The 130,737-nt window shown below is 37.1% G+C and overlaps 12 protein-coding genes across 22 annotated transcripts; 6 read left to right on the top strand and 6 right to left on the bottom strand.

The window, feature by feature from the left end:
• Positions 1–314: 314 nt before the first annotated feature.
• On the bottom strand, positions 315–5,105 carry LOC104591407 (triose phosphate/phosphate translocator, non-green plastid, chloroplastic-like). The gene is made up of 9 exons (XM_010250205.3): positions 4,441–5,105; positions 3,635–3,757; positions 3,390–3,542; positions 2,874–2,959; positions 2,638–2,722; positions 2,233–2,352; positions 2,064–2,132; positions 637–766; positions 315–500 (listed from the first exon to the last, which is right to left on the bottom strand). The coding sequence occupies exons 1-9, from the start codon at positions 4,822–4,824 to the stop codon at positions 424–426; spliced, it is 1,227 nt and encodes a 408-aa protein (XP_010248507.1). The 5' UTR covers positions 4,825–5,105; the 3' UTR covers positions 315–423.
• Positions 5,106–19,964: 14,859 nt separating this feature from the next.
• LOC104591956 (uncharacterized) lies at positions 19,965–21,085 on the bottom strand. Its single transcript, XM_010251113.2, has 2 exons — positions 20,098–21,085; positions 19,965–20,008 (listed from the first exon to the last, which is right to left on the bottom strand). The coding sequence occupies exons 1-2, from the start codon at positions 21,083–21,085 to the stop codon at positions 19,965–19,967; spliced, it is 1,032 nt and encodes a 343-aa protein (XP_010249415.2).
• A 3,875-nt stretch (positions 21,086–24,960) lies between these two features.
• LOC104591408 (uncharacterized) lies at positions 24,961–33,411 on the top strand. 4 transcript variants are annotated; one of them, XM_010250209.3, is made up of 10 exons: positions 24,968–25,173; positions 25,357–25,800; positions 28,810–28,940; positions 29,265–29,348; positions 31,441–31,521; positions 31,708–31,847; positions 31,975–32,089; positions 32,198–32,267; positions 32,881–32,943; positions 33,034–33,411. In XM_010250209.3, the coding sequence occupies exons 3-10, from the start codon at positions 28,879–28,881 to the stop codon at positions 33,109–33,111; spliced, it is 693 nt and encodes a 230-aa protein (XP_010248511.1). In that variant the 5' UTR covers positions 24,968–25,173; positions 25,357–25,800; positions 28,810–28,878; the 3' UTR covers positions 33,112–33,411. The 4 variants fall into 4 exon arrangements, with proteins under 4 accessions (XP_088742783.1, XP_010248511.1, XP_088742781.1 ...); XM_088886655.1 differs by having other exon boundaries at positions 31,969–32,089; XM_088886656.1 differs by having other exon boundaries at positions 24,968–25,257; positions 31,969–32,089.
• A 1,523-nt stretch (positions 33,412–34,934) lies between these two features.
• Positions 34,935–40,545, bottom strand: LOC104591409 (E3 ubiquitin-protein ligase BOI-like). 3 transcript variants are annotated; one of them, XM_010250210.3, is made up of 5 exons: positions 40,390–40,545; positions 40,235–40,293; positions 39,015–39,124; positions 35,888–36,249; positions 34,935–35,542 (listed from the first exon to the last, which is right to left on the bottom strand). In XM_010250210.3, exons 3-5 carry the CDS (start codon positions 39,118–39,120, stop codon positions 35,000–35,002), a joined length of 1,011 nt encoding a protein of 336 aa, XP_010248512.1. In that variant the 5' UTR covers positions 39,121–39,124; positions 40,235–40,293; positions 40,390–40,545; the 3' UTR covers positions 34,935–34,999. The 3 variants fall into 3 exon arrangements, with proteins under 3 accessions (XP_010248512.1, XP_010248513.1, XP_088758696.1); XM_010250211.3 differs by having other exon boundaries at positions 39,015–39,120; XM_088902570.1 differs by lacking the exon at positions 40,390–40,545 and having other exon boundaries at positions 40,235–40,383.
• A 4,698-nt stretch (positions 40,546–45,243) lies between these two features.
• Positions 45,244–50,367, top strand: LOC104591410 (DNA-directed RNA polymerases I, II, and III subunit RPABC5). The gene is made up of 4 exons (XM_010250212.3): positions 45,244–45,400; positions 45,629–45,687; positions 49,111–49,205; positions 50,000–50,367. The coding sequence occupies exons 1-4, from the start codon at positions 45,365–45,367 to the stop codon at positions 50,023–50,025; spliced, it is 216 nt and encodes a 71-aa protein (XP_010248514.1). The 5' UTR covers positions 45,244–45,364; the 3' UTR covers positions 50,026–50,367.
• A 3,105-nt stretch (positions 50,368–53,472) lies between these two features.
• Positions 53,473–54,669, top strand: LOC104591411 (uncharacterized). The gene is made up of 4 exons (XM_010250213.3): positions 53,473–53,817; positions 54,033–54,138; positions 54,224–54,301; positions 54,415–54,669. Exons 1-4 carry the CDS (start codon positions 53,758–53,760, stop codon positions 54,465–54,467), a joined length of 297 nt encoding a protein of 98 aa, XP_010248515.1. The 5' UTR covers positions 53,473–53,757; the 3' UTR covers positions 54,468–54,669.
• Positions 54,670–66,219: 11,550 nt separating this feature from the next.
• On the bottom strand, positions 66,220–68,729 carry LOC104591412 (axial regulator YABBY 4). Its single transcript, XM_010250214.3, has 7 exons — positions 68,446–68,729; positions 67,796–68,001; positions 67,586–67,720; positions 67,019–67,151; positions 66,872–66,920; positions 66,616–66,691; positions 66,220–66,510 (listed from the first exon to the last, which is right to left on the bottom strand). The coding sequence occupies exons 2-7, from the start codon at positions 67,868–67,870 to the stop codon at positions 66,397–66,399; spliced, it is 582 nt and encodes a 193-aa protein (XP_010248516.1). The 5' UTR covers positions 67,871–68,001; positions 68,446–68,729; the 3' UTR covers positions 66,220–66,396.
• An 8,016-nt stretch (positions 68,730–76,745) lies between these two features.
• Positions 76,746–77,491, bottom strand: LOC104591414 (ubiquitin-ribosomal protein eS31 fusion protein). The gene has a single exon (XM_010250215.3). The coding sequence runs from the start codon at positions 77,411–77,413 to the stop codon at positions 76,943–76,945; it is 471 nt and encodes a 156-aa protein (XP_010248517.1). The 5' UTR covers positions 77,414–77,491; the 3' UTR covers positions 76,746–76,942.
• Positions 77,492–82,309: 4,818 nt separating this feature from the next.
• LOC104591415 (uncharacterized) lies at positions 82,310–91,783 on the top strand. The gene is made up of 6 exons (XM_010250216.3): positions 82,310–82,730; positions 84,739–84,852; positions 85,258–85,338; positions 90,356–90,528; positions 90,673–90,769; positions 91,174–91,783. Exons 1-6 carry the CDS (start codon positions 82,500–82,502, stop codon positions 91,282–91,284), a joined length of 807 nt encoding a protein of 268 aa, XP_010248518.1. The 5' UTR covers positions 82,310–82,499; the 3' UTR covers positions 91,285–91,783.
• A 915-nt stretch (positions 91,784–92,698) lies between these two features.
• LOC104591416 (uncharacterized) lies at positions 92,699–100,455 on the top strand. Of its 4 annotated transcripts, none has more exons than XM_088904056.1 (9): positions 92,699–92,834; positions 96,060–96,414; positions 97,140–97,173; positions 97,398–97,625; positions 98,161–98,250; positions 99,267–99,332; positions 99,432–99,523; positions 99,607–99,654; positions 100,015–100,455. In XM_088904056.1, exons 1-9 carry the CDS (start codon positions 92,828–92,830, stop codon positions 100,130–100,132), a joined length of 1,038 nt encoding a protein of 345 aa, XP_088760182.1. In that variant the 5' UTR covers positions 92,699–92,827; the 3' UTR covers positions 100,133–100,455. The 4 variants fall into 4 exon arrangements, with proteins under 4 accessions (XP_088760182.1, XP_088760183.1, XP_010248522.1 ...); XM_088904057.1 differs by lacking the exon at positions 92,699–92,834 and adding an exon at positions 94,349–94,538; XM_010250220.3 differs by lacking the exon at positions 92,699–92,834 and adding an exon at positions 94,794–95,177.
• A 3,036-nt stretch (positions 100,456–103,491) lies between these two features.
• LOC104591417 (Phox (PX) domain-containing protein) lies at positions 103,492–112,590 on the bottom strand. 2 transcript variants are annotated; one of them, XM_010250221.3, is made up of 6 exons: positions 112,333–112,590; positions 110,153–112,000; positions 105,674–106,645; positions 104,851–105,076; positions 104,521–104,663; positions 103,492–104,080 (listed from the first exon to the last, which is right to left on the bottom strand). In XM_010250221.3, the coding sequence occupies exons 2-6, from the start codon at positions 111,998–112,000 to the stop codon at positions 103,766–103,768; spliced, it is 3,504 nt and encodes a 1,167-aa protein (XP_010248523.2). In that variant the 5' UTR covers positions 112,333–112,590; the 3' UTR covers positions 103,492–103,765. The 2 variants fall into 2 exon arrangements, with proteins under 2 accessions (XP_010248523.2, XP_010248524.2); XM_010250222.3 differs by having other exon boundaries at positions 103,492–104,077.
• An 8,870-nt stretch (positions 112,591–121,460) lies between these two features.
• On the top strand, positions 121,461–129,510 carry LOC104591418 (U3 small nucleolar ribonucleoprotein). 2 transcript variants are annotated; one of them, XM_010250224.3, is made up of 13 exons: positions 121,461–122,185; positions 122,421–122,482; positions 123,308–123,431; positions 123,657–123,764; positions 123,891–124,028; positions 124,745–124,813; positions 124,928–124,969; positions 125,129–125,197; positions 128,222–128,293; positions 128,386–128,439; positions 128,576–128,717; positions 128,926–128,988; positions 129,086–129,510. In XM_010250224.3, exons 1-13 carry the CDS (start codon positions 121,487–121,489, stop codon positions 129,100–129,102), a joined length of 1,659 nt encoding a protein of 552 aa, XP_010248526.2. In that variant the 5' UTR covers positions 121,461–121,486; the 3' UTR covers positions 129,103–129,510. The 2 variants fall into 2 exon arrangements, with proteins under 2 accessions (XP_010248526.2, XP_010248525.2); XM_010250223.3 differs by having other exon boundaries at positions 123,654–123,764.
• Positions 129,511–130,737: the final 1,227 nt, after the last annotated feature.

Below are 130,737 nucleotides of genomic sequence, written 5' to 3'. Positions count from 1 at the left end.
AGGACCCGACCTAACCCGGCCCGACTTGCAGCCCTAAATTAAACCACTTAAGCAAATTGATTACCCGACAAATCTCCACTACGAAGGTTGAAGGTACACCGAAGTACATCCAAGAAAAAACTACAAATGGTCTACCAACGACTTGATTGCTGGAATTAGTGGGCCCGCTACAAGCAACATCATTTTCTATCAAAATCCCAAAAGAAAAACCGAACAAGTAAAAAATGAGGCAGACGGTTCCACATTCAACGGTACACTTGGCATGTTCACCGCGGGAAAAATTACACGAATGGAGCGGCGAAAGAATAGAATCATCCCAAAAAAAATGTTCATGCATTGATTTCCACCAAAAAAAATGTTCATACATAGATCGATTGCGTACCCAACTAAGTTAGACACATTTTTTCCACAGGAAAAACAGCATCAAGCCGTCTTTGGCTTTGATTTTATCCGCTTCACTCTTGAATACAGGAAGACTCCAGCAAGAGCCACCCCAGTTCCTGTAATAGAATCCAACCATTGGTAAATAAAACTGGGAATAAACCCTGGGATGTGACTTGTGAGGACTAATAAAACATAAGGATTTAAGTTTGATATACTAGCAAGATATTTTTTTGTCTACTTATTAGTATTTACCAAGAGAATTGATGGGAGAGACAGGCGTCCGGAAGAAGAGAACTGAGGTCACAATGACTACCACCCGCTTCACGCAATTGCCCACTGAGTGGGTAACAGGGGATACCCTCTGTAATATCATGTATGAAACCTGCCAAGTAAGAACTGATGATTGTCAGCACATTTCAATGAGCAGGTTATGACTTGGAAAATTTTAACTGCTCTTTTTTCCATCTAAGTAGAAGTAGAACACAGAGCAACGTAAGATTGAAGGTAATTAAGACGACGCCTTTTTCGATAAAAGGAAAAGTATAGCACTAAGTAGGTAATTGACATTCCCTTTTTTTCCTCTTGGAATTAGAATCTTTCACTTGTACATTTGACAGGATGGCCTCCGTTCAAGTACGTAAAGATAGTCTCTCTCATATATTATATTAATGTGGGCCACCGGCTTAGGAAGCATAAACATGGTAATAAGAATGCAAAGATTGCAAGTATATGGGAAGAGTGTGAAGATGTCAAATGTCAACCTGAAAGGTAGCAAAACTAAGGGAGTTGATACATTTTTATGGAGCTAGGTTTTCAGCACATATCTTTCAGTGAAAATAACAAGGTTTTTTACAAAGACATAATTTGTAGTCAAATTCTAGTGTTCCCCAAGTGATCAAGTCTTTTTGACAGAATGCAATATTCTCTTTCCTAAGAACAATAAATATCTCACAGATTATGGATTTGCTTGATAGATTCTCGACAGATACAGAAATGTCTTGATTCTAAGCACGAGACAAAGGTAAGGTAAGCACCATCATTCATTTAAGTACCATAAGAATTTGAAATTTTCTTAACCATTGCAATACTTTTAGAGTGTTCATAACAGCAAAGAATTTTTACATGGTTGCCTCATCTCTTCAATAAGCAAGACTACAAAAGTGTAAAGGATCAGCCTCAGTTTTATCACAGCAGTTAGAACACAACTGGACAGGATTGGGGGATGAAGTGGCCTCTGAAAGTAATGGCCTTTTTATAGGTTATAATTCTTAACAATAACATGGATTATCAGATTATTTGAAATAAAGAGCTAGCTTCATTGACTATTTATGAAGGCCAGAAATTTCTTTTATATTTGGTTTTCAATTTTTCAATTTCTTACACTGCACCATCAACATTTTCCTTGAGCTTCATTAGCATAATTAGCCAGTTCAAGAACAGAAGACAGGCAAAGATACTATCAAATTAATTTTGAGGGATCTAATATTTAGTTTAAACATTGCAGCCTACATTTTATATATATTCAAAGTGGAATGAAGTTATCAAATAAAGGCCTAGTTCTATGCAGGAAAAAAAAGTTCACATGATTGAGGATAATGCAACAAGATTGGATGGGGGTGAAAGAAAAAATAAAAGAGAAGAGGGAATAAGAACAAAAAAAAAAGTATAGGAACAATCACCTGTTGGTATGCATGGAAACAGAGCCCAGCCAGTAAAGATCTCACACAAACTTCTCTAACATTCAAGCCCTGAAATTCCAAGAAATGAAAAGAATAGAGATGCTATCAGACTAATGGACCAAAAACAATATGCAATCAATAGTAATTTTTTATGAGATGAAATACTCACTGCAGACTGCAGGTATGATGGAGTAAACTTGACACCTTCCATGAAAAGAGTAACAGGGGCTAACAGGATAAATGACATAATTGTTATTATTGAGAAGAGAGTTATATTGTCCAGAGATTCCTGTTTAAGAACAAGATGATAGTTATGGGTCAACTCTCACAAGAATCTTACACAAATTTAAATAGTTAGGACAAATGCAGTATAAATTGGCTAGGAAAACAACAGAGAGAATTGTACAGAAACAATGAAGTAAGATAAGAAAATTTTCTGCAGCTACTGATCTTATAGTTATTTAGTGATTAAGAAAATACTAGTGAACAAACACAGATAACAATACTGAGAACATTTTACTGATAACAATTTACTAGTAAACAAATGAATTTGCGTCTAAATAGGATAAGTTACCTCTTTCTTAACCATGAACTTTTTACTGAGAACATTACGAGATTGGTTACTCAGGTTAGAAGCCATTGCACTCCAAAATCCAGCCCTGCGTCATAAAACAAAATGGCAAGATTATATAGGGCTAGAGTCTGAAATATGAACTAAATTACTGTATAAGGAATTCATCCGCCCTGCATGTAGGCAAACGGATTTCTTCCACATCATACTAACACCAAGATAAACAGTGATTTGCTTACCAATTAAAAGAGGCCTCAGTAAGTGATGCCAGTGCTACTCCACCAACAATTGGTAAAAGAGACGACACCACCAATAGAGTGGGTATCTGTGAGTATAGGACGACAAAGCATTAAAAGGTGTCCAACAAGAACAAAGACAGAAAATTTGTTTGATTATGTTAAAATGTCCTATATACGTGTCTGCATAGATGCAATGTTGAAAAATCAAAAGCATCCAGTCAAAAAAATGAAAAGAGGGAAATCAATAACAACCATGCGTGTAAATAGTTATATACTAACCCATGTTCAATATCAAACAAGCTTCTATTTCTTAAAGATATGAATTCCATCACTTTCATGTAATATAGTTGTAGAAAGACAAAGCATTCAGAAAAATGGCATAAAAAAGGTAAAAATGAAAAGGCAAGCAAGATAGATAGATAGTAAATCAAGAAACAAAATAGGCTTAGACTCCACAGTCCACACCAACAAAGAAGATGGAATTACCAAACACATAACGGTATAGTTAAGCCTTACCTCTCCAAGAAACAAGGCTGAAAGTATAACTGAGAAAAAAGGTTCCATTGCTTTGATTGTGTGGGTGAATGAGACAGCAACTTTCCCAAGACTCATATTAGTGAAAAGGTTTCCGAAAGTGTGCACTATAGCCAGCGGAAGAATTCCTAAGAGCTGTAGATTGAATGTGCATAACCAAGGTGTAAGGTTCGAGATGAATATAAGTGAAATAAGGGCAATTATCTGATAAAAATATAAGCAGATACCTGTGAACCACTAATCTTAGGCCTTTTGTAGAGATTAAATGTCCACATAAAAATGACAAGAACAGTTCCCACAGCAAATTGGAACGTTGTGATGGTTACCGGGAAAGGAAAGACCTTGAGAACCTGCAAATAATCAATAGCGTCAATACTATACTCTCTTTCTTATATATGAAAAAAAAAATAAGCTACAGATCTTTGGGCTTGAGCAGAAATACAGTGAAGCTCTCTCCAGAAAAGAATGGGAAAAAAGGCATTGAATGGTTTAGCAAATGCAACTACATAAACACTGAAAATATTCTCGAATCATTGCAAGACTTCAAAAAGCAGGTGGGATACCATCTAACTGGTGCAATTTTCTACGCAAAGTTGATAGATTAGATAATCCAGCCCGTGATAGATGCGTAAATAAACTTTCAATTTCAGACTCCAAATGTGACAGAAAACCAAATACGGATATCCGAAGAAATCCTGCTTCATTTGCCACAAGATCTATCCTTTAACACTATATATATATATATATATATATATATATATATATAAGTTAAATTTGCGTTCTTAATAAGTACGGATCTACCTGCAGTTAAATAGCTATAATTGGGAAGACACGATAGAAGAAAATGAACAAGGAAAAAATAAAAAACATTGGATGAGATAAGTAGTGAATTATAATAGAAACAAAGGTGCGATATGGTAAAAAATCGAAATAAATAAAAGAATGAAGTAAAACAAAGGAAAGAAACAACATGAGCTAACATTTACAGCAACAAAAAATAAAAAGGAAGATATGAATTGAGAGAAATATGCACCTGTTTGTTGTAGATGTTGAAGTAGATATTGAAAAGGTACCATAGGCCGAACAGAGTTCCGAGAACTAAAGTCTGGATACTGTTGGATTTCGCGCTCTCGTCAGCGCTCTCAGAAACCGAGGCTGCCTTAACGCTAATATCGTTCTTAGGTCGATCGGAAACGAGAGATGGAGTAGAAATCCAGCTGCTGAAACGCGACGAAGAATAGAGCTGCGAAGATCTAGAGCAGGAAGAAGCTCCATGACCAGAGGTGAGATCGAGTGATCTGGGAGAAGAAGAAGAGAGCACAAGAGTAGTGAATCTAATGATAGGGTTTTGATTCAAAGGTTTTCTAGCTTTGAGAAATGGAGTAGAAGGAGGGAGAGCGATTACACTGCTCTGCATTTTCTTCGGGAGGTGAGAAGGACAAAAGCAACCTAAGAGATGCAGATTTTTGAGAGTTTTTTTCTATTGTTTTGTCGAAAAGGAGAGTGAGAGGTTTTGTAAAGTAACAACCGAGAAGTACGGATACACCGGATGCAGAACAAAGACGAAGGGACGGACGCTGTCACGTGAGGAAGAAAATTTTAATCGTCAGATTGGAATCTACTTATTAGCACGACAATCGCACTCAACTAGTACCAGCAGCCAGCCATCCATCTGAACCGACTGCCTGAGTGAGAGCCGTGTGGTCTCTCATTTTAACCCCTTTTATTTATCTTTTCTTCTAATTCTTTATTTTATTAGCAGCGTTGCGAGGAACTTTGAGCTCATTTCTAGGACTGTAAATTCAAGATCTAAACCGTTGGATTGACATACTATTCATGGATGAAGGCTAAGATATGGGCTGAGTCCACACTTACGATTCTCTTAAGTTGAGGCAAACGATATTGTAACTTTTCTTTCTTTTTAATATTGTTTTAATTGGCTATTTTACGAGATATCGGAATGTCTTCGGTATCTCCGTCTCCTTGAAAGTTTGAAAAAAGTTGGTGACGGGTTGGACTGTCACTTGTCTGTACCGGGTAACGGTAACGTCCGTTTTCTACTCATAATATTTTTTAATTGATTTATCCTTTATTATGCGTGTATTTTCTAGGTGAATTTCCAACAAATTGATGTGCCGCTTCAGCAAAAGGGGCCCCATGGACCCTCACCTAACAAACGGAGCCCCATAGGTCTCGTCGGTCCATTAGGGCCTGCTAGGGAGCTACCGATGGAAGCGATGAAAAGGGGGTTGGGGTTAGGAAACGTGTAGAATAATATAGTACGAACAAAAAAAATATATAAATTATATGGATTATGGAAGGTAGGTGAAGTGAAAAGGAAAGGAAGCATGGAGTTTCTTCAGTCAAGTCAAGATTGTTGGCTTAAACAGGTGCGCCGATTACAACTGATGGTGGATCAGTTGGTAATTTCTCTCCCTGGTTGTAGCCAAGGCTTAAAAAGATGAACTCCACTCATGTATAGTTTCAGAAGGAAAAAAATATATATCAACGGATATTATATGTTTTAGTATAATGTGTTTTTTATATTGCAACACTGTAATCGATGACCTAATAGTTGAGATGGTCGCTCAGTCCTCCAAAAATGAAGGTAGGAGTTTAAGTTTATATAGTTATCTATATGGTAACATAAAAAAATAAAATTCAAAGTCCCTATCCCAAAGAAAAAATATATCACATTTTAGCAATTAATTCCTATAATTCTGACCACCATTACAATCCCATTATGACTACTAGTTGGGTTGTGGGCCTTTTTATTGACTCGTTAATGTGATGGGCCTATCTAGTTCTTAGTCTTCAAGCCAACCCAAGCTATAGGTTCTTCATATAATGAACAATGAATTAGGGATGCAAATGGATGGATCAGATCGGATTCAAATCAATGTATATCTGAATCTAATTCAATATGTTATAGATCTAATCTGATCCAATCTAAATATCTTATTAGATCTCATAAATATTTATTCGAATTTAAATTTAAATTTGATTAAGATGTTGGGTATTCGAATCAGATTTGATTCGATTTTAATTTTAAAAAATAATAATAATAAGGGTAAAATATAAAAACCTCTCTTGAAGTTTCTGACAATCATAAGAACCTCCCCTATAGTCTTATTTTAGCAAAAACCTCTCCTCTATTTTAACAAATACCTCCCTTCCGTCAATAATCAAGACAGAAAACGTTAAAGAGATGATATTTTTTAAAATGCCTATTTTTCCCTTTTACAAATTTTGTTTTTTCTCATATAACCTTTTACAAATTTAGGATGGTGTAGCATCTTCCAAAAGTTTTCCAACTTTCCGGTGTATGTGAAGCTCCTCATCGAGTTACCCCACCGAGACTCCATGCATTTACTCCAGCGGCATTGCATGACGGCAAACGAATCACTGTTGTGACTCGGCGACGAGAGAACAACTTTAGGCGCATCGAGATCTTTGATCTAGAGCTAGAGTTGTTTTGTAGGGTAACGGAAACTGTAAACCCAAAATTTTACCACTACAAATCCTTTTTTCTCTCTGAAATCAGGTTTTCTTGGATACCACCGATTCTAAGGTGATTCGGCTTCAGGGGACTCAATCGTTCTACATCTCGAACCTATAACTTCTTCAGTGACGGAGCTGAGAATGCTCCAGCTTAACAGATCATTCCCTTCATGTTCTCTCGACGGTGACCTGATCACGTTCAACCACGACTCAATCGTTTTGCATCTCGAACTTGACGACAAGTTCGTAGTGTTCAGGTCTGGGAGATTTGTCCAACTAGTCGACGAACGGGAAACTAATAGCCTTCTCGTCTAACCGACACAATACCAGCAATGTGGAGGCCTTCAGCATATACCTTATTCGTCCAGATGGAACAAAACTCCGACAAGTCTACGTGGTAGGGGTGGAGGGATCAACAGAGGCAGACAATGAGAGGATCAATCTCATCCAATAACATCTTCATCGACCACATGTGAATAGCTCCATCTCAACTGTTGTTGCATCTTAACTGAAGAGCCTCATGCCCATTCTAATATTCTTTCACCAATTTTCTAATTCCATAATTTTCGCAACTACTAGAGATGTTAACCATCTTCCGTTGGATTTTTTCAACTTTCTTTCCAAAGTTGTGAAAATCTACACCTTCCTTGACGATGCAAAGACACCTTTTCACAAAGCTCTTCTGTTGTGCTACTTTTACTGCTTGGATATAGTCGAGGACAATTGTCTCCACCTTGAGAGCAGCCTTTCGAATTTCTAAAATCTAGTTATGGACCCATTGGTCTTCTTCTTGATTTGTATCTGCATCTTTTAAGAAGCATTGCATCCTCCTCGGTTCAGTTTAAAGCCCTTCAACTTGGTCTTTCACTTCGGACAACAAAACTGCTTCTTGAATGAGTAAATCGCCTATCTTAGTTACAATGCATGAAATTACAGAGTCAGACATCTGATATTCCATCCTTTTTCTCTTCTCTTCTCATTGTCTCAGAACAAGACAATTAGGTCTATTTATAGTGCAAATTAATTCTTTCTTTCTACTCGGCAATGTGAATGTTGAATCATGTGAGAGGTCTCTCTCTCTCTCTCTCTCTCTCCTTCTTCAAAGTCGTTGGTACCAACGAAGATTGCCTTGCAAATTCTTACCAGTTTGAGTGGCGTATCGGCGGAGCCAGTGTCCATGCCGAATCAATTTTCAGCCATACGGTGATCTAAATGTGGTGAGATTGGACGGAAGTGGGTTGAAGAGGCTGACGTGGAACAGGTATGAGGATGGAACCCGAACCTGGAATTCAACGATGGGGAGATAGATGTGGGTCGGCTGTCGGTGGAGACCATGGTGGGAGATAGGCTCATGGGTCAATTTGATGAACCGCTTTGGATTCCTTGCTATATGTGAGAGATAATAGATTCTATAAAGCTCAAGGCTTCGTTTATGGCATCATTCCAGAGAAGGAGAAGCCTGTGAGCGGAGCCTTCAACGATTTTCATGCCTTGGCTTGCAGGACAAGATGACAGCGAAGGAGATTGTGGCTTGGCTTGCCGTCATTAACCAGGAAGAGGCGTTTTCCAAGAAGCTCCACCTTGAGAGTTGCCCTCCTATGTCATCAACAGTGGGGAGTGGATCTTTCACCATTAGCAACAACAATGAATATGATGTTGAAGGGGTTGAGAATGATCTAAATGTTGAAGTACAAGAGTGCAAGCCTCACAATGTGAATCTGTTCAATTTGGGGATGGGGTTAGCCAAGGATAGACTTATGGTTCCTCTACTGTTGTGTGTCATGAGGAAGAAGATGAATAGTGTTCGAGGGATTATAGTGTTGCTGAGACAGGGCTATTTTAGTAAAAATAGATGCACATTAATTGCAAAAGGGTAAAATATGTATTTTGAAAAAAATGACCATCTTTTTAACGTTTTCCCTCTTGGTTATTGATAGAAGGGAGGTATTTGTTGATTTTTTTCGAAAATAGAGGGAAGGTTTTTTCTAAAGTGAAACTATAGGGGAGGTTTTTGTATTTTACCCTAATAATAAATTATTAAAACAAAAATAAAATATAATAGTTTAAATAATATAAAAATTTATGAAAATACAATATAAATAGCATATTTATAAATAACATATATATATATAAGTGAATAAGTAACATATATATCAGATAGGGGTGGTCCAAATCTGATCCAAAATCCAAAATAGATATATATCCAAATCCAACAAAATATGGTCAAACTATGAATTCAAAACCAAACTAGCCTGGATGGTCAAACTAGAAAATCCAAGGATCAGTCACCTGACCAGTTTGGTTTTAAAAATCTTGACCCCACAATCAAGCATGCAGGATTTCCTTAATAGAAGTAGTCGAGGTGCGCATTGTGACTCTTTGGTTATCTCTTGGAATATGTTCTTCCAATAAAGAAGGCCGAGTTTTATTTCTTGTTCGGCCATGTTTCAATTTTAAATCCGAAGTTTGAACTAATAAATTGGAACAATTTTCTTTTTATGTACTCATGTTTTAATTTGTTGTGTTCACTATCATCCGAACATAATAGGCAGGTGACGTTTAAATAAATCAAGAAACATAAAAAATCCAACTTAATATTTAATTAAAGGCCTGTTTGGCATATCTTTTTAGGAAGACCCTCTAATAGTTTTGACGGTCAAAAGACACATTGAGCTTTTACATGAAGATCTGAGCAGTCTGAAACACATTTGGCAGACGCATGTCTTTTCATGCGTCTTTCCATGTCTTTTCATGTAAGACGCAAAAAGTTTCATTTAGAACTTCCCGAAATCAGCCCATAATAGGCTTTTCACTTCTTTTCGGCATTCTAACTTTTGGCAACTAGATCTTCCGTGAATCAAATAGAAATAGACCAAAAATTAATGTACTCAGCTTGTAAACAACTAAAAAACCACACGGAAAGACACATCAAACAAGCTCTAAGTCTTTTTTTAAAAAGATACTAATAAGACTTGTGTAATGCGCACGGGCTTTGTTAAAATAAATTGAGATTAATAAGCCCTTAGTGGCATTCTCAGTTGGGTCGAAGTAGACCAATTTCAATCGAGACATTATATTTGGGTTATGTATTGTTAGACAAAATTAAGTATTTACTATAATTATTGTTTAACAAAATTAAGGAACTTATTGCTAATTAAGTGTTTAATGTTATTTAACAAAATTATCAGAATTTAGGTTTGGGTCAGCTGCAGTACCACTACCGTTTGGTAAGTTTTTTTAAGGAAGATATTTCAACGGTCCAGATGGCCAAAAGACATTATTTTTTGGGGTCTTATAAAAAAAACTACGAAGGGATTTTTTTGGAAGGGTTTGTTAGAGGTTACGAGTCCCAGGACTCAGAACCATTGGGATATGCAGAACGAGGCTAATCCTGGTACGTTGGGAACAAGTGCTATATTGTTGTGACATCAATTTCATGTGAGGTTGGTGAATGCACAAGTGAGGCCGCCATCATCTCTCCACCTACTTGTGTCGATTACAATATTATGTCAAGGAGGTCTGATTCCCCCGCTAAACGGTTTATAGTTGATAACAATACATATTTCTTCCTTCCCAGGACTAATGGTCGCTTGATAGCCTCTCCATTAATTTCTTTTAGGTACAAGCATTAATTGGTATCGGTAAAGAGGAGGTTTCAGAAATGGTTGTGGGGGCACCTATGATGCCGGTTCTGGTGAGGATGGGATGTTTTTCGGCTTTCTATTTTCCGATTATTCTTCCGGTGAGTTTGGAGATCATAGTTGCGCTTCAGTTACGGTTGCATTTTGGACGAGTAATTTAGGCGCAATTCATGGCCTTTTCTGTATTTTGTTGATCATGAACTGATGGTGCGCAATTCGGTCGGTCCTATCTGTTAACGACTTTGCCTCTGAACGGAGATACAGTGAACCTGAAATGGAGAAGATGAGGAAACTCCGGGGGGAACCCAGCGTGATTGCTCCAAAGCTCAAGTTAGAATTCTTTTAAAGGCAAGATAAAACCAGATGGCGCAAAGTTCACATACCTTGTTCTTAGGGGGTAGGGAGCCTTTTATAACCACCTCGCGCACTTACTTCTAAGCTTCTATCAGATCGGGTATGATTATTTCTAAGCTCCTACCAGTTCGGATGTCATCCCCTCTGCTGGACAGAACCGCCACTGCTCTCTTTGTCGGAGCCGTCTCTGCAGCTGGTGACGACGGTGGCAGGTGGCCGTTGAAGTGCGGTTGTCAAGCGTCAGATCCCAAGTCAGTCAGGTTCGCCGCCCTTGGATACGGACATCCTCGGTGTCAGGTATGGTACGTTTGTTCAGTTTGGCATCCTGGAGGCGAAGTGCTGGAGTGGTGAGCGAGGTGAAGTCTTGAGTTCGGATCGGGGAGTGTCCCAAACTGCCATGGGACGAGCCGGTTCGGGTTGTTGCCTTGTGTGAGGCTCGGGGCCTAAGGGAGAGTTCGGGCTCCTTGTAGGGAATTCGGGCCCCTAGTAGGGAGTTAGGGCTCCTTGTAGGGAGTTTGGGCCCCTAGTAGGGAGTTCGAACTGTTGGTTCCTCCCTTTGATGCTCGCACTTTGGGCACGTTGTTGTGCCGAGCTATTGCCTTTGCCACGTGTTGAGTGATTACGAGGTCGGGCCAAATCTTCCTTCATCATGAACCATCAACTACCTTTTCATAGAAAGCTTCTGAATGATTCGGGACTCTGAATACACTATCCTCCGTTAATTGAGAATATCTCCCCTTGCATAATACTAGACAGAAGATGAGGTATTCTCCATATGTGCTACCATAAATGTGGGCAGAATTTGTATGGGCAGGATATCCGGACTCAGAGTTCCCAATTCACAGGAGGTAATGTATTGCAGGTAGACATGGTGATTTGGGCCTTCTATTTTCAAGGCATTTTCAAGCATGTTTTCTTATCTCTGCGTTGGAGATTTAGGCCTTCTACAGCTTCTATGTAAAGCCCTGGTGTTATGGTTTTGTTACAGTTTGGGATTACCATATCACTTTGTTTTTGTTAGGGCCTCACAACAACCGTGCATAGTATAAAGTAATAACGTATTTGAAATAGCAACCGCGAAAAATCTAATAAAAGCAAGAAAGATGAAATCTAAGCAAAGACAAATAAAACAAGCACTACAAAGACACAAAGATTTACATGGTTCGGCCTTACCGCCTACATCCATGGGAGAAACGAAATCTGTTATTCACTATGAAAGAAAACTGAGAACAATACAAGTACCTTGCGACTTGCAGTCCAAACCAACCCTTACCCTTGTACACCCGTTCTCCCTCCTCATAACCCGAAGAACAAAAACAAGAGAAAAAACCCACTCTCACACCAAGAACACTCTGTATTTTTCTCTCACACCTTTTCTCCCAAAAAACCTTAACCCTACATACAAAAGAAAACTTTTATATGTAAAACCTCTTTAACCTAAATAGGGGCCACACCAACCGTTAGATTAAAAGTAATCTTGCAGTTGTAAAATAAGACACAATCCCAACAATATCTACCTTAGCTTATTTTTCAACCACCTTAGAGATATATTATTTGTGTCTCCACCTGTTTGCAAATACCACAAGCCTCCATTAGCCTTGTAAAACATCACTAGTTACACATAATCTGAATCATTCGGTCCCGACTCCACCTGATTCAACATCACAGCCTATGTACCTGTGTAACTGTACCCAAGCTAACAATCCTAATTAACTTCAGAGAGAGAGCTCGATCATTCCTCTCTTCCAATAGAAATCTTCCCCTCATCATCATTTGTACCTTGGAAACTTGCAGCATTTGTCTCTACTCTATCCGCAAAAGAGGCCCTCCATGTGGCCACACTACCTTGCGCATTCCATTTCCAACATCCCATCGAGGTCTTGGGAACCACTGTACTCCCAACCAGATGATACAAACCCTTGAATTTTTCTTCCTTCATCAGGACCATACTGCCACATGTGATTTTCATAACTCCACCTACAGCAAAATCTTGCATCCCTTGGAGTCTAGCCAGCTAAGTGATATTAGATTCCTACACATTTTTTGGACATACGCCACATTACCCAAAGTGCGAACTACTCCATCAAACATTTTGATTTTCATTGTCCCAACACCCATGGTGTTACATGTAGACCCATCACCCAAGGAGACAACACCTATCTTCCTCTTTTGGAATGTGTTAAAATATTCCTCCCTAGAGCAAATATGCATAAAACATCTAGAATCTAAAACCCACTCATTTGGAGAAAAATTACACATACCTTCGGAGACTGAGAACGTCTCCATCATCATCAGATGCAATTGCTAGGCTTCTAGATTCATCCCCATTCCTTTTCTGTGCAGGACAATCTCTCTTCATGTGGCCAAATTCCTTGCATCTGTAACACTGTATCTTGCCATTTTCCCTAGCATTAGATCTAGACATGCTGCTCTTAGATCCCCTATCAGGCGACTTTCCTTTCTGATTCATTCCCACCATGACCAACGCAAAGTCTTGCCCGTTCTCATACTTAGACTTCCTCCTAACCTCACTGGATAGAATAGATGCAATAACTTCTTCCAGCTTCACTGTATCTTTCCTGTACAACAATGTTGTCACTAAGTTTTCATACGAATCAGGAAGTAAGGTAAGAAGCAAAAATGCATTGTCTTCTTCCTCCACTTTGACATCAACTTTCCCTAGTTGATTCAATATACTATTGAACACATTTAGGTGTTCTAGGAGATTGCCCACCTTCTTCCATCTTCAGCCCATACAACTGCCACTTCAGATATAGCTTTGTAGTTAAGCTTTTAACTAAATAAAGCTTCTCCAACTTATCCCATAATTCCGGTCCAGAATTTTCCTCCATTACGTTAAACATAACATTATCAGTTAGGAGCAATTGAATCGTACTAACACACTTTGACTCGATGTCCTCCCAATCAAAATCATTCATGTCTTCTGTCTTCCCATACTTTTCCTTCAATGCTCTAACCAAGCCTTGTTGAATCAGGATGTCATTTACCCTTCTTTTCCACAGGGTAAAACTGCCTTTGCCATCAAACCTCTCAAATTGGAATTGAGAACCTGTACTTTTTGCTGCCATTATCTCTCAAGCAATTTCACAAATACCTTGTAAACACTAACATGGGAGCTCTAATACCACTTTGTGAGGGCTTCATAACAACCACCCACAGTATAAAATAACAAGGTATTTGAAATAGCAACCACAAGAAATCTAATAGAAGCAAAAAAGATGAAATCCAAGCAAAGATAAATAAAACAAGCACCACAAAGACACAAAGGTTTACGTGGTTCGGCCTTACTGCCTATGTCCACAGGAGAAATAAAATATGTTCTTCACTATGAAAGAAAACTGAGAACAATACAAGTACCTTGTGCCTTGCAACCCAAACCAACCCTTACCCTTGTACACCCGCTCTCCCCTTCCTCTCAACCCGAAGAACAAAATCAAGAGAAAAAAGTCACTCTCACACCAAGAGCATTCTATGTTTTTCTTACACATTTTCTCCCAAAAAAACCTTATCCCTACATACAAAAGAAAATTTTTATATACCACACCAACCATTAGATTAAAAGTAATCCAACGATTGTAAAATAAGACATAATCCCAACAGTTTTCTTCAATCTTAAGGGCTTTACACTCGTTTCTACTGTTGTTACTAAGGGAGTTGCACTTATTACTTTGTCTTTGTTAGAGGCCGAATGCCTTCGTTGTGGCGTTTCTTGACTTTGGTGTCATTTGCAGAATTTTATTGAATTCCTTTTGCCTTTTTGGCTTCAAAACAAACACATACATTCACATCAACCACAAACGTCTACGTCGGCATGCTTAAAATTTACTCACTTAACAAACTTTTATTCTTCTATAAAGCCGGTGTATACGATGCAGAGCCAACCACCTCTTTTTGTTTCCTTTCTTAATTACGAGAATTACTACCAGATGGGGACGGAGATTTTACGCCCTCAAGACTGTTTAGTCGAACGCAGGAGAGTATGCCCGGTGGCCTTGCCTCGCCATAAGCCTTACGCCAATAACTCCAGATCTTGCCAGAGACAAGCCATCCAACCTGAACCTAGAAAACGCTTCCCTCAAGAAGAGCCCTTGATTTCGAAGAAATAGACCACAAGCTCTAGTGATTCAAGACCGTCGTCCTCATCGTCGAAGGGTTTGGTTGTGGGATATGTGATCATCTTAAAATGCTACAAGACTCTTCAATCCAATAGAAGGAATGAATATTTTGCTAACAAGACCATAGTTCCGAGCGGGGAAGAGGATATGGGATGTGAATCTTCTACTCTGTTGTTAGGGTATGCAAGTAAACTCCGTCCACCACCTCCTCCGCTTCGTCCTTCATCTGTTGTATTATCATGAAAAGGGGGGAAGAAATTTGCAAGTTAATTGATGGTTTCTCTTTCCCTTGCAGGGTTAGAGTTGGGACTGAGGAGTAGCCATCTCGAGGTAGAGAGGGTGAGTGGCTGGTTCCAGACAACATGAACAAAGGATCTTCAGGTCTTGGCTTTATATAATTTGTTTGCTTTTGGATTTGAAAATTCATGTCTAGACTCTGGAGAGAGAGAGAGAGATAGAGAGAGCTGCAACTGTTGTGGATGGAGATTGGATAAGAGAGAGAGGAGACTGACGGACAAATTGACGATGAAGCTTTGATTTGGAGTGGATTTGGATGAATCTGCGGCAGTTTGCAATTTGCAATGCACCCGGGTTTGTAGAAAACAAGGAAACTGCCTCCGGTTTTTTGGTTTGGTTGGTTCAGCGCTTCACTTCCCTACTGTGGAACTGAAACTGGAACTTGCTTATGCGTTCACGACACCGGTGGAATTGGCGAGGCGTTGCCAGTGAACCGCATGGGTGAGCTTTGGCTTCGTGGTCCCAACGTTATGAAAGGTAAAAGGCAAAAAGGATGAGATCTCATACCCATCCACACCCACCGCCAGTGGCTTCTGCGTTCAGTGAGATCGCCGATCGCAGGTGGATGCTTTTGGTAAAGGGGTTGGCGGAGGAAAGAATGGGAGGAAGAAGAATATAAGGTGTATTTTTTAAGTTTTTTTGTCTTTTTGTGTTCGGTTCAACTGGATTCTTTAATAAACGTCCGTTAAGTTAATAAATTTTAAACACGCCGACGTGGGTGTTTGTGATTGGCGGGTGTACTCGTCCAGTGCACAGAATGTGGACTCTGGGTCATTTTCACCTGTTTAAAAAACAACTATTTAAAATAAAGAGAATTTTGATGGATTACCATCTGTTTTTCTTTTTTTTTTATTATTATTTTCCTTTTTTACTGTTTCGCATTTAAAATAAAGGAAAAATTCTAATTTAGTACCCTAAACTTTGAGGGTAGTGTGTACTCCGATTTTCAAATGTGTCATCCATATCCAAACTTTCAAAAAGTGTTCAAAACTGTTAAGGGACGTTAAGTATCATGTGAAACGACACAAATGTTTTTATGTATCATCTAATTTTATTATGATTGGCATCTCATCTCAAGAAAATATGGACGGAGAACATCAATCGCAGCATCTCGAATAACAGGAAGCTGTTAGCCGTTTGATCGCTTTCTCGATAGAACCGGTGCAAGAAGAACAAGTCATTCCCAATATCGAGAACAAAGCCTTCGCCTCCGATCCTTCTATTCCTATGTTATCCTATATATACAAAGGCAACAAATAACGAACAATCAGAACTCAAAAGAAGCGTGTAGTAGCACAACAGTGGGTTTCTACGCCTTGCTGGAGGGTTGCATTACGAAACTCATTTCGCTCACGTCTCCACAAGATGTGTGCCAATCGTTGGTGGTCTCATCGGAGTTTCCATCGGCGGAAAATTCAGATGCCATGTGGAAGAGATTTCTACTATCTGATTATCGAGATATCCTTTCAAGATCACTCTCCAGTGGATTTCCCATCAAAGAATGACCTCTATTTTCAACTTTGGGATCACCCCATCCTTTCAAGCCACCTGAAACTTTTTCGATTCTTTGACGTTGGTTGATTTTGTGTATTGACCAGATTAGCACCGCGTGGAGAACACGCGAGCTTCTGATAGCTTTCCCCTTTCTAATTCCAAATAATACAGAACTTCACATTGGAAAGACGCAATGGGAAGAAATGCTTTACATAAAGTTACGAGAACCAACCGAGAAAAACAGAGAAAAAGCTTGTTTGTTTATTACAGAGTTCAATATATATAGATACATAATTAGTCTAATTGTACAGCTGGACTAATAGAATCTTTTCCAACAGATTTACACGTGTTGCTATACGCCCCCTCAAGTTGGAGAATGGACTTGGGTGATGCCCAACTTGGGAACTAAAGCTTGAAACTGGTCTCGCCCCAAAGCATTCATGAAGATATCTGCTGGTTGTAACTTCGAGGAGATATGTGCAGTAACAATGGTTTGGGATTGAATGTGCCGGAGGATGAAGTGGCAATCAAGCACAATATGCATGGTGCGTTCATGGTAACGGGGTTAGCAGCAATGTGAAGAACTGCTTTGTTGTCATAGTAGAGTTGCATAGGCTCTGGATGATGAAGGCCCAAATCATGAAAGAGACGTTTCAGCCATAATAGCTCACTAGTGCCTGCAGCCACGGAGCGGTACTCAACTTCAGCAGAGGAACGAGATACGGTGGATTGCTTCTTTGTCTTCCAAGAAAGAGGAGAAGAGCCAAGGGTAGTAAAGTATCCTGTGGTCGATGGATGAGTAGTTGGGCAGCCAACCCAGTCGGAATCATAGTAGGCCCGTATAACAAGATCATTTTGTGAAGACAAAAGAAGGCCATGATCTGGGGAAGATTTCAAATAACGAAGTATATGCATTGTAGCTTCCAGAAGGTGTTAGTGTGTAGCAATCATGAATTGGCTTAAGATGTGCATTGAGTAAGTGATCTCAAGTCACATTATAGTCAGATAAATGAGGCGACCAACTAGTCTTTTGTATTGAGTTGAATGATCAATGGGTGGTCTAGAATCAAGTTGGAGGTGGTATTGTTGTTCCATGGGAAATAGGCTGGGTTTACAAGCAAGCATTTCATCATCCTTTAGAACATCCAAGGTGTATTTATGTTGGCTAAGGAATATGCCATGATCATCAAGAGATACCTCAATGCCCAAGAAATAATGTAAAGGTCCAAGATCCTTGATGGGAAAGCAATCGCTAAGATACTGTTTTAAGGTTGCAATGGCAGAAGCATCATTCCCAACTACTACAAGGTCATCAACATAAGCCAACACAACAAGAAAGCACCCCGGCTTGGTCATGGTGAAGAGTGTATTATCAGCAAGAGATTGCACAAATCCCTGTTGCTTTAATGCTCGTGCTAAGGTATCAAACCAATTTCTTGAAGCTTGTTTTGGGCCATATATGGACATGTTAAGACGACATACGCATGCATCTCCTAGGGAAAGTAAACCTGCTGGTGGTAGCATGTAGACTTCTTGTAATGCTCCATGTAGAAAAGCATTATTGACGTCCATTTGGTGAAGCTCCCAATGACGTGCCGCAGCAAGGGACAATAGACATCGAACAATGACAAGCTTTGCCACAGGAGTATATGTGTCAGTGTAATCCATGCCTTCGGTTTGCGTGTAGCCTTTTGCTACTAGGCATGCTTTGAACCGCTCAATACTACCATTTGCCTTGTGCTTGGCTTTATAAACCCACCTGCAGCCTATGGGCTTCTTTCCAGGTGACAAATCAGTGAGAGTCCATGTATTAGTTCTTTCTAAAGAAGCTAGCTCATCAACCATTGCTTGGCGCCAACAAGGGAACTGATGTGCTTGGGCAAATGACTTTGGTTCAGTGGGTGTTTGCATAAGGTTTATTTGGAAAGTTGAGGGTAAAAATGTAAGATAATAGGAAATGGGGTATCGTGTGTTGGTAGATGATAATGTAGGACGTACAAAATCATTAAGATGGGATGGAGGACGACGAGAGCGAGTGGGTCGGCCCAAGGCAGGCGTTGACAAATCTGAGATTGTTACAGGATCAATCTCACGAGGTGGGCCAATATCAATAGTTGGACCATGGGTTGGTTATGTGCTCATGTCAGCATCATCACATGTTGGTAACGGGATCACAATATCTAAAGAGTAACCATTTTCAAATGAATGTAGAGCAAATGGAAATTGGTCTTCAAAAAAAAATGACATCCTATGATACAAATATCTGCCTAGTTTGTAAATCATAAAGGCGATACCTTTTTCGTCCTTGAGGGTACTCAATAAACACACATTTACGAGAGCGTGGCACGAATTTGTCTCGGCCCACCTTGGAGGTATTAACATAAGAGAGGCAACCAAATACCTTCAAATGATTGTAAGGAGGTTTGTGAAATAACAATTCATACGGAGTCTTTCCATCAATCACCGGGGTAGGTAGATAGTTAATCAAGTATGTTGCAGTTAGGATGCATTCTCCCCAAAATTGTATGGGTAAGTGGGCCTGAAATCGGAGAACCCGCGCCACCTCAAGAAGATGCCTATGTTTACGTTCGACAACTTCGTTTTGTTGTGGAGTGTCAATGCAAGACCGCTGATGCAAAATACCATGTTCAACTAAATATTCTTTCATGGGACCAGAGAGAAACCCAGACCCATTATCTAAGCGAACAGGTTTTACTTTGGCTTAAAATTGTGTATTGACCATTGCACAAAACATGGTAAAATAGAAGTACAAATTTGACTTGTTATTGAGCAAATAAACCCATGTGGCCCGTGAGTAGTCATCCACTATAGTGAGAAAATAATGTGCTCCACTATGAGAAGGTGTACAATACCCTCCCAACAAATCATAATGAATCAATTCAAAAGGAGTTGCAGCCCTTGTGTGACTAATGGGAAATGGCAATTTGGTTTGTTTTGCTTTCAAACAAGTATCACAACAATTATTCTCGGGCATCATGATGTGCAAACTAGGGATACGAGATAAGCGGTCATAAGAGGCATGCCCCAATTGTGAGTGCCAATGGATGGAGGGAATTGTATGTTGAGTATGAAAAGTAGTAGAAGGGTTCAAAGCCTTGAAATGGCATAGTCCGTCATGCATCGTCCCTACCCCAATCAATGTCTTGGAGGCAAGGTACTGCAAGACACAAAAGGTGGGGAAAAATAAGACCACACAATTTAGTTGTGCAGTAAGTTTGCTTATGGACAACAAATTGCAGTGAAAACCATGAACAAATAGGACATCACGAAGCACAAGATTAGGGGTCATCTTAACATCTCCTTGTGATTGAACTGATAGTAAAGTGCCATTCAGTAATTGCACGGGTTTATGGGTTGAAGTGGTATTAGAACCACTAGAGATGTGCTCAGCAGGTACCATGTGGTTTGTAGTGCCACTATCCAATATCCATTCAAACGGATTAAAAGACCAAGATGATGAATTTGTCTTACTAGCAAAGTTGGCTGAAACCGGCACTATTGGTGGTCCAAAAAGAAGACTAAGTAACCGTTGATATTGGTCAGTAATTAGCCATGTAACAGGAGAGGATTTCACAGTGTTGTTGAATGTAGAAGCAACATTAGATTGATTCCTTTCATTGCTGACCTTTGACATAGTACGTGGTTTCTTTTCCCAATCGTCTGGATAGACTACCAGCTCATAACAATGATCTTTGGTATGCCTGGTTTTCTTACAATGGTCACATTTGAATTTTGGGTGATCTTTTTCACTCTTGGAATTGAGTTTGGATGTGCCAATAACATGAAGAGCAGCTGCCTCCACAACTGATGCCATTTGGACAGATAAGAGCTGATGTTTCTCTTCTTGTGAAATCATGGAATATACTTTCCCAATACTTGGTAGATGATCCATTCCAAGGTTGTTGGATCTCACTATATTAAACCAATCACTTAGCCCAAGGAGAAATTGATACACCTGTTCCTTGTCTCTTTCAACAAGGAATTCTCTGGCTGCACCACTGCATGAACATGAAGGTACATTTGTATAGATGGAGAGCTCATCCCAGAGTCCTTTCATCTTTGTAAAATAAGAAAAAGATGGGGGGTTTTCTTGCCTTAGTAAGGTTAATTCACGCTTCAAGTGAAAAACCTGTGGAGCATTTCCTTGTGAGTACCTTGCCTTCAAGATCTGTCCAGATCTCACAAGCACTTTCAACATAGGCAATGCTTTGATGTAGACCTCTAGACAGGGCATTAAAGATCCAGGAAACCACCATTAAGTTGCACTTTCTCCAAGCAAGTAATTCTGAACTTCTGGATTCATCAGGCTTCACAATCGTGCCATCGACAAATCCAACCTTATTTTTCACCCAGAGAGCATTTAACATGGCTCTTTTCTAGGTTGAATAGTTATCACCATTCAATGGATAGGATACGGGCACAGTTCCGGGATTATCAGACGGATGTAGATAAAAAGGTGATGCCGAATCTGTGAGCATTTCATTGATGTTGTCATTGCTGGTGTTAGCCAAATTGGCCACCATGATCACCGATCAAGAGAAGAAGCAAATTCGTGATTGAGGAAAGAAATAAAGAAACAACCACTGATCAAATCGTATTGCAGGAAAAAAAAACACAGAGATGATCATCGATCAAGAGAGGGAGTAACTGCGTGATTGAGAAAAGAAACAAGAACCGATGACTGATCAAGAAAAGAAACAAGAAATGATGACGTATTGCAGAGAAAGGAACCAAGAATGCATAGACACAGTGTGAACCATGCTTTGATACCATATAAAGTTGCGAGAAGCAACTGAGAAAAATAGAGAAAAAACTTGTTTGTTTATTATAAAGTTCAGTATATATAGATACATAATTACACGTGTTCTAACTAATGCTAACTAATGCAAGCTGTCAGTCTAGTTGGACAACTGGACTAATAGTTGCAACAGATTTACATGTGCTGCTATACTTCATGATTGTAGTCAATGATCTTTCAATTGTATGGGGTTCTACTCCCCAGTCTAAATTTCAAATGGAATTTAGGCACTGGCGACAAACCTATTGAATTGCAGTCATAGGATTGAATTTTTCAAACAACAACCTATGAACCAAACGTGCATCTATGAAGCGCTTCGAATAAGCTAACCTAAATCCAACAATGCCTGAAAAAATGATTCAGTAAAAAATGAAACGATCGCTTGACCTGATTACACCATCAAACGAGTTTTTGAATGGAGAGAAACCGCTGGTATAGCTATGATCGAGGCAACAACTTGAGGTCATTTGGTAGAGAAGCCTAGTTTAAGTTAATCCAAGCCTTTATCTTGCTCATCATCAGGTTCCTTGCTTTGGTAGGGTAGAAACCAGGTTCGAGATTTGATATCCCATTCCTGTGCTTGAGGATTAGAAGAACTTGGATTTTGGTCTTGGATCGCCTACAGTTCAATAGGTTTTTCTTCTTCTCGAGTTTTGCTTGGAGGGATAACCTCCGACATTAATTAAAAAATCAGAAAACGGTAGTGGTTTTACAAATCAATTCAGTCTCAGTCTCAGTCTCAGTCTCAAGGTAGAAGACAATGAACAATGTCTTGGGTAATTTTGATATTTTCAAAAATTTTAAATTGTGTATGTCATCACGTGATCAGATAACTGAGGATCGGTTAATGGTAGGGACCATCTTAACACTTTTTGAAAATTAGGATACTGCAGTGATACGTTTAAAAGTTCCAATACAAACTTATTGTCACTACCCCAAAGTTATGTGGTACTAAAGTGGAATTTTTCCTAAAATAAAACCATGAATAATGGCCAAATGTCCACATATGTAGGAAACAGAAAAATTATAATTAGTCTCTACCTTTTGCATATCAAAAGACAGCCAAACCTTTTATAAAAGAAAAGTTTTACGAAACAGAAAATTTACCTGGCAAGGCATATACCTCAAATCATTGTCATTAGAGCTACTACAAGATTACATAAATTCCAAATTAACAGCAACAAATGATTCTAAGTCACAAAATATCACTAACAAATGATTCTAAAACACATAATCGAATCCCTCAAAGATAAGGAAATAGAAATACCAAAGAAAACCTTACTGCAGGTTTGCTTTCGAGGTATTTTTGTCAATTAATTAATTTGTTGAGCTATTGAACATGATTTTACCAAGCATGAATTATGTGGTAACTACTTTTGAGGAGCAGAGCTAAATGAAAGCAGTTTCTTCGTAGTAGTCCATTAGCTCAACCAAAGCAAATCACCGAAAGCTCTTTGAAGCCAATAAAAGGGAAGGGGCCTTCAAGCTTATTTACCCCAAAAACGAGGATAAAGTGTTTAAGGCCTTGTTTATTAAATATTAAGTCATTTATATGGATAAATGCACTTACTATCAATACTTGACCGGATCAATGTATTATTTTTTTGCTAGATAATAGGGTTTCTTTCATTTCCATGAGATCCACCACCATCAAGTTAGCAACTCAATTTACTGAAAAATAAAATTGATAAAATGGGAAAAATAGTGTACCACGAATTTATACAACTCTTTAATACTTTGTCCTCAGACAATATCGGACACGTGGTAAGTTTTGGTCCTTAGTGTGTCTTTTTATGAATCCAAAGCCCAACTTCTAAACATATATGTACAGCAAAGTATAATATTCAAGCTTTGCAAGAATTAATTAATTAGAAAGACAAATTTTTTAAACTACCCTTATAGTTTAACTAATAGACTAAGTTATCCTTATTCATATTATTTCTGATAATTGTGTAAAGGACTTAAAACCTTCCTTATCAATAATTTCTATCACACTCAATTCACATGTGATATCACAAGTTTTTTGTTTTTTAATTTCTAAAAGACTCTTCCTGTAAAGACTTCCAGCGTGGTTGCCGTGGGGGATAGAAAGCTTATGCAAGCATCAATGGTGATGCCGGATGTGATGGTGGCGGCGGATGGGAGCAGGAATCATAGGACAATGTCGGAAGTGGCACTAGAGAAGAGGTATACATTACGGATAAAAGCGAAAGTTTACAGAGAGAACGTGAATGTACCAAAGAAGATGGGTGACTCAGCGTCGTTGATGGGAGCACCACCTTCCACTCTGCCGGTGATTGTTGGTTAGTGAATCTTATCATTCATGTTTTTTTAGTTTTTCTGTCTGAGTAGATATGTCCATAATCCATACACAGAGGGTTCTATTTAATTTAGTTAGCTAGTAAACCTAGCGATAGTACCATATTGTGAATAAACAATAGAGACGACTAATGTAGTTAAACAATAATGGAATAGTACTGGTGTTTTCATGGAGGTGAGGAAGCAGGGAAATTGCCAGTGGTAATTGAGGTGCATTGACCCTTATTCGCACAAGCATCACTCTGCAGACTTACAAAAGTATATCATTCCATATTGTTAATTTTGTCGACCAAGTTGAGATAAAAGTCGAATTATTTTCTTTCTATAAACAATAAATTTTATTGCTACCCTTCTCTTTCCATGGAATCTGTGATCTGTGTAAATGGTGTGGTGATTGACGGGAGAGTACAGGAGGAGGGAGACCGGATCTGCTCCTCAACAGGGCACCTCACACGCACATCCTCCTACCGTGCATTAAGAACATTTCTCTCATACTTACAAGTTATTATTGGGGGGATATGTTCCCAATGCACAGTGGATGTGCATGTGAGGAGCAGATCCCGATCCATTCCAGGAGGAGGTAGAGGTGAAACTGGAACCACTTATTGATGACATTGCACTCAGATAATCAGGGAAAGAGGTATTAACACAGGCGTTACACGGGAAAGGGAAGAGGGGAGGGTAAAATATTCATATAAGAATAAAGTTACTCAATTAACTAAACCATAAAACATAGTTTAAGAAGTTTGCCCCAACTAAAAAAATTAGAAGCCTTCGCTTACTCGTCGTCATCTACGGATCTACCAAAACATCGACTCCTGAGGAAGCATTTGCAGCAGCAAAACTCTCTTCCTTATTCTTCCATTTTATTATTTTAGATAAATTTCTTAAACTATTCTTATTATTATCCTTACTGTTTGAAAATTGTTTAACACTATCCTATACTATTTTTGACTATTGACTAATACTTCCCTTATGAACATTCCGTCAAATGTAACTATTATAACTTTCAAAAACACCAAAGTTAAATGCCCTTTTCTTTTGAGAGAAACCTTCTCCTCACGCAACTTCCACTGTCGTTGAACACCTTCATTTCTTGTCGTTGAACACCATGATATCGAGCTCCTCTACTTCCATCGTCCGATGATGTGTTTCGCAAGACATGGAGCTTGGATGCACCTTATGTGAATCACACTAAGCCGAAGGTGTGAATAGATAAATAAGAGGCTCTTGATTTCTTCAATAATAGGAAGAAACACACTGATTATTCAAATCTTATAATACTTTTAGTTAATTATCCCAAACACTAGAATTTTGTTGTCCACCAAACGTTTGGAGCCATGATTACTTTGTTCACCGATTTTCTCCTTTTGTTTATGTGCTTTCAGTTAAACGCGTGGAGCCAGAAATCTGTTACTTCAAATTTTGCCGCCCGAGTTTGATCAATCTCATCTTGCTTCAAAGCTCAAGACCTCCACCTTGCTTCGAAGTTCGAACCATCCACTGGCTACGATGCTAGATATACGAGTGAAAGCACGGTTGGGGTTTCAGTTTATACGAAGCAAGCGGATTTAGTTGATTGATACTCGGTAGATCTGGGCACAGTTGGGGTTCTTTGTAGATCTAAGAGATACTCAGCAGATCTGGGCACCGGTTCGAAAGTTCTGAGATCTCCAGCCTACCGCCAATCTTGCCATGAAGGTGCCGATGCCGGAGGGGGTTGATGTAGACGATTCTTCCTGTTAATCAAAAAGCTCTCTGGAGGGTTTACATACCCTTGCTCTGACTGGCGCCTCCACCCTTGTTCCGACCCTTTCTCTCTAAATCGAAAGGTAAGAAATGATAAAAATCAGAGCTTCAAGCTAGTTCTGTTCTTCTCTTGTTCGAGAAGAACATAGCTTTTAAAAGTTAAAAAACCCTTACTTCAATTCTCGAAGAAATAAAGCTTCGCTTTTCCTCTACAAGACCTGAAAACGTTGTATCAGTGAAGGAAAAACAAAGAGACCACTAAAACTAGTAATGGCGAGGGAAAGGAAAGACTATCGTCCGGTTTTGTGTCCTTAGTGCTCTCACGAAAGCTCCGCCGTTCGTAAGTTGCAGCGACCGCCGTCACAGGCGATGAGGATGATGTTCCAGGCGTTCTGTTCAACTGATGAACCTGCACATATGCATTAGAACGAGGGATAAAATTTAACTATCAATCATAAGTTTGACTTAAAGGGTAAAATAGACGTTTCAACCATTCCATCTATGTTTAACGATATCAGTGAGACATAATCAATTGTCAGAAACAGTGAGGGTAATAAGGTATTCTTAAACTGCCCTTATAGTCTAATTAATTGATTAAGTATATTTTTACTGTTTAAATATTATCTAACATTGCTCCTTCGATTAATTCTACCTTTATCGTTAATATTTCGTCAAAACTCCTGCATAATTTTTTAAAAACCCAATTTTATCCTTATTGTCGAGGAGCATTTCAAACGCTCCGTCCATTATGTCAACTCATCCCTCACCCTGTTAAACACCAGCCATACAACCATACTCTCCTTCTTAGTACTAATCGCAACAATTACTCGTATGCTGATGAGTATGGAACAAATAGGTTTTTCTCTAGGGAGACGGTAAGTTGAACACGAGCTTTGGAAGAGTTATTCGACGGATTTCACCTCTCTTGGTGTTTCAGGTGCGAGCTTTTAATGGCACTTATGAGACTTGGGTGAGAGCCCACCTCCTCCTCCCAAGTGGGTAAGCAGTTTGACGACAAGTGCTACTAATGGATGGAGAAATGCAGCTCATTACAAAGAAGCAAACGATGAGCTTCACTCCATTACACACAAATGTTTTCTCTCTCCCTCCTCCTACGGATCAAAAGCGTATTCAGCGACGGCGTGGGATTTTCGATCAACCCCTCCATCTGGGCACAACTAGGGTAATGGCGACATAATGATCGACTCTGATACCACATTAACCTTCCTCGTCGAGTCAGCTTACCATCAGGTTCTAACGGCATCTCGGAAGGAAATAGTTTGAGCATACCGGACCAGAACAACCGACCCATCTTCGCTTTCCAAACGGCGACCGACCATTGACATCACCGGCAACTGCTTCTAAAACCACGGACAGTCTTTTATTGGTTCAGGTTCGAGTTCCATGTTTAGCATTGAACAAATTCGAAGAGGAAAGACACTTAGATGGGAGCTCGAAATCGAGACCCCCTCGTCAGGCGGCGGCGGTGCTCCCTCCTCAGGCAACTTCTTTGCTTCCACTGGGGGCAGAGCTCCCTCATCAGGCGGCAGTGGCGGCACTCCCTCCTCAGGCAACTTCTTTGCTTTCGTTGGGGGCGAAGCACCCTTGTCAGGCGGTGGAGCACCTCTTTCTGCTCTTCAACATAGGCTTCTGCTACTGCTCCTCAACAGTAGGGCTCCTCAACATAGGGCTTCTGCTTCTGCTCCGGTCCCCTGTTTTTTCAGAATATTGGAAATTCCCAATCCCCTCAATGTGGACTCCACACTGATCCGGTGGTTTTAGAAGCAGTTGCCGGTGATGCCAATGGTCGATCGTCGGTTGGAAAGCGAACGATGTGAACATGGGTTTTTGGCTCTGGAGAGAGTGAGTTGGGAAAGAAAAAAGAAAAGGAAAGAATCATATCTGAGATTTGTTGCCAGTCGCCGGAGTTTAACAACCACCGGTGATGCCCTTCCTCGCCACCGGTAGGAGAGGCAGAGAAGTAACAGAGATTTGGTGGGTCTGGAGAAAAAAGCGGGAGAAGCGGTCTAATATTTCAAAAACTTTCGAATGAAATGAAGGGGCCGGAGGTGGAGGGGGCTATCGCCGCCGTTGGTAAGGACGGAGCTAGTTCAATTTGCTCTGTGAAAGGAAGAAGTTGAGTTGCTGAAAGGCAAGTAAGGGTAATATTGAATTTTAATAAAATTATACATTACATCTGTACGATAAGGGTAGAGTTAGCCAATTGTTAGAAACAGAAAGAATAACGTTAGTGAATAATCAAACATTAAGGATGCACTTAATCAATTAACTAAACCGTAGTCTAAAAAATTTACCCTTATTTATTTATTGATTTGTGTTCGATTTCCTTAAACACGAAGAACGCATTTACTACCAATTTGATCGTTCATGGTATTTGACATCAATAATACTGGGTTCTGTATAAGTAGATTAGATTCCGGTGCAACATTGAAGAAATGTCTCTTGATCCTCGTTGAACTAGAGCTATGGGTAACAGTAGTTTCATACTGACCAAAAAAGGCATTTTCGTAATTGTAATGCAGAAAGGTTTTCAGTAGTTGCATTTGATATTGTGCGTTTTAGACTTTTAGTATCCCCTAATTTCCCACAGAACAATAAAAGAAAAGTGAAACTCTTAATCTAATCACTCCTAACCCTAACTCACCAATAGGCATCCATGCTATTCTGTTTCGCAAATCTCCTCCAATATATATAACTTCGTTAAGGAATTTTGGCTTTTGGTGATTTCCCTCTCACCGGAGCTTCTCGTTTCACAAACTTCTTCACCTGTCCTCAACTTGTCTTTTCTAAATTTGAAATGGCCGTTGCTTTGGTGACTGCAATTCCTTTCTCTTTATCTTGACTATAGTTCTGAAAGAGTTGGATTCAATTGGATTGCGCTATTTCGCCCAACTCTTCCGAGTAGTTGTAATTTCTAATTTGTAAATTTATAGTTTGCTTTTACCCCGAAATATTTCAGTATTCCTTATCTGGGTTCAATTGAAATTCTTAGTATTGCTATTGCTATTTTATTTCCGATTCTATAACTAAGCAGCCAAACCTGTATTTTCTGGTCTTCAAAATCTAAGCAGCAAACAACTGACCTTGCATATGGAACGGAACCCTTTTCTTCAACAAAGGAATTTTATTTGTTTAGTAAGATGACACGAAAAAGAGATGAACCTCCTGTTGTTCGTGTATATACAGTATGTGATGAATCAAGGTGCTTTATATCTTCATTATCTTACACATTCTCAATTTTGACATCTAAATCTCTTTAGAGTTTAGAATGTCATCAAAATCATGGTATCAAGTTCAAATTTTGAATTAGATAGAATATAGAAATACTTATCCTAGAATGCTCCTTTTACAATTCTTTCTTTCATTCTATTCATTTCATATGATATAAAATCAGATTCTTTTCATGTTTTAATTGTTTATTTTATCTTTTCTTTTTTAACCATCGAGATATATATATATTTTTTTTGTAGAGGTTAAGTTAACTACTTTTTTTTCCAATCCCTTTTGTTCGTTTTGGTGTTTGCAGATATCTTATAGTTAGGAATGTACCAGCACTGGGATGTGGCGATGAACTGTTGAAATTATTTGGTTCCTATGGGGAGATAGAGGAGTAAGTCCTCCATATCATTAATTATTAGATTCTATTTTTGAGAAAGAAATGACTAATTTTGAACTTCATGTTGTCTGGACTTGAACACTGTGCCACCACTTGGCACTTGGCATGCCACTAATTGTAACATGTTGATGATAGTCCAATCTTAAGGATCATTAATTAGAGCTGTCAGCCAATGTTGGTCTTTAGTAGGGTTGGCAAGATTTGAATGTAACCTTTGGAACTTTTTGTACAAAGTAGACACTCTCAGACCTAAACCTACATTGCCAAGCTTGTCAGCCTCAGTTTTACCATAGCACCAAGTAATGCCCCTATAGACAAGTTTCATTACAAAATATCGGTACTTAGAACCCTTAGATAAGGCATCATGACAATGAACATGTTTCATTCAGTGTTAGGCATTTTGGTTTTCCAAATTTTCATTTAACTTTATCATCTCAATTATTTTTTGATAGCTATTTATCTTCTCAATTATATTTGATTATTCATGAATCTAATATCCTGTACATCCATGTAGCTGTGCCATCATTCCTAGAGGTTGACATGTCATAGTTGCAGGGACCTACTACTTGGCAGGCATGCTACATGCAACTAAGTACATGTTGTCTGTAATTTTTGGTGTCACATAGGGAAGGAGAGAGGAGGGATTCAATGTTGATGGATTTCCTTTCTAAACAAAAACATGCCTTGAAGTGAGGGTTAGAAATTTTATTAATAGTGAAGATAAAGAAAAGTGTTAGAACTTATCTGTCCATCCCTCCCAACACCCAGAACAGCCAGGACCAATATCGGGCAATATCCCTTTTTTAGAAAATAAGTAAAGAGATGCTCTCACCAAAAATTTTAAATCAGATATCACCCCATTCTGAAAACCTAAAAGTCGTCTACAATGTTTTGTTTTCAATGGAACAGAAATCCTTTAACTTCTAGTTATTCACGTGTCATGCTTGAATAAGTCTTTGAAGTAATTGAGTAGCTCCCAATGTCGGTATATGCTCTCCGTGGCCACCCCCACGGCCCCACCTGATCTTGAAGCAAAGAAATTGTAGAATGTTTACTCATAACTCATTATGCTCTTCTTGTAGGGATCCAGTTCCTCACTTGCTGATCCATTTCATGAAGGTATCTTTTTTGAATAATAGCAGGTGAAAAAGGTATAGGAGGTGGAGGTGGAGGGAGCAGTATACAGTTCTGTTCCTTTTGTAGTTGGAGAATTTGGAAGGAAGGCTTAGTTTGGAACAATGTTTTAAAACGCGGAGGCGTGACACGAGGTGTTTCACTACCTAGAGGCATGAGGCATAGTTCAGAACGCAGGAAGCGTAAGCCTCCTTAAGAGGAGGGTGGTTAGGAGGAGGATGAAGAGGAAGGGGGGATCTCATTTTTTTCTTTATTTTTAATAAAAATCTTTTATATTAAGAAGAACAAAGATGCATAACATTATTTCAAAGGGGGGGTCTTGTCGAAGCAGAGCCCCCAACCGAAAGGGCAAGGGACAAACCACTTTCTTTCCCCTTATCTTTTCTTCCCTTCCCTTTCCTTTCCTTTTTTCTTTTTTTTTCTTTTTTTTTGTCTTTTTATATCAGATGTGCATGAGGCGTACACCTCTAGCACGTCTCATGAAAAAAGCGCAAGAGGTGTCAGCGCCTCTGGCATACGCCTCAGGGCGTTTTGGGAGCGCCTCCCATGCCTTTTAAAACACTGGTTTGGAAGGAGTACAAATATATACAGTGCAAATACATACAAAATAATACAAATTAGATGGTTTTGCACTCTACATATTTGCATTTGTACTCCTTCCAAACTGAGCTGAAAGAATTAATCAACTTCTTGAAGGCAGATATGAAATGACTAGAAGGGCATAAGTTTATGATGAAACCTTAATAGAAATGACAGAGAACACTAAAATACCCATGCTTCCCAAGAGTACAAGAAAATAAAGAAAAATCAGCCAAACCATATTTACAGTTGCTTTCATTCATCTGTATCAATTTCATGGGAAATTCCTTTGAGATTCTCCCTTTTCTTTTCTCTTTGTGTACTATTGTTTGGTATTGTCAGTAGCCAATTACAAGTCATTTGGCTTTGTCAGGTTTAAGCCCATGGATGGAGAAGACTGTGAGCCATTTACTGATGTTTACTGGATCAAGTTTTTATTAGTTAGCAATGCCAGGTGAGTCTAATTAATACCAACATATGCTAGACCTTGTGACATGATTCCTTTGACATAGCTGGTACATAGGCAGACAAGTTCGTTTTATTGCCTTGCTATATTCATATGATGTTTTTGTTTATTGAACTTAATATGCAATAAGGTAATGTGGTGGTGTATTTTAACTACTGACAAGTTCTTTTGCAGGTTTGCAAAGAAAAAACTTGATGGGTTTGTTTTCCTAGGAAATCGACTACAAGTCTCTTATGCTCCTCATTTTGAGAACCTTTCTGACACAAAGGACAAATTAGAGGGAAGAAGAAAGGAAGTTCTAGCACGACTAAATTGTGAGTTCACTAAATGGAATACAATCCATGGAAGAAAGAGATGTTTTTTCCCCTTTGATATGAAGTTCTGATGAGATTTTATTCTTTCAGAATTTATCTCTAATTTATATTATATTTCTAGTTGCAGCAGGAAGGTTGAAAGGGTCTTCATCTCAAACCCCAGGTGCTGTCAAAGGACCTTTAGTCTCTCCATCTCCATTACAGGCCAACTGCATTTCTAAAGGGATTAATTTTACCCAAAGGTAGCTGCTGTTTTTTATCTTAATTTATGCTTTGCAGTTCTGTTTAGGAACACTTCTTAAGTCTTGAAATAAAACGGTGTCTTCTTCTTGTCATACTTTTGTCCCTAGGGGGAATGAAGAAATAGAAGGGACTTCTGAGATGAAAGATCCTTCCATCACAACAGTGCCCTTTAACCAGGTATATTGTAATAATGTGTCTGTCATGTTGTGGTTGGTACTTTACATGGATGTTTGTCAATTCCATTGCAATTAATTAAACTTTGTAATGGCCTCATCATTCGTTTAGATTGTGCATTGCTATGTTGGACAACTTGTGCCATTTTTATTCTTCCTTGTGCTTAGATGAATGGTGGTCATCTACTACTTTGAATGCTTATTAGCATTATTTGGCTCAATGTAGATTCAATGATCAATGTTGTTAGGTCCTTTTATAAATTGGCTAGGTTGAACAGTATTAACAACCAAAATCTTCTTCCAGGTTTGTATTTTTATGCTACCTAGCAGATATTGAGTTTTTTGTGACATTAGTCTTAGTCGTTTTGTTTTATTAGTTGGCCAAGGCATTATTCTTTAATCTAATCAATGGCCCACTTCCTAACCAAGTCCCAAATGTCACACTGATTAGGGTTCTTTGGCCCTCAACATTTATTTACTCTTATTATTTTCAGTAGTCAATGATAATATTGTAACTTTTTCCTTTGACATATGGTTTAACAGACTCTATTGCATAGCTAGATTGTTGAACTTCCTGAACTAAAAAGGTTTTTTCTTCTTGGCATGTATAATCTCAGGATTATTTCCCATCTCCTTCAATGAATGAGACAGTTCGGCTGGTCAGGGAGAAGCTTGATAAGGTGAAAAAAGCTACCTCATGAGTCACGATCTCCTATTTACAACTTTTGGGAAACTTCTTTTCTGAAAAAGTATAGTTCATTTTTTTTCAGATAAAATCAAGTGGTGAACGTATAGAAGCTGAGCCTGCATTGAAGAAAAAACGAGCGGACAATAGAAGAAGGATTTGATACTTATCAAAAAAAAAAAAAAAGAAGGATTTGATGGGCCATTGGTGTCTATAGTTGTAGTTGGGAATTTCCGGGGGAGGCTCTAACCCCTCCACTTGGTGTATTTTTCTCACACTGGTGCTCGTTTTTTGCAAAACCACTTCAATTATGATTTTCAGCGACCTACATATCATTTTACGTGGAAAATATCCATTGTGCAGTTCTTATTTCTTCTGAATAAATTGATATGATGTGTTATTCATTGATTGTAATATTTACATCAAAGTAAATAAATGAATATCTCCCTCCTGTTGGTTTTTCTTTTCTTGTTTCTGTAGTTGTAATAGGTGATTTGCGGGATGACTGGCAGAAAGAGAGACCCAACTTTACTTTGTAGCAAGGGCTTCTGTGGATCTCCGAAAGGGCAGAGCAACCCATCACAATGTAGAGTAAATGTTAAAATTTGGGAAGATAATAATTTCTTCGTTATTTTGACGAGTTGCTTTAGTGTTGTACCAGAAAAGATCTGATACTTTATGAATTATGATGCGTATTTGGTTTCTCCCCTTGTTCATCAAATTTATCAATGGAGCAAAACTCCGCTTCAAAGTTCAAACCCCTTTCCACATGTATAAAGCAAGATATCCTTAGTATATGGAACAAATTTCAGCTTAAAGGCATAGGCAGGAAGACTGAAAAGAAGTCTAAAACAACGTACATTTTGTTTGCAATATTTTATTGAAAAAAAAACAAAAATTGAGGCCCTGTTTGGTTTGTGGGAATAGGGGTTTGGAATCGGAATTGGAATGGGCTATTCTGATTCCAACTGTTTGGTTGGGTGGAATTGGTCATTCCCTGCCCCGCCCTTGGGAATAAAATCCCATTCCTGTTCACTCCCATTTTCATTCCCATTCTTGTTTGAACCAAACAGACTATGGGAATGGACCATTCTAATTCCAATTCTGACTGTAAATCAAACGGACCCTGAAACTTTGATGAACGAGGCGGATATCAGTTAGGGAAAACACCATGGTAGAGTAGTTTTGGCCTGGGATTGGGGATCTAAACAAATGACCAATCCAAAGATGTCCAATTTGAAGAATAGTTTTGGCCTGGACATGCCAAATCATCCTTCAATGTAACAAAAGTATATTGCAGGTCCAGTGTAGGATAAGAAATCCTTTTCTTCCCGGTGACTATATTGTATATATGGTTGTACTATTGGTTTGCTTTAATGTTCAAGTCATTGTCGTTTCCTTCTCTCTCGTACATGATATAAAATATAGAAATCATTAATAAGCGATAAGTCAATAAAGAGTGGTTTAGGTAGTAGGAGGTCGGGTGATTAAGGGTGGACAACCTTGTTTACAGCACATGTTTGTTTTTGGGTAAGTTATTTATCCGAGTAAGTGTTTCTTGGGAAACCTTTATCCGGGTAAGTACATTTACCCATGTTCTTTTATTTCTCAGATAAATAAAATAATGACCATTTTAACCATAAAAATTTCATTATCAAAAGGATCATTTTTGTCCCATCCAAAGTTTTGGCAACTTTCCTCAAGATTGGAAAGTTAATTTACCCACCTAAGAGATAAGTATCACTTATCCAGGAAAATAAACTTTCCCTAATCCCCACATAAATCTGAAGAAAGAACATAGGTTCCTTGGTCAATGGGCCAACTTTTCCCCCTCTCAAAATCCAAAAACTAAGACCCTCTCAAAATCCAACTTTTCCCCCTCTCAAAATGCAACAATTGGGACAACGGAATAATCACCAAAACTCCATTCGAGTTTGATATTTGCTCCACATGTATTTCACATTACCCAGGGATTCAAAATGTAAATTTAAGCAAAAGGCTATGAATAATAACTTTTCCATTTCATATATTTGGTTTGAACTTTCCAGGAGTCAGGACATGTATACCTGAACACTAGCAGTTTTTATTGACTGGCAGATAGGGCAGACATCAATAAACTCCTCACAGTACACACACAAGCACAAATGCCTACAAGGCAACAACAGCATGGAAACTTCCTTATTTTTGCATGCTTTGCAAGTCATCTGTTCCCTTAACCCTTGATGGCTAGTCCCAGATCCACCTGGAAAACTCAGTAGATTGTTCTGGTCAATGTAAGAGGATGCTGCATCATCTACTTCACAGTCACCACAGCCTTCCTTTCCTTGGTCAGCACCTTGTGCAATGGCCTGTTTGAGATTACTCTTGAGGACATTGACCACTGACTCATTGTACTTTGCTTGGTAGTGCCAGGATTGGGCTTCCATGGCCACCTGTTTTATTCTCTCAACCAGTTGCTTGTTCTTCCTGTTCATGTTCTCTATCTCAAGCTCCTTCTCTCGTAGCTTCCCGCCAACTCCTTTTTCTATGACATTCAGGAAAGAAGCCATGTGCCTTTGCTTCATCTCCCTCATTCCCTTTGCAATGTGTTCTTCCTATTTGATGAGAAACCAAGAACAAAGTACAGTAAGTTTGAATGGTAAAGGTCCGGAAAGCAACTATCAAACTACCATCAAGTATTTACCACTTCATCCTTGCCTAAACTACAAAGTGAGTACTGAGTACTTGTATATGATGAACATTGACCATAGATGAAAACCCATAACTTGCAGCACAATGATACAGACACTAACCAAGGCAGCACTAATAGGTCAAACAATCTGATTAGATCAACACAACATCCACTAGTTGATGGGCTTCTTTCTGGCCTTCTGCCAAAATGTTCATTGATCAACAAATTGGATGCAAAGTGGTCAGGTGGATATAATGTATAGCTGTACCTGAACTCTTATATAATGATCAAACTCTTCCTTCTGGCGATCGAGCTCAGTCCTGAGGCTGTCACCAAGGGACAGAATCACAGGAAGAGCTCCTGTCATACTTACACTTGCAGAAGTAACAGAGGAGTTGGGTTCATCATCCTCGTATGACAACTTCAACCCAGTTGAGACAGGATTCAGGTTAGGAATGCTTGGATGCCGGATAGTTTCATCTTGGCAAAAGTTAGTATTCAAGGAGATTTGAAGCCTTTGCTGCTTCAGAATATCTTCTGTTTTACTGCCTCTTTTTGTTGGCTGGTTCATGGTGGAGACTTGCTCATTTCCAACAAAGGTCACTGGATCAACACTGCAACCAGCTTGTACTGTGCATGAATGGCAGGTAATTGCTAAAAAATTAGTCCAACAATAGAGCAATCAAGCAAGACAGAAGAAATTTCCATGATGTTAGAAAAGCGGATTAAATCAAGTAGTGGAAAAGACAATAAACGTATAATAACTGCATGTAATACACCATATCATAAACTGATATTGTTGAATCAGAATCTGTAAATCAAAACCAAGTGGCATACTAATTTGACTACGATATTAGCTATGTGCTTTTCCTGCACTGGGGAATGGCAACCTGTACCCAACTTGGGTTCTACCAAACCTTGAGGAGGGTTAGATGAGGTCGTCAAATGGTTCTCAAAAACTTAAATAAAGCTTTGTTATATACACCATTCTTATGTATTGTATTTTTCAGATTGTTTCTACAAGTACATCAAAATGTGGTTTTTTAATTGTTAAATTTCTAATTTATCAATTAGTGAAAAGAATGTAAATTATGTACATGGGGGATGTACCAGGCACCCCATTTGACCCTAAATTTCCTTGATCCATACTTCTCCAATCTTTTTTTTTTTTTTTTATTGATAAGTTGCTCGAAAAGTTTACCAAAAAATAAATAAATGAATCTTTATTTCATGCAAGTTTGAGGTAGCCAAGATATCGGTGTTGCTATCCTTACTGATGTGGAAAGTGCTGCACATCAAAACATGAGTGATCCATAACTATGTAACCAGTAACCCTATTCCTAATGGATTGACCAAAAATAGCATGTTTAAATTAAGAAAACCCTCGGAGGCCACAATTGTGAAATTAATGTCATGCAAATACTTATATGTTCAATTAAAACAAATGGGTGTGGTCTAGTGGTCAACGTAAGGTCACTAAAACCTAATGATCAAGGTTCAAATCTTGCTATTGCTAAAATTTGTAGTTTTAAGTAAAGAGGTGGACTAGTGGTAATTAAGCAATATATGAAAATGAGAGGTCATGTGCTCAAGTCTTGTCAAACCAGTGTTTTAAAAGGGCGTGGGAGGCGTACGCTTGGAGGCGCGCCTCCAGGCGAGGCGCTCCCAAAACGCCCTGAGGCGTATGCCAGAGGCGCTGACACCTCTGAGGCGTTTCTCATGAGGCGTGCTAGAGGCATACGCCTCTTGCACCTCATGCACATCTGATATGAAAATACAGAAAAAAAAAGAGAAAAAAAAAGGAAAGGAAAGGAAAAGAAAAGAAAGGGAAAGAAAAGGAAAGGAAAGAGAAGAAAAAAAGGGAAAGAAAAGAAAAGCAAGGGACCCCCCCCCTTTGAACTACTGTTATGCATCTTTATTCTTCTTAATATAAAAGATTTTTATTAAAAATAAAGAAAAAATGAGATCCCCCTTCCTTTTCACCCTCCTCTTGAGGAGGCTTTGTGTTCGGGAGGCTTACGCCTCTTGCGTTCTGAATTACGCCTCACGCCTCTAGGTAGTGGAACGCCTTGCATCACGCCTCCGCGTTTTAAAACACTGTGTCAAACACGTTGGTACACTGTTTGATTCATCAATGAATTGAAATGATGCAGTTATTAATCAAAAAAATATTTATATGTTCAATTACATATATAAATAACGAATATGGTCCAAGTAATAAACACCAAAGTTTGCTTGAGGTCCTAATTACCATATGACCTCCAGACCTCATTAGCACATACCAAATATTTATGGTGAGAAAATAATCAAGATTAACAAGCTGGGCATTTTTTCAGTGTTTTTTCTCAAGTTCTAGTCCAACACAAGTAATATCTTAAACTGAGTAACTCCTTGTATATAGGCAGCAGAACCCCTAGGTTGAAAACTTAGGAAGCAAACATTAATTAAAAACTAAAAGATAACAAATTATCAGATAAAATTATATATCTTCTGATTTTTGTTTGAGTTATAAAACATTAAATAATTAGAGAAAAAGAAAGTAAAAGGTAAAATCAAATGTCAAGGAATTGAGAAACAATTAAATGCAACACCTACAACCATCTCACCATTGAGAGAAAATTATAGCTGCAACAAGAAAGATAATCAAGAAAAAGTGTGTGTGTGTGTGTGTGTGTGTGTGTTGTGTGTGTTCATTGGGGGTGCAGGGGGAGAAAACTAATAAATGACGAAGTCAATAGAGATTTTACTTCCACAGGACCAAACAGATATGAAAATTGTCAATAGATGAGACAATGGATCAGTGGTGAATAAGGCAGTCAACAATAACCAAATAAATATTCAGTCAGAAGGGATTTTCATGTTGGTAATGAAAGGGGTCTTCTATTATTGTTGTGACTGTGGCATGAGTACAGGAGGTAAGGACTGGCATTCTGACGGGCACACCATATATCTTCTAAGTGGAAATTAACCCCTTCCCATCCATCATATTCTTCTTTTTATCGGTACAATCTATCAGATTCTTTTAAATTGTCAGAGAACAAAATGGCACTCAATACTTAAAAATAAGGTGCAATGCACCAAGTATCAGGGAAGATGGGTTCCTTTCAAATCCCCATCACAAAAATACATGGACAAAGGGGTATCGATGCATAAAAATCAAAGAAACCTTCATGGGCTGTCATTCAGAGACACACAAGAGAGAGAGAGAGAGAGAGATAGCATCCAACAGAACTGAACAAAAAAAAAGGATAAACACAATCCAAAATAAATGCAACAGCTCATATGAGAGACCTGCACACCGGACACATGATAAGTTTCAAATGAAACAGATATAATTTGCTAATCCAATGAGGCATAAGAATAAGAAAAGAAAATTGGTTCTTCAGAGAACTCACAATTTCCAAATAATTGCAGTTGAGTTGAGGTGTTAGAATCGTACTGGAACCGATTTTCCTCAAGGAGAACAGGAAAGACTGGATTACTGCTATTACCTCCAAACATCTTCCTACAAGAAGAAAAACGTATCATCATAATAGAATAATTGATTTGACATCTTAACTATCAGAGGCAGGCAAAATATCTCAAGTTTAAAGGCTTTGAGTGAGAAATACATGGGGTCTAGTACTTAAAGCCAGATCTTCCTGAGATAGAAAGTAACTTAAATTAACAACATAAACATCAAAAGAAACAATCTCAAGCTGTAAATGTAACATCAAGATAAAAGGAACTGAGACTGAACCAGTGGAAAACTGTGTTAGTTTTGTTTTATGGACAGCTGGGAATTAGGAATTAGGATGAAATTTTGATGATCAGATTCATACTCTTTTATCACTCAAGAATCAAGATACATTTAGAAAGCCCAATCAAGAAATAAGAAATCTTGCTACCAGCTGTTCCGCTTATCAAGTGAAACCAATAAGATTCCATACTAATTTGACAGAATATGTAGAAGGAAACGCTAATTGTAACTACATAAACAAATCTACCATTTTTGTTTCAACATAAAAGAAGCAGTAGGGTGACTACATAGAAATTTTTTCTCGTATCAATAAAGTTAACGCCATTTTAACAGTGGATATGGCTTTAAATAGAACGGATTAGCAAAACAGCATATACTTGTGTTAAGGCATGGATGATGATGAAGAATAAAATTAACGCGATCCTCAAATAGAATGGAAAACATGAAGACGGCATAAATAAAACCAGAGCCTCCGATAACTACTATGAAAACGCCAACGAAGAAATCGAATATAAATCTTACAATGCAAGTTACGGTCTACTTTAGATATCTGTTTATAACTCCCATGATCCCATCCAAAAGAACGAAATAATCATAATATGAAAAGAAAAATATGTCATTGCATTGCTGTTTTAGAAACGAAAGAAGGAATCGATGACCCAAATGAAGGAACTTTACAAATCACCTAACAAATATAACCATGTGATTCAGGACTTCACATATTCAAGAAATAAGTAATTGCACCATAGCACCAATCCTCAATCCCAAAAGATCATCCTAAAAAGAGTCGAAAACATAAAAGGAAAAGAAGAAAAATCGTATAGCAGCAACAACATAGAAACAGAATAGCAAAAACTAGTTAATCCAAATCCATACCTCCAAACGTCACGTTTCCCACGGAGATTCAATCGTGTATAACCTCTCCGGCCACTGATCTGAATGGCAGAATCAAGAGAAGGGGAAAAAGGAACAGTTAATGCACTAACAACACGGTAGATGAAAATTAAATCGAAACGTAAAGCGATGCGAACCACGGAATAGAATTTGGTTCCAACAGAAAATATGGAATCCGTTACAGAAATAGTTTTCGGGTCTGAGTGTCCAATACTTGCGAGCAGAAGAAGAAGGAACGAATAAGTTTCGGAATTCGGAATTGATAGCTTCTACTTCTACCTGTATTCGTTTTTCCCACCAGTAATTTTGATTTTTTTTTTTTCGGTTATTAATGTCGCAAAGACATAAATGCCCTTGCTTTCACGTTGCATGACGGAAACACCATTCATTTTTAGACGGTGTTTGGAAACAATTTCTCAGGTTTTCTACTTGATACTAGACCTGTTCATGGGCCGGGTAGCCCGATGGCCCGGCCCGCACCCCGGTCGGGCTTGGTCATGTAATTAGGTTCGCGGGCCTGACCTCGGGCCTAACACAGTAAATCCGACGGTGTTTCGGGCCGGACTCGGAATTTGTCAAAAAAGCCCGGCCCGACCTAACTCAATATTATATATTTTATAAAATACATAATATGTATTTTCTATATTATATAAATAATATAATATTTATAATTTAATATATACATTTTTTAACATTTAGTCGCTTCAGCAATAGTAACAGCATGGGCTAAATTTTGGGCTCGGGCCCAAGCCCGGGCTTTGGGCTTTTTATGAGGGTCGGGCTCGGACTCGGGCCTTAGAAAAATTTGTTAATACAAAGTGAAAGCCCGGCCCGGCCCGGCCAATAAACATGTCTACTTGATACCATTGCTATAGCTTGCGGTGTTGCTTACTTGCCTTCATTGTTTCTCAGGTTTTCTATTTAATTTGTAACCAATTTCCTACCATTAATTTTTCGGTGCATGTCAGCATACAAAAACGGGAAAAACATAAAAAATAGTGTTTTTCATCGGGAAAATTTCCAGTCAATACCCTTTACTTTGGTTCGAGTGACGGTTTGGTCCCGAACTTTAAAATGCCAAAATCAGTACCCAAACTTTCAATTTTCGACAATCCACTACCTATAATTAACTCACCATACCGTTCGTCAGGGCCATCATGTGAGATCAGGTGCACTTTAAATAACTTCATAATGCCAAAAATAACCTTAATGATAATATTTGGACCATTTTACCTTGGGTTTTCAACTTTTCATCTTCTCGGGCCACTTGACGAAGTTGCGGTCGCGGATTTACATCAGTATCTTGGCATGTGAAGCGTTGAGTGGAGTGAAGTTGTGATACGTAGACAGCGGGGTCCTCGGTCTGCGGTCAAGTCAGCGGTCCTGCCTCTTGGTGTCTCGGTCCGATCTTCGGCGATCATGGTCTCTACGCTTCGAGTCATGTTGGTTTTCATCCTCCCTGCGTAGCGCTTGGACCTCTTCAGCATTCATATACTTCTGTACATGCTTCATGAGTGCAGTCAGGTTGGGCGAAGGGTTCTTTTGCAAAGAGAAGTTGAACATTGAGGGGCACAGTCCACTCATGATGGCGGTCACGACCACCAACTGGTTTAAAGTCTGGTCTTGAAGGGCCTTGGCATTGAACCTCGCCAAGTATTTCCTTAGGGCCTCTCCTTCCCTTTATCGTACTTGCATGAGGCATGCCGACGTCTTCTAGTGCCTTTAGCTAGCGATGAACTATGCCAGAAATTGTGTTTCCAACTGCTCCCAGGAGGATATGGACCATGGTGGAAGGGACACGTACTAGGTTCTAGCATCTCCGTGGAGGGTGGCAACAAAGGTCTTGCACATGAGGCCCTTGGAGGAGCCGTGCAGCATTATTATCGCCTTGAACTCTTCAATATGGCGGTTTGGGTCCGTTGCCCAATCGTACTTCTCGAACTAAGGAGGTCGCCATCTAGCTGGAGGAAGCTCGCCAATGATCTCTTGGACAAAGACAAGCTCTTTTGTGGGTTGTTGACCGTGACGTTGCTCTGTTGGTCAGGTCGTCAGAGGGGCTGCACTACGATCTGCTTGGCCGCGTTCCAACTCTATCAATCGTTGTTGTATGTCCCTAATTTCAACGTCCCTTCCCATCGATGCCACGCTGATGGACTTCTTTGCTTTCGAAGCTGCTTGTTGATCTCGAACTAAGCTGGATTTGGCTATCGAGATTGGGGACTGTTGCATGCGCTGGCCAAGTCGTTCTTGCACCGGAATCCTTGTGCCATAGCGATGTGATTTACTATGGGTGTCATGCACATGAGGCCGAGCTGGGGGGATTGGACCTCCGAGATGGTTGCTGACACTCACGGTCGGACTAGGCCTTGTGCCAACCTGTGTTGCTCCTTTTGGAGTCCTCAGTGCGAGGATCAATTGTGGCAAGCACCTACGCGTCAAGGCGAGTGGCTTGGGGGGCGTGTGCCAGTTGTCCCAACGTCTCCATCTTGGTAAGGATACGATCAACTTTTTGTTGCATGGCAAGGAACTAGGTGAAGTTGATCGTTGTTTGATGCTGGTGCTCCCAAGGAAGAGAGCTATGAAGTGAGCAGGATCCCTAAGATGGGGAATGGACTCCATAGCAATCGGATGTGTTCTTAGGCATGGTTGCTTTTAGTGTGCGGAAAAGGTTTTGGGAAATGACTTTTTGTACATTTCCCACTGATTGCACCAATATGATGTTGTCCGATCCAAGGTGTTCTGAATCGATGACACAATCAAATAGTCCCGCTAACCGAACGAGGCCGAGGTGGAAGGACGAAACCGTGCACTGTGATTTGCAACCATGAGAAAGGCCAGAGGCCCGAGGAATTGTTCCCCAATGTAGGTACTCTGACGCTCAAGTCAATAGGATCGAAAAGGATGTGACCGGGCCGAGTAGATTGAAATAGCGTTGGTCCGGGCCGAAGAGATAGTGCAAAGAGGTATTCAAAGAGTGCAGTTCCAAAAGTCCCTTACCTCAAGCAAGGAATACTTATTTATAATTGGGTGTCCGTCGAGGTCTTTGAGTGATTTCTTCTTCCCTAGCGAAGTTCACTTCCTTGTCCATGCAAGATACTCCTTTTTAGTCATGCTCTTTCGTTACGCATGACGATGTTGCCTAAGAAGGAGGCAACTGCGGAGATAGCCATGTGGCATACTTTGCCAGTTCAACCATCACTTGAACAACCCCAACATTTATTGAAATGAAATGCTTACTTAGAGCACTATAAACTGAGGTGGAAGATAGCTTGGGGTGTGTTACTTGAAACACCCATGAAACGCCAATGCTTTTCAATTAAATGTTTATCTAAGAAACACCCCATCTATAAATGCCCACGAAAATAAATGCATACTAAGTAAATCCATTGTAAACTAAGGGCAAGTTTTTGCTCTGGATATCAATAAAAAAATAATAATATTTTTATAAAATAAATAAAATAGGATAACTTTTTTGAAAAAATATCAAGGGCAGATACTGTTCATCGTCTTCCTCTGCCTCTGTATTCATGCAAATACATTGGATTCGAAGCATCAGTGAATCCATTTTATAAAGCCACAGCGCAGATATACTGATTCATCATTCACATTCTCTCTCTCTCTGTGGTTGTTTTTAATAGGTGGTTGGACAGTACACCCCGCCAGGTGCACCGATGACGACTGCGGCAGGGGTACCGGTGACGGACCTCATGTAATTACAATTGGGGAAGCACTTGAAGCGACTGCAATGGTAGCTGGTGACAAGCCAGTCAATCAGAGTGATGCAGCTGCGGTACAAGCAGTGGAGGTGAGAGCTACAGGTCTGAACGTTAACATAACGGGAGGTGTTGGTGCAGAAGCTCAATTTGCAGTGAATGTCAATGAACAGGCCATGCGTGACGAAGACAAGGTTACTTTGGGTGATGTTATCACGGTATAATTCAGTCCCTAGCTAGAGGTATTATATATACGTCTCTGTGTCGTTTTTTGTTCACTGGTTTCATGGTTTGATGAGGGATGAGAGATCGACTGACGTTGGCATTTCCTTTGTCGATTGGCTAGGATGCGACAGCGAAGCTAGTGCGTAATAAACCGGCAACGCGTCGGGACGCTGAAAGGGTGGTTGGTGCAGAGCTCCGGAATAATTCTAACGTGAGCACTCATCCTAGGGGCGTGGCAGCAGCTGTTACAGAGGCCGCTAGACTCAACCAAAACATATAAAGAGAAGATGCTTGGTCTTAATTATTTTTTTGTGTAAGCTAAGCGAGAGATACAGATAGTACTACTCCCTCGCTCTCTCTATGTTTAATTCTTGTATGAAGAAGTCTACAGTAATTTACAGCGTCTGCAACGAGCTTGTGTGTGCGTATAGTATGCTTTTCTCTGCTAAAGAAATAATCTATTTTAATTATGAAACGAAACCCAGTGTTTTTTAATTTGTTATAGCCTTTTGCTCTCAAAACCTTTTGAGTCCCCGCTACATGTATAGTTGAGCCCTGACATGGGCGGATAAGACGAAGAATCCTCCATTTTGCGCACTATGATGGGCGGATAAGAGAAGGAAAAGGAATGAAAGGAACAATGGATTCGCCCATATCAGTGGACACTGTTCCTCTTCTCTTATCCGCCTATATCAGTGTGCAAAACGGAGGAAGACGAGGACAGTGCGCAACTGTGACTTTATAAAATGGATTCATCGAGGCTTCGAATCCAGTGTATTCGTATGAACATAGAGGCAGAGGAAGACGATGAATAGTATCACTGTCCTCTCTTGGTGACGAAATCTATTTCTCACAAATGGGCGCCTCACATGCACATTCACCGTGCATTTCACGGGAGATGTTCCCAATGCATGATAGGATGTGCGTGTGTGGCGCCAGGTGTAAGGAGCAGATACGGTCTCCCTTTCTTAATGTTTTTTCAAAAAAGTTATGTTCTATTTTAATTATTTTATAAAAAATATTACTTTTTATTAATATTCAAGGCAAAATGTTGCTCTTATCTCCTATAAACCCTTTAATAAATCACAATAAATTCTCCAAAGTCCGACCGAGAGAACAGAGAGAGAGACTCAGAGGACAAGGGAGCGCGCGAAAACTAGGGAAAAGTGGAAAGATGATCATTCCTGTTCGCTGCTTCACCTGTGGAAAGGTAATTTGTCTTTATCTATCAACTAATGTCTTAGGGTTTCTGTGCATTTTGATTTAAGCTGCGATTTTTGTTTTTTCGTCTATTTCTTTTTTTTTTTTTTTTTCTCTCCCTCTTTTGTTCTCTCATCTGGTTTTTAGTTTTAGTATGCTGTACTGCCGTTTCTTCTCCTCGAGTTTCGCCTTTGGAGTCGCACTTAGATTTTACAACCATCTCTTCGGTTGTTTTTAGGTGATCGGCAACAAGTGGGATACGTATCTTGATCTTCTCCAGGCCGACTACACCGAGGGGTGAGGAAACTATGTTTTCCGTCTATTGTTTCTTTGATTTAATTAGTCCTCTTAATTCATAATGAGAGATTCTCAGAAATTTGTATCATGGAACAAATTTACATTTGTGGATTTTAAAAGTTAAAAATTGTATGTGCTTTGTGTTATTGGAAGCTGTTGTATCCTTCTTGGCAGTAGGATAGTTGGGATTGAACTACTCATATATACTTGGCACTTATTGTGAGAATTCTGAGATTTGTCCTTAAAACATAAAAAAATGGTTGCTATGGCTCGCAAAATCTGTACTTGTTGGAGTGCTAAATAACTTATTTTCTGTCATGTTTAATCTAGACCCTGCAGTTTATTCGGAGAATGGGAAACGCCTAAACTTAATTATTTGCAAATTGCAAACAACAGAAACAATGTTTTGGATTAAACAGTGAGATGCTTTATTAGTGCAGCTACATGGTTTATAAAGAAGGGTAGAAACATTCATCAAACAGGGAGACTCCATTTTGAGAAAGGGATTATTAGTAGACCTGTTCATATTCTAAGATTTTCATGTCATATTATGGATTTGAACTTTAGTGTTGAGTAAAACTATAGAATTTGTATTGATAAAGAAAAAACTGTAGAATTTGGTCCACTTTAAGAGGTAGTCATAGCGAAATATATAAAGAAGAAAAGTAATATTAGAATCAATTTTGTATAGGGAAAAAATAGTAGAAGCACAGAAGTAGAGATGAAAAAGGAACATAGGAAGGAAATAGAAAAGAAATATGAAAGAAACAAGTTAGACATAAGAACTTAATTTTCTTTTAAGACATTGAAACTTATCTTGGGCTCTTAATGTATGTATGAATGCATCACACCCCCCACCCCCCAGAATTTTTATACACACACACACTAGAATTTTTGCCCCTGTTTCATACACCTCGCATTAGTATCAGCTGTCAAACTTGCACTCCATCACATGGATAAATGCAGCAATGTCTGGTACCATTATGAAATTTCTATATTAGAATCCATAAGGCAGTGTATCATGTTAATTTGTAAATTAGGAAATTGAGATGTTTTTCACCAGAAGCTTTTGAGTGTCAGAATATGAAACAGGCATGAGACATGTACTTTTTTCCATCTAGTAAAATGTATGTTTGATCAATTCTAAGTAAGACCTGTTTGCAGCAGACTTAGAACCACCAACAACCTTGCCAACCTTCTATGCCTTTTAACTTTTGATTGGATATGGAGAACTATGCAAAATTTTGTTTTTGTTGTTTAGTCAGTATATCCCACTTGTCTTGGTAGTAAGAAGACTAAAGCAAGATCCTATATCTATGAGTAGGGCTGTTAAGGGACCTGAAAATCTGTGGTCCCATCTGAAATCTGATCCAATTAATTCAAACTTGGATGGGATATTTTCATTAAGTTATATTGTTTTAACAGATCGGATTTGTATGGGGCAAATAGGATCCAGTTAATAATTGGATTGAATTCGGATGTACCCCAATCCAATCTGATAAAGTCCAACTTATATATTAGTAATTAATTATATATAATATAAATATGTTTATATTAATTATTACGAGTTTTAAGGCTATTGACAAATAACCCAATAACCTATTCCCTTTTGCCTTTTTACAACTTAAGAGTTGAGAGATTTGAACCTAAAAAGAGAAGGGTTTTTTTATGGGTTTGTACAGCTGGGAATAGTGACAGGTAGGGGAATCTATCATAATACAAGGAGGGGTATTGTAGCATAGGTGAGGATATAGGACAATACATTGAGAAAATCAATAAAAATTGTGAGGAGCGAACCATAAATTTCCTAAAACAAAAAGGTTTAAGCAGTAGGCACTACAATCGAAGTCTCTTGCTTTCTTGCTCTTGGAGCCATTGCTGAGAACTACAACTCTCCTGGCTTCTTCATGAAATCTTGCTTCTTCCCCAAATGTAACTCACGGGACCAAAGGTCTAGGTTGCAGGTGCTACAATCAAAGATTGTCTACTTTTTGCTTGTTCAAGATATTGTTGAGAGCTTGTAACTCTTGTGGTTTCTTCATGAAGTTCTGCTTCCACAAATGAAATTCAACGGGGACTGATCCATCTCACTTGAATGTCCGACAATAATCTATGGGAGGATCGCTCAAAGAACGGTTGCCACAAGCATGACATGACCTCCCCTTCCATAGCCTACTCCTCCTTGATCGTCTCTCTAGATTTTCCATTATCTTCTCTCCCCTTTGTCTCTCTTGTCTGGAGAAAATGGTCCCCACTCCTCAACATTGATCCCTGCTTCAATATCAGCCATTTCCATCTGACAGTTTGTTGTCGCCTTCACATTTGCGCCACAATGCACCATTATCAGAGATGAGACTTCATCAACATCTCCTAACCCTAAAACGGAAAGGCTTGCTTATGCAGTATTATATATTAATTAGATTCAGATGATATCAGATAATCTGACAGATCCAATGGAGTTTAATTAGATCCATCATTTCATAGATCAGATCAGATTTCATATCGAATTTGGATGTTAGATGTCTTTAATCAGATCAAATTCGGATGGAGGTACATTATATTCGAATCTGTTCCGATTATAGCCCTATCTATGGCTATGAATTATACTATGATGTGTTCTATGATATGAACTGTGTGTAGTGCAGATGCCCCTCTCCCCACACCACCAAAGAGACAAAAAAAAAATTAAAAAAGAAAGTGTAGTCTGACCTATTAAGAGTAACTAGCTTTTTCTAGAAATTTATTTATCAGTTTTTTTAGATAGAAAAAATTATTAAATAAAAATTAAGGTAACTAACAAATTACCACCCTGTGCTTTGAGGGTACTGACACTTAGTCCCCCAAATTTTCAATTATGAGAGACCCCCCGAACTTTCAGATTTCAACACTTTCCCTGTTAACTGGATTGATGGAGTTAATTTACTAAAATGCCTTTTGAGATTCATATGGGCAAGAGGGCAACTTTTCAAAATAACAAAAATGGCAGGGCAAAGCACATTGTCTCTTTTAAACCCATATTACTTCTAAACCCTAATCAATTAAAACCCTCATTGCTAGTAAGAAGAAAGAAACATTAAGGCTGTGTTTGGTTTGAAGGAAAAAGTAGGGAAAGGAAGGGAAATGTAGGGAAACCTTTACAAGCCTTGTATAGGTTTCCCTAAGTTTCCCTTCCTTTCCCTACTTTTTCCTTCAGACCAAACATAGCCTAAGTAAAGGGTTTATACAAATATATAAGAGAAGGGGCACTAAAAATTAATCAGTTTTCTGTTTACTTCTTTCAGCAAAAATCATCTATGTCCTTGAACATCTACTTATTTATGTATTGTTTACTTTCCCATTGAGCCTTTGAAATTTCCCAGGAGACGAGAGGTATTCAAACGCATGTTCTTTTTTTTTTTTAATTACCTTATTGTTGGTATGCAGAGATGCCCTTGATGCATTGGGATTGGTACGGTACTGCTGCAGAAGAATGCTAATGACTCATGTTGACCTCATAGAGAAATTACTTAACTACAACAGTAATCTCTCTCTCTCTCTCTATCTATCTATACTATACTATGCTATGCTATGCTAAATACCCTAATTTTTTTATTTGGTCCCTCTTGTAAGGATAGAAATGTAATTTCAACAACCACTTTTTTCCTCATTCAGATTCCTCAAATTACATCTTATATTTAAGGTCTTAACTCCCATTAACATTCATTGAATCCTATTATTAACCAGAATACCCCTATTTTTGAATTTGGTCCCTCTCTAACTGTAAGGGCGCATAATGTAACTTGAACTATTACATTTCGCTTTATTAAATTACCTCTCATTAAGTTTTATATTTAGGGTATTAACTCTCATTCTTTCAATGAATCCTATATTAATTAACCATATTAAATAAAAATAAGTGTGATAAAGTTTATCGATGATCTAAATAAAATACAAATTTAAAATTAACCCAAAAATGTAATTGTTTTACTCTTGGGTGGCAATTCAACAATTTAACATTTTGGATCAAATGTGTCAACCCTTGATGTCATAATTAAATAATAATAGAAATTAAAAAATACAAAAGCATAAAAAATTGTAAAAAACATTGGGGCACATCTCTAATATCATATGTTCATCATATTAAGCAAAAATAAATGTGACAAATATGAATAATTTTCATAGACAAAAAATCGTAAAAAAAATAGAAATATATTATGTATTTTTATCATCATCAAAAATTGCCACATACAAAGCACGTGCACACTTACTAGTATATACAAATATTGGATTTATTATTATACACTTACTGCTGACGGTTGTTTTTGCATTGCAGCTTTGGAGAAAACCGAGTCCAGTTGAGCTGGTGTTACCCTTGAAAGGGGTATTTCTGTCTCCGTGGGTATTAGAGCTTGTTCCACACCACATTCTGCCTGTTACTATTATGTCAGTGTTTCATGTTGGAAATAGAATGAGAACTTGAACACTGAAACATATCATGGTTGTGTTAGCTATGGATTAGTGCTCCTCGAACCTATACGGTAATACAGTAATCTGAAAATATGAAATAGTTGACCTTCCATCTTTGATGACACAGTAAACCTCATCTTGGTTCCCTGTTCTTTGGTATTACATGTATGGCACTACCGCACTAGTACTTGTTAAACAGATGATCATCTGGTATTATGGTTCTTTTGGTTTGAAGTTGGGTTTGCATTTCTATGGTTAACAATTTTTAGAGTTGTCTGATTCTTTTAAGGGCATCCCTTACTCTGAGATAAACCAAGTCGGAAACCTTTCCTGCACCATAGCTTTACCCCTTTCACCCTTTTAAGGGCATCCCTTGAAAAGCTTTGAGGCGTTACTGATGAAAGTGAAAAGTTGATTAAATATTTTATCATTCTTTGGCACCTGCTTCACTGAAGAATTTTCACATGATTCAGATGCAGCGACCTCCCCGAATCGAAAAGTATAGGGGAGGTTTCAACTTTCAACAATTTACCCAAAAAAATAAAACTATATATTGCAATAAAAAAGTAGAAAGTACAGAAATTTTATATATAAAAAAAAAATTAGAGTGCATATGATAGTTACTGTTCAATTTAGGGGAGACAGTGCTATTAGCATAAAGTAGGGTACTGAACAGTAACTATTATAAAAGATAGGGGAGGTTTCAAGAATTTACTCAAAATAATAATAATAATAATAAACAGAAAGGGGATCCCATGGTGCTGCACTCTTTACTACAACGTCAAAAAAAGGATGATGACAGGAGAAAAGGGAGGGAAACCCTGGTTTAAAAGTTAAACATTACATAGAGGAAAATTAAGAATTAATTACCCACATTTTACAATGACCAGACCTGAGATTTACTTTACCTAACCCAATCCAAACTTCTTACTACCTAACTGATCTGTGTGGTGACAAAATTCCCCGCAACCAAAAACTCTGAAAGCATGGAAATTCAAACATACATAGGGAACATTTAATATGTGGCTGAATGCTAATTGCTATGTGAAATGAATTTTTTCTCCCAAGAGATCTGAACTCAAGAAAGAGAGGGAAATGTGCAATAAGCCATCCAATTGCCATTCTTATTTCTTACAATTCTAAAATGAATATAAATGAAACCATATTCATAATTTCATATCATCATCCACTCGGTACCAAAATGCATTTGTCTCCTTAAGCCCCAAATAAATCTAACAATCAGAAGTCAGAACGCAAGAGAAGAGACTCAACCGATCGATGTCTCTACTCTCTACAATACTTGTAGTAGAGAAAACATGATTAAACCACCACGAGAGCAACTTAGTTGTCGAATTACTGGATAACTCTATCGTAAAATGCAATAGAGTGATGAAATGCAAATTTTTTTGGGTTGGATTTCATTACCAACCATAGAATGGATATTGGATACTAGTGATTCAAATTAAGGGGGAACCGCAATCAATTGGTTGGAACTTGATGTGGGCTGAGTGCTACTTCCAGAGTTTGTCCACACTCTAATTCCATTATGTTATGCATCCCCGTCAGATGGGCCCATGTACTGTGCCCTACAAGGTTCTGTGGTCAGACAAACACCCAGTGCCCCACTTGCCACATGATTAGTTATTCTTCTCAGGTTCAATCAAGATACCTTATCATCTCAAATACAATACAAAACTGTTCTTACAATGTGAAAAAAAAAATGGCGGATGACTATGGATAGAGAAAGATTAGGAGATGGGCAAATCCAAATCTGGTTCCAACGATTCCGGATCTCCTATTCACAAGAATCTTATCCACACTTACCCACTGGACACTACAGCTATATTGGGATTTGGGAACATCTCCCCATATTATCCGAGCTCGGTCCCAACAGCTATTGCAGCTATACATTGGGAACATCTTACCATGAGGGACAAGAGAGATGTTCCTGGGATTAGATCCGAATTCTACATGGACAAGGCCAACCCACACTGAGCCATGATAACCCAAACCCAGTGACCCAACCCCGTCTCCCTTCCAAAGAGAGAGAATAAAGAAAATTCCTGTTAAATACTGTTCCAAAATTTTCATTCATTTATGTTGAAGCAAATTGAAGCTTCAAGAAATTTTATGATTGTGTCCTTCAAATCAGACCTGACGGTTTATCTGTTGATGGCAATTCAATCCAAATCCATGGGAAAGAAACAAATATAATATGTATAAATGTGAAAGACAGAAAGAGAGATCATCAGATTTATCACGAAAACCATTGACCCTTAAACCGCTCCAGTTTCTCAGTAAAACAAAACATTCTAATTTTTCTGGCTAAATCCACTGGATGGTGATAATGGAAGGGAAGTGTAGTCTTTAAAGGGATGCAACGAGTGATGGAAATGAGATTCATCAATCATCCTCATTCATCAACGTATGGGCCCCCAATCCCTTACATCTGGACAATAGAACCCGTCAGAGGTCAGACTATTGTTCGTCCACTCCAAAGTCCAAACTCCAATGGACGATCAACTTTTAAAAGGTTGCTAGCTTCGTAGGCCCATCGTCCTCACTTTTTCAGAGTAATTAATGAATTAATTAATCTCTTCAGTGTAACTGTATCATCCATCCTTTTTAGAAACAAATCTTTGTTTGCGGGGGATGCAGCTGAGCAACAGAATAGCTTGGTGGGGGCAGTAATTTTATCCATGTTTCAAAGTTCAAACAAAACCATATACTATTCATGTAATTCTTTACATTTTAAGCAAAAAACTTTAGCTTCAGGAATGTGGGGGTCTTTAATTTTTTTTTTTTGGGTGGTGGTCAGTGGGCAGTGTGCACCCTCCAAGGAAATGGGTTTTCAGTTTTGCCCATTTGTAGTCCAACTGTCAAAGTAGGACGGACGTTGGATTGGGCCGCAAGACAGAATACTGGTCTCGTTCATGCATCTTCTAGGTCAGATATTTTGGGCAGCCCAGTACGCTATATTTTGCTTCGGTGTTAGACAGACGGACACGTTTTCTCAGTACTGTAGTAGGTGGTGCCAGGTGGGGTCATCTGGGCGTCTAAACAAATGGCGTGGCTCAGATATAGACACTCGGATCTCCATGATAGAAGGGTCAAGGTGGTTCCCTTGTAGACTAGAGCTGCTACAGTTCCACATTCATTGCACTTGAATGAAGGGGACCCAGAAAAGGCAGATAGGAAGGTGATGGTCAAGTGGCTGTAGAGCTTGCCACGATGGAAGAGTCATCTCCAATCTCAGAGGTGAGAGGCTGAGAGCTCCTCTCTTCACTTGCATTCACAACTCAGAAGGTCACAGTCTTATCTCTCGAAGATGAGGTGAATCCACCCTCGGGATTTCCTGGGCTCTTTTGGCCCTTCGCTTAGATATCTGTGGATAAATAGCCATTTCTTCCCTCAACGCTCTTTGTTATAAAAACCCCATCAAATATCTCTGCTTTCCCTCTCCTCGTGCACTTTTATTTTTATTTTTTTTTCAAGCATTTGTTTGCTTTCTCTCTTTCTCCTCTTCCCTCTTCCTTTCTTGGTTTCTTTAGTACTCTAGGTAGCTCGCTAGCTCCAACTGTTTTGTCCACTTCTAGCTAGTAATTGGAAAGAGAGCAACAAACAATGTATCATGAACATCAACTCCCATGTTTGCATTGCCACCCACATAGATACATCAGAATGGTAAGTGACAGCAGCAGAACTATCTCCTTTTATAACATGAATAAGAAAGAGACTATATATAGCTAGAAGAAATCTTAATCTCTCCTTTGTTTCAACTTTTTTTTTTATTGTTCTTGACTTCATTCATTGTTTCTTCTTTCTCTTCCACTAAAAAAAGAAATGGGTTTGAGATCGTTGAATAATATTTCTCGGCTGCTTTTTGCATGGAAAAATAGGTTCAGCATCTCATAGAAAGATGCTTGCTCTTACGCATGTCCAGAGACGATTGCGTCGAGGCGCTTGCAGAGCATGCCAGAATCCGGCCACTCGTCACGCTTACAGGTTCAGCATCTCTCTCTCTCTTTCTCTCTCTCTCTCTCTCTCTCTCTCTCTCTCATGTGCATGGTTGTCTTAATATGTTGTGTAGTGTGGAAAGAGCTAATCAAAGAGAATAGGGACTTCTTTGAAGCATATTATCATGCTATTTCTCCAAGGCCTCTCAACTGTAAGCCCACAAGCTTGTAATGTTATTCCTTAATTTCTTCATCTCCAAAATATAAACATGGAAGAAAGAAAGTAGATTTGTATTTTGACTTTACTTTGTGACTTTATTTTCAGGGAGACCGATTCAGAGGGTATCAAGATTTGGAAGAAGGAAACAATGGAAATGAATGAAATAAGAAGAAGCCCAATCCACTGATTACCATCAAAAAGTTAGTTTACTGTTTTATTTCATATGTCCTAGTTTAGGTGAATGACAAATTACACTACTGATACTAAAAATAAAGAAGAAAGCCCATGAATACTGGGTCTCTGTGTGAACTCTTAAGGTTTTACATCTATTGGAGTTTGGAATAAGTGAATCAAGTGATACTTCATTCTCTTTCCCCTAGATTTAGAACACAATGATCAGCCCAGATGAAAGAGGAAGAGAAAATAAAAGGCAAGTTTTACAAATGTGATCAATGATGCTCGCTCTCACAGAATAATTCATCAATCCCACTGTGTGCATATATATATAATCTCTTGGGTTCATGTTGTGATGAACATTCGTTTTGTGAAAAAGCTTATAATACATTAATACCCTAACTACCCAAGAAAAATCAAATTCCAGCTGCCATATTTAAACCAGTCTTCTGGGTACTGTTGTTTGCACACATACATTTTTATTCCAAACAACAGTACACAGTACCCAGAAGACATACATTAATACCCTAACTACCCAAGAAAAATGTATGTGTGCAAACAACAGTACACAATGTCTCAGACTGGGTACTGTTGTTTGCACACATACATTTTTCATTCAAACTAGTAAATTGAAGTTATAAAACGGGGAGATCAATTGAATCTTTCTGAAATTTGCAATCTATCTCGATCCTAATTAATTATCAAATTATTGTTCAACTTAACAAGATTTGTCAACCAGTGGACCAAATTGCACTACTATAAACAATGTCTGAGAGCACAGAAGCTCTAAGTGGTTCCCAAGTTTTGATGTGACATGTGGAGCATAGATTTCCACAATTCTCTATCGATCGTGATCATGAGCTAAAACCACAACCGTGTCATAACATAATTCAACTAATTCAGCAAATTAAGAGGTCGAAAAATGGTTAATCAGATCCATAGGTATCAAAGGGGAACCCATCTTTGAACCCAAAGAAGGAAAAAGACCTTTCTACTAATTGGTTGAGCCGACTTAGACCCAAATACTAGTATCTTTCATCTACATATAAATTGCCCCTTAATGACACACAGATTCGCCTGCTTCCTTCTACAGGACAGCTCAAATGAAGTGTGCTACGGTTAGGGGTGGATTCGAGTCGAGCCAAGCCAAATATTTAATTATTCGAGCGTGGGTTGCTGAAATTGTATTAGGCTCAAGCTCAAGATTGACCTCGGTTCTGAGAGCACAGAAGCTCTAAGTGGTTCCCAAGTTTTGATGTGACATGTGGAGCATAGATTTCCACAATTCTCTATTGATCGTGATCATGAGCTAAAACCACAACCGTGTCATAACATAATTCAACTAATTCAGCAAATTAAGAGGTCGAAAAATGGTTAATCAGATCCATAGGTATCAAAGGGGAACCCATCTTTGAACCCAAAGAAGGAAAAAGACCTTTCTACTAATTGGTTGAGCCGACTTAGACCCAAATACTAGTATCTTTCATCTACATATAAATTGCCCCTTGATGACACGCAGATTCGCCTGCTTCCTTCTAGAGGACAGCTCAAATGAAGTGTGCTACGGTTAGGGGTGGATTCGAGTCGAGCCAAGCCAAATATTTGGTTATTCGAGCGTGGATTGCTGAAATTGTATTAGGCTCAAGCTCAAGATTGACCTCGATTTGAGTTAAATACTTGAGCTTGAGCTTGGCTCGGTTCAAAACTCGCAAGTTTGAGCTCGACTGTAAGCCTTGTTTTTTTTCTAATAAATGAAAAATATACATATAAAAATATATTTTATTTTACATACAAAAAAATTAAGAATTATAAAAATTATTTACTATTATGCATAAAAAATAAAAATGTTATATATAAAATATTATTATATATAATAAAACTTATTTATTATATATGTATTTATATATTTATATGTATATGTATATGTATATGTATATGTATATGTATATGTATATGTATATGTATATGTATATGTATATGTATATGTATATGTATATGTATATGTATATGCATATGTATATGTATATGTATATGTATATGTATATGTATATGTATATGTATATGTATATGTATATGTATATGTATATGTATATGTATATGTATATGTATATGTATATGTATATGTATATGTATATGTATATGTATATGTATATGTATATGTATATGTATATGTATATGTATATGTATATGTATATGTATATGTATATGTATATGTATATGTATATGTATATGTATATGTATATGTATATGTATATGTATATGTATATGGTATGTATGTATATAATAAAAAATTATTTATTAATTATACTAGGCTTGATTAGGCTCGCGAGCCTCATGAGCCAAGTTTCATTGGGCTCAAGCTTGGTTCAATTAGAAAACGAGCCTATATATCAAGCTCGAGCTCGGCTCGAAGCTTGGTTTAAATCAAGGCAAGCCAAGCTCAAATAGCTCGCGAGAAGCTCGACTCGTGGCCATCCCTAGTTGAGGTCAACGTACCAATCTGCAAAAGGAAAAGAGGATCAAAGTGTTTGGGTGTTTAGACCCAAGGTGAACACTGATGCTTAAGTCATTCGAGCTAGGTGAGATAGAGAACAAGAGAATGAGAGCAAGTTTGCACTTAATTGTGTGTTCCTTTGTGAAGGAGAATCAAGTCATTTGTATAGGTGTTGGGGTCCGAGTTCCGTGTTTGAGATATCTATGAACATTAGAAAAAAAACTAGCAGTTCACTTCTTAGTTGAATGTTTAGAGTCACCACCCACCAAAATCACAAAGTAGGGAGTGATGGGTCTCCCGAATAATTGCAATTAAACCAAAAAAAGGGACTCCAGGCCTTGTCACCAAAGATGTAAGTAAGCTGAGAGAGAAAGAGAGAGAGAGAGAGAGAGAGAGAGAGAGAGAGATAGAGAGAGGGAAGGGGTTAGGCACCCCTCTCTCTGACCGGTGCAGATATTAATTCCATTCCCTGAAATCACATATGAGAAGAAGGCAATAGAAGAAGAAATTTGTCTTCCACCTGCAATGGGAAGGAACTTCTGTAACTGGGCATCTCTTCCTTCCCATTTAATCTCTTTTTAGGTATAGGGGCCTAAGCAAAAGGGTGAGACTACATTCCCACCCCTTTTCTATCAGGACCCCACAATCTTATTTGGTCGATCAACTGGAAGAAGGAGAGAGAGCCCTTGAATTTCTTCCTTCGATTGCAAGAAGAAGCAAGCACTTTTGTCTTGAGAAAAACTCAAAAAAAGAAAAATAAACAAATAAAAATAGATGGATGAAATTGCAAAGATATGAGGTATGAATCTCACCTCTTGTAGCCTTCGAAGGAAGAAATTGATGCTGTTGTTTAAACTTGGAGACTAACAAATTCGAGTTGGATGGCAATGGTGTTGGAGCTGAATGATAATGACATCAGTGGACGTAGAATGGAGGTATGTTCGATGGCCTAGGCTGAAGGGATAAGAAGCCTTCTCTCTTTCTTCTCTCCACTCTCTTTCTCTTTATTCACTCTCCCCAGAACATCCAAACTCCTCCGACCTCTATTTTCTCCTCTATTCGCAAAACCCCTCTCAAAAGGCCCCCTTCTGAACTCTCAGACCCTCTTCCCAAAAGAAAAACAACGAGAGAGAGAGAGAGAGAGAGAGAGCCCTCTTCCCAAAAGTGTTTGGGGCATTTTCCCGATGTTCACAATATCCGAAGATGTCAGGCCTTATCAGCAGTTATCTTCGGGGCACATTCCTCCCATGTTAGTGGCAGACGTCATCTGATCTCCTTGAGTTATATAGAGGACAAGGTTGTTGGGAAATGGGGTTACTGTAACTTTAGAGGAGAAACTCTAAGGCGCGTCTGAAGATACTGTCTTTAGAACATTATTTTCCCCCACTCAGTTTCACTGAGTTTGTTGTTTGGGTTACAGGCAAATCCGTTCCCAGGATACAACAGAGCCTTGGGCGAGAATCTACAACCAGCAAAGTTGAAGAATCTTCGAAGATACCTTCTATGAGATTGTAGTAGACCGGAATGAGAGAGAGAGAGAGAAAGTGGATTTTGAAAATGTGTGTTTTTGAAGTCTAATTCATGCTCCTTAAAATAGTTTATGAAGAGGTATGAAGAAAAGGTAGGTGATGGTTCAAATAAGGCACCTTGAACAGTCACAATTTCAAACATTGTGACTGTTTAAAAGGTACTTAACAGTTAATGACTGTTAACTTTGAATTGTGCCTCTTGATCACACCCGATCGAATGGTGACCGTTGATCTCATCAACGGTCAGCATTGCACCAAAACCAAAGCTGTTTTTCGTGAGCCATGCGAAGTGCAAGCAAAGTGCACCTCATTGTGCCGCATACACACGCACGCACGCGTGTGTTCCGTTATTTGACACATTTCATAACTTCATTAAGAGTTTAACTCAACCTCTCATCATAACGGGCATCACTGTTTATGTTGTGATGGAAAATTTCTCAATGCCAGTGCTAACAGTCACATTGTTGTAACTAGTTGTTACCCATTAAACCCAATACTGATGGTTTTCCAGTTCAGGTCGGATTACCATTACAGGTGACTAAGTAAAGGGTTTTAATTCCATCTCTTTGGTTGTCATTCTTACCAATTCTCTGGCCAAGCCCTTGGTAAGAGGATCAGCCAAGTTTTTACTTGACCTCACATAGGTTATAGTGATGAATCCATCTTGAATCAATTGCCTAACAAATTCATGTCTGAGACTTATATGTTTGGACTTACCACTATAGGTACCAATGTAGGCTCTTAACAGAGTTGCCCCAGTATCACAGTAAATGGAAATTGGAAGCATAGGACTAGGCCGAAGTTTTATATCCAATAATAAATTCATAATCCATTAAGCCTCTTTTCCAGTAGGCGCCAAGGCTATGAATTCAAATTTCATGGTCGAGTGAGATATACAAGTTTGTCTCTTGGATGCCCAAGAGATCGCACCCCTACCAAGGACGAAAATCCATCTAGATGTGGACTCATTATCTCCATTACCGGTAATTCAACTTGCATCAGTGTACCCTTCTAGTACAGCTGGATAATCACAGTAAAACAAGCCAAGTTCCAAGGTTCTCTTGAGATACCCAAGAACTCTCTCAATTGTTCCAGTGCTCTACACCGGTATTACTTGTAAACCGACTGAGTTTATTTACTACAAATGCAATATCAGGTTTAGTACAAAGCATAGCATACATCAAGCTTCCTACTGCACTAGCATACTCAAGTTGTACAATTGCTCTACCATTATTTTTTACTAGCTTTATACTAGAATCATATGGCATGCTATATTCTTTAAACCCTAAATACTTAAATTTCTCAAGTACTTTTTCAATATAATGCGATTGGCTTAATGCATAACCCCTACTATGCTTTTTAACTTTTATTCCCAAGATGGTATCTACTTCTCCTAAATCTTTCATCTTGAAGACAGAGGATAAGTAGTTTTTAGTTTCATTTATGCCTACCATATTTGTACCCACAATAAGCATATTATCAACATAAAGACATACAATTACTCCATAATTTTCAATGAATTTTGAGTAGATGCATCTGTCAGCACTATTATGTTTAAAACTAAAAGTTAGAATACAAGAATCAAATTTCTCATGCCATTGTTTAGGTGCTTGTTTTAATCTATATAGTGACTTAACCAGTTTACAGACTTTCTTCTCATTTCTAGAAAGAACAAATCCTTCTGGTTGTTTCATATAAATCTCTTCATTTAAATCACCATTTAAGAAAGCAGTTTTAACATCTTGATGAACAGATAAGTGATAAAGGGATACTAATGCTATGAGTGTTATAATAGAAGTTGTTCTAGCCACTAGTTCATAGGTGTCAAAGTAATCAATCCCTTCCTTTCGACTAAATCATTTGGCTACCAATCTAGCCTTAAAAATTTGTACAGTTCCATCAGTGTTGTATTTTCTTCTAAACACCCATTTACATTTTATCAGTTTTGATCCTGGAGGCAGGTCTACTAGTACCCATGTGTTATTTGACATTATTGAATCTATTTCATCATTTATAGCTTCCTTCCAAAAGGCAGCATCTCTAGAGGTCATGGCCTTACTGTAGGTTTCTTTATCATTTTCAATGTTCAAGACAACGGGTATCTTATTTAAAATCTTCTCTCTATCAGCCTCAACCAAAAATACAATTGACTGAGTAGAGATAAAATCTGCACCTAAGTGTTTCTCTATTCTTTGTCTTTAACTTCTTCTAGGTCCTATTGTAGGTGTTACAGTTGTGTCATTTCTTCTTTCAGTCTCATTATTATTAACAGGTATTGAGATCTGAGTTTCTCTTTCAGATTCTTTGTCATTTTCTGTAGATTCAGAACACATTTTATTTTTAAAGAGTTCAACATCTCTAGTTTCAATTATTATGTTGGACTCTAAGTCTAGAAGCCTATAGGCATTGCTATGTTCTGCATATCCAACAAACATACTTCTATTAGCTCTGAGTCCTAACTTGGTTCTTTTAGGATCTAAAACTCTATAATATGCTAAACACCCCCACACATTTAGATATGCTAAATTAGGCTTTCTTCATGTCCATAATTCATATGGGCATTTGTTATTAACTCTAGAAACAATTCTGTTATGTAAATGGCAGGCTATTAGGAGTGTTTCCCCCCAAAGGTTTAAAGGTGCATTAGTTTTTAACATGCAGTTTATCATTTCTATAAGTGTTCTATTTTTCCTTTCGGCCAGGCCATTCTATTGAGGGGTATAGCGAGCAGAACACTTATGCATTATTCTAAATTCTTCACAGAAAGAATTAAACTCATTTTTAAAGTATTCATCACCCCTATCACTTCTAAGTATTTTAATTTTCTTTTCTAGTTGATTTTCAACTCCAGTCTTGTACAGTTTAAACATGTCAAAGGCTTTATCCTTAGTTCTCGTAAGGTAGACATAGGTGTACCTAGAAAAGTCATCTAAAAATGTTATGAAGTATCTCTTACCTCTTCTAGTTAATACACCATTAAGTTCACAGATGTCAAAAGGAATTAGTTCTACAAGTTGAGAATTTCTCTCAATATTAGGGAAAGGTTTCTTAGCCATTTTAGAGTTTACACATATCTCATATTTTTCAATTGATTCATTACTATAAGCAATTATACCAAGTTTGTTCATGTTCTTTATGGATTTAAAATTCAAGTGTGCTAATCTATCGTGCCATAAAGAGAAAGAATCAACAATATAAGCAGAAACTTTTTCTTCATTAATACTTAATTTGAACATACCATTACAATCATATCCATTTCCAACAAACATCCCATTCTTGGATAGGATTAGTTTATTAGATTCAAAAACAACTTTGAATCCCCTCTTACAGACAAGATTTACTGAGACCAAGTTTTTTCTAATCTTAGGAACATGGAGAACATTCAAGAGAGTCGGTGTCTTTCCAGAGGTGAAGTTCAACTCTATGCTGCATTTTCCAACAACTTTGGCACATGTTTGGTTTCCCATCAGTCACTTCTTCACATGTCTTGAACAATGACTTGTCCTTGCAAACATGGATTGTGGTGCCTGAATCAAACCACCATCCAGAAGACGATTCTGCCATGTTGACTTCAATAATCATGACCACTAGATTGTCTTCTACCATGTTTGCAGACTTGGTTCCGCCTTTCCGATGTCGACAAACTTGGGCATAATGCGCCTTCCTTCCACAAATATAACAGGATCATTTCTTATTGTTGTTCTTCTTGAAGTTCACATCCTTCTTCTTTACTTGTAATGTAGGGTTAGTCTTCTTTGATCTGTTTTCCACAAAATTGACCTTAGAGTTCAGCATACCGGCTAGGGTCTTATCCCTACTGTCTCTAATTCGAGACTTTTCTTCAATATGAAGGTGCTGTTGAACTTGCTCCAAGGTAAGTTCTTCAGGCTTGTGCAGAAACTTCTTCATGTAATCCTTCCAAGAGAGTGGAAGTTTGGCAATGATTGCTCCCACTTGGAAAGATTCAGGAAGGATGATGTCAAGGAATCGGATTTTGTTGACTAGCACCTGTAGTTCACGAACTTGCTCCAGTATGAGCTTATGGTCGTTCCTGGTGAAGTCAAAGTATTCTACAATAAGATATTTATTTGTACATGCTTCTTACATCTTGTATTTGAATTCCAGGGCCTTCTAGATTTCTTTTGGAGATGTAAGTTCCTTGTAGAAGTTGTAGAACCGGTCTGATAAGGTATTCAGTATGTGTCATCGGCACAGAAGTGAGTCTTCTTCTCGTTTTACTATTTCCTTCTTTAGTTTTTCTGAGTCTTTGTCATTGGGTTCAGGAAATGATTGCAGATTCGGGTCCAACAGATATTATAGTTTTAGTGTGGTAAAAAAAAAAGATAATCTTATCTTGCCATCGGCTGAAGTTTGCTCCATCGAACTGGTCTAGTCGAACAAGATATTGGTTCATCATCTTGATCGAAGTCATGCTTGCTTCCGCCTCCATTGCAGAATAACATTCTAAAATTGTTGGAAAATGGGGTCACTGTAACTTTGGAGGAGAATCTCTGAGGCACGTCTAAAGACACTGCCTTTACAACGTTATTTGCCCCCCACTTAGTTTCATTGAGTTTGTTGTTGGGTTACAGGCAAACCCGTTCCTAGGATACAACAGAGCCTTGGGTGAGAATCAGCTACCAGCAAAGTTGAAGAATCTCCGAAGATGCCTTCTGTGAGACTGTAGCAGACCGGACTGAGAGAGAGAGAGAATGTGGATTTCAAAAATGTGTGTTTTTTAAGTCTAATTCATGCTCCTTAAATAGTTTATGAAGAGGTATGAAGAAAAGGTAGGTGCTGGTTCAGAGAAGGCACCTTGAACAATTTCAAACATTGTGACTGTTTAAAAGGTAGTTAACAGTTAATTACTGTTAACTTTGAATTGTGCCTCTTGATCACACCCGATCGAATGGTGACCATTGATCTCATCAACGGTGATCAACGGTCAGCATCGCACCAAAACAAAACCCATCCTTCGCGAGCCACGCAAAGTGTGCGCAAAGTGCGAGCAAAGTGTGTCACATACATGCGCGTTGCGTAGTATCAAACCCCATACTCTCCTCTACTATTTTTAAGGAGTGTAAATCAGCTCCTATTAAAATACTGAAAACAAAGCTTATAATTTTCCAATGTGGGACAAGTTCAAAACTGGATTTTGTAAGAGAAAAGTTAATTTTCCAATCAAGTGTATAGGTGAAATTTCTCATGTAATTGACCAATCAAACCCATTGGATTTAATCTCTTATGAGATTAAAATCCAATAGGGGTTATCCGTGCCGGATGGGTGTCGTGCTACCGCCTGACTTGGAACCGATAGGCACATTGTTCCGGATAAGGTTAACCTGCCACGTAGATCAGTACCCTAGAGGTCGGTTGGCTGCTTGGGTCTCTAGTTGCCTAGGTCAGAGGAGGAGAAGTGCAGGTCGGCCTTTCGGCCTTCTTTATTGAGGTAGTGTGCACTGCCTTGTTGTCACATCGGTCTCCTCAATTCGGGATACACGTGGTACTTTGTGCTAACGTGTTTTGGGGCAATTTGGATGTGCCATGTGTCACTCCATGATAGGTTGGTCAAATTACCCCTCATCTATAGATTTCAAAGGGTTAATTTTATATTTTAACATTTTAATAAAGAAGTGATAATTAAAACAATTGAAATTATATTAATCATCGTATTACAAATTTTGTAAATGACACTTACATTAAAGTCATCAACCAATCTAAACCATTAAAGACATATTTTCTCCACGTACACCATTAAAAACCTACTTTCCTCTAACATTAACACTTCTATTACATATTTCCTATCAAATGGCAACCTCACTACCTCAGGTAGATCTAACCACACACCCCTAATTGGTTGCATGATGCATCCGGTATTCCCACTTATCTCAAAGTCATTACTAAAGTTATCATTTTTTAAATTATTATTACATGTGCACATTTACTAATAAGATACATACTAATTTTTCCCTGTTCTTGTTTGTGTTTCGATCCATGACACTAGAAATTTAAAGGCCCAATTTCAGCATTTGATTTCAGAGAATAGAGAATAAAACATGTTGTCTAGCTTTAACCAATTAATTAAAAATACAACAGAATTACCCAAGTCTTTTTTTTCCCATTTGGGTTTTGCTTTTGTAAACAATATATTTCGCCAAACAGTACAACATATAAATGTCAAAAAAAAAAAAAAAGAATCCCTAGTTTTTTTCTATGTTGGTTTGTCTGGGTTGGGTAGGTAATTGTTAACCCACCGACCACTGTAGATCATTAAATCCACAAAATTCAAAACCTTTTCAGCTGGGTCGTGTAAGATTTAATAGGACCCCGTTTGGTTTACTGTCGGAAATGGAAATGGAAATGGAATCGGAATGGTCTATTCTCACAATCTTTCTGGTTTAGACAATAATTGAAATCAGCTGGATTGGGATTTCATTGGCAAGGGAGGGGGAATGACCGCCATTCCTTAGATTCAATGGCCCAACCAAACAGTTGGAAGTTGGAACCAGAACGGCCTATTCCTATTCCGATTCCAGACCCCAAAGCAAACGGGCCCTATAAAAATCCTATGACCTTATTGTTTGACGGTGGGAGATTTTCAGCATTAATCCAAAAGGTGAGAGGGTTTTATGTATTTATATCCAAATACAAAGTATTTGCCACGTCATTTTAATTACCCCTCGTCAAAAGTCAAAACAAAGGCAACCTGACATTTGGACTAAACATCCTACAAGCTACAAAGAATCATGCAACTGCATTTGGCCTCGAAGAGATTCACCCTCTCTTCTATATCCGATATTCTCCGTCATGCACGTTGGAGCTCCGGCGACTTTTTCCTTCACTTCCACCCACCACCCCATTAATTTACCTTCCTCTTTCAAAAGAGTTGCAGACATTGCAGACCTTCCAATTGGGTACTTATTGTTTGGTGCAATTGGCAGACTGGTCATGAATCATGATGATGGACAAGGATCGATCGGAGTTCTGTCCATGTCCTGAAACAAACCACCCACAATCAAGGTGCACTGGTGGTTACAGCAGGATCACCATTAAAATCCTGATCAACAACACATGGTGGTGTCTTGTTCAGAAATAAACCGAAGCAACAAGCAGAGAGCCATGCCATCAAAATCTTCATGAATAAACTAATCTCAACTCTGTTCTTGGGACATATTCACTCATCACTGCCAACAGTTTAAACAATCATCTCTGTTTGATTCTTGGGTTGGGAACTTGGGATGAGATCTATCCATGGTTAAAGAAAAATGCCAAGTCAATGATTCAAAAACAGTGTTCGATCGCAGGGTGACCATGACCCAATGTAAAATCTGCTGTTATATATACTTGCAAACAACTGAATTCTTCGTGGTAGCACAATTTGTGGCTTTCAGTTTTTATTTACCGAGAGATAAACCATCCGAATGAACAGTGATATCAGCGGAAAGAAAGAAAAAAATAAGAATTCCTAGAAGGCTAGAAGGAATAAGTTTCCTTCCTTATAATCTCGTACTCACTTTTTAATGTAACATCTTGTAATCATCTCCTGTTGAAGGCGCAGCCAATAAGTACCCAACCAACTGTTGTTCTCTCTCTCTGTCTCTCTCTCTCTCTCTCTACTAATCGATCATTTAACTATGGTGATTTATATGTGAACTGATTGATTGGTCCCATATCGATTGCACAAAGTTGATTAATACATATTTGCACAAGGTATAAAGCGATCGAGAGTGCAACACTCTTAACTTAGTTTGTATTAATTTCTGCAACTAAGAACGTATATCATGACATATTATTTCTAAAAGAGATGTTCAAAGGAATCTACGAGAACCAAGATTCTTAGCTTTCAACTGGGAAAATTAAATGAGAATACATCATCATGGTTTTCCACCATTATAGTGTTATCACCTCATCAGAAGCATCTAGGTTCCTTGTCACTTTCTCCTCTACCTGGCTACAGCTCTCTCCACCTCCTTTATTGTACTGAATCCGAGGGAAATGGGCCCACTGCAAATGGTCCAACCGGTCAAAATGCAAGGAAAAGTCAGTTCAAATTCCCCCCTTCAAATATAAAATTTTTCCATGTTCTTCTCATCGTGACAGGATGCTTACATTTTTAGCAGCAGTGCTGAAGGCCTCCTTATGGGTCATATTGGGCTCTCTAGCCTTCAGCCTCTGAATCTCTTCCCTGTCGCAATTAAACAATATCCAAGAAACCTAAACTTCAAAAATGGAAATCCAAAGAAAAAAAACAGTAGTTTGCTCATAATACATAGCCTAAGTAGCTGTTTTGTTACTTAGTAATTAAGTAGTGTGAACTGTGAAGTGAGTGCAAGAATGGGAAATGGATTGAGAAGTATTATCTTACTTGATGAAGCGGTTATAAGCTGAAGGGGCTCTTTGCCTCTTCTCTGGTGCTGTTGAGAACAAACCCAATTAAGAAACGTTATCAGATTCTACAAAGCTCATCAATTAAGCAGTTGTGAGCTAGAAGTGAAACTGATGTGGTGCTTACGTTTGTTAACAATGGGGTTCACGGGGATTCTTTCTTCATCGTCATTGTCGGAGGAGACCATTAATGGCGGGCTGTGACGCTCGTCGGAGGCTTTTAAAGGTTCCACTGTTTGATCATCGACATCGTTTCTTTGCTGCAGGAAGAAAAAAGAAACACTTAATTTTCTGCTGATGATGGGATTAAAAGAAATATAGATGAACTTAATCACCTCACTCATGATCAGTAGCAGAGATATAAACTTAACTATCTGAATGGTCATCATAAGAAAACCTTATGACAGTGAGACTTTTACTTAAATTTCAGAAGACGACGTGAGGAAGAAAGGAATAACCAAACTGGAAGAGAGTTAGGACAAGAAGATGATTGAAAAAGTCCAAGTTAGTCCCTCTAGTGGTACAATGAGTAATAGTTGGTAGTTGTGGCTGTAGTGATGGGATAGTACAACTACAACACTGTCCATAAATTAATTAATCAGCCTCCCATTTCCCACTCATCATGAACTACTGTTTAGCATTATTAGCTAGTAATAATCAAAATTCAATTTCTTCTTTCTGGCGAATTAATTACCTCGTCATCGTTGAGAGAAGCAAGAACCTGAAGAGGGAAGAATGAAGCTTTCACCATGTTCACAGAAAGGAGGCCTGTACAATGGCCGCATCTAACAGTGACCACCTTCAGCAAGCTGCTACATGGGACACTAACCTGCACTTACCAGAGAATAATGAAGAAGTAATCTTCAACCGAAGCTCTAGCGTCGACTGCAACACAGTGACTTACCAGAAGAATGGTGTCGCAGAATCCGCACTGCACGTAGCAAATCTGCTCTTGGAGATGATTGCATGCAGCAGACATCTTCTTTGAGGGTCGGACAAGAATGGGAAGCAAAGATCGGGAGGGGGGGCCGAGAGTGCGAAGAGAAAAAGAATCAAAGAACCCAGAGGAGGCCAGGGTTTCTTGCTGCTGGGTTTGTGTGTTGCTTGACTCTGGAACAAAGGAAGAAAGACCATTATTTATAATAAGAATTAGATGAATTAAAGCAGGTAGGTATCCATGTGCTTATCCTTATTGGCTTTGTTTGGTTAAAAAAGATGAATTTGATTGATTAACTGCAGAGGCATGAAGGTGGAGTCGTTCAGAATGTTTTAAATTACCAAAACAGCCTTCTTGGAACCATTGATGTAGTTCTAATGTGAAAAAACCTGTGAATAGTTTGGGTGAGTCTGCGCTCTGTGGTGTGCAGTTAGATCGCCCAATTATATTAATAACAAGCTCATGGAGTCATGGGTTTTCTTCTACACATTAATTAATTCTAGTAAAGAGTACTAGCTGCTGCTCCTCTCCCAAAGTCCCAATTAAACCAACATAACAGAAGAAGACTTAAGAAAACCACACTCAAAACATTCAGAAACACATGGGGGGAGCTTTACCTGTCTGAGGTTGCAGAAGTGCAGGGTTTTATGGGGAAGACAAGGACCAGAGCTTGGTGTTTCTCATTTGTAACATCCGTTGCTTTCTCCTTATTAACTCTCCTATCTCTTTGTGCCCTCTGCCATCACCAAAGGGAACATCATCTCCCTTAGCCTTCTTGCATGCTCATATGGGTTCCGTTTTCTTTTTTTTATATTTTCTTTCATTTGTCCATTCTCAGACAAGATAATGAATAGACTGACTCTCTCTCTCTCTCTTAGAAGAAAGAAGAGTGAGTGTGAGTGAAAGTGAAGTTGCAGTAATTTTTCCCAAATAGAGGGCAGTGGAAGTTTCTAGAAGGGCATCTGGAGAGGGAAAGTGGGCATCTTAGGATTTGTCTTTCCTGAATGAGAGTTAATTAAATTGACCCCTGACTCCTCTCTCTCCCACCCCCACTTTGTGGGCTTTACTCCCCTCTGTTTCACATTTTTGCCATTCCCAAGGCCCAATCCATCCATCTCCACTTGCATTTAAGCTCTTACTTGAAACCAATCACCTACTTCCTTACCAGATACATACACGCACTGTTGCTGCTAATTTCTGTTCACAACTCACCCCATGTGATCTCACGTGGGCATTCAACCCAGTAGTCCACGTAGGCATGATGAGTGCTGCATGGTCGCTTGGGCCACCCCCAAATCCCATTTCCATCTGTTATGGGCCACCCCCAAATCCCATCACATCTCATATTGGCCCCCTCTGTCGATGCACGTGGAAGTCTAACACTCCCTCACCATCCATAGGCGACACGTACTCAAATCAGATCATTTTCTTTTCTTTTTTATATACATATCATGAGTCCAAATTAAATTTCTTGTTCACATTTATCACAGTCACACATGGAGAATATTTCATCCTCTACATAGTATTATGCAAGGGTAGATGTTCCCAATTCACGGAATGATATATTATAGGTAAGCGTGGACAGAATTTTCGTGGGCAAAAGATCCAGTGTCACATATTATGGTTATCAGATCAGCCATCATCAATTGTTTCAAAATCGTTCTGACCCATGATGAAATTGAAAGCTCAATTCCAGATAAATTGGACAATGTTGAGGATGACGTGCACATGGCCTTTGATTGGAATTTATTTAAAAGTGAAAGGTGAGGTCTTATGACAGACCGCCTGAATCAAACTTAACCAACCACTTAACTACTTAAGTAGGATGTTAACCCAGAAGGGTTATCTCTATTTCTATTTCTTTCTGATTTTGTCAAACAGAAAGAAGAATTAGCTTTGTGACTATTTGTAAGGAGACGTTTTCTTCAGTACTAGTAGAATTCCATGGTTGCATTGGTAGAGATAATTATTATGTGAGAAGATAGGTGGACGTTCCAACTCCCTGTCGGCAGATGATGATACAGGCCAATTTGTGGCCCCACCAATGGGTCACAAATGTCATACACGAAAATGATACTATCTGGGCTTGATTGATGGGTCGAACCCAGATCCATTACTGGCAAAACGAGCAAACTCGGAGGCAGCAACCAGTGAATTGGTGTCAATTAGAATGTTGAACCAATTCCACAACCACAAGCCGGTTCATCCATATCTGGTGGAAGTACAGCTTGACATATTTTCGGGGACAACCGCTTTTGTTGAATTGGAATTTCGTGCGGATTCTGGATTACATTTTGAAGCTTAGAAATTATAAGAAAATCTCTTATAGACACAGCTTTAATTGGTCTATGTATGTACATAAATCATGTAACCATGCCATGTGGACCAAAGTCATTCTTGATTGGATGAATAGACAACATATGAACTTCATATGTAATATCTGTATCATTTTTTTTTTGGCTGCTTCTCTAGGACGCAGGAATTTCTTATGAGGGGGCAAAACATAAAGTGGATTGGGAGAGAGAGAGTAAATATAGGTGGCCATTGGGGGAGAACCTAAAGTGGATTGGGGGAGAGTAAATACGGATGATCATTAGGGGTTAAACCTAAAGTGAATTTGGGTGGGGGGGAGTAAATATAGATGGCCATTAGGGGGGCCAACCATTAGGGGAGGGGAAAAATACACATGCAAAAGTAGGGATTTTTGGGCCATAGGGGAGGGGGGGAGTCTGGATCTCCTGCACAAACTCTGTCCATGTCTATCCATATAACATCGCAGTCACACATGGAGAACATTCATCTAGGGGGAGATGTTCCCAATTCACAGGGGTAGTGTGTTGTGGGTGGACGTGAGCAGGAGATCTAGAACCCATGGTGGGACGTGTCCTCCAAGTTCTATCCCCACCACATTAAAAACATTCTTCCTAGGCCTAACTTGCCAGCGGGCTTTCAGCATTCACACAATTTCAAAAAGCCAGTGGAAGCAGTACAATGGCTTATACAATGACAAACATCTATATTAGAGTTTGGAGTATGATGATCCTTTTAAGGTTGAAAACCAGCAGATTAGGGTTTAGGAAGGAAGAGAGGGTGAGGAAAAGAGGAAGAGTGAAAATAGAAAGGAATGAAATAGCGTGCAATTTTTGGGTTCATGAATTATGGGCTAAATAAATTAAAACATAAACAATAAAAGTAAATAAATATTGGTATTAGAGATTTAAAGTAACCGTGCCACCGTGGGCTGTGTTAAGGCATACATGGGAAGTGGGAACACCACCACTTATGAAAAGAATAGATGGCATTCATTCATTGGGTCTACAGAAAATTTGGCTTCATTACCCAATATCCCTCCCAACCGTCTGAGTAGAGGTGTCAATTGGACTGGATTTGGTCCAATCTGATTTAGTCCAATGTGAATCCACTTATAAATGGACTAGACCCAATCCAGTCCAAATCTAATCCAATCTATTAAAATGTAAATGGATTGGATTGGATCCAATCCAAAACAAATGAAATATTAAAAATTATATAAAAAAACAGAACATATAAAAAATTACAAAAAATATATTAAAATGAAGAAAATCTGAAAATTACAAAAATATACCCTTTTGTCATTGAAAAAGCACTTTTGTAAAAGTACTTTCGTATGAGTGTTTTTGTAAAAATATTTTTATAAAAGTGCTTTTATAGAAATGCTTTCATAAAAGTACTTTTATAATAGTACTTTCATTAAAGTGCTTTTGTAAAAGAGTTATCATAAAAGTGCTTTTGTAAAAGTATTTTTATAAAAGTGCTTCCATAAAAGTACTTTTGTAAAAGTATTTCCATAAAAATGTTTTTATAAAAATACTTCCATAAAAGTGCTTTCATATAAAAGTACTTTTATAAAGGTGCTTTTGTAAAAGCGTCTTCGTAAAAGTGCCTTTATAAATCTGTTTCTGTAAAAGTGTTTTCATAAAAATACTTTTATAAAGGTATTTTTGCAAAAGTACTTTTGTAAAGGTGTTTTTATAAAAGTACGTTTATAAAAAGCGATTTTATGTCGATTTCAGTTTTGATCGATTTCAAATTGGGCAAGGGTTTGGCATCGAAAATTTGGTTTAGGTCTAATTCAGACCTATAAGAATATGAATCAATTTATTTTGTATTAACCCAACCCAATAATTATAATGAACCATCCAAATCTGATTTGATAAGGTTTGAATCAGATTAGATTCAATCCAAAACCGGTTAATTGACACCCCTACATCTGAGGTCTTGGGTGACCATCCTACGTGTTTTTTTGGGGGGCACTAAGTAGATGCTCTTATGTTAGAACCTGTGATTCACACTTTTCAACCCGAACTTCTACTATTACAGTTCCAGAGAGCAATAACCCCTAATTTTTAAGTCACAAATTCGAATGGTTATCTGGGGCATTGGAGGAAGAAAGCCCAAGCTTTATTGAAATAAAAATAATGCTTCTCTAGCTATGATCCATTGAGTGGTGGGTCCTAATCTTCCAACCTTTATTGAAATAAAAACCATGCATCATAGGTCCCCAAGCCCAAGACATCCCACATTTCACCGGTTACAATGATGATAATTTGAAAACGAAAGAGGTAGACCTCATGTAAGAGCTGAGACATAGAAAAGACTCGAGAGAGAGTGTAAAAATTGTCGGGCTGGGTTCAGACGTAGACAGCAGCCCCACCTTCTTCAATCATTCTCAAAGAATAGGGCTCAGAACTTCAGAAGGTTCACCAAGAGCCGTTCTTATAATTGCTGAAATTGGTTTTGAAAGCAAAATGTGAGAAGCATTTTATTCTAAACTTAAAAACGGTTTAAATCAAGATTTAAAGTATTAGAAAGATAATTTTAAGAGACGTATTGAGATACGTTTTGGATACACATAGATATAGATGAAAAATTAAAATTCACATAAATATAATAGAAAATTCAAATAAATCATAAAAATTTATTATTAACAATACTTACAAATTTTATATGATTGTAAATAAGTCATTTAAATGTAAAAAACCATAATTTAATGTTTATATAAAATGTGACATATTGAGATATAATTAGTAACCGTTGAAAAATGATAGAATAACTAAAATGTGAATATATATATATATACATCAATTTTCAAATAACCAATATAGTTATCTTAATATTTATAAATTTTAATAATTAATTTCAGCATTTATTAATAAGCACCACTAAGAAAAGAGAAAATTGACTTAAAACTAAAAATGCAAATAATTACAACAAATAAATCGGAATGGCTTAGTGACGAAATTATGGGCATTAAAATCTAATATTTGTAGTTTTTACACTAATAAAATGAAATTAATGAAAAAGAGAATCATTAATTAATAGAATTAATGAGAATTGTAATTAAACACTAAAATTCAAATTTACATTTACCTTAAATATAAGAGTAATTAACTAATTACTGAAGAAACAGAACACATGATTGTTACACGGAATGAAAATGAAAGGTAAATACATTGCGTAGCCCAACCCTGTTTGCTACATATTTAGTATGACGAATGAAATGAAAGTAAGGCAGTTACCTAATTGCCAATACTAAAAATTAGGATTCAGCAATTAATTAGGTCACAAGTTGCTGAAATAGACTGAATTGCAAATTTTTAAATTTAAAATCGTTTCAGCATTTTGTTTTCAACTTGTATGTCAGCAGTTACCTAACACACCACCTCACTGTGCCTACAACTATGTCATCCAGACTCCGGCCTGCCTGAAAATAACACACCCCACCCCCTTTGTCATTCTTATGTTTCTATATTGTGCTTTTGTTTTTTTTTTGAGTACCATATTTGACATAATGTTTCAAACATTACCTCCATAAGGAAAATTTTCGGTTTCATTTAATATATTTCATTCATTTGTAGTTTTGTACAATAATAAAAATATCATCCAATTATCCTCATCGCCAAAATATGATGTAGTTTTGTACAATAACAAAAATATCCATCCAATTATCCTCATCACCAAAATATGATTTCACACGGGCTGGCACCAAACACGCACCTTCTTCGCCACGATTAGCCTGATTTTATTAAATTGTACTCATCCAAGCTATTTTATAGATTGATGGTCAGTTAATATGCGCAAGGATTAAGGGGGTACTGCATACATACCCAGATTAGGACAGATACACCAATACATCTTTTAGGCCCTGTTTTGTTTTGTTTTTAGGGAGTTAATTATCCAGTAAATGCACTTAACTGGTGTAAATGTTTCATAAGAAATGCTTATCCAGATAAATGCACTCTTTTATTTCTCAGGTAAATAAGACAATGACCGTTTTAACCATAAAAAGATATTATTAAAAAAAAAAAACAATTGTATCTGGTGTGTTGGCAACTTCCACCAGGTAGGGGGTGTCAATGGACAGGTTTTGGGTTGGACTCCATCCAAATCAAAATCCATTTGGACAGACCAATAAGACATATTGAATTTGGACAGACTGGATGGGTCAATATGACATTGGATTGGACCTAATCCATCCATAATGAACTTATATTGGATTGAACCAATATCTGGTCCATTGATAGAAGACAAAAACATAGGTGTCAATGGACCAGGTTTGAATTGAAACCAATCAAAATTAACAGGAATTTGAACAGATTGGACAGTCTCTGGACCAGTTCAAAATGGTCCAAAATAGATTAGACCAGGTTCATTTGTAATGGACTCACATTGGACTGGACCGGATTGGACCAATCCAATTGACACCCCTACCCCCAGGTGGGAATGTTACTTACCCATGAACCACAATAATCTGAAAATAAAACATGGGCATCTTGGTTAACTTTCCCCTCTCAAAATCCAAAAATGATCGGGCCCTCAAAAGTTTTAAAACCTTTGGATGATATAAATCTCATCCTTATAATCCTTATAAAATAAAATAAAAAATAAAAAATAAAATTTGATTATCACTACTAATATCAATATACACAGATACCCATCTTCAGGTAGCAGGATGTTTTAATGCTTGGAACCTTGGATACAAGTATAAAAAGTATAAATCTAAAGGGAATCAAATACCCCCCACCACCAATATCAATGTATTAGTCCCAGCTTTCAAAGTTGTGTATAGAGGCCATTGTAAACACCCAAATAACATTTCAACAAAGAGGCCTATCTCTATTTGGAAAATGACTCACAATTAGAACTTAGAAGTGCCATCATCTCCCAGTAACAGATTCATGTATTGCAAGCGAAACCAGTAAGCTTCAGACTTCTAATTTGCCGTTAGAAATAAATCGTCAGGTATCAAATTTGTGTTTAACACCAACATTGGCATTGTAGACAATCCATGGCAACATCAAAAACATAACCTTCTTGGAATCTTAAAATGCTAGTCGAATAATATGGGAGTGGCGTCTATAGCTATCACACGGTTTATCACGATTTACTCTAGACATCATTGTGACTTTCTGGGCATGGAAAAATTTTAACTACAACAGCATTTGGTCGCCGTACCATTAGCTCCTTCAATTATGAATGCAACATGGACCACCATGTCAAGTTTCTCATCAATCTCAACACTGTCGCAGGAACGAACTCATTCTGTGAAACCGAATGTTTCTCCATGAAGATCAACTTCAATACCCACTTCAGAGTACAAAGAAAAAGTCCATTGGGTCCAAACATATTGTACTGGCATTTTGGGATGGTAGATACAACTTCCTACACACAGTCCTGTATCCTGGCAAGGGTCCAACTTCCCAAACAGGTTACAACCCTTGTATTATTTCATTGACACTAGACAATTTTACATACACAGTACCACCTAATCAAAGCATTTCCCATGCCTGGTTTTGGCACCATTCATGAGCAAAGATGGTAATTATATTTCAATTTTCAAATAATGTGTGGTTCAGTAGCAGTTTCAGACATCCACCTGCCTCACCCTCGTAATTTTGCATACACAATCAGAAAGTACTTGTGTAAGCAGAACTAGTTAGTTCCCATCCCAACAAGAAAGGCAATATCAAAACAAGGCAAAATAAAGCATGAACCACACAGAGACACCCGTCCTAGAAACTTGCAGGTCGATGATAAGAAACTTTGTGAAGCAATCCATGGTTGTCAAAGCTAAGAATCTGAGAAGCCAATTTGATACTATTTAAGAATCTGAGAGTTCACACGTTGAATATTCTAATTCTAAACAAGCAAAACAACTACCAACTTATCGTGGTACTATCACAGTATTAGGAGTGAAAACATGTGCAAGAAGACATTCATGAATATTAACATCTGGCTCCATAAAGAAAAACAGTTGCTTCTTTATCAGGCGGTGGTCAAGTAGTATGTATCACACTTACATAAGCATCCGTGCCAGTAATAGAAATCTAAACTTCAGCAGAAGCAACAACACAAAATTAAGAAAAACAAGCAAGAGACAATTATACATGATTGATTTCACTTGTTAACTCCAAAGAGGCAAAGACTAAGAATTTCAACGATAAAACTTCTTCGATTGTGATGATGACTATTTTTTCATTGGTAATGTGAACTCTTATTGTCAAGTCAGCGATTACAGTCCGTGTTTTTTACTAGCAGAACCCTCTGATGAATGACCAAGACATATTAAGACGGACTTGTTAGCATATGATTCACTCTTTGGTTTTCAGAGGCAAACTTAATTCTTGGAATCTTAAAATGGTTTCATATTGCAACGGTTTCAATTGAAATTAATGTCCAAAAAATCCACATCTCAAGCACTTGGAATTTTGGGCAAACTCTTGCTAGATCAATGTATCATTAAGAATTTATATTTATCAATATCCACACAACCTATTCCAGTATTCAAAAAAAAATAGAAGAATGATAACCGTGCAAATATTTTATCAGCAAAAAACAGGAAAATAACGATTTCTCCCAACTTATCAGGATCAAAATATAAGCCCATATAAATGTCTAAAATTTTGCGATTAAACCATTCAAATTCATCATCAGATGTCAGAGATCTATCAAAACAGCAATGCTAAGCAAAATTCTAGAATGTACTCTTCTCTAATAACCAAAATTCCAACTTAAAAAAAAAGGCATAATTTCATAAAATAGGCTAAAGGATCCACAGTCCTACCACGAACAAAATTAATCCCCTCCGGCCTTCTGATAAACGTAGGTCAAGCCACACTTTCCACAGTAATGGCGATCAAAATGGTTGGCCATGAATGTCCCAGCTCCGCACTCCTGATTCGGACACTCCTTCCTCAGCCTCTGAACCTTCCCGGAGTCGTCAACCTTGTAGAACTGCAAGAGAGCAAGCTTGACCTTCTTCTTCTTGTGCTTGATCTTCTTGGGCTTGGTATAGGTCTTCTTCTTTCGCTTCTTCGCTCCTCCTCTGAGACGAAGAACCAGATGAAGCGTCGATTCTTTCTGGATATTGTAATCGGCCAGGGTTCGGCCGTCCTCAAGCTGCTTTCCCGCGAAGATAAGGCGTTGCTGATCGGGAGGGATGCCCTCTTTGTCCTGGATCTTCGCCTTCACATTGTCGATGGTGTCTGAGGACTCAACCTCTAGGGTTATGGTTTTCCCAGTTAGGGTTTTTACGAAGATCTGCATGGCTGCAGATCGAGCAAGACGGACTGACGAAGGAGAAGCAACCAGCGAACTATTGGAAGATTGATTTGGCGGAATATTGGCCTTTTATATCAGCCTTTTCTAGGGTTAGGGCTCGCGTTCCTGATCTTGGGCGTATGCTTGGTCATCCGTCCGCGTCCCCCGTCATCTATCCATCTGTAGGTGCAGAGCCGTCTGATGACAGGGAACCCTCAGATGAGTATAAGTCGGGTCGCACATAATTGAGATATCACGTTGAGCATCCATTTCTTTTGGCCCAACACATGCTTAACCAAATACAACTAGGCTTGGGCTTGGGCTCAATTTGGGTCGGGCCAAAATCATGTTATCCGATGCTTCAAGCCTTCAACTCAACCCAAAATTGGCCCAGCCCAATTGTAGCCCTAGATCTGCTCCTCACACAGCGCTCGGCACATCCCATCATGTATCGGGAACATCTCCCGTAATTAGGTGTAAGATGTGTTATGTGAGGGGTAAATCCCAGTGGGAGTGTTCATGGGACGGTTTGGTTTGGTTCCAAATTGTTTAGTCAATCGAATTTATTTGATCAGGTTTAGGAGTTGGTCGTCAAAAACCGATTGACCAATGGTATAAATCAACCAATTCGGGTTGTATTGATTTGAGTCAGTTTTTTGTTTGATTGGTTTGTTCAAAATATTTAAATTTTAAGGTTAAATTTAAATTTGAAAGAAATGTAATGATATTATTAAAAAAGAAAATTTTCAATATAAAAATATTTTAACTTAGAAAATGAGAGTTTTCCTTTTTTTTCATATTAAAAAATATACAATATTGATTTTATCTATAATCGGGTCAGCCCGGTTATCTATAACTTAGAAAATGGTCGATGCGTTACTTTTGTATTAGTTTTGGGGTTTGACCTATTTCAGGGGACCTATCATACTAGGGAAAATGAAGTGACTCCCGTACAGGTTTGATTAAAACGATGAAGCGTCCAATTAGATACGCCAAACCTTCACTTCTCACAGAGAGTAGCTCACAGTCACACCTTAAAACATCCTTTATAGCTTTCATTGAAAATATCTTGGTATTTATGTGCTTTATTTCATGGAAAATATTTCCAATGCCAAGGTTGCAAGGTAATGTTTGACATTGTGTGTATGGGCTTGTAGTACTGAAACTCTTTGCAGGCAATGGAGTAGGGAGATGTTTCAAATTTATGGCTCCAAATTGGTTGTGAGGTTGGTGCAAGGCGCACTTTGTGATGTGCAAATCCGAACTCATTTGTTTGACATCACCTTTGTTTTTGTTTTGGATTAACGGACAGAAGAAAGAACAAGTTCAATAGTTCAGAGCTCTCGTAAAAGAGTACAGGTACAAGTGCATTACCAATATAGACCTGTTTATGGCCGGGTTTGAACTGGACTTTTGCCAAATTTTGAATGAACTTGGCCCAAAGCCCGGCCCGTGAATAGGTCTAATTACCAAGCCTCCCAGGCATCAGGCCTAGGTTGCAAGGGGACTGAAGTTGAACTTGTTTGCAGTTAGGGTGTAACTTTTCCAGATTAAGGTTGGGATTTTGTCAAAATTTCAATAGGCCCAATTCAAAACCCGAGCCCAAAACAATGTAACCCGTTAACTCGGGCCAACCCGACTTGCACCCCTAGTTACAGCCTTTCATTGAAACATCTCCCTTTGAATGATAATTTACCAGTTGGGTGGTGTTTCAAATTTATGCCTCCAAGTGCTCTTGAGAGATGTGTGTGGCATATGTTGGAAGGGCCCAATAGCTATATTTGCTTTTTTGGGTATTCTAGTCAAAATACCCTCTAATACCTAGGGGTGTAAACGGATAGAATTTGAATTGAATTAGGCAATATCTGAATTCGAATTTGATATTCAGATTCAATTCAATATCCAACTAATATTGAAAATTAATATTCAAACTCAATTAAAAAATCCGACATTCGAATTTGATTAAATATTCGAATATTCGATTTAACTCAAATTCAACCGATTAATTATTTTAGGTAATTAATAAATATTTTTTATATAAAGCATATAAATATATAAATTATTTTTATAGAATTTAATTATTATACATATGTATTATATAAAATATTTAAATATTTTATATATAATATATAAGAATTAAATAATCGGTTGAATTCAGATATTATTGAATCGAATCAACTCATATCCGAATTCAAATCCGATTAACTGTTTAATATTAATAAGATATATGAATTAGACCTATTGAATATTCGAATTATCCAAATTCGATTTGATTATGTCGAATCTCAAATTTGAAATTGGATTCTTGAATACCATTGACACCCCTACTAATAGCTATAAGTTGCCACTTGGGGTTAGTTATGTATTTTAGATCATTGGGGATGTCAAAAATGACTTAAATGCCCCCATGCCCTAACTACTATATAACTAGTTTAGGCCCTTTAGGGGTATTTAAGTCAAATAACATACAACCTCTGAAAATGACCAAAATATTCCTTTCAACAACTATAACTAGTTTAGGTTGGAGGGTATTTTGATCAAATTAACCCCTCAATTCATATAAATACCCATATCCTCCCTTATTCACACCACAACAACTCTCATATTCTCTTACATATTCTCATACTCTATTACTCTCTACATTGGTGGTTTTTCCCAAAATCCTTTTCCTTTTGTTGATGAAGCTCAATCCAATAATACTAGGTTTGAGATTGCGGAATTTCCTAGAAAAAGGGGGAGAAAGAGCAATTTGCAAAAAAAAAAAAAAAAATGCAGACATTATTTTAGTTGCCAAAGTAGTGGTGGCACTAGCCATTTGTTTAGACACGTGGCATCTCATTTAAAATAGGGAAGAGGAGGATAGCTGCTTGAATGATAAGCTATATTGTATTTATTTTTTGGGGAAAATTCCACTTTAGTGCCATGAACTTTGGGGGTAGTGTCAAGTTAGTACTCAAACTTTCAAACATGTCATTGTAGTACCTAAACTTTCAAAAAGTGTCAAGTTGGCCCCTACTGTTAATCGATCGTCAATTATCTATTGAAAATGTCAAAACTACCCTAAAAAAAAATACATTGTTCATTGTCTTCTACCTTGAGACTAAACCGATTGAGGTGTTTGAGATTCTAGACTAATGAAGTCATTGTCTTTTACCTTTAGATCTGAAACACATTATTGTCTAGTTATTTCTTTGCTTTCAGTTGTTGTTTCCCTCTATCATATTTCATGTTTTTTTCTCTCTCTTTTCTTTGAAGATAATCGATTCGGTCTCAACGTAAAAGAAAATGAATAATGTATTATTTTGAAGGGTAGTTATGACATTTTCAACAAATAACTAACGGTTGGTTAACATCATGGACCAAGTTGACACTTATTGAAAGTGTAAGCATTGTAGTAAAATGTTTGAAAGTTCGGGTACTACCCCCAAAGTTTAGGGTATTAAAGTGGAATTTTCCCTATTTTTTTCAAGCTTTTTTTTATATACATTAGATTTGAAATGACATTTTTGTCCACCTTAGGCTCAGTTTGGAAGGAATACAAATATAAATATATACAATACAAATACATACAAAATAATATAAAATATAATGTTTTATACTCTACAAATTTGTATTTATACTCCTTCCAAGCTGAGCCTTACTGTCTATTACTATTCATGTTAATTTCCCATTATATGTCTTTTATTTATTTATTTCTAAGTTTCCTTAGTTTAGGAAAAGATGAAAATTGTAAAATTGTAAAAGAAATAAAGTAGGCATGGCCTACCATGACCTAGTTCCTTAAGCCCAACCTGACTGGGTTGGGAACCAAGTCATAGGCCGTGTCGGGCTTGACCTGAAAGGGGGACTATGCTGCCCAAGCACAGCCCGCCAAGGCCCGAAGCCCGATCTGACATGACACAAATGGCATTTGGGCCGGCTACGATCCGTGTCGTGACAACACAACATGGGCTTAGATGTGTTGCCCATGAATTGTTCCAACATCCTTACCTACGGTACATTAAAGTTGTGGGTTGAGAATATCTCCATTATCATTCAGGGGAGATGTTCATGTTCCCAATAAATAGCGATAGGTAGAGATACATGAAAACAATTTGTGGTAGCAGATCCAAAGTGGCAGTGACATTACATGTCTACCTTGTTGTTTCCTATCTACTATGCAGTACTACATATTGACAACGTACGCACTAACCACTGAATTGGGATATGCTCTAATTAACGCACCTTACAGGAATCTCATAATCACATCCCACTTTGTATTGAGAAATGACAATAGCTCCCATGAGTAATAAACATGCGGTTGGTGTGAGGTGCGGTTCGTGAGAAGCAAATCCGGACTCCAAACCACTAAGCAGTGGCAGTCTAGCAGAGCTCAAATGTGTTGTCACCACTCTCATCAGACCACAGCAAAATCATGTGTATTATTGTCGACCGCCCAATAAAACATGAATACGTCATCGGTTTAGAAAAAATCAGTTGACCTGTATCTCCAACAAACACGTGTCATATAATTTCACCATAACCCCTAATAAAGATCTGGTGTCTGATGTGGGTGGCTCATGTCGCCGATACAAAATCAGGAAAAATAAAAGCGGCAAATTTAGGTAACACAAATTACAGTTAAAATGTAGTGTTCAGTGTTCACTTACGATTATATCTTATAGTTACTGTTGAATTAAGTCCCCAAATGGTATATTTACTTTTATGTAAAAAAATATGTATAATCATTATGGCTGACTGTTGACGAGTGACGACCAATAAGGGTATTTCAGACTTTTTGGGTGAACGAAAATGCAAATCCTCGATATAGATTTTCTTTTCTTTTCCCTTTTTTTATTGGTTTTTTGGATAGAGATAAATTCCGAAAACAAATAAATAATGGCACACCGCGAAAAAACCTGCAAAGTAGGAGCCGTTTATTGAGCTTCTCACCCACCATTTTAATGACATTCTCTTCTTTGGATTTTTTTGCTTTGGAGTTTCGATCGATGTATTTGATCGAGTAGAGGAGAGCCGAGCAATCTTAATAAACGACGGCAAGGAAGAAGGAGGAGGAGGAGGAGCTCGCAGCAAAAGAAGAAACAAGAAGGAAATGCATTCCCTGAGCTTAAAACTTTTCACAGGATTTAACACAGGAACGAGGAGACCTTGGCCGGGTGGCCAACGGAATTGTAGAGATATTCCAAGAACATGTAAGATCATTGCTTCATCCTCCGAGAACAGTGGAAGCGGAAAAGCAAGTGAGACCACTAGTTCTTTTGTTTCCCGTAGTCAAACCTATGCCTTTTTGAAGCAGCAGATGGAAGTCGCAGCGAAATCCGAGGTGGGTATTTCCACACCCATGCTTTCTTTTTTTTTTTTTTGTTGGAATAAATGTTTAAATTCCATGAAAAGGTTGCATCCTTTTCTTTATGTATTGATATTTGACGATTCTAGTGCTTGGTCCATGGATTCTTTGAATATATTTTGATCTGGATTAGCTCTTGCTAGTTTGGACGTTGGGTAGTTTTCACCATTTTTATTCCTTTCCTTTTGCGCTCTAGTAATGGTTCACGAAACTCTGTTTCAAACTAATTCTTATAGATGCAATTCTCCCCTTTCAGTGCGTTCTGCGACCTCGTTATCTAAATTACTTATCATCTTGTTCTTTACAGTGCATGCCATCCTCATACATGCCTGCTGATACTTGTGCCAAAATTCAAAATTTCTATTTCTTTCCTACTGAGGAATTCGAGGACACAAAATAGCTGCATTTTCTTCCCTCGATTTTGTTGTTCCGTTCTGTTTCACTTTGACGGTTTAATCCCCCTTCCCCCCGAAACTTTTGCCATTATTTTATCCCTTTTTCCCCTTAAATTGTCATTTTGATGCCAATATGTTTTTTGCCCCATAGGGCTACACAACCGGGAGGTAGGCCGGTAGTCCATCCCCCAAAGGTCATAACTCCCCACCCCCCAAACCCTGGTGTAGGCGGGATTCGATCCCAAGTGTAAACAGTTGTTGTTTTTTTTTTTTTTTAAATGCCAGTTGTTAAGTTCCTTCTTTATGGGTTGTTGCATTTTGGCTGTGTTTCTATATTATACATTTACAAAAAAAGGAGGAGAAGAAAGAAGAGTTTTTTCCCCTGAAAATAGGAATAAGGAAGAGATGATCTAAACAATGTCAAATCACAACAACTTTGCATTTGATATGGTTTGTACCTTAATTTCCTGCTTCTTATTGACCTTGAGTCCTGCTAAGATTCAGTGGGTTCTGAAGGTCGCTGGTTTCTCTTTTATAATGTGAAACCTCTGGAATAGATGCATTTTCTTGCCAAGACACGAGCATGAAAACAAGAAGGCAAAGAGAAACCCATGATCTGGATAAAAACAGCCTCCAAACATCCCAAGAATGCGAAAAACAAGAAATTAACCTGGTAGGGCAGGGCCTTAGTACATCTTCTACTCACCACACTCCTCAAATGATCAGCTAGATCATTTGCATATCTACCACCCACCATTGGAATCACTATCACTATTTCATGCAATGGAGAATGTTAATTGGAGCACTATTGATGCTGAATTAATAAAATCTTTTGAAGGGTGGACACTGTTGCAGAGAGTAACTCAGGTATTGTAGTTTGTCAGAGAATTGTAAAGAAAGAGAGAGACTCATTGAAGCTTTCTCGCTTCAGGAAAAGTATGAACTTCTTGTGTATGAAGTATGAAGTTCTCATTCTTCGATGTCTTGATGTCCACAAATGATATGGAATACCACATTGCAAAAAGGTAACTTTCTGATACAGATGAGGAAGAAGAAAAAACAGGTTTGAAATTTGGAGTTTCTTTGGGCAAACTGGGTTTTCAGATGTAAGGTCCATGAGGTTCCTATGGTCCCATTAGTTCTGTCTAGGTGATATTTAGAGGAGGCCATAACAAAAAGATTTATGGTCTTGGGCTATTGATAAGATCAATGATCGATAATTTAGAGAGCTTTTGGACTTTTGAAAAAAGTTATAGTTATAATCAGAAGTCTCTCTCTCTCTCTCTCTCTCTCTCTCACACACACACACACACACTTTTATTTCTTCTTCTAAGTGATCCATCTACTTAGGCTTCTCTTTTGATGTAGAGACTAGTTTGTGTTTACTTGATTTCTGCATATTCGTGTGTATGGTGGGTCAGGATTAGTTAAGTTTATATTATTCTTGGATTGAAGGGTTTGAAGTTTTATTAGTATACACAATACATATAAAATGGTTCATTTTCAAGTCAGATCTGATTCTTCATACGGGTCCTTTATTACCCTTTTTTTTATCAAGCCATTAATTTGTGTATTTGTTGTTATTGTAGGATTACAAAGAAGCTGCAAGAATTAGGGATTCATTGAGGTCATTTGAAGAAGAGGAGCCTGTATTGCGCCTTAGGAGATTGATGAAGGAGGCAGTTGCTAACGAGAGGTTTGAGGTACTAGTTTTGATTCACAATGACTTATCTTCTTTTACTAGTTCTAGTTTTTCCCTTTAACAGGAAAAATCAGTCATGCAGTGGAATATCAAGAATCCATCACTATTTCACATTTATGGAGAACATAATGAAATGCAGATTTTCATATAAGCAATCCTTCAACCATCAGAAAAATATATCATAAGCCGATTCTTATCCCTAATTCTTGAAGTTTACCCATTGAGCAATTTTGAGATCCAACATATTCGTTATGGAAAAGAATCTCTTCCTTGAGAATAAAACAGAAAGTTTTGAAATTAGTAGTCTACTTTGAAATCTGAAGACATTATTCTTAGCAATATGACCAAAATTGTCCTGTGTGCTATTTTTTCTACTTTTCTGCCTTATTGGGTGTATTTTCTCCAGGATGCAGCTAGGTATCGAGATGAATTACAATTATTGGCTCCACATACACTTCTTAAATGTTCAAGTGATGCAACTACTCTGGTATGACAACCATCTGCTTCCTGTAGCATTGGTTTGATTAGTTATCCATGTTTCTGTTTAGATTTTCTGTTTAAATTTGGTTTGTTTGAAGAGGAAAATGTTTTGGACAATCTGTTCTTTAAGGTTTGTATTAGATTTGACAGTTTGTTGAACCAGCAAAACACCATATACTTGGAAATTGTATCTAATTTAGAAAAGTTATGTATCACTTCTTGATCTATTGTGGTCTTTTTCATCTGGGTTTGCTGCTGCTAATGGCACTATACATTCTTTTCTTTCTGGCCCAACTTCTCTACTCTCTAGGTCTAGGTTGAACCTGTTCTTTCTTTCTCCTTGACTATGCACATACATCAAGCTTTTAGGATGTGTTTGGTTTGAAGGAAAAAGTAGGGAAAGGAAGGGAAATGTAAGGAAACATTTACAAATATTGTATAGGTTTCCTTGCCTTTCCCTTCCTTTCCCTACCTTTTCCTTCAAACCAAACATAGCCTTAGGGAAACCATTAAGAAAATCTCAGCTTGCATATTATACACATAGTAGGGATAACCTGTTGAATTAGAAAACTAGTGGGATCAATATGGACCATTTGACTTTCAAGTTTCAATAAACAGAAGCATTGAGTTCTTATATTTCCTAGCTGTAGGTTAATGAACATGTGTTTTTCTCTTTCCAAGAAAGATTCCTATGTAATAGACACAGATGTCCAGCTGAGACCAACTGCATATTTAAGGAATTTATACAAATATATGATACGTAATTGTATTTATTGTATATACGTGTGATAATAGCCTACCCCCTTTAATTGGGTTAAGGCATGACGCATGATGATGATGATGTATATATGTATATAATGTATATACCTATTTTATTTCTGGTACATGAATGTTCTGGATCCAAAGTCCAAACTGTCAATCTAATAGTAGACTGCAGACCCTACGGATTGGCCACATATTTACTCATCCCAGTCCATGTTAACCATATAACCGACTTGTATTAGAGTTTTCATTAACTATCCAAAATTTCTTTTTTTAAGTGATTTAGAAGTTTCCAGTCCCAGAAAAGGGCCTGTTTTGGACATTTGGCAAGGGTTTTTAAGCTAAAGTTTATCCCATGAATAGAGGTTGGAGGGGTGAACATATAGCACCATTCTTGGACCCTTAACCATGTCACCAAACAAGGGATTCATGGGCCAGTTGCACTTGTCTAAACAACTCAACTTTGGAAAAATTGCCTATGTTGCATGAGTTGCATTCAAAGATGGATCTTGTGCTTCAAAAAAGATCCAGTCATGCTTGATGCAACCTGATATAATTAACAATGTGCACCTTTACCAAAAACTATTCCAAAATAAATTTTAGAATTTTTTTTGAGAATTAAATTTTAGAAAACTGCTAGTAAGGGGACTCCAAGGTGGTCATAAGCTGGTTGCAAAACCCAGAATCAGTAGTGTGGTGCTTCAGAAATGAGGTTAAGAAGTTCAAGTTTCTAACAAGGAATATGTGCTTTAAATCCATTTTCAGAAGGCCATTAAATGGGAGGGTGTGGTTAGAAGGGTTGAATTGGCCAGATTTAGGGGCAGAAAATAGACAGAGGTTGGAAAGGAGGTTTGAAGTGGAGGAAATAAAGGAAGTTGTGTTTTCTATGGACAAAACAAAAGCTCCAGGCCCAGATGGTTTCACAATGGCCTTTTACCAAGACTGTTGGGAAATCTTGGAGAGGGATTTAATGTTAGTGTTTGATGAATTTCATAGGAGGGGAGTAATTAATCCTGGGATGAACTCCACCTTTATTGCTCTAATCCCAAAGAAGAAAGATGCCTCTCATCCAAAAGATTTCAGACCAATAAGTTTGGTAAACATTCTATATAAGATAATTGCAAAGGTATTGTCTCTAAGGTTAAAGCAAGTTATGCTTGATATTATTGCACCTAACTAGGGAGCTTTTGTGAAGGGTAGACAGATAGCTGACCAAATATTAATTACCAACGAGAGTGTGTAAAATTTCAAAAAGGTCAAAAAGAAGGGGTGGTGTGCAAATTGGACCTAGAAAAAACTTATAATTTGGTGGATTGGTCCTTTTTGAAGGAAGTGATGGGTAATTTTGGGTTTGGGGAAAGATGGTGTAAATGGATCATGGGTTGTGTCAGAAACTGTCATTACTCTATGTTGGTAAATGGGACAGTGGTAGACTTCATCCTAGCTATAAGGGGAATAAGACAAGGAGATCCACTCTCTCCCTTCTTGTTTACCTTGATTGCTGATGTTCTGGGACGATTGATTCATAGAGCATATTCAAGGGGTGGAGGTTAGGAAGGGAGGAGATCCCACTTACCCACTTACAATTTGCAAATGACACAATACTTTTTTGTGAAGGTGGAAATTTGAGATGGATCAGGAACTTGAAAATGGTAATACAACTCTTTGAACAGATGTCCAACCTTAAAGTGAATTTTGAGAAGAGTTGTGTAGTGGGAGTGGACATGGAGGATGGGGAGATCATGGAATGTGTGGAGCTATTGGGATGTGCAGTATTAAGTTGGCCCTTGAGTTATCTAGGCTTACCTTTAGGAGACAACACTAAGAAAGGTAGTTTCTAGAATCCGGTGGTGGAAAGATTTGAGAAGAGACTTGCTTCCTAGAAAAAAAACTCTCTCCTGGTAGGAGGATCATACTAATTAGGGCTACCCTAGCCAATTTACCCATCTTCTTCTTACCAGTGTTCAAGATTCTAGCAAAGGTGTCTAATAGTTTGGAAAAGATGATGAGAGACTTTCTGTGGGAGCTGGGAGATGAGAAGAGACCATGAGTGGAGTGGGAGGTGGCTGTTAGAAGCACAAGGTTAGGAGGTTTAGGGATTGGGAACATTAGAAAAAGGAATATGGCTTTACAGGGGAAATGGTTATGGAGGTTCTCTTTAGAGGAGCTATGGGCTAAAATAGTGGTGAGCATTCATGGGCTGGAGGACAATGGATGGGATGCTGAAATTCTGGCAAGGACTACAAGTGCTTCACCTTGGAAAGCCATCCACGACCTGTTGTCTGTCTTTTCCCCTTTGATCAGGTATGATTTAAACTCAGGCAACCTCATAAAATTTTGGGAACAGACTTGGGTGGGGAATTCCCCATTGAAGGACAAGTTTCCATCTTTGTATGCTCTCTCTGACCTAAAAAATGAGCCCATTATCTTCTTTCATTGTCCCTTCATCCTCAAATTTTGGGTTTGGATGGAATCTAGGATTGAGAAGGGCTGTTAGAGATACAGACTTGAACAACACTTTTTCTCTCCTAGGTATTCTTGAAAATGTTATCTTGGACCCAACAAAGGAAGACACCAGAATTTGGACCCCCACCCCCTCAGGTTCCTTCTCTTGTGCCTCCTTCTTTAAAGCCTTGACTAAGCCAGGCAACCCCGTAGGCTTATCTTTCCCTGTTAAAGAGATCTGGTGCAAGCCAATTCCTCCTAGGGTTGGGAGTTTTTGTTTGGAATCATTTCTGAATAGAATCAACACTATTGATCTGCATCAAAGAAAGAGACCCAAGACATGTTTATCCCCTCATAGGTGTATTCTCTGTAAAGCTGATGGGGAGACTGGTTTTCACCTTTTTGATTTCTTGCCGGTTTACCAAAACTATTTGGGAATGGGCCTTTTCCCTCTTTGGGCTTGGGTGGAACCCCCCTATGAATGTGCAGAACCTCTTTTATTCTTCATTTTTTAGGTGGCATTTGAAGAGGGGTAGGATTATGTGGAGATGCCCAAGGGCTGTGGTGTGCTGGTCAGTTTGGGAAGCAAGGAACTCAAGACTTTTCTCTGAAAGAGAGAGAGAAGTGTTGAAACTTGAAAATTTGATAGAGCTGATTCACATTTGGGTCGTTCAGTGGCTGAAATCCTCAGACCTATTCACAGGTTTTACTATGGATGATCTGCTGAGGAAATGGAGAGAGATTGCTAGCTGTGCCCATGTCAAAACGGGTCTAAGTCTGTCTTGGACCCCTCCCCCCACTGGATTTATAAAGCTGAACTTTGATTGTAGTAGTAGAGGGAATCCTGGGCAGTCAGGCATTGGGGGTGTATTTAGGGATTTGAATGGGACTGTTTTATCTCTGTTCTCGGGCCCAATTGGGGTTGGTGACTCTCTCAGGGCTGAGATCTTTGCAGTCTTGGGAGGTGCCCAAAGAGCAAAGGATATGAACATTAGAAGGCTTGCAATGAGGGGATTCAGACGTGGTGCTAGGGTGGCTGCAAGAAGACATGGTGGTTTATGGAATTACAACAATGAAAGGAGAAAATTCAGATGGCTGGTTAAAGACATGGAAATAAAGTTCAGTTGGGTGAAGAGGTCTGCTTACTTGTTTGCTGATGGGTTAGCCAAGCAAGGGGTGGTCAGGGTATCTATATTTCGGGCTCAGTTGTAATTCTGGCTTTTCTCTCTTTGGGGGTTCTTGCCTCTGCTGGGGAGTTAAGAGAGTTTATCTCCCCCTCTGTAATTTATTATCCTGTTTGATTAATAAAAGTTTTGTTATTGAACAAAAAAAAAAGGAATATGTGCATGCGAATACAATGGGTGGGGAGGTCAGCAAATGCTTTGGCTGATTGTCTAGCCTTGCAAGGGGCAGCTAGGGAACTGTTGTTTTGGCACAACTGTAGCTTGAATTCTGTTTTTTTCATTTGATAGGAGAGGTCGCAATTCATGTCTTTCCAAGGGTTGTTTGTACTAGCTCTTATCCTTATTCTAATAAAAGAAGTTATTACTTATAAAAAAAAAAGTAAAAGCTATATATCTCTTTAATTCTCACTCACAGGCAAATGTTAATATTAATATTTCCAACCACTGAAATTCACATGATATCATCATTCTTCATTTTTCAATAAGTTTTATGTACTAGTTTTCCTTCTTGCTTTGCTTTTTTCTAAATACTTGGATTCATGAGTTTATAATTGCAATCTTTTTACTCTGCATCTTTTTATTAAACTTAATGGTTCAATTATATTAAAAAGGTTTTCTTTTCTGGTATTTAAGGGGATCAGAGTTCAAGTCAGGAGTGTCTATATTGAGGGGCGGAGTCAGCCTTCAAAAGATCAGTATTTTTTTGCATACAGGATAAGAATTACTAATAATTCAGACCGTCCTGTTCAACTTCTTAGAAGGCATTGGATCATTACTGATGCCAATGGGAAAACCGAGAATGTCTGGTGATCTCTCTCTCTCTCTCTCATATTTATCAATGTGAAATATTTTCTTTTGTCTTCATTATTCTCTTCTTGGTGCATAACTCTATTATGGGCATATGATGAAAATGATTTTAATTTGAAAATTTCCTGTTTTTCTTCTGGCAGGGGAATTGGTGTCATAGGAGAACAACCTGCCATTCTTCCAAAGACTGGTTTTGAGTATTCCTCTGCATGTCCACTAAGCACCCCTACAGGGAGAATGGTAAGATCGAAAATCTCCTTAGTAGCATATCCATGGGACTTTTTTCAGTCTCTAGTAGTTTATTCTATAGGAGCTTCTGTTTAGGGAATCAAGTACTTTCTACACCTAGTGCAAATGTACTCGTGCAGATAGCTCTATTCTTATTATCATTGATTAGGTCTGCTTCTTGGAATTAGAAATGTAGTTTCAGATTATAGGGTCAGGTTTTGCTGAAGTTATCCTATAGAATCCTGAATTTGACATTTAAAAACTGACCAAAATTATGAGGATGATGAAAGTGTGTAGCAGACCCATATAATTAGGACAAGGCTTAGATGATGATTAATGTTTTTGTCCTCATTATCGATAGTACTACTATTATTGTTGTTGTTGACCAAAATGTTAATACATCTATTTCAATGCAGGAAGGTGAATTTGAAATGAAGTACATTGATCGAATAAATACAACATCAATCAATGTTACTGTTGCTCCTTTTGCCCTGTCCATCATTGGAGATGATACGGATATCGTCTAACCACATGAACATAAAGATCCAATTTTGGACTTGAGGGATATAGAAAGAAGGCACCCCTAACAAGCATTATGTTTTTGTGCCAAAGAGAAAGCAAAAAACTCATTGTATGTTTTGCCAATTACAGTGGGATGCTTACACCTATCCCTTCCCTTGCTTGTATATTTGTTTATGGAGAGTTGTTGCACTAGTTCATGGGACGACCCCCAAGTCATAAACTTATAGAGTTTGCTGTAGTATCAGAAGTCTGTAGATGTATACTACTGAAAACCTTCTCAGTTCTCACAATATAGTTCCAATGGATTACACTGGCTTTCGCATGGATTACCCAAAGTGTTTGTTTGGTGGGAGAGCGGGTTTTGTGACTTGTGAGACCTATATTAGATCCCTTAGACTTGTGGGAAAATTGTATACATTAATTAGGAGTGGATATGAGAAAACTGTTTGGGCACATCCCTATTTTGACTTTTATTATTATAATTTATAAACAAACTTTTTTTTTTCTTTCGTAGTGTTCCCTAATCACTATGGATGTGTCTGGTTTATCAAAAAATGGATATATGCGCAAAATCAGAACCTAAAGTTGCTTTATCGAATGTTATTCTGAAGGTTTTGATCTTGGGGTTTGTTTAGTCTATGTTTGGTTTGAAGGAAAAGGTAGGGGAAGGTAGGGAAATCTTTACAAACCTTGTATAGGTTTCCCTGTCATTCCTTTCCTTTTCCTACCTTTTCCTTCAAATAGAACATAGCTCTAGTTCATAGTTGGAATCCGAATGGGAACCGAAATGGCCTATTCCCTCCACCTGTTTGGTTCGGAATGGAGAATATCATTTCATCAGCAATAGGAATCAGATTTTGATTCTATCCAACCAAAACTGATAAAATTCTAATTCCAGATCCTATTCCCATGAATCAAACGGACCCTCGACTATCTTATGCTATATCAAGAGTGATGTCTTGTGTCCACTAAAATCCAAATACTAATTGATGAAATTGGGGATATAGGCCGATGAGCCAATTGTTGAGACCTGCTCTGCCCCACCCCCCGATAGGCTGGAGCCAATCTTCTGATATCAGTTATAACAAGAAGGAATGATAAAATGCAGCAATGGTCAAACCTAAATAAACCGTGAGAGCCTCATGCGACGACTCATCAGTGGTTGTCTCAAAAATTCGCCACTTTTGAGTTTTGAGTCTCCAACGTGATGATGGATTGATGACCCTTCCCCCAAGTATCAATATGTAATGTAATAAAGAAAGAAAGAAAAATCCTTTCTCCATAAGCATAAGGCACTAAAGCAGACGCTTGGCGTGTCGGTGTCGGGCAGTTTTCTGTCCCATGTGGACGTAGAGCTAAGATCTCCTTCCGGAAACTACTTGGGTGCTGTACCCAACTGTCTTTACTTGGCGTAAGGTGCTACGGCTTTGCTGCTTCAACTTATACAACTTCTCATTTCACTCTTGTACATATCCCAGACCCCACTCTCCCTTCTCATTCATTAAGGAGTTATTATATTTCATCTACCTCTCAAAGACTCAATTAGCAATGAAAGGTAATCTCTCTCTCTCTCTCTCTCTCTCATTGTAGAAACATGTTCATGGACTGATCATCAGTGTTCTTTTTTTCACCACTCACCAGCTTGATTAGAAGCATTTGATTTTTAGTGCCCAATTGGTTTTCTGGACCCTGTAAATGGGTGAAACCCACTGTTTTTTTTTTGTCTTTTAATTTTGATAAACAGGAATTGGGGATTTGGAGGGGGGGGGGGAGAGTGTTCAAGTCTTGTGAGTTGCATTGTAGCTTAATTAAAAGGAAATCTCCCAAACTAGTGCAATAACCAGACGGTCAAAAAAGCTTCTGCTTGGTGAAAGGTACTGATACTGTAAACCAAAGGAGAGATGGGGTCCAAGCATGACCCAACATGATCCAGAAAGTTTTTCAGGCCCATCAATTCAAGCATTATGCCTCTGTCTTTGTTTCATAGCACTTGATATTGTTTGTGGACCATAGGGCATAAAGGTACATAAGTAATGAGTCTTTTCTGATCCACCCAAAAAAAAGTAATGAAGTTTCTGCTTTATTAAATCTCTCAGCTTTATGGGTTTTAAGTTTAATTAATTGGGTCATACTCCCAATTCCCATCCCAATATTGAATATCCCATCACATCTCACATGTGTGCATACAACAGTCCATCTCTCTTGATTATCTCTAAAGTCTAAACAGATCCTACTTGCCCAAAGAAATTACAGTACAGACTACATTTAAAGCTCGCTCAGCTCTCAACCAATTCATTCTAATTTCTAATCTAGCCCACCGTCAATTTCCCCAAAATCTTAAAGGAGGGTTGCATTAACAGCAGCAACAGCAACTTAGCAAGCTTCCCCAAAAGTGTCAAAAGAGGAAATTTCGGCAAGACTCGTTGTGAGAATGAGAAAGCTACTGGGTGATAGTAATGCTACAAGCATGACACATCACGAAAGTTTTCCAATTGACAAGGAAAACATGACTAAGCGACAAATGGTAATGGTAATTTCAGTTTACAAACCAGTTGCGTTTCGGCGTCATTTTTGGATTGATTGAAGAAAAAAAGCCCAAAAACCAGACCAAGAACCCAAATGTTAAGGAAACAAATCCAATTTGTCTTTAACATGTTTTTGGATTTTTTTTTTTTTTTTTAATTCAGTTGGGCAGCCCTCTTTTGCATTCCCAAATCCAGACTCCTAGTCCTAACAAACAAAACCGAAATAACCAATCAATCAACTCAACTTTCCCATCACGCCTTCTTCTCTTCACCGACATTTGAGGCCACACCTTCCCCCCTCTCTCTCTCTCGGTGGGTACGACGAAATTTTTGAGCTGTCTTCCCCCTCGACAACCAAACACAGAAACCCAGCAAGAAATAGAATGTTAATAGAAAAATGATTTTAATGGAATCTAGCAACGGCCCACCACGACTAGTAATGGAGAAAACTACTACCAGCCTGTTTCGTAATGTAAACGTTGGCGTGTAGAGCTTGAGTACTTTGCTTCATCCTTCATGCATGATCAAGCCATGGTGGCCCGCTGATCCCAAACCCGTCGACTCAATGCAGTAATGCACCAATTATTTTCACTATTTTTCGCTTGGCAAATTCAACCGACTCTTCTTCTTTTTTCTTCGTTTTTAAGTTGAAGAGATACAGTCAATGATTGAGTGATCAGAGCCAAAGAGACAAAGAGACGTCTGATCAGTGGGCCACCATAGTTCAGAGACGCGTATGTATAGTATAGACGCGCAATAAGTTATCTGTGTCTATACAAGAATCATCGACCTATGATTAAATGATTATTTAATTAATTCCTGTTTTATTATTTATTATTTGTTGTTGTTATCGGAATTTAAAAGAGAGATGGGCAGTTTCTGCCATCTCTTTCACGTTGATATTGGTCCTTTCTAGAGAGGCACAAGGAAGCGTGATAGCAGGAAGATGCAACATTTTAAATCTGAATTGAACGACTCCTGCTCCTGCTATCTTCGTTCCTCTGTTTCTGGGTTCCTCTCTCTATTCTCACTCGGCCTCCAACATTGAGTGATCAGAGAAGAAAAGAGACCAAAGAAAGAAAACACTTCTCATAAAAGATGGCTGACTGATATCTTTACATTTTATTTTTTAGCTTTCTTTGAATACATGTATTGTACATCTGTTTGGATATATGTTGATATAATAAAAGTAACGCAATCTGAGCCCGCAATTGGGGTGGTCTCTGGAGAAGGGAAGAGATAAAAGAGAAGCTTATGTCTAAAGCAAGCTACCCTTTTATCTGCTCTTCTCCCTTTTTTGTGTTTTGCCTCCAAAGAAAAGAAGCAAAGCATCTCATTCACACACCACCCCCATTCTCCTTCCTTTTCTCAATGTAAGTATCCAACTTTCCTTTCTCTAGAATTCAGCTCCCTGACATCTCATTTAATATTGATTTCATCTCTCCCTGCAAAACCCATCTAAAGCTAAGAATCTTGCTCAATTTCTGTCCATTAATGGGGTTAAATTCGTCTTCGTTCCTGGTGCTTGAGTTCCCACTTTGCAACACTAGCTTTTCTCCTTCAACTATGATTTTACTAATGAGAAACCCAGTTACAGTTAGGATTCTTTTGATTGATTATCACGTTAATGGTGTCTAGTTGCATTTCTAGTCGCTGGTGTTGGTCTCTTGAGTTTCGGGTTTCTGTTTTCATTCCTCTTCATTGGTTTTTCTTCGATTTGCTCATTCCTTCTTCTTTTTCTTCTTAATAGATTTTAGAGCTTGTGAGCGATTCAGTTGTGTTCTACCCCTCCAATGTCCATTCTTAAATTCTTTTTTTATACTTTAACCTGCACTGATTTATCACGAAAATTCACTTTCAGAGTTTTGACTCATATCAAGTTATCGTCGTTTTGGGTTGATAGGCTTGGAATTGCAGAGTATTTTCTTTTGGGACAGGGATGCTTGTTTGATTAACTGGTACTTGCTTTTCTGGTTTCCATCAAATTCGTACATTTCGTAAAGGTTTCTTTTCTTTTCATGGAAACAATCAAGATGTGACCATGTTCTGGTCTGGGAAGTTTATCTTCGGTGTGTAAATTGTTTCATTTTTTTATTTTTTTCCGGAACAATTTCTTCGTAACGTCTTCTTTCCTTTTTTCTGTAAATATATTTTTTTATTTGTCTGGGTTTCCGTTAAACTAATCCTGTTTTAGAAAAATTAAGCATTTACATAACATAAAAGTATTAGAGGTAACTCCATGGATTTCTTAACAGGGGACTCAAACAAACATTCTTGGCAGCCAGTCATGACTTCTGACACAACCACCCCTAGTTATTGGTTGAACTGGAGGGTCTTGCTCTGTGCTATTTGGCTATTGACCTCCATGGTATTAGCATCAGTGTTAATATGGAAATATGAAGGTTCTGGCGATTCAGAAAATGACAGAAGACAAACCCGACGACGAAAACCAGGGTCTTTATATGAGGATGAAGCTTGGAGGCCGTGTTTGAAAGACTTGCATCCCGCTTGGCTGCTGGCTTATCGCGTTACTGCGTTTATTGTGCTTTTGGCATTGCTCATCGCCAATGTCATTGTTGATGGGGGTGGCATATTTTACTACTATACCCAGTAAGCTAACTCTTTTGCCTTTTTTTGCTAGCTTTATACTTGATACTACCATAGAAGTGTTAATCAAATTTTATTTTCGCACTGTTTTCAAAATATGTGGAGTATCAGTGGTATGCTTTCGTTTTTCTTTGCTGGAAGTCCTGTTTTCCTGTTCATACTGCTGAATTTTTGGTGCAGAATGGTCCATGAATCTTGTGACTGAGTCGATCATGTGTGTTCTTTTGTACTTGTTAAACCCCCCTTCCCTGAGAAAAAAAAAAGAACAGAAAAATTGTTTCGTTTTGTAAATACAGAATGGTTAATTAAGCTGAATGTCTTTGCTGATCAAAAAAAAAAAAAGCAGGATAGCTCATTATGAAATATAACTTCAGAAAGGGGTTTGATCTTCAAGTATCTTCCAAAGAAAACATTCATTTCAAAGGTGTAAGAAACAGCTTCTAAACATTGTGATGGACAACACCTTAAGAGATCTGCGTGTAAATTATATGTACATGAAGACTTCTATCTCTCATTGCTTGGAGTGCCTCATAAATTTCTTTGAATCATTTTTATTATTTGAGGGATTGCAGAACGACCTTCCACATGAAGTATAATCAAAGATCAATAGACCATTTGATATATTCATTACTAAACAAAGTTGTATGTAAAACTAGGTTTCTAATTAAGTATGGAGGGTTAAGTTTCTTATCTTTTAACTTTAGTGTTATGATTTTGGGTGCTTGCAGGTGGACATTTACATTGGTTACCATATATTTTGGGGTAAGCCCTTTAACTCTGAAGGACCTATTATTAATAAACCCACATTCCTTTTCTCTATGTTTCAAACACACACACACACACACACATACACATATATCTGCTTCTATGAACATGAAACGCCTTTTCCCCCCTTTCTGTTCTAAACTTATTCATGCATTTTGTATCTATTTATCTTTTTTACTTTTTATATATATGTTGCTTATGGCTGCAACTCCCACTTGTAGCTTGGTTCATTTCTCTCCACTTATGGGTGTTATCGATGCGACAATAAAGATGGTGGTGATAAGATTGATCATTCTGGTTTAGATATGGAGCAAGGCACCAATGTGGCTCCCACACATGGGGAGAATACAAATGCCATCAACATGGCAAAAAGGTCAGATGTGCAGGAGGAAAACCATGTTCACCGGCCTGCTGGACTTTTGGTTTATGTTTTTCAAATTATTTTTCAGGTAAGACCTCTCCCCAAGAATCAGTCAAGGTAGTGATTGAGGAAAACATAGGATTGAGTAGGACACATGAAGTGTGCAAAGTGTAATTCCCATTCATATACAAATGAAATGAGGTTCCCCATCCTGTTTTTATTATACCTGTTCTATGTACTAACAGATGTATGGATAGATTTTTTAAGGAATTTTTTTGTAACCATATATATTAGGCCAAAAGGAATGTCTATCAGTTGCAAAGTGGGAATTGTGGTGCACTTCCATGGTTCATATCTAGGAAGTCTTCTAGGTTGAATGCTGATTAAATTTGTTGGCCTTTGTATTATCTTATTATGGTACTACCCCCTTTAATTCCTAAATATGATCCTGGGTTGGGATACAACCTGAAAATTTTCTATTCAAACTGAATAATTTGAACAATATTGTATGACACTGGTGTCTGTTAAGCCTATTATGCTGATATATCAATTAGGCCTTCTGCAAGAAATGCATTCACTTGCAAATTTAAAATTTTTCTTCTCATTTTTATTTTGATAAACAGATGAGTGCAGGTGCTGTGATGCTCACTGATTGTGTTTTTTGGCTCATCATTGTTCCATTTCTAACCATGAAAGACTACAGTCTGAATTTTGTAAGTATCAAGTACAATTAATGGTTCAATTTGATGTGCTTGTTATCTCCTTTCCTGAAATTGTATTTGCTCTACCTACATGTGCATATGCTTCTAGTACCAAATGGATGCAGAGAACTCATCATTTTTTATATACATTTAAGCCGCCACTGTGAAAGAAGGTTTTTTTGGGTTGAAATTGTAGCTCCAGTGAAGTGTTAAAATTTACATGTAAAATTTATGTTTTTTTCATAAATCTTCAATTATTAGTCTAAGATGATCTTTGTGATAGTTAGCCAACCCAAAAAAGCTAATTTACATGCCATAGAAAGTGCTGAGTGGGCAGCTTTGGAAATCCATTATGGAGACAAGGGGACATATCAATAGTCTTATTGATCAATATCAAAGGACATTAAGAAATGATCCACTTGTATACAGAATTTGTATTATTTCACTTACCTTTCTCAAAGTACTTGGAGGCATTAAAACCTCACCTTTTTGGCTCACAAGTGAGTTTTAGTGGAGTATTCCTCTTGCATATTTAAAATAACACATCTGTGTAGAATTAAGTGAACGAGTGACTTATTTACCTGGAAGCTATCATGTCATGAATTTGGTGGCCAGACAATTGTAATGATTGTTTTTTCGTGTCCTGTAGAACTAATCACTTTAAGAACATTTGACTTAAAAAATTTAGATGGAATTTGGAATTTTCTTTTTGAGTATCATGAAAAAATCTTAAGATTAAAAGTAAAAATTTTAACCATATTTTCCATGTTCTTGTACATGTATTTTATGACTGAGCAAGTGTGCCATTGCCACCTTGATCATGTCTCACAGGTCACAACCATACCTTTTCTTTTTCTTCTTTCCTTTTCTTAGTGATTAATAATTATGCCCACAAGTGTATATGTTAGTAAGGGTGCATCTGCTAGATTTTTCTTTTCTTTTATCATGTTATTTGGTGAATTATTCTTTGTATTTGTTTGTATTTAATTACTTTGTATTTGAAAAGTAATTCTTTCCTCATGTGACAGTTGCTGATTGGCATGCATTCTGTCAATGTTATTTTGCTGCTTGGGGACACAGCATTGAATTGCTTGGTAAGTTGCAATTCATTCATTATCTGTTTGCTACCTTTTTTATTTAATTTAGTAATTGTTTATCAAGTTATTTTCTGATCCGTGTTTTTCACTTTTCAGCGGTTTCCTCTATTTCGGTTTGGATATTTTGTTTTGTGGACAGGTATATATGTCATTTTTCAATGGCTTGTCCATGCTTGTATCTCAATTTGGTAAGTTGGTTTCCTGTTTTAACCTTTGGAATCTGAGACCTTATAAGCTCCATTATATGTAATGATAATTATCTTTGTCGTAGGTGGCCATACCCATTTCTCGATTTATCCTCCTCATATGCTCCAGTATGGTATGTAATCTTAAGTTATCACAATTTTCTTGAAGTACGGGAGAACAAACTTATCTATGTTGTATATCGGCTAAAGGAAATGCTCTTTTATCTGTTGTGTCATTCTTGATTATAACCATGGAAAATGATCCAGAAAATATGCAAATGGTTGAGATTACCTGACCAGTGAAATATTTGGTTCCATGGCTTGTCCAAGGGAAACAATCAATTGCTTAGACAACTAAACATTGCACAAGAACTAATATTCTAGTAGTTTGTTTGTATAAGATTTTCATGACTTGATTGCTTTTATGTAATACTGTAGAATGAAACTTCATAATTCACCTTACAAAAAATCCTTTTCTTTGATGTTGTTCGCAGGTACTTGTCAGTGGCTCTGATGCATATCCCTTGCTATGGCATTTTTGCTCTAATGATGAGAATGAAACATTTCTTGATGTTGAGATGGTTCCCTCAGTCCTACCAGTGTATTATGTAAATAGCTGTTATGGGTCTCATGCTATTCCTTTATCATCTCATGGTCTCACAGCATTAAAGGTGGGGCTTCATCAACACAATATTGATTGTCAAACAAGGCCTGTGCTCCTCGGTGAAGGTCAATGAAAAATGCTGGAAGGTTAAAGATTATATGAGGGTCATTAACTCGACAAAATTCATTAACATTTACTGTAACACTATTGATCATATGAGAAATGTATTTTTTTTTCAGAAACATACAAATGGATACTCAATGAAGGTATACCTGTTTGTTTCTTTTCTTTTTGTTTTCCTCCTTGCCTTTGGGAGGATAAGAATTTTAGTGAAGATCACATTTGTTACACCACCTTTTCCTTCCCTTTGGGAATATAAGCATTGTGCTAAGCACATAACTTCTTGCAGTAAATAGATGTTCTAATTCCTAGTCTATCCATACATCCTTTTAATGATTGTATTATCTTTGGACTTGAAGGTTTTGGTTGCGCAATGAAAGACCAAAGACAATGTTAGTGCTCAATTTTGTGGGTGACTTAGTAGTCCTTGTATTATCGTATTATAAGGCCAAAAAATGACTTGAGATAGTGAGGGATGATCAGAGGTTCAAGAGAATATATACTTATCACCATATTTTATTAGCACTTGGCTTTATTTCCAAATGGTATATTGCTCATCAATGAATAAGCTTCCACCAAGTTTGATGGGTATGTGTTAAGTAATCCTGGACCATAAGCAGTGGGAGAGAATGAAACATTTAGCTTTTAGAGAGGCTAAGGCATATAGGCTCCCACATTGGAGAATTGTTGAGGTGGATTCCTAGAAGGGATAATACCTTAGCTTATCTATTTTTTTTCTTTTTAATGTGCAGGGATATTCCCCTTTCAACATTTAAAAAATATGTGTGATGGTACCTAAATATTCTTATTAACGCAGCATGTTCTGTTTGTGGGTTCTATCATCTTTCTTGGACCAAAATATTCATTCAATTAGTTTATTTTCAGATGGCCAGAAAATAACTCTAGAACATTATAGAAGAAATGCTACACAGATTTTATCAAATGGATGAAAGCGGAAATAATCGGAACCCTCAAGTTCTAAACAGATGAACTTTGTCTTAAGACTCTTGGAGGCCTCCTCCCTGGGTTCAAATGGACAATATCTAAGATCACAGGGAATGTCTGTAACCTGGACTTAAGTACCACCAGCATTCTAACAGTATTGATGCCCTATGTTAGCTTAGGTTCACTTTCCAGGTATAAAGTTTATTTTAATGATAGAAGAAGCTATAAATTTGTAAAGCAAAATGGTCACATTGGACCTTTCTGTTCTTAGGCAGAAAGCAACTTTGTCTTGGAAGAGGGGACAGGGGAGAGCTTAAGTAGCTATTTACTTTGTAAAGTGATTTAGTACTAGCAGAGTTGTTGCCTTCATTCGAACCTACTATAACGTAAAAATATTCTATCAAATCATATGGTCAAAAATCAAAATTAATAATTATGGCCATTTTTTTTACAGACAATCCGTATGTTTGTTAGTGGGCCCCCTAAATTGTGGGCCCTAATCCGTGCCATGTACATAAACCATTAGGCTAGCAGTTAAAAGCACCCAAGCTGAACGTCTCAGTATTTTGACTCAAGCTTTTACAACAATACTTTTGGTAAATTCAGAAATCATTAGAAATATATATATATATATATATATAATATCAAAAATTGATTATTTCATATACATATAATTTTTTTTTATATGCTTAACTTAATTGATTATTTTATTTACAATTTCAATTTTGCAAAATGGACTTGAATTAAGCCAGAAAACCCAATCGGAACAGAATCCTACATCGGATGGGATTTGGTCTTTATTAGTGGGCCTCACAGGGACAGCCTATTAGCTATATTTGGTGAAAAATCTAATATTACACTCCGAATCTGCTGCTCACAAACTGTTCCCATATCCCTACTCACAGAACACCACAGCACTATTTTCAGTTTCACAGCCTGCTAAGTAGTTATTACGTTCATTTAATCCTATTTTGTCTACATCAATCTCTTTAGGGGTGTTCTGTAGTGTGGATGAAAAATTGGTGGGAGGTGTTTTGTAGTGTGGATGAGAAATTGATGGGTGTGGACTGGTCCACACCACACCCTATGGCAAGGGCCAATCCACAATTGTTTTGAACTGTGGACAAATTGTGTAGATTGGACCAGTCCACACCCACAATGACATTCTGTAGGCGTGGTGTGGACACTTTTTGATTCCATATATCTCATATACATTTATGAATGATCTATACCAACATTTTAAAAAACAACCCAGAAATGGAACCGTTCTGGCCACTAGTTTTCGAGTCAACGGTCTGGCTATCCGATTCAAACGGATGACCCGTTTTGACAAACAAATTAAAAAAATAACTAAAAATAAAAACGGCAAAAAAACATTGAACGGGTCAACGGGTTGTTGACTTTTTTAACGATTTTTGGCCAAAAATCAGGTTTGGGGTAAAACAGAACCACTTGCCTAGACGATTCTCGGGCTGAACGGTCCAATCGTCTAGGTCAACGGCGATTCAAAAACCTTGATCTACATACTAATTTTTACATTTTACATGATAAATATATTGAAAAATCAATGAATTAATATTAACCAATAAATATTATTTTTTTATAAAAACAATAGTAAAATAATTAAAATTTTAAAATATTTAAAATATAATTTTATTGATAAAACATTCAAATTTAAAAAAAATAATAAAATAATTAATATTTTATTAACAAAATTATTAAAACGTGAAACAAACAATAAGGTAAGTAGGGGATCAAAAATCAAGTGTGGACGATCCCCAATCACGAGATTTTACCGTGGATGAGAAATTGGGGGTGTGGATGGGACCTGTCCACGCTATATTGAGGTGTGGACAGGACCCACACCCAGCCGAACACGACCAAATCCCGCCTTAAAATTAGAATTTTAAAATTAGAGTTTGATCGTATATCAATAAATCGTTTCAAGTAGTCTGCAACTCACTAGTATTAGAGTTTTAAAACTATCCCTTATTGCATGGTTGCTTCTGCAATAGTTTTGATCAATTATCTGATGGTCTTATCTGCTTTCCTCTCCAAAAACACAATTATTTGGGTTTTGTTAAATACTAGAATATGTCTTATGAGAATACTGATTGATACTTTTCTATCTTCAGCTTATTGAAAGATGTTTCCTGGGACGCCTTTCAGTTCAGCTACCCGGCTGAAGCCCAAGTTCAAGAATGAAGAGTTGTATCTGTGCAACCTTTTTCTTGTGCTGCTTCGATGTAGGGCAATCCACCATGGTTGATGAAAGAAAAGTAACAACAAAAGCGAAGAAAGATAAAGAAAAATCTCACATTCCAATAGTTTCTCACTTGGATTACATTTTGTTACAAAAAAATACGCCCCCTCACCAAGAGAGAGAGAGAGAGAGAACAGAAAAATAACAAGCATCTGTACTCCACATTTTCCCTTCCCTACATATAAAAAATGGCCATCTGTTTATTCCACTAACTACATCATAAGTGCAACAAATAGGCTCCTGGTTTCCATTGGACTTACGGTATCTAAACATTAAGCAATACGGTACAAAGGTATATTGCAATTTCAAACGATTAGAGAGAAGTGCTTGGTAAAGAACCCATGAGAATGACTGGGTTACTGTTTTTAGGACTCCACGCCTTCTCTTGCTTAGCTTTTGAGAACAGACCAGAGAGTAAGCCAATCGGGGATGTGGGACCAGACTTCCTTGCTGATAAATCCAAAGCTCCATCCAGTTCATCACTGGTCCCATGCTGCATTGTTTCTAGGGGCTCAACGCCTTTGTCCATTTCAAGATACGCACCACATCGGCATCTCTTAAGCTTTTTAAAGCAAACTTTATGGAAAGCTGTTTCACAAGAACTGCATCTTTCTATCTCACCTTCCTGCTGATAATTGTAAGAGCAAAAGAAACTAGCTACAGTTATTAAAAGGAGAATCTGATAGTTTAAAAACCTATTTTGGCCAGCAAAACAATTCCAAATGAGAAGGTCTTGAGATAGGATCTCAAGTACTAATACAGTAGCATCTGTATGCTTCAGTTAACAAGCCTTGTCAAGATGAAGTTGCACTTCTATCCATCAAAAAATGTTGCACTAGGATGGATGGTACATGATCACCCATATTTATAGGAGATCTGTCCAGTGAAGTTCTATCGACAAAGCTCTAGAATTAGCAGGACATTCTCCTTGAAAACTAGGTTTTATTGTAGCCTGGGAATCACAACCAGATAGATCATAATACTTTGTATGTGAACCCGATTTACAATAACACTAACTACAATAATATTATAATAGAATTCCTTCACACCAATTCAAAAAATACCCACCTGAAAGGGGAATATCAAGGAGGATGGGTCTTGACAAGCTTGTTGAGCACCACAGGGAACACCCGCATCACAACAAATGAGGCATTGCTCTGTAATGTGCTCTAAGATCTTATTGGAGACACACTCTACAATGACTGGGAGTGCTACAAGAGTGGATATACAACAAGAACATTAGAGGGGAACAAAAAAAATAAAAAGAAAAACTTCAAATCATATGAAGTAATGCATACTTTCATATACATGCAAGTCATATTGGAACTAACAGTAAAAAGAAATTCTTTTTTGGTTCCTATTAAGTAAATGAAAAAAGGGTTCTTATCCAAAGCTAACCTGCAAATGCCCCTTTGGAAAGGTCAACAAGATCTCGGAGTGCAAAAAAATCATTGCTTTCAACAAGATATCTTCGAGAACCCAGTCCTCTATGGATTGATCTCTGGAATGGGCAGTGAACATATGGAAGCATAGCTGCTATTTTCTTTCTGATACCCATAATATGGAGCAGGGCAGGGACCTTTGAAAACAGAAAAGGATTGACTGCACTGACGCAAAGCATTGGCTGCAAAAAGAAAATTTATTTAAGAGTATGTTACTATAGTGACCCAAAATATTCACATTTCACTAGAAAGCTATGCATGATATTGATTATTCATCAAGAAATTTAAGGATCTTCTTTTATCTTTGCCTCAGTGCACTCATGTGGCACATCCCAGCAACAGAGGGATATGATGTGCATTAATTGATACATATTCCCTTGTAGTTATGTAGACCAATAACAAGATGATCTAAAGATAAAATGAAGTTGATCCAAGAAAATGTTAAACAACCTGGATGCTTAGGATCATCCAATCAGCCTATTTTAGGTTCATTACAATATGATCCACATAGTAAGGCCATCAATCATGGGCCCCCTACACTCTATATACATGGCATGCTGGTGCACATCAACCCATCAAGAAAAAAAGGTCTTTCAGTTGGGGATAAGTAAATAAGCCCACATAATAACACACTTCAATGAGTATATATGTTTGTCATTCAAATATTCAAGCTAACATAACAACATCAGTCCATGCCACTGTTGTTTCTTTCCATGAAGGTAAAAATTTTACTTCACAATGCAGTCAACCATGATAAATAATATCAACCTCCAAATTACCTGGTCATATATAGACTCCAGATATGATTTAGCGAATTGAGAAACTGGATATTGAGTAAAATCCCAGAAATGCAAGACTTTAGCTGGGAGGACTGCAGTTTCATTTGTATGGCAAGAAGCACAAAACAATTGACCAGTGTATTCACATAGTCGAGGCTTTCCCCACCCAAGGGTTTGTACAAATTCTCGCAATAGATTCTTCCCATCATCAAAGTACCTGTGGCATCCTGCACAAGTATAATGCTGTGCTTCCAGCAACTGTTTCATTGACTTGCGAGGCATGTTTTCCACAAGAAGTGATATAGTCTTCCCTAAAGTGGAGAATCTTTCTGTACTTGTATCTCTAGTGAATGAAGTTTTTTGAAGCACCGGTGAATTTAATGGGGAACTAGGAAGGGATTTTTGAGGGGATAAAAACCAGATCAAAGGACCTAATGTACTGGATGAGAACCCATAGTGCAGAACAGATCGTAAACATTCTTGGATAAGAGTACTCCTCTCACTGATAACACTGGGAGAAGCATTCCCAAATATCTTTCTGGACTCTCGTTCAACGTAGGACCAAGGCTCTGGAAGACTCCAACCCTGATCAGTAAACAAAGTTTTTAACTGGCGATAAAGAGTATAAAAATCACGGTATCGGCGTTCAACTTCCCATTGATCCTTACCGCTCCACACTCTCAGCTGATACACTGTATATTCCTTCACTCCTACCAGTCTTTCCCCAAGTGAAACTTCTCCCTTCTTTTGTTTTGCACCAATTACTTCAATGGCATCAATTTTTAGTGGGTTCTGGATTAATGGGTATGCAAAATTTGTGCCAGATGTGGAAGCAGTTGAGCTGCCATCTCTAAAAGACTGAGGCGACCTACTGGTGAACCTTCTCCCGGGAGACTCACCAGAGTCTAGTAAAATTTCCTCCATTTCAAGGACAACCTCATCATAGGATTCATTCGACTCTAGATGCCCAACCTGAGTCAAAGGACATATTAGAACATTATCAGCTAAAGTACTATAGAGGTTTAACAAATATATGTTTGAGTTGAGGAAAAATAAAGATACTTGGGGTTCCGCGATGCAAGAAACAGTTAAAAATATGAAGAACACAATAGCTTGATCATCATAGTTAGGTCCCCATGTCAAGTCTAATAGAAGTATATATATTTAGACCAAGTAATCCTACAAGTATGATGGGTATTCTGTTTATAACTATATTCATGTAGAACATAATCACCATTCATATTTTCTAGCCAATAAAACTTCCCCTAGGAGAGTTTGATTTAATCAATTTTCCAAATGATAACAAGTATAATGAGTTGGGCTGTCTGCAAAACAACTTTAAACTCAATATGCCACTACCTACAAATTGATATCTGTTAACAGTAACAGGAGAAAATCTTGCTTCTTGAATTAGAAATATTTGCAACGCCAGTTGGTTTTCTGTAGAAATTGTAACACTCAAGTGCAATATAAACAAATCAAGCAGTGAATCATCTCGCAGTAAACATTCAGGACTCATTGGACATGGAGACTCAACTAGGGCTGAACTAACGGCAGTCCTAGAAGGTATAAGGCTGGCTGAGGCCCTTGAGTACAGAAATTCATTAGTGAAAGATGACTTCCGTGTGGTTGTGGGCAGGCTAAAGGAAAACAGCACCAGCTCTAGAAAATAGAGATATGATGAAGGAGGTGAAGCAGTTGGCTGTGGAATTGAGAACAAGGTAGAACTAGATTCAAGATCAGTTAATGGACTGGCAAATGGCTTAGCAAGACAAGGGGTAAATGAAATCACAGTCAACTGTATTGGGGGGAGGGAGGGGGTACTCTCTCAAGAATGGTGAAGGGTCAATGTAGAAGTACTTAAAAGGGGTGGCTAGCATGTGCTAGGCCAACAGTTTGGGGTGCTTGGCACCTACGTTACCTAGAAACAATAAAGACATGGTTGGTCAGTGTTGATACGTAGTTTACAGTGACTTTACACTAAAATATTGAAGTATCCAACAACATAATATGGCACCTTTGTAGAGGTATTTGGCTATCATAGCTTGGCACAAGAATGTATTAAAAGTATTCTTTCATTGATTTTATTAAAAATTTCTGTTGTTACTGGTAAAAAACCTCCCAATAAAAAGCCCTGATTTTCTGTGGGGGTGCTGGGCCCAACCAAATTGCTTTCACTGTGAATACTTTAAAGGGATAATAAGGAGATAAAGCAAAAGGTAAACACAAGAGAAAAGGCCTGACAAGTCCATATTGGATCCTACCAAGTTGCTTTAACTGGGAACACCACTGAGGGATGATAAGGAGATAAAGCCAAAGAAGTGAAAGACAAGAGAAAAAGTCTGATGACTGGGGCCACATTTAGTATTAGAACTATTTAGAGTCAAAACAAACCCTGAACTAACAAGGACACAATAAGTTATAAATTATAAACATCATTTGACTAAAGACAAACCAGCTGAAGAATGAGGGGCATGGTAGACTTAGCTCACTTTTGGTTTCTAGTGATTGGCAATTTTGTGAAGGTTAACCCTCTTTTACTCCTCCAAGGCCTCATGATATCCTATTATCATTAATGTTGAGCCTCAGATTATTATTTGCTCTACAAGTGATAGTTAAATGGGTTCTTAGAGAATCATTCACCCCAATAGGTAAAATCTTCAGCTTCCATCCTTCATTCTGCTAGGCTGTGAATCAGCAAACTTGATGGTCAATAGTCTGGCTAGAGCCAAGGCATAATATCTTGTATAGGAGATGGAGATCATCGTCACAGGCATAGTGTTGATGTGATGTATTTCAGCATCTATCTTTTTTTCTCATTATTAGTAGATTTCCCTTCTGTTTCAGAGCCTTGGCTTGCTATGGGTTCTCCTTTGTTGGAATTGTCAGGCATTCTACTTTCACACATTATTTGTCCTCTTGAAAATGCAATTTATCACCCTTGCCCAACTAATATGGACTCTAATGCTCTAAAGCAAAATGATGTTTCATGACTAAAAACCAGAAGTTTTGACCCTTTTTTCCTGGCAAGGAGCCAAAAGTTTGAAGAGTCCTGATTTCATTCTCTTCCAAGCAACAAGGCTCCCTAAGAGATGTATTTCCTAAGCAACACTAAGGGTACACTGGTGAGACCAAAATCTAGCATTGCATGTCAATTTAGAAGCTATCAGAATATACAAATATTATTGAAAAATAGGTAACAATTAAATATAATCGGCACAATGGCATATGCACATATTATTATTTATGAATAAGACCTATTTTATTTCGAGTTAAATTCCAGGTTTTACTTGTAAATAATATGTTTGACTAGTTGAAAGGAGTTTCTGTCATTAGTCTCGGAACTATCTTAGTGGGGTCCACCTGGTTTTCTGTTCCAATAAGTAAGAGTTCTTTAAATTGTTTTAGGTGCAAAAATGAGTCAAATAAACAATTGTTAAAAAAAAAAAAAAAGAGGCAAATAAGGGCTATCAGACCGCCAATGTTAACATGTATTAAACAATACAGAAGAGCAAGATGAATATTTTTTAATAGAAAAAGTACAAATGTATTTGTCAAAAAGTATCTTACCCTTGTACATTTCATTTACAAAAAGTTTAGTTAAGGCTTACTTTAGTTTAGGATGAATGATCAAATGACAACAGTAAAGATCTTAGTTTTCTATCTTTTGTATCTTATTGTCTTAAATTCTCTGTTCTTAGTCTCCTATCTATTTATATCCTTCGATTTTTTTTTTGGTTGGTAATTTCAATCTTTGAAATCATGCTTCTGTTTCTATTATTTTCTTAGATCTCAAATCTATATGGATTTATTTTCTGCATATAATCTGTTAGAGAGCTATTGAACCCTCCGGCACAAATGTATTGATTCCCATATAAGGACCCTACAGTGGACACTGATACGGGAAATAGGATGACAACTCTTCATTTCTTAAGATCCCAAACATGGACACAGGTACAGCTATCCCATTTTATGCTTATATCATGCCCAACTATCTGAATCATATGATTATATCATGCCTTTATTATCTAGCTTTTAAAGCTAAATGTCATTTTTCAATGCTTACATCTTGCCAAATTTACTTAAACTAACACATACAAATATTTTATAGTATGATGATTTGATAAAAAAACCATATTGCACATTCTAAACGTGTTGATGCTATAAACAATAATCTATAAGTGTCCGTGAAATATCCACTTCCGTTCCAGGTACACATTTTGTTGGACACCAGTAAAAGGACAGTAGATTTAGATATTTATTTTAGTGTATTTACAAAAACATACTTCCTAGTCTTGACTTACAGTGCAACTGCAGGGTGGAAGGGAATAAAGGCTCAAAATTATAAAAAAATTGGTAATGCTAATTATCAAGGAACCAAAAGATAGAAGCTAGAGAACCAAACCACAAATTATTTGGTATATGAAAACATAAGTATGGAGATTTTTCTTTGAATATATAAGAAGCAAATTAACTGACCTCAACAGATGTCAGATGGTCTTCAACCTGATCTTTTGAAATAGAAGAATCTGCAAGTATTCTATTTAGGCAGGTTTCCTGATTAATATCAACCATAGGGGAGTGAGCATTTGGTTCATGGTCTTCCAAAATTCCCGCATCTTTCTCCTGAGGTGCCTCAGTTGAAGAGGAACAAAGTTGGTTATATGAAACATCAAAAAGAAGGTCCAGCTGGTCTTCCAAAAATCCTGCCTCTTTACCTTGAGGTGCTTCATTTTCAGTGGAACAAAGTTTGCTAACAGAAGCATCAGAAAGAGGTGCCAGTTGGAGTTGAATTTTTGATTTCTCAACCGACACACTTTCTGAAATTCCAACCTCATCATGGCTGCTGACTTCGCCACTGTTTATACATTGAAGATTCCTTTCTGCACCATCATCCATGAGAGTTGAACCTGTTTCTATTGGAGCCTTTTGCAATGGAAGATCCTTCTCAGAAGTTAAGACATTCCTGGCTGGAGTTGAACTCTTGCATTTTGCATACCCTGTTGACTCATGCATATCTTCGACTTGATGACTAGCCATAGCTATATCTCTGACACTTTCTTCTATCTGTGATCTACCGAAAATTGGAGAGCCAATGTCACCAAGAAAAGTGGAATTTAAAAGATTTCCTTCAGTTTCTTGATGCAGTTGTTCCTGAGGCCTATCCGGCAATAAAGGCACTAAATTGATCTCATTCATAAGGTTCATTTCTTGTGTAAACTCATCCCAATCATCTGAACCAAAAGCCACAGCTGAGTTCATAAGCAATGGATTTTCATTCTCAGTTTTGGTTTCCTGCCTAAATTGTAAGTTTCTTCTACAACTGGCACTCTGTTCGTCATCCGTTCCAGAGTCCAACATTGAACTATCATCTTCTGAAGGTTCATATCGGGATGAGGTGTCCTCTTCTTCTGGTAGTCTGTCAATTTCCCTTTCATCGATTGGAACATCAAATGCTGAAGTTAAGCTGTGGAAATGATCCATGTCAGTGTGGATTTGCTCAGTAGAATTATCTTCACAAGGGGAAGGGTAAGATGAGATTTCCTCACTTGATCCCAGCAAAGAATGTGATTCATTTACAATTCTGAACTTATTTAAGTTCTCATTATTTTCCACACTAATAATCTGTTTGGAGGTATTATTTTCAGCAAAGCTTTGCAAGGATCCCACTTCACTGGGACCATTTGACAAAACCAAACCTTCACTATTATTCCCATTAGAGGTACCCGTGTTCGATGAAGCATCAGCACCTAGGTTCCTGAGTAATTTCGATGCACTGCCCACCTTCAGCATTGCTAAATTTTCATTCTTAACTTCTGAACAAAAATCTCCTACTTCCGTGGCACCTTCCTGATAAGTAAGCAAAGACTTTGATTGGTTTTTGTTCCTCGATAACACCTTCCCTTCTACGGAAACCCCATTCTCGATACCCATTTTTCCTTTGCAAATTTCAATGGATCCATCTGGTAAACAATCAAAATCTCCCAAAGAGGCACACCCCCTGTCCCTAGAATTCCTCCCAAACCTTCCTCCGAAACCAAAACTCTCCAAAAGACGATCCTCCCCGTGCCCCAAACTTCTCGTGGAGCCCGAATCAGAATCAAGAAACTCATTACAAGTTCCAAGGGAACTACACAAACTCGTTGTCCCCATAACTGAATTCGCACTGCAATATCTCTCAAATTCCGACTCTCCACAAGAAGAATACTCTGATGAAGCTGGCGAAGCAGCTTCTAAATTCTGATCCATCCAGGGCGGAAGCTCATCAAACAGATCTGGAGAGGCGGCATCCGATGAATTCTCCCGAGTTCCCTCTCCATTAATCATCTGACACTCAAAAATATCCGGTCTTTAGTCCAAATAAAATAAAATTCATAGAAAATTTAGGCGATTAAAAACACAAGTAGCACTTGATTCAACTAAAATCGTTTTCTCGATTGATCATTCACCACTTAATAACCAAACCACGAAAACCGCTGACGAAATTCCTTCTAAGATGGGGTTTATTCCAATATTGTTTCTTCGCAATAGATAACGATACAAAGATCGGGAAGTTCATGAGCAAAGACCCAGAGACCGAATTTTAGAGATAATGAGAGACAAGTAGAAAGAGGGAAAGGATAACGAAGATAAATAAGTAAATAGAGAGAGAAACTGACCTTCGTAATCGTTTCTATTTTCTAAAGGTCTGCAACTTTGCACAGTTCATCGGATGAATTTGCTCTGATTTATGCAACTCCACGTTCTCGTCGTCCCGAATGTAATAAAAATCTAAAATCCGCCATGAGAACGAATAATCAATAATCCAATCACGATCAGGGCGTTTAAAAGAATTGAATTGATGGTGGATCAAACGGTATACATAAGCGACTCACCAAACCTTAATCAGTGAATCACTATAAGGAAAGAGAGTCCATTCATTCTTCTGCTTCTGGGGGTTAATTATTTAAACCGCCCTGAATTATCTGATAATTACTTAAGGCAGTATTTGGTTTTAAGGAAAAAAAAAGAAAGGAAAAAAAGAGGGGAAAAACATAGAAATCTTTATGTCCTTTACGAATCTTAAATTAATTTGAAGGAAAAAGATAGGAAAAGAAAGGAATGATAGAAAATCTATACAAAGTTTGTAAAGATTTTTTTACCGTTTCCTTTTTTTTCATACATTTTCCTTCAAACCAAATATAACTTAAGGGCCTGTTCATCTGCATCGGCGTCTTGACATTTGAATGCCTATGATAAGGGCATGTTCATTCACACTAACTTTCCTTGGTAAGATTAAATCTGAATGTCAATTTCTGAAAAATAACAATTGATCATTTTAATCCTGAATATGAAAATGTTTGTTATACTAATTAACATTAACAATTAATTAAATGAATATAAACTAATTAATAAACAACATAATTGATAAAAAAAGTTATAAATAGTTAAATACTTTTAAAGAGTTAAAATTGTAACAAATATTTAAAATATATAAGTACATAATTATTAATTAAATAATTAACTACATATTGAATATTAATTATTAATTATTATTATTATTATTTAAAATAATACTTATTAGATATCTTTTATAATTAATTGAAATAATGAATTATTGAACAATTGGACATTAAACAAATAATAGAAATAACCATTGCTAAATAATAAAGTAAATAAATATGTAAATAGATAATACATTGATAAACAATAATAATAATTTATAAATATTACTTCATTATTATTATTATTGTTGTTGTCACTGTCGTAGGGTTCTCAATTTATAGCATACGTAAGAGGATGAACCTTTTGGGGGCAATTTTTGGAAAACAAAAAAAAAAAAAAAAAAAGTTGAATCCTTGAAAACCCAAAGGTTGTGTTTGATTGCAGTGCATTTTATTTGTACTAATACAAATGTATGGGAATGCAAATGAAAAAAATGCAAATTCTGGTTTAATTTTGTTTTGGGTCTTATTTTATTGTGCTTCAAGTCTTATTTTACTTCATTTGTGCTACAATCAAACAAAATGTGATAAATTTTGAAACAAAAATAAATCATACCTTGCATCGAGATCATTTACACTACCATGATTTCGCATCAGTGCAAATAAATTTGCATTGTAACCAAATACAGTCAAAAGGTCAATTGGAACATTTAGGCCTTGTTCTCTAAATGGTAATGATGGATATTGTGGACATTTGTGTGCTACTAATAAATAAATAATAAAATGTAAAAGTATGGACATGTCCAATGCAGATTTCTGATTTCCATTGCAGAGTTATAAACAACCCACGCTCTACGCACCAATGACCGCCCATAAATTGACATCAATTCCGAATTGGCACCTACCCCAACAGTACTTTGAGCCTATAAATTCTGACCCTGATCCATCATTCTCCCTTAATAAAATGTACAAAGTGTGTTTTGAAGACAAGTAATAAAAATATTGCAACTATGATGTCTAAAGTATAAAAAATAAGAGGTATTAAGCATCTATTTGGCATCGTTGCCGTTGTTCTAGAAAACGGTGACACATCTGTTCAGCAAGAAAACACTGTTGTATCAGCAGCATCAATGCCAAACATATACTAAAAGAACGGAGTGATATCTGGAAATTTTTACTTTTAAGAAATATGATATTGTTGAAAATAAAACAAAATGACAATGCCCAAGCATTAGGCTGAAGATGTAGCAATTTTCAAAAACATTTGATATCACTGCCACTTCTACTTCCAATGTTTTAAGTTGTCCATACAAATTTTATGACCACAAATGCTTTGAGTTATCAATATAACATTAGGTACTATTGATGCTTCTTCATGAAACTTCAAATTTGATATTTCTACCATAAATGTCAACCCCTAATCCAATACATATATATTTTTAGTGGAAGTGGTCATATGTAATGTGATAATAAAATTCCTCAACAATTTGTTTTGACCAACACATAATGTGAAATTAGAAGTGGCCATATACAACCAAAAAACTGTCTCCATGTTGCTTTGTATGAGTTGTAATCCATGTGCTATTTCCTCAACATGCAATGATGCAAAACTCAATCATCATCTTGATGGAAGTAAAGTAACTTGTTTATTAGTGGACCCTGAAGTCCATTCTATGGATGGTAGGTGAGGGCAAAATTAGATTTTTGAAAAATTAAAAGTATCATGTGATGTCACATATAACATGTAATATGCCATGTTAAAAGTGTCATGGGGGGTCCATTAAGAAAATGTAATATGTCATGTTTTAGGGATCTTTAATTAGTTTATTGAACATTTAAAATAAAAAAAGTTTTTTGAAACTTTAGGGGTGGTTTAAGTAATTTTAAGAATAGGTCATGGAAATTTTAAAATAAGTGCAAATTTCTCGAAATACCCTTAAGTTTTAGGAAAGTCACTACTGTTTAATTAGATATGTATTAAGATATCAAAAGTTTTATGACAATTGACTAAATCCTCCCCTGCCATTAACGTTCTACCACAATCTATTCACATGTGACACTATACAACGTACAAAATATTTAAAAAAAAAACCAATATTCCAATATTATAATGTTTTGGTGTTTTTTCCCTCCATTATTCTTTAAAATTTCAAAATAAAACTCAATATTCACATTGCAAACAATGATATAGCCTTCAACCCATTGAAAACTCAACATTCACATTGCAAACAATAATATAGCCTTCAATCCATACACAAGGACATGGAGCTAGATAGAGTTAAGATGGCATCCTCAATCTAGTTTTTGGGTGGGAGATGATTCCTCCCGCTCACTTGTTCAAAGATATTTGTAGCAAGTAGCAACACACAAGAGAGAGATCATCCCATCTAATTTTTGGGTTGCAAATAGTTTCATTGGATATTTCTATCTGTTGGAAAGCTTTGCCAATGGAGAATGTTTGTTGTGACAAGAAGACCAACAGGGTGTTATTTAAATGTTGCGTTTTAAGGATTAAAAAAAAGAATGATGGGTAAAATAGTTTTTTCTTTTTCTTTTCATCTCTTCGTTAACAAATATTTACGACTGGTGATGATTTAATCAATTATTAAAAAAAACTTGAAGGTAATTTAAAACAATTTCTAAATAATATAGATGAATAAATCAATTTCATGGAACTTAGGGGTACTTCTAATAGATTAATATCCCTTCTTTTTTTGTTTTGGCTTCTCACAAGAAATAGTGAGTCAAGCCCACTAAAGTACAATGTTAGTCCATCCCTGGATCAGTCATTGATCAATGATCAATCAGTGGTCATAGGTCATAGTATATAATTAAGGAGAGTTCTCTGATGTCTATCGACTGTGTGGTAATTCAGCTGAAACACAAAACGCTGCTTATTTACATTGGTTAATTTGGAAAGCTAGAAACAAAATTCTTTTTGAAAACACTAACAGGGACTTGGATGAGCTCCTCATAAGGTATAATTGCATCTTAGGTCCCTCCGACCCAAACCCCTTTTTGGTTTCCCCCAAGAGATGGTCAAGTTAAAGTTAATGTTGATGGAGGTTTCAAACAAAATAATTTGGATAGTTATAGAACTGTATTCAGAAATCACAAAGGTTTTTGTTTGGCAGCTTGTTTTGGACCTGTTTTTGTGGCCTTAGCCCTCAAAGCTGAAGCCATTGCGCTAAGGCAGGGCCTGGACTTGGTGAGCGTGGCGGTGTTCTTCAACTGTGTGGTCGAATCAGACTGTTTATTTTGTATTCCGATGTTTATTTTCTTTAATAGAAATCTACTACTCATTTACCAAAAAAAAAAGTTTATAAGGAGAGTGAAGAAGGTCAAATAGTTTGCTATTGTGGTTCTTACAACAGTGTATTGAAGTATAGGTCTTAATGTGCAATGCACACACCTTTTAAACAATTCAAGTAATCCATCATACAATGCCATTTTGAAACAATCAATGAGACGCTCTCATTCTCCATAAAAAATTACATAAATCTCTCTCTCTCCCCCTCTCTCTCTCACACATACACATTCCAACAATTTAAATAATCTCTCTCTCTCTCTCTATATACTAAAGTAGAGCTTGCCATGTCAGCACTCCTCTCCTTGCTCTATTACCCAAACGGAACAATTCTATAGGGGATGCAAGATTCCCTCTAGAAGTACTAAGAGTTGCCACCTAACATGGCTTATCTCATTTTTCTTCTTCTCCTTTTTATTAGGAAACTAACTAGCCCCTACATTCTACTGAATTATCTCTATCTCTCCCTAATTCCTATTTATCCTCTCTCCCACTTTTCATCTATATCTATCTAAACAAAGTCTAAATCAAAACATTTAAAAATTATTTAAATATTATAATGAAATTATGTAATAATTTTCAAATATTTATTGAAAATACAAAAAACAATTATAATAGGTTTAATAATATCCATATTATTAATAATTTTATATTTTTATGAAATTCATAATGAAATTAGAAAATAACAATATAAATTATAATTTTATGGATTATTCAATTTAATAACTACATAATATTTTAAAACATAAATAATAAATATTAAAAATAGATAAATAATTATGTAACAAAATAATTAAAATTACATAATAACATTAAAGAAATAAAATTTGAATAACAAAAAAGGTTAAATATTTTACATATTATTTAAATATTTAACATAACTAGATTTTCAAATTTTAAATAGTTAAAATAACAAAATTATGTAATAAATAAAAAAAATCTTAAGAGTAGAACCATAATTATAATAGATTTCATAACTTTTGAATTAATAATAATTTTATATTTTACAAAATTAAAAAACGAAATTATGTAATAACAGTATAAATTAGAATTTCATAGATTATTAAATTTCATAAATAATTATTGTTTTAAAATTTTAAATAATTAAATGATATTATAAACAACTAAATCATATCTTATATATTAATTCATAAACAAAAAAAAATAGATTAAATAACATGATTGTGTTAAAAAATATCAAAAGCACAAAATAAAGTAATTATAACTAGCGGGCCCCATTAGATGCATGGGATGTGGCACCCCTCCCTATCCCTCGCCCTTGTAGTCAAGACACTCTACCCCATCCCCTTCCCCTCCTCGATGGTAGGGCGGGTTGGAGGCGAGGCACCCATTCCCCATATTTTCCCCACCCTGAGGAAACCGCCTAAAAATAATCTAATTTGTGAATATTTTACAAATAGGATTAGGAAATTAATTTGGGGTATTTTAGGACTTGGATTATGACAATTTTGGGGTATTTTATAAATGGAATTATAGGATTCTAGGATTATAAGAATATGAGGAAAAAATTAGAGATATGTTAAAAGTCAATATTAAATCTACTAATATTTTATTAATCTATCATCAAGTTTGGGGAATTATGTGCAAACCCCATCCCTGATTTGGAGCAAAAATATTTCCCCCATCCCAACCCTGTCTCTTCCCCATCCTTATTCAATATTTGAGAAAACTTTCCTTGTTCGGGGTGGGGCAAGGTGGAACTAGATTAAATAAATTAGAGGTATTAAAGCTTTTTATTAGTAATTTATTGTATTTTCATTATAAATATATTTTTAGCAATTGTGTATTTCCGCTATAAATTTTCAATAATTATTAGGGATTAAACTATTGTTATTTGTTAGACGTTATAATATTAATTTAGCTGAAATTGGGATTGTTCACTAGTCAATTCTATTCGATTGGAGATTGTTTGGCTAGCCAAATTTATCTAGTCGAGTTAGGGAGTTGGTCATTCGAAACTAACCAACCATTAGTGAAAACTAACCATTGGTTAATTAATAAATATTCAAATTTTTAATGTTTAGCATAATTTACATTAATCATTGTAATTTAATAAATTTTCATTAAATATTACAACTATTTATTCACAAAAGATATTACTAATTGGCGTAATTTACTAATTTCTATAAAATCAATAATTATAGTTAACAGATATCAAATAATTCAAGGAAAATCTTTAACTAATGATCCATAATTTTTAAAATAAATAATAATTAAAAATAGGAAATTAATCTAAGAAAAAATCTTTAAATAATTATTCAACTAAATAATTATTAAAATTTTTAGGAAACTTAAATTAGGACATTAACCTATCAGAAATTGTTTCATACTTATTTAAATAACAATCCATTATATTATTTTAACATATAATGATGAAATAATTTAGGAAAATAATTAAGTCTATCCACATCGGTCTAGAGTCTAAACCACTTGGTTGACTTCAATCATACTTGGCTTTACATTAATTAACAACAAATGATTTACTTTTAATTAAAATTAATGTAATTTACCATAATTACGTTAATTTACTATAATTACATCACTTTGATTAGTAGTAAATAATTTACATTAATCTATTGTTATTGTAAATAACTATTATACTATACAATTTTGCTAATCAAACAACAATTTCAATAATTTTTGGAAATTATGATAAAATATTGTAATTTATTGTTATTTAATTTACTTTAGTTAATTATATAAAAATTATTAAAATTGTAGGGGTGGAAATTTTTTATATAAAACTAGGGCCTTACCCTGCCCCACCCCGAACGGGCAAGTTTTCTCAAATTTTAAATAGGGTTGAGGAAGAGAGATGGTGGGGACGAGGAAAATATTTTTGCTCCAAATCAGGGACAAGGAAGGTAAATTAGTAAAATATCAATAGATTTAACATTGATTTTTAAAATATCTCTAAGTTTTCCTCATATTCTTATAATCCTAGGATCCCACAGTTCTATTTATAAAATACCCCAAAATTCCCATAATTATATTTGCAAAATATCTACAGATTATATTATTTTTATGTGGTTGCCTCGGGGTGTGAAAAAATTGCGAATTCCCCATCCCTGATAGGGAATGGGTGCCTCACCTTAAACCTGCCCCATCCTGTGCTCTGCACGGGCCCCGCCAGTCTCCTCTCCTAAAATTTATCCTAAACTACCTTACCCACTATCCTCCACTTTCTCTTAAATTATCTCTAATTCATATTTATCCTACCCCCCACTTTTACCTATATTTATCTAAAAAAAGTTTGAATAACAAAATTTATGAATCATTTAAATATTATAATGAAATTATATATATACAATTACAAAATTCAACACGTAATTATGTACTAAGATATAAATAAGGTTTTTCCCGATTATTCAATTTAAATGTTATTCAAATAATAAAAATTTAACATTAAAAAATAAAGTATTATTTCAATAACTAAATATCTTAAATAACAAAAGATTAAAAATAGATAAATAATTATATAACAAAATATTTAATATCATGTAATAACTTTAAAATAAATAAAATTCAAATATTTAAATAATTAAATATTTTAAAATACAAAATATTTAACATAACTAGATTTTAAATAGTTAAAGTAACAAAATTTTGTAATCCATCTAAAATTTTTCTTAAAAATAGAAAAATAATTATAACATAATATTGAAATTAATAATAAATTAATATTTTAAAAAATAATAATGAAATTATGTATAATATTACAAATTATAATTTCATGGATTATTAAACTCAATAATTAATTAATATGTTAAAATTTAAATAATGATATTATTTAAATAACTAAATAATATTGTAAATAACTAATTTCACTTATATCAATTAATAATTCTAGAAAATATCTTTCAAAAAATTAATATTTATTAAGAATTATTTTAAAATCTTAATCTATATTTATTATATATGTATATACTAAAATTAATATTTATTGTATTTTCCATAGTTATTTATATTTTTTGTGATAAATATATCTTTAACAATTATGTATAAATCTTTTTTTTTGTTTTTTTATTTAATAGAAAGTTTTCAATAATTATTGGAGATTAAACTATCATTATTTAACTTTTTAAATTTAATTTATTGTACTTATTATATTTTTGTTAATATTTATTGATCAATATTTATTAGACGTTAAACTATTATTTGAGATTACACGATATATTGACTAATTTAATATATTTTTTAGTATTTATTGTATATTTGTAATTGTTGTATTTTATTGGTTATTTAATGTATTTTCATTATCAATATATTTTCAACAATTGTGTATTTTCGCTACAAAATTTCAATAATTACTGGAGATTAAATTGTTGTTTTATTAGAGATTGTACTATTAATTTAGTTGAAATTATAAGTGTTCACAGGTTGGTTCGGTTCAGTTGTAAGCTGTTTGGCCAACCAAATCGACCTGGTCAAGTTAGGAAGTTGGTCATCCCGAAACCAACTAACCATTAGTGAAAACCGACCAAATCGAGTTGTATTGATTTGGGTTGATGTTTGGTTTGTTTAGTTGGTTAAAAAGATTTAAACTTAAGAAAATAAATTTGAATTAAAAATTATAGTGACATTATTAAAAAATAGATTTTAAAATCAGATTTATGATATAAAATATTTTAGACTAAGAAATATGAGAAATTTCCCATTTTTCCATATTAAAAAGATTATGTATGTATGTATGTATGTATGTATGTATATAATATGATTGGATCGTTTGATCTTGGTCGATGTACAAATAACCAAAGTGAAATTGATCCAAAGTCGACTAAAAATATGAAAAAACCAACCAATTCACGTCAAATAGATCAGATTGATTAATTTCATCAGTTTGATGAAAAAATCTTATTAAAATAAATTATTGTTATTTTTTATATTGTAAAAAAATATTAAAAATAACATATAAAATTTAAATAATTATTAATTATTTAAAAAATTAAAAATATAAAATAATTATATACTCTTTTAACAAATCCCGTATATCGCACGGGTCGCCGCTACTAGTGAAAAAGAGAAGGAAGGCACTCACGCAGAGAGTGAGGGAGTTGGAAGATGGCGCGCCCTATCGATGGAGGAGGCTTGGAGGCTTTGCACCGACTGAAATCGACAGAGCCTCCTCAATGGCTCTCCCCGTCTTCTGAACTATCCCAAGCTGCTCGAATAGCTTCTCAGTATCTCTTTTCTTCTCTGCAGCCTTTCTGCCCCAAATCGCCCTTCGATAGCCTCCTCGTCGAAGGGTTCGACGCCGAGCAGATATGGCAGCAGATCGACCTTCAAACACAGCCTCTGGTATCGAATCTTAAAAGAGAGCTGAAGCGATTCGAGAAGAATCCCGAAGAAATTTTGAAGCTTCTTGGTGAAGAGCTCGTAAAGAAAGCTGCAAAGGAGAAAACTGAGGAAGTTTCTGATAAGGAAGCCGAGGGCTTCGAGGAAGAAAATGGAGGAAACGATGGTTCGGAGGATTTTGAAGACATTGGAGATGAAGAGCTGGGTAGTTTGGATGAGGAAGATGAAGAGGAAGAAGAAGAAGAGGATGAAGAGGAAGAGGAAGGTGGTGATGCCGGTAATGGTGGCGGCGGCATTGAGGATCAGTTTCTGAAGATTAAGGAGTTGGAGGAGTTTATGGAAAAGGACGAGGAGAGGGAGTATGGAGTTTCCAAGAAGAAACAGCACAATGATCGTGAGGCTGATGATGGCGATGAAGAGGAAGAGGGCAGTGATGAAGAGGAAGAGGAAGAAGACGATGATGAGGTCAGAAGGTTTATCTAGCTTATCTTGTTATTCGATAGTGCTAGGGGGTATGAAATTTTCTGAGTTATGTCTATTTTAGTAATACATTTAACTATTTAGTAGTTGTCTAGGTGAATTGCGGTGACATTTTGTCGGGGAATTAAGAATAGAGACATTTTTGTGAAAAAACATTTCCATGTTATTTTTTACTGGATCCGTGTTGAGTTGCTTCTCTCATGGCGTTCTGTTGTTGCAGCTTGGGGGTCTTGGTGTTGATGGTTTTGAAGATGAAGGCACAGATAAAATGGAAGATGCCAGGTGCTTATACTACCCTTATTCTACTGTCGCCACTTAATCTATTTCTCTATTCTGACGATATGTAGGGTGTTGAAGCTTGTTTTTGTTGCTACTGTCATTCTTTAGATTGCTCTATTATTGACTTGATGAAACAGAATATGTCCAATCTTGTAGCATTGTTACAGGGTACCTTAAAACTAAGGGGTCTTGCCCATGCTTGACACTTAGCAGAACACTTGACGTAAAATCCTAATGAAGTTTCAAGCTGAAGTGATGAAAATATCAGCATTTAGCACTCCTAAACATGGTATTACAAGAAAGGACATAGGAACCAGAATTTAGCACTCCCCACACCATGAATTTTGAACTTTGGAACTTGGAAGTTGACGTGCCAGACAGCAATAGGAACCGGAATACTTGGAACCTGTGCCATGTAGAAAGATTACATTCGAGTTTTGAAACAGGTTCTTTCATCATTTGGATATTAATAGAACAATAGTGATTGTCACAAGGTAGGAAAAACAGGTGAATAGACAAACTGGATGGTGTCTTTTTCTTGTACTGTATAATAAAAGATCTTATTTTGCAAAATCTTGTCATGCTGGAAAACTAAGTAGGAGGGAACAAAATAATGTGCAGATGGGAGATTTGGTATAAAGTTTATTTTGATCTCTAAGTATACTTGATGCAAAATATTCCACCTCAGGTGCCCTTTTATTCATTAGATCAGTTCCCATTATATGGACTTGGTACATTGCTTCCAAGTTCTATCTATGTTTTCTTGATGCGTTTTTTACATTTTACCTTCATAGGATTTACTTGGTCTAAAGCATCTTTTATTTTCAGATATGAGGACTTCTTCGCACATAAAAAGAAAAAAGGTCCAAAAAGAAGGTCTGAACCTCTTGATGGATCAGAAGATTCTGATTCGGATGATAGGCAAGAGGATGAAATGTTTCTTGAGAATCAGGTATGCTTATTTTCAATCATGATACTTGAAATAAGATCTTTTATTAGTTTCTTGTTTTCTCCCTAACATGGAATCCAATTCAATTAGTTTCTTTCACCAAACTCGTTGCTAATTGCTATTACTACTATGAAATTGTCATTATCATTATGGCTTTGCCATTGCCATTGTTTCATTGTTGGTATATTCAAACCACTAACCATATCCATGTGGTTTATTTGACAGAAGAAAGAAAATCTTTCTACCCATGAAAAGGAGCTTGAGAAGCTTCACTCCAAAATACAGCAAATGGAGAAAGCGAACTTGGAGCCCAAGACATGGACTATGCAGGGAGAGGTAATCTTTGTTCTTGCTGTTATCTTTGAGCTAGCTTATGAAATCATTTGGGGTTGCATGTGATATGATTTTGGCTTTAAATCATTTAGCTGGACTTGTCCTCATTTCATCTGGTATTTGTAACAGGTAACTGCTGCTAAAAGACCAAAGAACAGTGCTCTAGAAGTTGATCTAGATTTTGAGCATAATGTAAGACCTGTGCCAGTGATCACAGAGGAGGTCACTGCATCCCTTGAAGATTTAATTAAAAAAAGGATTCTTGAGGTAAGTTGTATCTCCCAATAGATATCAAGTTAAGTGCATACCTGTGGATAAATAATATTTTCTCCACCTCCAAGACATGCAACCATCCCCTCAAATATCTTGATGGAGGTGAAGTATATCTTCTATAATATATCAGTTTGCTGTTTGAAGTCCCCCAGTCAGATTATTGCACCATCATAATAGGAGTCATCATCTAATTTAAACTTAAAATTTATACTCTGTAAATCAGGTCCATTTGGATGATTATGCAAACAACAAACTAGATGAGTAATTTCTCAATATTCTAACAAGTCATGCACATTATCAAACTGCAAGGTTTCTAATCTCACTGGTTAATTTGTTAGTTGATTCCCCTGGTACTCTTTGTTATGCCATTTTGATTAAGTGGTCCTTTTCACTTGATCATCATGACTTTAGATATGCCAGGATTTCTCTTTGTTATCTTTTTATTCTGGTTGATTTGGTTGTCTTCTTTCTCCTTTGCTGCTTCCTTGTATTCTTGGTTCTTACCTCTTTGTCTTTATAAATTTTTACCACTTATCAACAAAAATAGGTGCTATTTTCACTCATTTCTTGCACCATCCTCTTTATTTAAATATGTGGTTTTTACTGTCATGCTTGTGAATATGGTTCAGATTGCTGATTACACTTCTAACTTTTTAAGCTGGTTCCTTTTCTTCTTCTTCTTGGTCTTTGAAAATATTGTAATATTTCAGGGGCATTTTGATGATGTTCAAAGAGCACCTAGTTTGCCATCAAAAGCACCAAAAGAACATAAAGAGCTGGTATGTTCTTTTTCTGTGAGATAGTGGTTCTTGGAGTATGGATTTCTAAAGTTCTTAGCTATGAAGACAATTGGCAGTTTTATCTTTTGTTAACTCATAAATATCCATCTACAGGATGACAATAAGAGCAAGAAGGGTCTAGCTGAAATTTATGAGGTCAGTACATTTTAATTAGATCGTTATTTGTTTCTATTGTTGCCTTTTGCTGTGTAGTTTTGATCTATTAATTGCATGGTGTCACATTGTGATAGCCTTTTGTTTTCGTTTCTCCTTTTGGTAATCATGAGAGAAAAATTGGTTTATTTCTTCTTGCAGGAGGAGTATGTACAAAAGACTGAGCTAGCTTCTGCCCCACTGTCTACCTCAGATGAACAGAAGAAAGAGGTATGAATGCTTATTATTTGGCTTCCATGTTTGCTTTAGTTCTTTTGTTCTCCTTCTGTTCCGTCTCCTTTTTGCAATTAATAATCTTGTAATCATGAACCTTCCCCAAAATGTGAGATCACCCAAAATACACCTTCTTTAACTCTAGCTAAGGAAACTATCTTAGCCAATCTCTGGTGAAGGAGGGCAACAAGTTCATAGCTCAGGGCTTACAAATTACAATAACCTCTAATATGAGCTATAAGTAATGGTATAATATTCCTTAAGAGAGACCATTGAAAAACTCATTTTCCTTAATGGCCCCAAGCAAATGATGGTGTTATATATTTCCTTCTATAGCATGTCTTTAGTAATTTCTATTTAGTGGTTGAGTATAAAATTATTAATTCATGCATTCATGCTGAGATAAGCTATTTCATCCATTAACGTGTGCTATTTGAAAGAAATTTTTTGGAACTGAAGGAGTGCATCCTAACAAGGGCAATACATTGGTTAAAAACCCTGAACTCCTTTCAGTTTTTCTACCTTTGATGACCTCTGGAGGAACTGGTTGGAAGTGGCAAATAGTTGTACAGGAAGAAGCAGGTCCATTACAGCTTGGATTCCTCCTTTGGAAGGGTTTATAAAACTGGATTTTGATGAGAGCAGTCAGGGTAATCCTGGCTTGTCAGGAGTAGGTGGAACCTTGAGAAATGAGGATGGCTCTGTCTTATCTTTGTTTTCAGGGCCTGTGGGTATAAGAGATTCCATTAGCTTGCTGCTGTACAAGGCATTCAGATCACAAATCAACTTGGGATGAACAACTTAGTCATAGAGGGGTGATTCTCAGGTGGTTGTGAGGTGGTTGCAGGATCCGGGTTCTATTACTTGCAAGTGTAGGGATCTGCTAAAGAAAATCAAGTGGTTGGCATTGCATATGACAATTAGGATACAATGGGTGAACAAGTCAGCTAATGCAATGGCAGATTTGTTAGCTAGACAAAGGGCTGCTAGGGATTCTCTTTTTTGGGCTGTGTGTAATTTTCAGTTTTCAGCTTTATTTGTATAAGGGTGTGGCTGCATCTTGTGCCCCCCTTGGGATGCTCATATCAGTTTTTATCCTTTGATAATAAAATCTAATTCATTTATAAAAAAAATGTGCTATTTGGAAGAAAACTTTCTAAGTAGGGTTCTATGTGTGGGGGTAAGGCTGTGTACATCTGTCCCTCCCCCAACCCCACATTGGTGGGAGCCTTGTGCATTGGGCTGTCCTTTTTTTATTTTTATATCCATCTTTTCCTTTTTCATGATGTTACAATGAAATAAGAGGAGGGCGGTATTATTTTGCTATTACTATTATTTATTATTATTATTTTTGGGTGGGTGGATGGGGGTGGGGGTTGACAAGACTCGTATATTATCTTTCTAATCCCCTCCCTCTTTTAAGGAGTTTCCAGTCATTCTGGTTTTATGAGCATCAAGGAGCCTCAGATTTTTAGGTGATACAAATTTCTATGACCAACACTTTATAGCTTATTTATATATGTGTAAGTTTACAAACAGGAGGTCTCCCTTTATGCTGCTGCAAAAAAGTTCATATAAGACTTGCCTTATTACTAGGTAATTCATGCATGTATTCACTCCATATTTTACACTAGAACCTATTTTCATTCTAAGATCAGCCATGCATTATATGACTCACCTTTTACATGTATATCATGACTGAAACTTAATAGCTTATGAAAGTAAAAATGATATTTTTAGTCTTTTTTAAACCTATTTTGGTGGGAAAGACCACATTATTAAGGTATCAAGCCAAGACTGACATCATGTGGATCTGTAGCAAATTCTCTAAAATAATCTCTGAAAGATTCTTGGATCTCTGCAAGTGTTTGTGTATCAATCACGTTCTTAGAATTTCATTTGGACTTCTACCCTATAGAAACTGGGTTAAGGTAATAAGGCCCATTTGAGGCCAACTTATGACCCATGCTTCTATTTGATTCAGTGATTATATGCTAATGGCAATAAAGCCACCCCTAGGCCATAGCCTTGCAGAAGGCAACCCTAATTGATCATCTGTCAGTGTCACTTCTAACTGAGCTGTCAAAGCTCATTTGAATTCAGCCTAGATTTGGACCTTGCCACTGTACAAAGATTGTTTCCATATTCGCAAAGGTCCAGCTGAAAGAGTGGAGCCACTTTTATGTTCATGTCTGCCTTGGGAAGAAATGTTTTTTTGTTAATGATATAAATTAAGCATTCTTAAGGAAGAGAGCCATTAACAACTTGCACTGGGTTTAATGGATTTGTGTTTCCTTGTCTAATAAGAGATCCTAGGCTCAAACCTTATTGCTTGCAAAGTTAACCCTTTTATTTTGGCTCTAGTCAGACACGGGTGCTTTGTTGATCAATAACAAGCCACCTTTTGCATAGTGCCTAAACAGAAGCCTGCTTAACATGATTTGGGGGAGTCATGCCCAATGGCTTCCTTCAAATTTAAGCAGCAATATTTCTTATTGTCTTGTTATAGTATTCAAAAGCACAGGGAAAGAGGGCCCTGGAGGCTTTCTTTCATGCTCTAGTGAGATCGAACTGCTTTTGGGGTCTTGTACCATCTTGAGGTTGATTCCTATTTCCTAGTATAAAATGTCTTAGGGACTGTTTGATAAGAGCTGAAGTTGCTGAACTGAATGACTTGTGCATTTTAGCAAACAAAATAATTAAAGAATGAAATGTTGAACGTTATAGTAATTTATCCAGTTTCAGCCATTCAGGAACACAACCTCCTAAAAAACTTGTTCACTAAAAGACAAAGCAATAAACTTTACTGTTTTTTTTTTTTTTAATGAAAACAATAATAAGCTTTTAACTTCGGCCACTTGAACTGTTATTTAACGGTTCCTTAGTGGATGGCTTAACTTGCATTCTTTCTGATGTTCATTTTGAACGTTTATGTACATATATTCTACATTTGTATTTTTTGGATCTCCCTTTCCTGAGGGGATTGAATTTCTATACCTAATGATGTTTCTCTTTGATCAGGCAAGTCTTCTATTCAAGAAACTCTGCTTGAAGTTGGATGCCCTGTCTCATTTCCACTTCACACCAAAGCCTGTATGTTCTAATTTAAGTATTTTTGGTAACATTAGCTCCTGTTTTTTCGAAGGAATTTCTTGATATTTATCTACCTTGCTGACTTTGGACAGGTCATTGAGGACATGTCTGTACAAGCAAATGTCCCTGCCCTGGCAATGGAAGAGGTAAAAAGGCATTTCTCCTCTTTTATTTGGAAAATTCAGGATATTTTTGCCCAATATGTTACAAGTCAGGAATTAAATATTTTTGGCCCTATTTTTAATCATAATCCAATGTATTATTTTTGTCTTCTCCGAGCAGATTGCACCTGTTGCAGTGTCAGATGCAGCTATGCTGGCCCCCGAGGAGGTGTTTGCTGGCAATGGTGATATTAAGGAAGAAACAGAACTAACACAAGCGGAGAGAAAGAGGAGGAGAGCTAATAAAAAAAGAAAATTTAAGGGTAAGTTCTTATAACTTGTAGCTTCATTCAATCATTCGTCTATATTGTACCATACTCGTGGCAACGTGTCACATGGGCAATCTGTTCTATTAATTGCAACCTGGTGGTAATATGGAATATTTGAATGGTTGGTTTGTGATCAAATCCCTTGAACATTTCGGGTTACCTGTTTGCATCTCATCATTAGCTATTTTCAACATGGCTGCAGCTAAGACAGCTAAAAAGCTGGCAAAGAAGGCACGCAATGACACAGTATTGAAGCATTCCCATGGTAACTTTGAATTATTTGCCATTCATCTCGTCATTTCTAATTCTCATAAATTTTCCTGTATGCAATATCTTTGGCTTAAAACTTCATTAAACTGCAGATGAGGAAGCATCATGAATTCCTGGTGGGATTTCAGTTAACAGAAATATCCTCCACATCCCATTGGCCTACTTGAAATAGCAGAGAGGGAGAAGGATGAGGGGGACTAGAGGACCCCAAGGAGAGAAGGGGATCTTTAAGGCAGCTTGAAGCCTGAAGAATTGTCTGGTTTGCGGATGTAATCTTGAAATTAGCAAGAAAATTTTGAAGCTAGTTGTCTACGATGTATTTTTTCTTTTTTTTGGGTTCGTTGTAATTTCTAGGTATTCCGTGTTTTTTTTTTCCTCCTTTTTCTCCCCTTTAAAGGTCCGGAGGCAATCCCGTAGTTATGAATTCAATTACCAAATTCATTTTCTATTTTTTTTTCGCATATATCTTTATGAGGAAATGATAAAAGAGAGGGGATTTACTACTTTATTCTTTTAATTGGACTCTTGACTAACTGATTGGTGGTTTTGTTGGTACGTAAATTGGGTAGTTTAAGAATAGATGCGGTTTCAAGTCCTGCTATTGGCTCCCACCATTTAGTGAAGAGTTATTAGATAGTTGTTGAACAAGTGTTGTATTATGTCGAGAAAAAATTAATTACGACCTCTATGGTGGCATAAGGCAAAGTTAATTTTCAATTTTTATATATATTAATTAATGTAATGTAGCATATTGAATTTATTATATATATATAAGATAATATATGAAATATATTTTTTATAATTTTAAATATAATAATATAAAATATATATATATATATATATATTAAAATATAATCTGATTGGATTAAATCAAATCTGAATCCACATCATCATGTCAGATTGGACCGTGGAGTTCTGGGCATGGTCATGTGTAAAAATTGGATGTTTCATAGTATGATTACGTTTTTTGGGCATGATCATGTGTAAAAATTGGATGATTAGTTTTTTTTTTTATAAGTGGATAGTATGGTTACTTAAAACCATGCTTGCGAATTGGATTGACATTTTGTTGGGAGTTGGTGGAAAGGCTAGTGCAAAAGTGGAATTGCCACCGATAATATTACATTATTGGCACAGTTTTCACTTTTGCTCATTGTTGTTTGTAAATTGTTATCCGCCTTTATTTTGTTAACAGAATTAGGCTCAGTTTGGAAGCAGTACAAATGTAAATATGTACAGTGTAAATACATACAAAATAATATAAAATATAAGATTTTATTTGTATTTGTTCTTCTTCCAAATTCAGCCAAAAATGGCAACACAACATCCCAAAGTTATATATCAATTAAGAGCAATGTTTAAAGTATTAATCCTAGCAATATGCAAAAGTTATGTATGGTGAGTTTTAGATGGTGTTTGATTATTTGAAAAACAGTGTTAGATTCAAGGTTCACACAGCCGATATGCCCTACCAGCGTATCGGCTTGTGTCGGTGTTTATTTTTTTTTTTTATGTTGTACTTACTTTTTTCGAAATTGGTTCAGAGGGGCCGACTTAAGGCCTGACTACCCTGGCTGACCCAATACAACCCTTGTAGGGGCGTATCGGTAAGCCACCGACACGATATGTATCAGCCTATACGGGTTGATACTTTGAACCTTGGTTAGATCATTATCACGTACGCATTGGGGAAAATACCATCAATTGTTAAAACCATTAATTAAATAAAAGTTTTTTTAGAGTC

Source organism: Nelumbo nucifera, chromosome 4 (assembly GCF_055504915.1).
Source record: "Nelumbo nucifera cultivar China Antique chromosome 4, China Antique-T2T, whole genome shotgun sequence".
Lineage (NCBI taxonomy): Eukaryota > Viridiplantae > Streptophyta > Magnoliopsida > Proteales > Nelumbonaceae > Nelumbo > Nelumbo nucifera.
This window is presented reverse-complemented; position numbering and strand designations above follow the sequence as displayed.

Bases quoted from the DNA above. Each gene is read 5' to 3' on its own strand.
- LOC104591411 (XM_010250213.3), top strand. From the start codon at position 53,758: ATGTATCATGAACATCAACTCCCATGTTTGCATTGCCACCCACATAGA. The intron at 54,139-54,223 runs GTTCAGCATCTC...TATGTTGTGTAG, and splicing joins GCCACTCGTCACGCTTACAG to TGTGGAAAGAGCTAATCAAA. The intron at 54,302-54,414 runs GTAAGCCCACAA...CTTTATTTTCAG, and splicing joins TTCTCCAAGGCCTCTCAACT to GGAGACCGATTCAGAGGGTA.
- LOC104591412 (XM_010250214.3), bottom strand. From the start codon at position 67,870: ATGTCTGCTGCATGCAATCATCTCCAAGAGCAGATTTGCTACGTGCAG. The intron at 67,721-67,795 runs GTAAGTCACTGT...TGGTAAGTGCAG, and splicing joins TCTGCGACACCATTCTTCTG to GTTAGTGTCCCATGTAGCAG. The intron at 66,511-66,615 runs GTAAGCATCCTG...GACCATTTGCAG, and splicing joins TCAGCACTGCTGCTAAAAAT to TGGGCCCATTTCCCTCGGAT.
- LOC104591418 (XM_010250223.3), top strand. From the start codon at position 121,487: ATGGCGCGCCCTATCGATGGAGGAGGCTTGGAGGCTTTGCACCGACTG. The intron at 123,765-123,890 runs GTAATCTTTGTT...TATTTGTAACAG, and splicing joins CATGGACTATGCAGGGAGAG to GTAACTGCTGCTAAAAGACC. The intron at 124,029-124,744 runs GTAAGTTGTATC...GTAATATTTCAG, and splicing joins TTAAAAAAAGGATTCTTGAG to GGGCATTTTGATGATGTTCA.
- LOC104591415 (XM_010250216.3), top strand. From the start codon at position 82,500: ATGCATTCCCTGAGCTTAAAACTTTTCACAGGATTTAACACAGGAACG. The intron at 84,853-85,257 runs GTACTAGTTTTG...TATTTTCTCCAG, and splicing joins TTGCTAACGAGAGGTTTGAG to GATGCAGCTAGGTATCGAGA. The intron at 90,770-91,173 runs GTAAGATCGAAA...ATTTCAATGCAG, and splicing joins GCACCCCTACAGGGAGAATG to GAAGGTGAATTTGAAATGAA.
- LOC104591417 (XM_010250221.3), bottom strand. From the start codon at position 112,000: ATGATTAATGGAGAGGGAACTCGGGAGAATTCATCGGATGCCGCCTCT. The intron at 106,646-110,152 runs GTCAGTTAATTT...CCTTTGACTCAG, and splicing joins ACCATCTGACATCTGTTGAG to GTTGGGCATCTAGAGTCGAA. The intron at 105,077-105,673 runs GTAATTTGGAGG...TTCTTTTTGCAG, and splicing joins TGGAGTCTATATATGACCAG to CCAATGCTTTGCGTCAGTGC.
- LOC104591410 (XM_010250212.3), top strand. From the start codon at position 45,365: ATGATCATTCCTGTTCGCTGCTTCACCTGTGGAAAG. The intron at 45,401-45,628 runs GTAATTTGTCTT...GGTTGTTTTTAG, and splicing joins GCTGCTTCACCTGTGGAAAG to GTGATCGGCAACAAGTGGGA. The intron at 49,206-49,999 runs GTAATCTCTCTC...TTTGCATTGCAG, and splicing joins GAAATTACTTAACTACAACA to CTTTGGAGAAAACCGAGTCC.
- LOC104591408 (XM_088886655.1), top strand. From the start codon at position 28,879: ATGACACGAAAAAGAGATGAACCTCCTGTTGTTCGTGTATATACAGTA. The intron at 31,522-31,707 runs GTGAGTCTAATT...GTTCTTTTGCAG, and splicing joins TTATTAGTTAGCAATGCCAG to GTTTGCAAAGAAAAAACTTG. The intron at 32,944-33,033 runs GTGAAAAAAGCT...ATTTTTTTTCAG, and splicing joins TCAGGGAGAAGCTTGATAAG to ATAAAATCAAGTGGTGAACG.
- LOC104591416 (XM_010250217.3), top strand. From the start codon at position 96,044: ATGGATTTCTTAACAGGGGACTCAAACAAACATTCTTGGCAGCCAGTC. The intron at 96,415-97,139 runs GTAAGCTAACTC...GGGTGCTTGCAG, and splicing joins ATATTTTACTACTATACCCA to GTGGACATTTACATTGGTTA. The intron at 98,251-99,266 runs GTAAGTATCAAG...CTCATGTGACAG, and splicing joins AAGACTACAGTCTGAATTTT to TTGCTGATTGGCATGCATTC.
- LOC104591407 (XM_010250205.3), bottom strand. From the start codon at position 4,824: ATGCAGAGCAGTGTAATCGCTCTCCCTCCTTCTACTCCATTTCTCAAA. The intron at 2,353-2,637 runs GTAACTTATCCT...GTTCTTAAACAG, and splicing joins AGTTCATGGTTAAGAAAGAG to GAATCTCTGGACAATATAAC. The intron at 2,133-2,232 runs GTGAGTATTTCA...TTGGAATTTCAG, and splicing joins CATCATACCTGCAGTCTGCA to GGCTTGAATGTTAGAGAAGT.
- LOC104591956 (XM_010251113.2), bottom strand. From the start codon at position 21,085: ATGCCCTGTCTAGAGGTCTACATCAAAGCATTGCCTATGTTGAAAGTG. The intron at 20,009-20,097 runs GTTTTCACTGCA...TGTGTCTTGCAG, and splicing joins TGATGTCCTATTTGTTCATG to TACCTTGCCTCCAAGACATT.
- LOC104591414 (XM_010250215.3), bottom strand. From the start codon at position 77,413: ATGCAGATCTTCGTAAAAACCCTAACTGGGAAAACCATAACCCTAGAG.
- LOC104591409 (XM_010250210.3), bottom strand. From the start codon at position 39,120: ATGTTTGGAGGTAATAGCAGTAATCCAGTCTTTCCTGTTCTCCTTGAG. The intron at 36,250-39,014 runs GTGAGTTCTCTG...ATTCATGCACAG, and splicing joins ACTGCAATTATTTGGAAATT to TACAAGCTGGTTGCAGTGTT. The intron at 35,543-35,887 runs GTACAGCTATAC...CTCATCAAATAG, and splicing joins ATCATTATATAAGAGTTCAG to GAAGAACACATTGCAAAGGG.